The sequence below is a fragment of the Paramormyrops kingsleyae genome, chromosome 1 (genome assembly GCF_048594095.1).
Source record: "Paramormyrops kingsleyae isolate MSU_618 chromosome 1, PKINGS_0.4, whole genome shotgun sequence".
Lineage (NCBI taxonomy): Eukaryota > Metazoa > Chordata > Actinopteri > Osteoglossiformes > Mormyridae > Paramormyrops > Paramormyrops kingsleyae.
This window is the reverse complement of record NC_132797.1, coordinates 17,730,058-17,873,835: the sequence shown is the minus strand read 5'-3', so window position 1 is coordinate 17,873,835 and position 143,778 is coordinate 17,730,058. Positions and strand designations below refer to the sequence as shown.

At 42.1% G+C, this 143,778-nt stretch overlaps 7 protein-coding genes and 1 long non-coding RNA gene across 13 annotated transcripts; 2 read left to right on the top strand and 6 right to left on the bottom strand.

The window, feature by feature from the left end:
* Nucleotides 1–4,845: 4,845 nt before the first annotated feature.
* On the bottom strand, nt 4,846–20,587 carry LOC111847017 (guanine nucleotide-binding protein G(i) subunit alpha-1-like). The gene is made up of 8 exons (XM_023817830.2): nt 19,725–20,587; nt 14,472–14,514; nt 11,472–11,613; nt 10,961–11,118; nt 10,411–10,539; nt 8,801–8,930; nt 8,500–8,653; nt 4,846–6,568 (listed from the first exon to the last, which is right to left on the bottom strand). Exons 1-8 carry the CDS (start codon nt 19,840–19,842, stop codon nt 6,375–6,377), a joined length of 1,068 nt encoding a protein of 355 aa, XP_023673598.1. The 5' UTR covers nt 19,843–20,587; the 3' UTR covers nt 4,846–6,374.
* Nucleotides 20,588–24,129: 3,542 nt separating this feature from the next.
* LOC111847038 (myotrophin-like) lies at nt 24,130–30,221 on the bottom strand. The gene is made up of 4 exons (XM_023817878.2): nt 29,817–30,221; nt 28,141–28,254; nt 26,678–26,761; nt 24,130–25,367 (listed from the first exon to the last, which is right to left on the bottom strand). The coding sequence occupies exons 1-4, from the start codon at nt 29,886–29,888 to the stop codon at nt 25,281–25,283; spliced, it is 357 nt and encodes a 118-aa protein (XP_023673646.2). The 5' UTR covers nt 29,889–30,221; the 3' UTR covers nt 24,130–25,280.
* Nucleotides 30,222–52,624: 22,403 nt separating this feature from the next.
* On the top strand, nt 52,625–64,921 carry LOC111846987 (neurotrophin-3-like). Of its 3 annotated transcripts, XM_023817765.2 has the most exons (3): nt 52,630–52,780; nt 56,781–56,870; nt 63,484–64,921. In XM_023817765.2, exons 2-3 carry the CDS (start codon nt 56,793–56,795, stop codon nt 64,270–64,272), a joined length of 867 nt encoding a protein of 288 aa, XP_023673533.1. In that variant the 5' UTR covers nt 52,630–52,780; nt 56,781–56,792; the 3' UTR covers nt 64,273–64,921. The 3 variants fall into 3 exon arrangements, with proteins under 3 accessions (XP_023673535.1, XP_023673533.1, XP_023673534.1); XM_023817767.2 differs by lacking the exon at nt 56,781–56,870 and having other exon boundaries at nt 52,625–52,689; nt 63,484–64,919; XM_023817766.2 differs by lacking the exon at nt 56,781–56,870 and having other exon boundaries at nt 63,484–64,916.
* Nucleotides 64,922–70,596: 5,675 nt separating this feature from the next.
* Nucleotides 70,597–97,834, bottom strand: LOC111846990 (anoctamin-2-like). Of its 2 annotated transcripts, XM_072711008.1 has the most exons (25): nt 97,786–97,834; nt 97,364–97,696; nt 92,020–92,118; nt 91,704–91,858; nt 91,271–91,325; nt 90,886–90,937; nt 89,022–89,077; nt 88,816–88,863; nt 88,212–88,276; nt 87,981–88,115; nt 87,697–87,857; nt 87,310–87,392; nt 86,545–86,628; nt 86,244–86,321; nt 85,380–85,454; nt 83,717–83,918; nt 83,505–83,616; nt 82,312–82,369; nt 81,181–81,281; nt 80,287–80,435; nt 75,687–75,839; nt 75,269–75,321; nt 73,944–74,119; nt 72,740–72,845; nt 70,597–72,414 (listed from the first exon to the last, which is right to left on the bottom strand). In XM_072711008.1, exons 1-25 carry the CDS (start codon nt 97,816–97,818, stop codon nt 72,103–72,105), a joined length of 2,934 nt encoding a protein of 977 aa, XP_072567109.1. In that variant the 5' UTR covers nt 97,819–97,834; the 3' UTR covers nt 70,597–72,102. The 2 variants fall into 2 exon arrangements, with proteins under 2 accessions (XP_072567109.1, XP_072567117.1); XM_072711016.1 differs by lacking the exon at nt 73,944–74,119 and having other exon boundaries at nt 72,262–72,414.
* A 1,865-nt stretch (nt 97,835–99,699) lies between these two features.
* LOC111846989 (CD9 antigen-like) lies at nt 99,700–104,610 on the top strand. The gene is made up of 8 exons (XM_023817775.2): nt 99,700–99,992; nt 101,478–101,580; nt 101,973–102,070; nt 102,660–102,734; nt 102,938–103,039; nt 103,154–103,228; nt 103,697–103,780; nt 103,894–104,610. The coding sequence occupies exons 1-8, from the start codon at nt 99,924–99,926 to the stop codon at nt 103,951–103,953; spliced, it is 666 nt and encodes a 221-aa protein (XP_023673543.2). The 5' UTR covers nt 99,700–99,923; the 3' UTR covers nt 103,954–104,610.
* A 4,767-nt stretch (nt 104,611–109,377) lies between these two features.
* Nucleotides 109,378–117,502, bottom strand: itfg2 (integrin alpha FG-GAP repeat containing 2). Of its 2 annotated transcripts, none has more exons than XM_023817852.2 (12): nt 117,110–117,502; nt 116,755–116,850; nt 116,634–116,675; nt 116,182–116,353; nt 115,825–115,964; nt 114,103–114,251; nt 113,796–113,890; nt 113,187–113,273; nt 112,962–113,053; nt 112,172–112,289; nt 111,777–111,950; nt 109,378–110,412 (listed from the first exon to the last, which is right to left on the bottom strand). In XM_023817852.2, exons 1-12 carry the CDS (start codon nt 117,203–117,205, stop codon nt 110,336–110,338), a joined length of 1,338 nt encoding a protein of 445 aa, XP_023673620.1. In that variant the 5' UTR covers nt 117,206–117,502; the 3' UTR covers nt 109,378–110,335. The 2 variants fall into 2 exon arrangements, with proteins under 2 accessions (XP_023673620.1, XP_023673621.1); XM_023817853.2 differs by having other exon boundaries at nt 113,187–113,240.
* A 336-nt stretch (nt 117,503–117,838) lies between these two features.
* On the bottom strand, nt 117,839–120,797 carry pex26 (peroxisomal biogenesis factor 26). 2 transcript variants are annotated; one of them, XM_072711002.1, is made up of 5 exons: nt 120,353–120,797; nt 119,993–120,139; nt 119,587–119,906; nt 119,083–119,229; nt 117,839–118,370 (listed from the first exon to the last, which is right to left on the bottom strand). In XM_072711002.1, exons 1-5 carry the CDS (start codon nt 120,568–120,570, stop codon nt 118,273–118,275), a joined length of 930 nt encoding a protein of 309 aa, XP_072567103.1. In that variant the 5' UTR covers nt 120,571–120,797; the 3' UTR covers nt 117,839–118,272. The 2 variants fall into 2 exon arrangements, with proteins under 2 accessions (XP_072567103.1, XP_023673625.1); XM_023817857.2 differs by having other exon boundaries at nt 117,839–118,367; nt 120,353–120,790.
* Nucleotides 120,798–136,233: 15,436 nt separating this feature from the next.
* On the bottom strand, nt 136,234–137,519 carry LOC140578651 (uncharacterized). Its single transcript, XR_011982922.1, has 3 exons — nt 137,389–137,519; nt 137,182–137,241; nt 136,234–136,928 (listed from the first exon to the last, which is right to left on the bottom strand). It is a non-coding gene; the product is annotated as an uncharacterized lncRNA (long non-coding RNA).
* Between the last annotated feature and the right edge of the window lie 6,259 nt (nt 137,520–143,778).

Sequence of the window (143,778 nt, the reverse complement as noted above, 5' to 3'; positions counted from 1 at the left end):
TGGGTGATGTGGCAGGTACGGCACGTTGCTGATGAGCCGTGTAGGGTTCGTGGGTGATGTGGCGGGTAGGGAATGTGGGTGATGCGCCAGGTAGGGCTCCTTGGTGACTAGATGGGTAAGACTTGTGGGTGACACAGGGCTTGGTAGGTGACAAGGTGGGAACCCCTTTGGTGACAAAGACACCCAGCTGAATTCCAGCTGTTAATCCTAAGCACACTCGGGACAGAAGTGTGAAACATATATCAGCTTATTAGGAAAAGATGACAGATTTATTGAGGTGTGATGAATACTTTCTCAGCAGCTCATCACAGCATGCGGGGCTGTTCATTTACCACAGTCAGCTCTGTGTTCAGTAGCGGCCTCCTCCAAGGAGAAATGTGGACAGCATTCTTATCATCATTGTTTTTAAAACAAGCAGATTTAAAAGCGCCATGTGGCAGTTCAACGGCTTTCTTAGAAATGTGGTGCTTGGTTGCAAATTTTGACCTTGTTCTTTGAGTAATGGTATTGCGTGTGTTATCACAGAATTAACACTTTTATCTACACCAATCAAGTGAAAGCACAGTCTGAAAACAGCAAAACATGCACTGAGATCTGGTCTTGACTGAAACCAGTAGAAACTTAAGCAGCAGCTTCACCAAATTAATGTTTTATGTGTTTTACCTACAGGGCCGGACTAACTTCTCTGGGGCCCCTAGACTGACATGGGTAAGGGCCCCCCTAAGTCGTTCATTGGACATATAAAACACACTACACAACAATGGAACATCAATGATATTCTAATCAAAGCGTGGAGTGCCAGCGGTAAAACTTACTGATCAGGGTGGGGGTGGGAATGCTGTCGGTTAAATTTACTGATGGGGTGGAGGGGGGTATCGCACCAGAGGATTGACCAGCCAAGTTTAAGAAGTTTAATCATTCCCTCTTTTGCTATTGTTAGTCTTGAATTTTTGCATACATTCATTTAATTGTGTTCTTTCTACTTCTGTTCACAAGTTGGCTACCACTCTAGTGAGACAGTATCAGACAAGGGAGATCTAATGTTAGTCTTGTATCTGTGTGCCCGTCGCTTGCCAGTGAACAGCCGGTAAACTCCAGTGGTAAAAGAAAGCTGGGCAATGCAAAGCATCAAAACCTCAAAACTTTGTCTATCCTGAAAACTGACGCTAAAAATACAAGTCAAATACATGTTATATCATTTGCATATTCATTTTATGTTAGATCCTTAAAAGTAACTTGTAGAAATTCTGTCTTCATGGGGCCCCTAGTTTTCTGGGGTCTCAGGCGGCTCTCTACCCCTGCCTTATGGTAAGTCCACCCCTGAACTTAGTTATCTTAAGAAAAACATAATCGTGAAAATGGTGATTGTAGCAGTGCTAGTTCAAATAAAGGGCCAGTATTACCGAATGCATGGCATTCTCACTGTTGCTGGCATTTCCAGTTCAGCTGAAATGAAGCTAGTGGTTAGCGCACTACAACAAAAAATAAATAACATATACAGCCATGGCACATGTACAGAATATGTTTGACAGTCAGCCATAGAACAGATCCTCTACAGCTCCTTCCATAGATTTAAGGGAAATCATCTGATATTAGTTTTGCCTCAATCATATTGATTTAATACAGTATTTACAGTAATTTTTGTAATCCACCAACATTATCCACAGATTCTTAACTGGGATTTGTCTGCACCTCTATTTGCCTCAGCTTTTGCCATGTCTTTGGACACTGTGTGTAGCTGTGTGCACATGTAGAATGTAGAGAGCCACATGAATGCAGTGCTGCAGTGCTGCTGCCCAGCACTGTAGGACTTCACTGTAGCACTTTCTGCTTGCAAACCCTGTATCTGTTAAGCTAGGTCAGCCTACACATTATGAGAGGTTAACAGACACCCAGCACAACCACTAGGGACATTTAAAGACTCTTAAATTAGTTAAATTAGCATGACAGCAAAATACAATAATAAACAATACCTGTCTAAACATATTGGCCACCCAGTACAGGGATTCCCCTGCTTTGCACCCTCAGCTTCCAGGGACAGGCCCCAGGTCCACCAGAACCATTGGGTGATTATCAATACGTGTATCTGATTGATCTTGTGTTCTCGTGTACCCGTTTTACATCATCTTCCATTACTGAAATACAGTTCCAACGCTCAAGAACAGAAGTACGGTGGACAGTAAAAATCCCCAGATGTCGTTCTTGCCCAGGCCCAAATATCAAGGATACATGTGTTGCATCCTTGTCAAGGAGAACAATTCCATGACACACTGGGTCCCGAGTTCGTTCTTGGGGGTAAGCTAGCAAGAATTCTCTTGCCAAGAACACGAGTACACTCTGCGTTCTTGGTACTTAGAAACATCTAAGCAGTCAAAGAAGACAGAGGGTTGGATGTTAAGACAAATCTATGAGCAGTTGGCATTTCAGTTCAAATTAGCCAAACTAAACAAACTCCAACACAGAAGGGACATGAGCTGTTATAACATACCTGTAAGCAGGCTTTGGGATGTGTGCTGTGCCCAAAGCATTAATATATGCAAAGACGGATGTGCATTAAATATGCATTATCTTTGTTTAAACTTAAGATTAATAATAATTAGAGATGCACTTGCTGTAATAAATGAAGCTGCTTTCAAGCTCTTATGTTACTGCTGAACTTGACATTTTGTTCAAACTGCATTAATTGTTTGCAGTTTAACTTAAAATGAACTACACGATCATACCACAAGAGGGCGTCAGCAAAGCACCATTCCTCTGCGGAGAATGCGGAAGGAACATACAGACGCCAATAAATGAGCATATTCTCTTCTTATGAAGTCTGCATTTATGTTGGTGAAAACATGGTGTAATGTGTGTACAGTATGATTGTAGAACATTCTCATGCAATAGAGCATTAGGCAGGGAAACTAAAGCATAGCTAGAATCAAAACCGGAATTAATGTGCAACTGCAAATAATAACATCAGTATAAATAGATAGCAGTGTGACAGTGGGGGGCAGGAAGGATGCAGATGTCCAGGAGGCTTGTTTGAACAGAATGGGAAAAAAAGCTGTTAGACTGCTGGGCAGATTTACTTCTGACAGACTGGTAGCATGTCCCTGAGGTGAGTTTATTAAACAGATGGCGGCCTGGGGGGGGGGGGAGGGGGAGGATCAGCAACAATCTTTTCTGCTTGCTTTTTTTCACTGAGTTGTGTGTGTTTCCAAAGGAGGTCACATTGCAGCCGATTGCCCCAGAATGGGAGGTACATTGCTGAGCTGTACAGCAGTGGAAGATGTGAGGATGCTCTCCGCCTTGGACTGGACACAAAATAACCACTCTCCAGTACATGGTGCTCATTCCTATTAGCCAGGAGACTCAGGATTGTGACATCATCCAGCATTCTGTATAATGCATCAAATGAGAACTTTAAGAAAAGAGACAGCCCTGACAACCCCCTTTTAACCGACTATCTAATTCACGCAAACTTATTTCTGTCACTTATTTCATTGAACAAAAAGTTGCACCCAGGAACAAATATGGCAGTAATACATTAGTTTGTTTGATAAAATCATAACAACCAGATATTAATATATTTGCTGGGCCCACACAGTAATCAGGTCCTTGTTCTCACTGCAGACAGGTGATGTCACTGCCATGAGATTGATTGTCCTGCTCTACAGAATTCTGCTCTCATATAGAGTGGATCTCACGAAACACAGCTCATGTATGGAGTGGACATTGTCCACAGAATGGTGCTCTCATGTTAAGTGGATCCCACTTCCCAACATTGAAATTTCACAAGAAAGGTTCTTCGGAACTCGGGAAGTTAAATGTAACATATTGCTGCTGACCAGCCTGAATGTGGGCTTAGTGAGGGGGTCTAGGTGGATCTGGGCACAAGTCTGCAGGGAACATAATGCGAAAGAAATGACATTATGGACTTGAAATGTAAATTAAAAAATGGATCCAATATTTTTTTTTAAGGTTTTGAAAGCCCCCTGGACAACGCTTAGGGTGAAATGTTTAACAAAGTTCAATTCATTCATTTGAAGAAAAAAAAAAATCCTTCAAAAGCTGCATTTTGTAGGTACTGTACAGTAGGTTTTATTTCTTTTAAAGAACAACGACGTCCATGTAATGTGATGTTGAGGATTTTATCCTGTTCCAAAGAGAGAAACATCAGGAGCTATTTATAACATTCTCCCATGAAGACTAGAAGTCTAGAAGAATATCACCCTGTTGCCATGGCACCAGGAGTAGATGACATCACAAAGCAAATGGGAGGATGAAAGGCATTCTGGGACAGAATCTCGACACACAAACACTGCATCTGAACGTCTGATATTTCTCCCCTGCTCAGGAGCCAGACAACCACTGCTTCATGAGCCCCGCAGTGTAATGTGTGAGCATGAATGGGAACATGTGCATGAGTCTAGTTTAAGCAGGTACTGTGATAACAGGAAAAGAAAATAACACAGACTGCCTCCGGGAGGAGCTAGCAGACAGAAGCCCAATGACTGCACCTCCATGTATTAATTCAGACTGGGGACTAAGAAATTAACTAAATAAGGGAAACTATTAATTCAATAGAGTGCTTAAAAATAAGGACAGCCATCTCCTGATGAACCAAGAGCAAAGACAGATTAAAAAAAATAAAATAATAATATATATTATATATATGTGTGTGTGGCATGCGGACTGTCTGGTCCAGCTCTGACATGAGCTACAGTCTGACGTCAGAAAGACCAAATACCTGTCTCTTGCTTGCATCATTGAGAGAGAAAACACACACACACACACACACACAAGTCCTTAAAAGAACATATCAACAAATGACTTGAAGAATAAAACGGCTTCACAATGGATTATTAACAGGTTTTATTAGCAAAATAAGGAAAATGTTGTCCTACCATAGAGAACATAGCTACAGACAATTATGTCAGTTTGTCTAGTGTAACAGATCAACCATTATTCTCTCCCCAGACCCTGTCCAACCCCTACTCCCACCCAAAAACACTTTCAGGTGTTAGGTTTTGAACTGTGTACTGCACAGTTTTGGATTTTGAACTGTGTACTGCACAGTACTAAGGCAGATATCCCTATACACGTACCTTTCAAAACATTTCTCTGACAAATTAAATCATGACAGTTTCAGTTACACTTTCAAACCACGCTGCTGACCTGGCGTTATTTTAAAAAGGTTACTGAAAACAGCTCGTCCTGTCACTCTGACACACTCAGGCCCAAGGCTGTTATACGGCTAGCCGTGGTCGACAGCGTCCACGGGTCACTTCCCCTAACATGAAAGACCGGGAAGAGTAAGCACGCCGGTGAGAGAAGGTACATTAACAATAAAACCATCATGATTTCACTCTGTAACGATCGAACTGGCAGTAACAAATACTGAAAAATGGGGGAATCACACATGAAAAGGCACAAATACCCATCCACTTGGTCCACAATAAGTCCATTTTCCCTGTGCGGGAGAAATGGCATTTCCACCAAAGCCAAGCTACCAGTTTACAAGACAAAAAGAACTTAATTAAAATACAAAAGAAACACGTTTATGGGGGGGCGGGGGTGGCTACAAGATTTACACAAACATCTTACACACGTTAAAACCGACCCAGACTGAAACAAAGTCATTAAGACTGACAAAGAATACAGTGCTGGCCTGTGATTGGTGGGTTTCACCTCATTTGTCTTTCCCCCTTTCAATTTGCATATTTGACCGTACTTGTGTTCTTGTGTACCCGTTTTACATCATCTTCAATTGCCCAAAGACCAGTTCCAATACTCAAGAACAGAAGTACAGAGGATGGTAAGAATTGCCAGATGTTGTTCTTGTTCCGTCCCAAATATCAAGGATACATCAGTTGCATCCTCGCCAAACAAGACCGATCCCATGATTCATTGTACCCCATGTTCGTTCTTGGGAGGCAAGTTACCAAGACCAGTCTTTCCAAGACCACAAGTGCAATCTTTGCTTTTTCGGTATTGAGAAACACCCATGGAATCCTCCTCATCTGCCCCCGCATGAAAACAAACCCAACTTCAATGCAGCGGTGACCTCGCAGAAGCCAGCCACAGAGAGGATGTCAGCTACACACACGGTAACTTCTGCTTCTTCAGTCCACAACAAAGAAACAGCTTTTAAATGAAGAATATGAATATAATGAGTACATCAGAAAAAAAATTAATATTTGACAGTGAGTGACATGGAATTTTTTTCAGATGTATTAAAGTACTGATCGATTTTTAACATGCTTACGATGGTGAAAAGATACACGCGCTCCGTAAGGATGTACAATCAGCCACCAGACCGCAGCATATTTGCCGCGACCCGAGCGCAAGCTGACTGAAATGCAGCCGTAATCTGTGCGATGCCTCCGTCAGAGGAATAGGCCGCAGTCCGTCAGGTTGTTCTTCATGATGACGTCGGTGACGGCGTCGAAGACGAACTGCACGTTCTTGGTGTCGGTGGCGCAGGTGAAGTGGGTGTAGATCTCCTTGGTGTCTTTCTTCTTGTTCAGGTCTTCAAACTGGCACTGGATGTAGGCGGCGGCTCCCTCATACGTGTTGGAGCCTGTTAGGAGACACAGACTGATCTGCTAACTCCAGCGTCAAAGAATGAACAGCTAACAGCACACAGTGGACTCAAAGATGATGGAACTTAGCTTCCAAGTCAGTGTTTCCCAAAACCGGTTTAGCTCCCTCTGACCCCCTGCCAGACAGTCTACATTTTTGCTCCCTCCCAGACAGTCTACATTTTTGCTCCCTCCCAGCTCCCTGCCAGACAGTCCACATTTTTGCTTCCTCCGACCACCCCGCCAGACAGTCCACATTTCTGCTCCCTCCCAGGACATGTGGACTGTCTATGGGCCCCCGAGGACCGGAGTGGGACACACTGCCCTAAGTAAAGGATTGCCCTTTTGTAAGGGACTGTATCACTTACCTTGTTTTCTGAGACCCAGGAAAAATGTACATTCCCCCCCCCATCATTTCTTTCGCAGGAAGCAGGAAGCCAGGCATGACAGACCATCACAGGGCATATGCTCATGCAATCACAGACTATGGGCACTGAACACAAACCGATTCACCTAAGCATGTCTTTGGAGGACCTGGGGGAAACCCATATGAACATGGGGAGAACATGCCAATTCACACACAGAGCCTGGCTTAGGATCAAACCAACAGGAATACCCAATGGACCACTGTCACCCTGAACTACAGGAAATTAAAAAAAAAATGCAAAAAAAAAAAATGCACAAAGAGGAAACTTCACTTAAAACAAAAACCTAAAATTAAACTTAATATCCCTGAAAATGTCTAACTAAAAACTCAATAACAGGAGCTCAACAGAGATCTCTGCATCTTTAAGTATTGTATTACGATGCTTGATTGATCGGCACTATCTTTCTGCACAGAATTGCGCAACTTCTTAAAGTCTTTGCTAGGCATCCAGGAAATGGGACAGGAGCAAAGACTTCTGGGAACAGAACATCCAGTCTTTTTACGTCCACAGTGTTGTCCGGCTATATTGCCTAGGAGACCATTAGGAGTCGCTTCAAGGAAAATGCGACCAGGAAGCACGTTGTCTTGACCACAGGAAATGGGTTCACAGAAGAGCGAGGATTCGTTTACATCACACCGTCATGACGGCAGCTTGTGTGAGAGGATTTTTGTTGCAGACAAATAAAAGGACAGATTACATGACTCATCTGCTTCCACCTGAACCCCAGAAGGTTTGAATGTTCAGCTTATCATCAAGCCTTTTCATGACTAATGCTCATTAAATTGTAATGATACAGGTGTGGAAAAACTATAAATCCAGCCTTCGTCCTTATACACCCTTTCAAATCCTGTATCCATGCATCTCAGCCTAGAATACAATTCCCATCCTAATATAACACACACTCTTCAAGTGTTTTAAAGTGCCTGCATTGGTTGATTTGTCTTACAAGGACCTTTAAAGCCTCATTTCCATTGAAATAATGCAGTGATACAATCAGTTTTAAGCCTTCAAAAACAATTACATCACAGTACATCAACTGACGATCAGGAAATCTAGAAAAATACGGATTTGGAAAAATTCCTGAGGGACAAACTGATTGTAAGGGTAGAAAACAAAGGAACAACATGTAAAAGCTTATGCTACAAAACAAAGAATGAACAGTGACTATGGGATGACCAGCTCTGCACCAGCTGAATCACTGGGTATATATACCAGCAGGGGCGGATCTACTTTTTTTGGAACCTTAGCTTTACTTGGGAGGCCCCCATACAAGAAAATTGATGATGATTTCATTTCCTGCGCAATGCAGGTAATTCAACTGCCCTAGGCGACTGGCCATAGCTAGAGCTGGTGATGTATATAATATATATTTTCCGGATTTTGTCTGGGGCCCCATGTGCCAGATCATAGGCAGCTGCCCAGTTTGCCGATGCCTGGATCCAGCCCAATACCCATGTGATACTGAATAAAGCCCACACAGGCTATGAAAAATGGGCTCTCACCTGCATACTCTGGATAACAGATGGTCAATGGACTCTTTTTGATCTTCTCCTCAAACAGGTCCTTCTTGTTGAGGAACAAGATGATGGAGGTGTCTGTGAACCACTTGTTGTTGCAGATGCTGTCAAACAGCTTCATGCTTTCGTGCATCCGGTTCTGCGGCGTGAAAGAGAGCCGTTTGTGTTGGGGCCAACATCCAAGTCCATAACCCAAAAAACAGGGGGCTATACCACCTACCACTAATATCCACAGATTTGGGGGGGGGGGGGGGGAAGGCGGCAAAGACTGAGTAATACAACTTACCATCTCCTCATCCTCAGCCAGGACCAGGTCATAGTCACTTAGCGCTACACAGAAGATGATGGCCGTCACACCCTCGAAACAATGGATCCACTTTTTCCTCTCTGACCTCTGACCCCCCACGTCGAACATTCTGTGGGATACGAAACCGTCAAGTAAGCAGAGATGAAAGTATGCAAGAAGGGTCACCCGAGCCAAACGATAAGAGCTGTGGCTTTTGGGTTATCTTCCCATGCTGATTCACACCTCGAACCTCGTAACCTTGAAACAACTGAAAGGCAACAAATCTCATCCAATACGACATAACAGCTGTTTTGAAGGTCATACCGGAAGGCAAAATATTGTGAAAGAAAAGTCAATATAAAAATTAAAAAATATATATTTTTTTACATGTGCACCCTGGAGCAACTGCAGACCACACTCAGGGAAGGAGGACCTTAAGTACAACATGATTAAACAACAGGGCGTGTGACAGTGGCCAGCTGTCTACTCCTGCCTCCTTGCCTAGGATCTGGATGGGGGTTTAGCAGCATTTTCACCACTTGGAGGCCGAGGCTGAGGTGGATCATCTACATTTCAAAGAAGAAGAGCAGCTGGATGGGGAGTGATAACAGGCAGCTCAGAGGCTTCCTGCAGCCTGGGGCCTGGTTCATACTTACTGCGGTGTGGCTAGCCTGCAGCTCTCCATCTATCCTTAGAAATAAAATTACTCAAACTTTAAATGAAACTAAAATATATAACAGCTAAATAGATATACATCTTTAAAATAAAAACCAGTGAAACCACACCAAAAACTAAAACTAAACTGGATTTCAAATGAAAATTGAAAATAATACAATAATAATATTGTATAATAATACAAATAAACTAAATTTAAAAAAAAAATTATAATAGCACTAATGGAAACAGATAGACAGGTATTTGGCATTGCTGATGAACATATTTTATTTTAATTTGCAGCCATCTGGGAGTCTTTATAATCTTGTAGCAAGGAATCATATAAATGCCCATGGAACATCCATGTTGTTCCAATTATCCTCGTACGTGGCCCCCAGTGAGGTCTACGCACCCAACCTCGGTGACAAAAATCATGACATCACTGCATGCACCGTGGTGGGTCTGCAGTATGTATGAAGCAGCATTAAGAGACATTCGTTTCATTCCACCATGCTCAAGGGGCCACAGGGACGACAACTAACAATAAACATGCAGACGATGCTACAGTGTCAGATTTTGTATTGAAATGTTGGAAGGAAACAGAAACAGACAGGATCTCTCAACAAAGAAAAAACAGCACAACGTGCCTCGTGGAGCTCACCCAGGCGATGGACACTTTACATGTTGTATGTCACTTTCAGACACAGGTGGATAGTTCAGGTCCAGAAAGTAAAAATCCAGACCAAGATTTGGCTTCAACCAACCAGTTGAGTACTTGTGATTGTGACTCTTTATATTCAACTGGTTGATTGAAGCCAAATCTTGGTCTGGATTTTTACTTTCTGGACTTGAACTATCCACCTACGCTTTCAGAACAGCTAGGTAAGAACACGGCCGCTCTGAAGTGCATGAACAGCCCCCCAGACACACTGACACACTGCTGGCTTCTTACTCACTTGAAGTGGAGGTCTTTGAAGGTGAAGTGTGTTTCCACGATGCCTGTGGTCTTTACCCGGGTCCGCAGCACATCCTGCTGAGTAGGAATATAGGCATTCTGGGATATCCTGTCCAAGTCGTTCAGGTAACTGCACAGAGGCAGAAAAAAGCAGGTCAAACATTCTGCCACAAAAGTAGCCGCAGGGCGTCCTGTTGCGCCTATAGCATTGTTTTCCATAGTAAGCACTATCAAAGACCAGGAGGTTTAATCGTGTTCTTAAGAAGACTCACCAAGGATTATGTTCTTCTGATACATGAAGGAAATAACAAACCAACGAGTTAAAACTGCTGTTGGTGCTACTTTTTAAAAATGTAATAACTCTCACTACTGCTTCACTAGGGCTTCAGTGATAAAGCAGCAGAGCCTAAACTGCCACTGAGATAAAAACAGGGATCTTTAAGTTTCAACTTCAACCATGCATCTGCACTGCAGGAATGATCCTGATATTCTGGACTCAATCTGGTCCCCTGATGGTGGGAAAGATGACGGCAAGCCACGAAGGCACTCACTATGCAGCGGAGTCATTTAGCTGATATTCCCGCGAGTGGCTAAAGCAGGCCTGGACCCCGCCATCCCTCCAGAGACGTCGGATGACTCCTGCCAACTCGGCAGTCATGAAACCCTCCTCCGCTGAACCCGCCAGCACGAAGAGCTGCCCGGCGTCATCCTGGGGGGAGAGCAGCTGTCAGAGCACGACCCTCATCGCCGCCGCGTGCCATGCTTATCTGCAGCATCGTCAGTGAAGGCAGCATTCCTCATATCCTGCAGAGAAGTGTTTCCCAATTCGGTTCTTAGGGGACCCACAGACAGCCCACATTTTTGCTCCGGGAGCTGGGAGGGAGCAAAAATGTGGGCTGTCTGGCAGGGAACTCGGAGGGAGCAAAATCACGGCGCAACTGTGCGCCCCCAAGGACCGGATTGGGAAATACTGCTGTAAAGGCATTTCATGTCCTTATATACTCTCACACCTGCACACACTCCCATTATGCATCCAAATCACAGATCACTCATAATACTCACCACCCGGGCTGGATCCCCAAAGTCGATCTTGAGGCGACCCATAGCTCGGATAATGGCCACGATGGACTGGATGGTGTTGCTGTAGACCACAGCTTTGTACTGCTTACACTCCTCTTCCGAGTAGCCTGCTTCATGGATGATCCTGGGGGGTGGAGGTACTATATCACTGAATATGGCCCCCCCAGGGTCTCTGCCAGCACCCCCCCATCCCATCCCACCCTCACAGCCCCACTTCGGGCAGAGGATAGAAGGCCACAACACAGCTTTTGAAACCTAAGACCACTTGTGTGGTTTCAGATTCCAGTTACACATTAGCATCAGCAGAGGGAGCCAGAGATGGACCCAAATGTGGCCTTAGATACAGTTGCCTTGTTTCCACGGAGCTGGTGCTGGTGCTGTTGCTGTTACTGGTGCTCTGCTGGTTCTCACTTAGTGCCTTGTTGCCCACGTTTCCACCGGTTTCAAAAAAGAATGGAACAGAAAAATTCTGAAGGTGGAAGTGAGAGTAAAGTAAAGAATAATCTGCATTTAATTTTTTGGATTTATTTCATTTTGTCTTGGATTTTTAGTTTTTATAAGCTGCTGAACTGAAAAAAAAATGTCTTCAGAGTATGACTCATTGCACCAGGTCTCAATTGCTTGTATCCACTTTTGTCTCCGTAAAGGCTCCCTGTCTGTGTGTTTGTGAGTTTATTCTCGCTGCCTGTTTTACTGCTGTACTTTTAAGGATCGCGCAATAAAAGAGTCTGCTAAAGACTAAACTTTGTAGTCTGCCTCATGATCTCTTTGCCACTCGAATACCACGATATTTGACTTATTCTACCTGCAACATAATTAAATTTTATTAAACACATATTTACTTCATTATTATATCTGGCCAGCAGATCGATCTTTCGTTTTTCACAGAATTAAAAAACCGATGTACACTGTAACGTTATTCCACTAATAAGCTGGCAAGTTGTTTCACTGCCGGCACTGGCGATATTATGCTCAAATTCTTCCAAATTCTGAGACCAGCTTTTCTTTGGTGCCCTTTTTTTTTCTGGCCCGGGGCAAGTTTTTGGTGGTGGAAACGTGCAGAACTAGTTCCGGATTGGGAGGAAGTCCAGCACCGGCTCTACATTGGAGGAACGTCTACATTAAAGAGGATAACAAACAGCATGATGCACTGCAGCCACGGTTGAGAGATTACTCACAGATACACTAACCAGCCACGGTTGAGAGATTACTCACAGATACACTAACCAGCCACGGTTGAGAGATTACTCACAGATACACTAACCAGCCACGGTTGAGAGATTACTCACAGATACACTAACCAGCCACGGTTGAGAGATTACTCACAGATACACTAACCAGCCACGGTTGAGAGATTACTCACAGATACACTAACCAGCCACGGTTGAGAGATTACTCACAGATACACTAACCAGCCACGGTTGAGAGATTACTCACAGATACACTAACCAGCCACGGTTGAGAGATTACTCACAGATACACTAACCAGCCACGGTTGAGAGATTACTCACAGATACACTAACCAGCCACGGTTGAGAGATTACTCACAGATACACTAACCAGCCATGGTTGAGAGATTACTCACAGATACACTAACCAGCCACGGTTGAGAGATTACTCACAGATACACTAACCAGCCACGGTTGAGAGATTACTCACAGATACATTAACAAGGTAAGCTTGCCATGATCCTCATAGAACACTAATTATATTTGTTAAATGAAAACATGTGAATATAAGGCCTCTAGTCTACATGCTACAGGTACATAAGGACAGGGAGCATGAACGAATTTGGCAAACAGGCCCTGAGCAATAAGTTTTCAAAAGCCAACTCTGCATTTCCGGATTTATCCAAAGTGACATACAGTGGAGAGAACAGAGTCAATCAGACTCTGGAGTAATTGGGCGTTTAGGGCCTTGATCAAGGGACCAGCAGTGAAATCACTCAGAAAAGCATGGGATTTCAACGGTCGTCCTTCTAATCACAACCATGGCATGTAACCAAGCCACTGAGCCACACAGCGTCCTGTAAGCTTGCCCTGAAGACTCATGTGCTATGGACCCCTCTAGCTTTTATATACACTATGAGGCCAAAACAACACCTGCTCATTACACCTATAGGCCAGTCAAATTCTTCCATATCAAACTCACCCAACCATGTCTTTGTGGACCTTGCTTTGTACACTGGGGCACAGTCATGCTAGAACAGTAAAGGGCTCTTCCCCAAACTGTTCCCACAATGTCTGGAGCATAGAACTGTCCAAAATGTCTTGGTATGCTGAAGCATTAGGAGTTTCCTTCACTGCAACTAAGAGGCCTAGACGAGCCCCTGAAAAACAACCCCACACCATTATCCCTCCTCCACCGAACTTCGCAGTTGGCACAATGCAGTCAGGCAGGTAAAGTTCTCCTGGCATCTGCCAAACTCAGACTTGTCCATCAGACTGCCAGTCAGGGAAGCGCAATTTGTCACTCCATAGAACACGTTTCTACTGCTCCAGAGTCCAGTGGCAGTGTGCTTTACACCACTCCATCCGACACTTGGCACTGCACTTGGTGATGTGAGGCTTGCATGCAGCTGCTCGGCCATGGAAGCCCATTCCATGAAGCTTCCGGCTTTGTGCTCAGCGACCCCACTCCGTTTCTGTTGTTCCTAAATGCTTCTACTGTGCAATAAAACCACTTACAGTTGACTGTAGAATATTTAGCAGGGAAGAAATTTCACAAACTGAATGAAACACCTGAATTGAATGATTAAGAGGTGTGTCCCAATACTTTTGTCGATAATAGTGTATTTTTAGGGTAGCCAATTATGTCTGTCCTTGCTAAACAAGACTTCAGGAAGTTCAGGTAGAAAACTTTCAGCATTTCTCAATACAGTCAAATGTTTGTGATGAAGTAATGTTACACAAACCACACCTAAGGTGGGTACATTATTGTATTGTATGGTATTGGTACATTAATAGGAAAGCTGATGCTTACTTCATCTGCTTGACAATGGTGCTCTTCCCTGACTCACCAGCACCTGAGGGAAAGACACAGGGATGTCAATACTGTGTTTTTTTTTTTTTGACAAAATATACATTGAAACTTGCCAACCTAGGAAAACCATTCAAACGAGGGAGAGCGAGCAAGCAAGCAAGCAAGCACGCACGCACGCACGCACGCACACACACACACACACACACACACACGCACGCACGCACGCACGCACGCACGCACGCACACGCACACAGACCTGTACTCATATCTTAGTGAGGACCGTCCATTCATTTCTACGAACAACCTTAACCCCTACCCAGCCCTAACCTTAACCAGAAGTAACAAGACAAAATACAAGCCTTTTGGCATTTTTAGTCTTTTGATTTCAATCAGAGATTTTATTAAAACCGAATATCCTGTTGTGGGGACTGAAAAAAATGGTCGGCAAAATAACCGGTTTTTCTTACATTGCGGGGGAGATTTGGTCCCCACAAAGTAATCTATACCTGGACCCCACATTCGGACACACAAATACACACACAGTGTGTGGCTGGGGGGTGGGAAGTGAGCACACAGCCCTGGAGGTGCAGAGCTATACACTACTAATCACTGAGCCACGGTGCCGCCCCAAGAAGAAAGAAACTAATAAAAAATAAATAATGACATTAATCACACTATACCATAGCCTTTCGTCTCTCCAAGAACGGCCCAGAACGACACAAGTGGGGACTGAGAGCGCGTCTAGGAGAGGCAGAATTACAAAATGAGATTAGCTGCCGTCCTCCTCAGGACTGCGCTACGGCTTGCTGTCTGCTTTATCGCGTCGCCACAAGGTGCTGCTTCAGCTGCAATAAGAGAAATTAATCCAGCCTTACAAGCCGCTCCATCCGTCTGCCTGCGTACATTATGCAGCGTCGAGCCGCTGCTGCACAGCCTCATACAATGCCGTAATCATTTAATCGCCACCAGCAAAAACATCCTAATGCTCACTGAACTATATGTACGCAGCATTCGCAGGAATCTCTGCATTAGAAAACAATACAATAAAGTCTTCCTGCCTTCACTGAACGCCTAAAAAGCACCCGTGCTAATCTGTTTTTAGAAATTCCCACATTGTCTTCTCACCACTGGGCCGTGTAATCATAAGCGATCTAAATGCACTTTCCAGAACAGCATAATCTAGAACAGGGGTCTCCAACTCCGGTCCTGGAGAGCTACTATCCAGTCGGTTTTCAATCCTACCTGGCTTCTGATGAGCCACACCTGCTCTCAGGTAAATACCAGGGCCAGGTGTGGCTCATCAGAAGACGGGTAGGATAGAAAACCTACTGGATAGTAGCTCTCCAGGACCGGAGTTGGAGACCCCTGATCTAGAATGACTGAAACCAAACTAAATTTGACATACTGTGATAACTTATCAGCTGCCAAGGACAGTAGCATATATATATCACAAACTTTGAGGGTACGTCACCAGCTGTACTACAATTAGCAACTTTCTAATCTGTGCTTCTAAAAATAGACCTAGGGATTAAATTTAAGAAGAGAATTTTTTAAACTGACAACTCGTTCCTATGATCTTCCTACGTGAAGCCAGGCTGCCAGGACTCCCAGCCTCTGAATGGAGCAGTGCGATTCAGCAAGCAGCAGTGCGATTCAGCAAGCAGCAGTGCGATTCAGCAAGCAGCAGTGCGATTCAGCAAGCAGCAGTATGTCTCAATACTGTGTGACACTTCGGACACATTTAAAGGGCATGCTTTTAAAAGTCACAGCGGCCTTACAGGAACTGGACCACAAACTCTCGATACTTCACTGGGAACCAGCCGTTGCAGCACAACAAAGAGAAATAGTCTCACTAACTTCAAGAATCAGAAAAAAATAAACGTGTTGGTGCCAGCTGTCCGCTGAGATAACTGCACACGTTTTTACATGCACAGCAGAACATTCCCTCATTTAAAATTTAGATAAAATCCCCTCTGCACGCAGTGCTACACCAGTGAGCCTCTGCAGTGGGGCTGGGAATTCCTCATGAGTACCTATTCATGGAGCACCCATCCAGCCCATCAGCAGAGGGATTATGCAAGTGCAAATGCAACCGTAGGTCTGAGGGAGAGGGGTATGGGGGGCAGACAGTGTAACCACACAACCTTCCCAGCAGCGGAAACCGCAGCGCAGGAAGGAGCTGTGCAGCTGAAGACCCATAAAATCTGAACATGCTAAGCTGGCATATAGACCTGCAGCTACAGGACGAGCTTCTCAATCAACTGGACCAACAACAGAACGGCCAAAGCAGTAGCTGTTTCCATGGCGATACCCCTCTCGGTTAGGACACTGCCGTTGAGTCACACGGCCACTAAAGGCCACCGTGGACCTGTGCCTGGTTTGCAGTTGCCCTGTGAGCCTGCACGTCCAGCCTGGATACCCCCAATGCCCCAGCGACCACAGACAGCTCCCGCTCTGCGAGTCACCCACACCGAGTATTCCGAGGAGCAAAAAACAGCAAAGACTTTAAGGCCAGACACCAGAATACCTCACGAGAGTGACACAGTTTATCTTACAGCCTGAAGCAATGATCTCCTTCGGCTGGCCCACCGTATCTGCGGCTCTTCGTGGACCCTCCACACAGTTTCTTAATTCACCAAGGAAACAATCTGCCATCTTACACATTAATAACTAATAAAAACACACCTCTACCTTAAAGAAAGCCTATGATGTTTCTTTAACCTGACCCCCCTACCACGAAAACCAACAATCATTTCACTTCCTTCACAAAGGAGGCAATTCACACGGCAACCGTCTATTCTGCCAACAGCTAGCGGCAGCCATGTCTCTGCATGCATATAAACATTTTAATTTGATGTTTAGGCAGTCCCCAAGTTATTATTATTATTATTATTTATTCATTATTATTATAAAAGTAACTGCATACGGCACTGTACTGTATCTCAAGCCGACAAATCATTGAATGTTTTCACGAGTGTTACAAAGTAGTATGTGCGTTTGTTATTACGAAGAAGTAATCACATTTAACCCAAATTTTTTATTTAACCAGAATCTGCACCAGGTGACCTATCCCCTCATCCAACAGTCACGCCTCCATTTATAACCTTGGCTGGCTCAGTTTTCCACACCACAGATCCGGTCACCCTCTTCCCTTCAGGTAATCCAACCGGACTGCCGGTGTTCCCTGGCAATGGGCCGGGCTTTTTCACCAGCCTCCAAGTGACAGGGGGCCGTAACATGCTGCCACTGGGATATAGCAGGCAGGCAGACAGACGTGCATTTCCCAGTGCGCTTCTCTACTCTTCGATGTTCTGCCAGCAGAAGGCCTCAAACTAACACCCAGCTAGACAGAACTTATTTGACTCGACATTTGCCTTTTGAACCAGAAGGGCTGGTGTCACCCTTGAACATAGCTACCTTACCCCTTAAATGATATTTGCCTTAACTTGCACCAGTGGAATTTACTCTATTAAATAAAGATATAAAACATGCCAGACTTGAAGGAATAAAGTCTGCCAAATCAAACAGTCCCAGTAGCCAAGGTTGTGCTGGTATTTAAACTTTGTTTTGGATACAATAAATTTCAGACTGTTTCGGTATAGCAGCATAGCATAGTTTGTACATCTGTAAATAGAGGACAACAATTATTAGCTGTAAGAAATACTAAGTGATGATTCCTGAAAACCAAAGAGCTGTAATTATGTCAAAGTTGACAAAATAAATCAGTGATGAGAAATCAGTGCTTGTCTCTATCCTGTCCTCAGTCTGTCCTCTGAGATGGTCTGGTGTCCCATCAAGGGTGTAATTCCCTGTGCTTCTGGGAACAGACTCCAAGTGCACTGTGATACCACACTAGATAAAAGATTAGGGGAGATGGAAGGATGCCTCCATCCATTGATGTTTAGTGACGTGGATTTCTGCATATCAAGACGTTTCAGGAAAACTGTAATGACAAAGATAATGCCCTAAAATGACATTATAAACAAAGAGTGCACAAGCGAGTGAGAATTATGAACATGCAGCACATGTAAGCAGATACAGTTCAGTCCCAAAGGACTGCTGTACAAGTGAGTGATGAGTGAACCAGGGCTGCACTCAACATCATTCCACTCACAGGAGCTTCCCTTTTAGCTCTAAGCCTGGAAGATTAACAGTGAACCAGCCTGGTGGCATCAACATCTTTCTTTTACTGCTGTATCAGCTCTCAAGAGCCAAATCACTGCAGGACACATGCTGTATTAGTTAAAAAAGATACAAGGTGAATACACCAAAAATGTTTTACTCACTGTAAATAATGCAATTCCTTCAGAGTATGCAGCTATGTATTAAAATGTATTATGTATAATAACATTTTACAGTACAATAAAACTACGAAATATCTTTTTTTTCTAGAAAACATAACTGCAAAAATGTAAAACAAAAATGAAGCTCTCAAAGTAAAACAGGACGGCAGTACGTACTGGAGGAAAAAAATCGACAAAGACCAGCGATAGAGAACCGGCAAGTATCAGGGTGAACAAACAAAACGAAACGAAACATTAACTAATAACGAACAGGCACAAGCAAGTTTATTCTCGTGTTTTTTCTGAAGCACGTAACCGACCACGAGCAACAGGTTTAACACTTTCAGCAGACGTCTGAAATGTTCCGGCTGGGTTTTTCAACGAGAAAACAAACATAAAACACTTTTCCTGGTAACTGAAATCTCATCTTCTATGGACATAGCAAATCTGACCTGGATGACAAGCGGGGCACCATACACTTCATACCCAGGCCACGTGTGAGGATCGGGGGTAAATGAACAAGCGATAAGGGCCGATCGCACGGTTCGTAATGCCGGGCCTTTCCGGTCAGTTCCAGGGTGCCGACTGTCAGCAACCGGATCGCAGAAATGCGGACACCTCAACCCCGCAGTCTGTCCCACCACCGCGGCTCGGACTGTCCAGACGGGCTGCACTTCGCAGGATCACTCTGCCGCTCAGCAGTACGGCACCGAGATCCTCGTTTAATCCAACCTACCGTTCGATCATTTACCCGTTTTCAGTACGGGTCTGTATATTTATACGTTATACGTTATGTGCACATCGGATCTGCCTGCTAAAAAACAAGTTACGCAATTCATCAGTTACATCTGATTACTTAAACTGTTCCGTACGCCGTACCGAATCTGGCATTAAGTATCGCGAATCCTACTTTGACGCTGTGTGGTTGTAACCAAAAGTACCTACGTGTCCAGCGGAGAAAACTTCTTACCTAGAAGTAAGAGCTTGACTTCTCGGGCGGCTTTGTCGCCGTCGTCCCGCAGGTTCCTGTCGATCATCTTGCTGCGCTCCACCGCCGCCTTGTCCTCCGTGCTCAGGGTGCACCCCATCCTTAAAACGGATGCTCTAGGCGGCTTGAAAGTAAAGGATCGGGAGACGCAGGCAGGCTACGGCGCGGACATGCAAGAGCTGAAAGGGACTGGGGAGCCAAACACGCCCTTATATCCAGAGATGTAAGATATCCCTGAACGAAGGAATTAAGTCACTTTGTTTCTCGCCAAAGGTCAACACTTTGCACGTCAGTATGAGTTGATGATATAATTGTATATATGTATTTCCCTGTTTTGTGATCGCAGAACAGGGAAAAAACCAATACGAGCTCTATCCTGCTGGCTCTCCACCCAACACGTCGGTCCCCACACTAAATCACTGAAGGCGCGCGGTTTCCTGTTTGTGGGAATGCGCACGAGTATGCGCACCTCTCCCCCCCCCTTGCGTAGCTCGCCTTTTCCTCGTCTGTTACCAACACTCGCCACCTAAAATAATCTGTCGAAGAATGAACAGTTCCTCTACAACTACATAGTTTTTATATCAGATTTGTAAGTCTGATTCGCAAACTTGCTCAAATAAGATCGGGGTCTAACAAATTACAAAGTACTTACGCAGCTGTGGTCGTAGTTGTGCAAAAAGGAGTGTCAACGGCACTCAACGTAGTACTGTGTTAATGTGCGCTCGCCATCCGCTCTATGCAATAACTGGAGTCACCACACATATACTAGAACTTAAAAGCATGATAATTCACCATCTATTCAATGCAGTAACACATCATAACGTACAGACAGCACCTACCTTGAGGAGAGGTGAAAATGGACACTTAAGGGTTAAGGGTATATTCGTACTGTATATCAGGATTTCCCAGTTCTGATTCATACCCCATTGTATGCGCTGACATTTACTCCAACTGAGGCAATAGACAACTAGCCCAGAAAAACATCTGTTTTGATCTATAAGTTTAAGCATATGTTTTATTTTAATTCAAACAGTTTCATTCCTTCATCTAGTGTGTTTAAGGTATTCGGTGTATAGAGCATGCAATAACCGATCGGGTTGTTAATGATAAAAAAAGAGTGAGAATGTGTGTGATATCACCTAGCATTAATCTGAAAATGCAAACGAGCATAGCACAGGGTTGGGCGCCATAGCAACAAGAGACAGGCTTTGAATTTAACTAGTGGTTTCAATTATAGAAATATTTAAGGCCAGACTCAAACCCTGATGTATAGGATATGTAGCTTAAATGCGTAAAATATCGATGAAATAACTGCTTCTTTCGATTGTAGATAAAGAAGGATATGCACTGCAAGTGCGTAGATTTGGGTGTGGACCATAGGGAGATGTTTCTACCAATATTGTGAGAGTAGGCCTACCATGTCTGTTTAGGGGACAGGGGGCTGGACTCCAATTTTGTTCCTGCTAACGCTGAAACCTAACCTACACGCTTGATCCTCTTCATATGTACATGAATTAGGTCTATAATAATAGTTGTATAATCAGCTAAAACACTGAATAAGTGTACATCAGCTCTTATTTCAGCATAAATGTTGTACTAGCAGAATCCCTTAGATGTACCTGCATCCTTGGCATACTGTATCTTTGTCCAGAGTCTCACTATTGGCTGTTAGCATACAGTGCAATCTGGGTTGCTGTCCAGTTGTGTAATTGATTAATTTGTCTTGTATTAGATCAGTGTTTCCCAACCTGGTGCTAAGGGACCCACAGACAGTCCACGTTTTTGCTCCCTTCCATCTTCCAGAAAAAATTGATTGATTGTTGGCTGGTCTCCGAGGACCGGATTTGGAAACACTCCTTAGATAATTTAATATAATGTATGAATTTGAATTGTATGAATACACTGCTTTTGGAACTGAATTCTAGTTAACCAAACCATATATCTATGTATGTGTGTGTGTGTGTGTGTGTGTGTATATATATATATATATATATATATAAAATGTTACATTGGTTACTTTATTTTAATCAACCCATCTTTTGGTTAAGGGCTACACAAAATTATTTTATTAATATAATTAATAATGAATGAATGCTGTATTATTTTAGGGGCCAAAACAAAAGGTGTCCTGGCCTGGTTGTCCCTCTATCTCAGCCAAAAAAGCACTTGCATGTAAAATACTCACATTCGTACGCATCGGTGTTGCTGCCCAAATAACAACAAGGGTATTGGAGTTTTCTCCTCTAAAAAGCCACCATTCCCTGCCATAGCTGTGGGACCTGTTTCAAATCTTCTCTTGGTGTAAACCCCCATAAATGGTCTGGCATCAGTGGAAATTTACAGTGAATGGCCTGTATGGATTTTTCTTCAGACTCCCCCATAGGACAGCAGAGGGCAACATTGGGACCAAATTCTTTTTTCTCTGTCATCGGTCGAGGACGTTACAGGGAAATAATTTAATGATTCTCTGATTATCTTTTTAGATATTAAATATGTAGCATTAAACCAATAAATAGTTTTTGTGTTTTAGAGTATGCAGTTTCTTAGCTGCAGACTTCAGTAAAACATAAACATGTATTAAGCAAGTGGTGGCAAACAGATCTTGCGACTGTGATGAGGTTAAATGGTTGGAAGATGGATGGATGATAAGCTAATTTATTGAACACTTCTTAATTTAGTAATTGTATTTTAAGACCACCATTGTCATCAATATATGACTAGAGAACTTGTCTCTTTGTACATCCTGAAATATGCAATTGTGTGATCATTTTCACCTCTGGAAGTGTCAAAGCATCTCTGTAGGGAAGAATAAAGAGTGATCTGTTATGAATGTTAATGAACCAGCTCTCAAGGAGTCCTGTTGTAAGGTAAACTTAAATAAATTGCAGGCCACTTTTTAATCCCTTTAAAACTTTGAAATATGTAATTTTATGCGTTATCATATGTATTTATGATCACAGTCTTAAAGATGAAGTATGTTTAGCTGTCATGTTGTTTTACCACTCTAAAACAGTACAAAAAAATTTAAATTGTGAATTATTTTTATATGACATGGCTATTGTACTGTTTGTATCATATGGTTAAACAGTGTTTGTTTTTATGAAATGACATGTAAATGAAACTTAAAAACTTTTGCTATGACACTTTAAAGAAACATGAACAGATATTCAGTGCAGATGCTGTCGTCTGCCATTTTACACTTTATGTTGTTACTCCTTGTGATGAGGAAGCTTGGTTGGCAGTGCGGGGCTCAGCTCCCCAGCTTCTTCCATGCACACATGAGTTTTGAAGACACTGTTTCCTCATAGCGGTGAGACACGCGTCACATGTTCACGCCGGAGAGGATGATGCGTCATCATTGGATGTATCTGCGCCTCTGTTCACACAGGAAAGCATGACCGTTGGGGGCCTTAGTTGACCCCAGTGGCTGTGGGCAGTAACCAGCTATGCATGCCTGCTGCACTGAGCTAAAAGCACCGTTCTGTGATCGAGAACACATGCATGCTAAGGATCAGTGCAGCCATTTGTCAAAGAAGGAAGAGGAGATAACTCTGCCTACATACTGGGAATTTCTCACAGATATTTCTGTACTTGTAAGATAATAGTTATGTTGCCCCCTCATGGAGACATCGGGTATGTTCAGCTGATAAACTTTTCGTAAACCAGCCTGATGATTCCAGTATGACAGCGTACTGCTGCCATTATGAGAAAAATAAAATTCACCCAGTTTCCTGTTATAATGAGATCTATTTCATGTTTTAATGCAAAAGTATAACGTTAAAAGGCAAAAAGTATGTCATTATAAGGAGATACTCAGAGAGAATCCATCATTAGAATATACAGTACGTTAAGAACAAGAACATTAAAATTTTTATGTCATCATACCTTTGATTTTAATATTCAAGCATGAATAACCACCATCAGGTTGTATTACAGCACATTAAAAATGAAATTTATGTCATGTCAATAAAAAAAAAACTTTGCTTAAGCTATGAGTAAATGTTTGTCCTGCTTCCCTACTTGTCCTGAAACATAGTTCAGCTAAAGCAATGTTTACATTGCAAAGAGCTCCAACGCTAAGAGCAGTGTCTCCCAGCCCGATCGGCGGGGAGCCCTAGCAGTCCATGTTTTTGCTCCTATCAGGAGTTGGGAGGGAGCAGAAACGTGGACTGTCTGGGGGTCTCCGATGACCGGGTTAGGAAACATTGGCGTAGAGGATCTGCCTCCAGATTCACCATAATGGCAGGTTTGCAGATGCTGAGTGGTTTCCAGTAAACACAAAGTATAAACAGACCAGTTTTTAGGTTTAAAAATTCAGGTGCATGTGTATTATATCCCATGCCCATGCCTTTCTTAAAAGGAAAGAAAATGTAAACAATAGGAGATGCAAATTTCTGCTTTTTTTAATATTAACATTAGCATTTTTATCCAAACAAATAACTTGAGCTGTAGCATCCGGACATTTTCGTTGATTCCATCGGGAGTCTCAGTGCCGCCAAACCTGGATCCCTGCCTAGCGGTGCCCTACATCCCCAGCATCACGCAGCCACTTTCATCACACACCAGCCGTGGGAGGAAACAGGGCAGATACCAGCTAACAGGACTTTCAGCACAGTGGATAGTGAAGTGAGTTGTGAGCAGGGGTCACGTCTGGCTTTACACTGCCTCCGAACAAAAGAAGCAAAAGTGTGCAGTAGGATGATCAGGAGAAGGATGAATGTGAAGCCAGAGCTCCAGATGGAGCAGCTCACACCACTCACAGCCAGTGCATCTCACTCAAAAGCTCCTCTTGGTTCAACCCTACTTCCCATAATAATTGGATGATTTGCTGTGGAGATATGGTCGCAAGTAGGCACTTGATATCTCCCATTACCGGTTTAAGGCTGCACTGAGAGCCAAGGAACAATACTCAATGTACATCCTGTGCATTATGGATGTTCAGTGCAACCCTGATATGTTCACATTTCATCGTTTGGTAGTTACCTGTTTGGGCACTGATTTGGCTATATGGAGTCTTCACAATCTGGGCTAAACTGGATCAGATGGCTTAGTGAAAAATATTCATTCATTCATTCATTCATTCATCCATCTATTCATTCAGTCACGGAAATGGTAGAAGCAGGACTCTGTCCTTGCTGCACTCCAACTGACAGTTAGTCCAAGGCTCAGAGACACATTTTTCCTATAATTCATCATCTATCAACAATGTAGCACAAACCAAATTCATTTCAATTATAAAAACACACTAACTGCACCATTATTGTTCTTTGAGAAGAAAGAGTAAAATGTTATAAATCATTATTACAGCCAAAAAGAAAGTGCGTTTCCACATGGAACTGAGAGTCCAGGTAGGTGCTTCAGCCCCTCAGCCTTTGGCACATTTTGAGAAATTTCATCAAGTCATTTAACAATTACTAAAAACCAGAACATGTCAGAGCAACCCCCCCTCCTCCCCATGCAAAAAATAAGAAGCATAACCATTGAACTAGACAAGACAGGATGTGGACAAACGGTCGGGGGATGGTCTGCCAGCTCGTCTCACTTGAGGAGAGCTTTGATAGCATCGCTCTCTGCGGCTTCGAAGGCACTGAGTCCATCAGGTCCTTTCTGCTCTTTGTCGGCTCCCTGCAGCGAGGACAAGCAAGTCTATGAGCCCTCAATACACAGACCAGCAAACAGGAGGCGTGACAGGACAGGCATCTGCAGGCAGGGGAGACTCACACAGCCGTCTCACAGATACAGAAGGAGGTGAAGGGACCCCAGCCTGAGGCCTGAAGTAGGGCTGGGTGAAGAAATCAAGAGGCCTACAGCACGGGGGCCAGAACACCTCATATCAAGCCGGGAAACGTCACTCGCAGCGTGACCTGCGTCCCCTGAGTATTTCAATTACTTTATCAATGCAATTCAGGGTAATACACAAGAGGCAGCTGAGCTCATATCAAAAGTTGCACAACGGAATGCAGTGGTCAAGAACATGACAACTGTCAAGCAAAAAGAGAACAGCAGAAAAGGATATACTTCGTATGGTGTAATACTGAAACAGGAAATCAGTGGTTTGTGAAAATTACCACAGAAGAATGCATTTCTTGGGGGGGCTAAACTACAGATCTGATGTTCCTCCCCCAAGTTACTCGCAGATCAAACAGTTAACTTTTTTTTTTGGGGGGGGGGGGAGCTTCTGTCCTTACTGTACTCTGCACAAATGCATCAAATTTAAATAATGGAAATCCTCCATTTGAAGAAAAAAATATTTTTATACAACAATAATTAAAAAGCATAGGAAGTTGTAAAAAAAAGCAGAAAGGTTATATCTGAATAACTTAACTCAAAGATTTTCAAAGGCATGCAGACAAAAACTTAACTGACGCAGATTCTGCTGAAGGTCTACTGGGAATGCTGGCTTTACGAGATAAAGATGGAATGAACTTCATGGAATGAACTCATTCATATTTTACCGTGTAGTTTTTTTTCCCAGCAATCTTTGTGTTTGTGAAACAATAAATGCTAAAATTTAAATATCAGAAATAATTTCTTAAAAAAAATATTTGTCCTCTGCTATACAATGGAGTAAATTAAAATTGAAATTGGCTTAGATTCGTGAAAATTTTATCTAATTTTGCTAGCTACTGCAAGAGCAACAGAAACAGGACTGAATCGATGCATACTGCTTAACCTGATGTGAACACTGTCACCCAACAGCTGAATTAGCACCAATCAATGAAGAGCTTGGCTGCAATAGGCAGTGGACCATCAGGACCACCAGCAATAGGCAGTGGACCATAATAATCCACCAGCATCCTAGAAACAATGTCTAGTGCTGCATATCATTTCATGACTTAAGGTTCTTGCCACAATAATTATGAGCATTACTGAACATGTGTATGACAATGACACCTTCCTTCATAGCTATGGAAACACAGCTGAGGTTGGCCTACCTTCTCAAGCAGGATTCTGACACAGGAGACGTGGCCCTCGTATGTGGCAGAAAGCAGGGGAGTGATGCCATGTTTGTCAGGAGCCTGAGGGAGGGAGGGAGGGAGGGAGAGAGTGAGTGTTTTCATTACTGATCTGCAGGAGTCCCACTTTCTTCAACATCTATAGGGAATAACTCACAAAAAAAGCTGAATTTCCTGTCAGGACATGCACTGGACACTCAACAGTCATCATTCCCACTGTGGAGTGAGAGCCACTACACAGCTGATCCTCATAAGCACTGCCATCACCACAGAAGAAAGACAGACATGTGATGTCAAAACTGGGGGTAAAAATGTATTTAGGGGGCATATTAGATCCTTAGCCAAGCTCTAATACCCTTCATTTTACCAAATATTTAAAAAATAATCTGAGCCTAGTGAAGTCACCTGTTACGACATAGAGACTGGTTCTGTTGGCCAACTACCACATGATAAAGTTTATGCCTTGAAAAGAATGTGAAAAATCTAGGTCCTGTGGAGTCACCTAGTCCTAACTTACATACACTAACCTTGTTAAAATGGCAGTTCTCCCAGTAATAAATGAGGATATTACCATTTAATTACCTACACGTTTTCCCCTTGATATACTATTAGAACCTGCAGTAGCTGACACCACAATTACTTGAATTTCTTTTTAAATATGTAGTTCATAGCACAGTTTCTAATTTTACTGGCACTTATCCATTTAACGGAAGCTAAGCACAGCTCAGCCAGGCTATATGGGTTGAAAACTGGGTTACGAGGACCTAACAAGGACCACAGTACCATGTCCTGCGTTACACAAAATTAGTATAATAGGACAACTATGGGGACAGCCCCTTACAACCAAACAGAACTTCACCTCACAAAATAACGAAAAACAAAATCATTCAAGCTAAATTTAATTATCACATATACTTCCGTAATAAATGTTACATTATGATTATCCAATTGAAGCCTTTTAAGGGTTTTACAGCCTTATTTATACTATGGTTTGAAGTGCATTTATCACCCTGCTCTTTGAACCCAAGCTTTCCTGATTTGTATAGATCTTTGGACAAAAGTCTCTGCTAAATGAATAAAAGTAAGGTTTGGTAGATAGAACTACATTCTCAGAAAAAAGGGCAAAAATATGTACTTTTGCTTGTCACTGGGGCTGTATCCTTGTAATTGCACCTTTTAAGGTACAGAATGGGATGTTTCTCAAAGTCCATAAGGTACAAATAGCATTAATGTACCATCAATGATACAGAAATGTTCCTCAGAGTCCATTTCTGTACCGTAAAAGGCAAAATTACCTACAGCTAAGGATACAACTGACAGACCCTTGTGGGTACAGCCCCAGTGACAAGTAAGGATGCAATTTTTTACCCTTTTTCTGAGAGTGTAGTCATACAAACTGGACTGTGATACAGCCTTGTTGCACCACACTACAGGGGTCTCACATTGACATCTGCCCCCCGGGACAGAAGGAAGGTCACCATCTCATCCTGTCCACAGTCCGTAGCATAGTGCAGGGGCTTCCGTCCCCCTTCAAGGGTCCGGTTGATGTCCTCATCCTGCCAGAAGATACACAGGAGGCTTGGCACTTCCAGAAATACACACTTGGAGCACAGGTTAGAAAGTCCTGGACCAGACAACATTGGAAACAGGAAATATTGCCATGTGCGGAGAAAAAGTTTAGCTACCGTTAATTGAAAAACTGATTCATTGCACAAGAAGACAGCAACAACACAGAAGATGAATTGTAGTTGACAGTAAAAAGTGAAAGTGACAATATCACTAAAGAATGAGGGCAAGTCGTGACAGGACTCTTAGAGATGGCAAGTTGTGCCACCTGACAGCATAAATGTGAGAAGACATGGCCTCCTCAGGGTAGACTGTAGCGTGGATGTTTCTTTTTAAATGAGGGACCGATAAGCAAGATTAATTTTAATAATCCCACAAAGCAAGATTTCGGCAGCAGTTATAAATGGGATCAGACAATACACACAACATAACAGCACAATCCCACAATGGCCAATGGTCCCACAATCCTCAATATAGGACTTGGGTGTTGTACATGCAAGATCAGAGATGTAGTGATCACACCAGTACTGAAAGCTGCACACTTTCATCATCACATACTAGAAACAGAAGTTAGAGGAATCATGCAAACAGATCATAAAATCCAAAATTTCAGAAACTTCCTTTGTTTGTGCAAGCCATGCAGACAATGTCCAAGAGTTCAACTTCCTTCTTAAACAGGACGAACTGTGCAGCAGGGTGAAGAGTGTGAAGCAGGAACAGAACATGGTAGTCATGCACTTCTGACTGTGGTGCGATGGAATCACACATAATATTCGGACTTCAGCTTGCAATAACTGGTGGCTTAATACCATTTGTGTTTCCATTACACTTTATGTGACATATCCGGAAGGTTCCTAGCCTTGGTACATACCAGGAAACATAAACACTACCTTCAACCAGTTGCTTTGCATTGACATTGTGTTTAAATAGTCATGGGGGCATTATTCTCATACGATTGAGGCGAATCCAGTGGAATGACACTAAACATGTCAAAGTAGACACACACACACACACACATATATATATATATATATATATATTTATATATTTGGCCTTTAGGGACTGTATGGCTTTGCCAGTGGTCCATGGCTCACACGTACTTGCATGTCAATCCAAGCCATTTCATCTTGCATGCTTCATTGAAAAATGCAAGGCACAGCATATACGTGGGCTATTAAGGACAATCCTCTCGATTTGCTTCTGTGATACTTCTTCATTACAGATGGCCAGGCTTCCTATGTACATTTAGGAATCCAAGATTGCTCGCAAACCAGCAGTGTAAAATGTGAACAAACACTTAAACCGACTCAATGTGCTTTGATAGTCAACAAAAAGCCGCCACTTTAAAAATAGGCACAACGCATTAATCGCTTAAGAGCAATTAGAGATGGAGTGGACATGCTGATTTCGGACAAGGGCGTGTCACATTTGCTGGTTAGTAGCCACGATTGTCAGTGATACAGCAGATAACCATTTTAGATGCTCGTTTTCAATGGCCATCTTTAAAAAAAAAACCACCACCTTCATATTCACATTCACGACATCGTCTTACCTTCACAAGTAACTTCTTTACTTCCTCCAGGTCACCGTTTTTCAAAGCCCACATCAAGTCTTTATCCCCCATTTCCAGGTCGAATCGCAGGTCGCTGCAGCAACTTCTTTCAACAATTATATTTGTGCAGCGTTACAGCCGCTCGGCGAACTTTTCACCTAAAATGGTCCTTTTCTGTATCATCTGGTGCCACGCCTTTCACGCATCTATATCTCCCCCCCAGAAAAGTCCGATGTTTATGCTAATACGGTCTTCATTAACGGAGACATATACATGACACAGTATAGAAAGTTTACGTCCTTAAAACAAAGTTTTAGAGAATGCACTGAGGGGGATCCGCCTTGCAGAGACGCAGCGTTTCCGACGCCGCGAACCCGGAAGATGATTCCGGCCAGCGGCAGCTGACGTGCCGCAGTGTGTGCGGTGGTCTCTCAGTGTAGGATTAGCTGTGTCTGTAATTACAAGTCGGATCGATGTTTACAAACTGCATGCTGTTGTTTTATATTTCAAGGTTCAAAATTAAAAATTTTAGATTTTTAAATGCCTACCGATTGTACGCTTCTCATTACACCCCATTAAGAAAACGGTCGTGCCACTGACACATCATGATGAATTTTAAAGCGCCAAACACAAAACCTTATACGTTCCTATTGCTTTACATTTGTGACGGTTTAATCATCACGGTAATTAATTATAGGACATTTCTGAAACAAATCACATAAACATGGCAATAATATTTTAGCTCTTGGACTATGAATTATGCTTTTATTCGTGGCGTTGAGTTTCAGTATGAAAACGTTTGGAAAGCAGAAATACTGGCAATGCAGACATGTTAATTGCTATTAGTTAAAAGATCAATTTTCAGATAATTCATACTCTTCTTATTTCTATCTAGTGCTGTCATTTTTTAAAACGAGTTTGTATTTCAGTCCAACTCGATCAGAATGAATGCAGCTATGGCTGCCAGCTCTCACGCATCTGGCGTGACATTTCAGCTTTCAGATTCTCACGCAATACATTATTATTTGCCATGCTATATTATTCCACTATAAACCTAAAATTAGCTGCATCAATGGTGTTGGAGTAGTTTACAAACCCTATAGACTATTTACAAGGTAACAAAACTTACATACATGTAAATGCGTGTGCATGTGTGTGCAGATTTGTCTCGAGTTGAAAATGTTACGCCAGCTAGCTGATCGAATTAAGTTAGCAATCCTGATGGATAGCCGAGTATAATATAGAAAATAAAATCTCTTTTGTCTTTTTCCCCAGAGACAAAGATGTCAGCAGCTAATCAGGCTCTGATGACCATGGTCCTGATGCCCAGCGACCTGCAATAGCTCTCAGCAGTTTTGGCACCACTCGAAATTCCTAAAATATTCGCCAAGTTCCCTATTGGCGTCCGACAGTCAAGGGTATAGCAGAGAGCTTGACATATGGGGGGCACACAACTTAATAATGTAAACTTTTTTCTTTCTTTCTTTCTGGCTAGTTCTGGCTACGGGCCACCTTTTACGATGGCCACCCCCCACCCAATAACCATCCACCTCCCCCACCCCCCATCAAAAACTGTCCAGGACTTCTGAAACAATTCAAACAATAGTGTCCACTCAGCATACTAGTTGTCCTCCAGCATATGTCAAATAAGTGTCATCAGTGGATGAATTTTTATCGTCCCATTCATTTGTAACCTCATCTCTGACACAGAGGAAATCTAGATACACACATTACCACAGGGAAGTATCTTACCTGCGTCTCTTCTGGAAGTCTGTTGGACCTCCTGTTGACCATCAAGAGGACTATCACTGATGACTATGACTTTGGTGTTAAGCTGTTTATTGCCGTTGAAAGGTAATTGGACAGACGGACAGACACATCAAAACTGGTTTGAATGACTATCAGGGCTCTGTAGATTTTGCCAAGCAGGCAATGATAGAGTTCCGAGCCCCCGAATCTGCTACGGTATCCGTACCCCTCAGAAGCCCCTGGTGGTGTACTGAATATATTTCAGCCTCTAGCCAAAAAGAGAAAAACACCAAGTCAATATAGCTGTGAAATTAGTCTATAATGTCCATACCTCTATACTAATACAGCTATAAACCATTGAAAAAGGCTTTATGGTTGTTGGTATGGTAAACTTGGAAGATTAAATAGTCGTTCAGATTTTTTGGTGATTAATTGGATTGTTTGGATGATTGTGGCCTTAAACTAGCCTGTAGGTGGCAGTGAAAAACAGTGTCATGCAGAAGTTTGCGCTGCCCGTTGAAGACTAAAACGGAGACTGGGTTTGAACCAGTCTGGTTTTTTCCAGGAAGATGCAGTGAATTTCTGAGTTGCATGAAACTACATACAGTTTTGTATTGCAACACCAATGGAAAGTATTGTTATCAAGCTACTATACTTTTATTTGTTTAGGGGTTCTTTTATAGAAACCGACATACATTTGCGAGAGCAGCAGAGGCACCTTAACATGGTCAGAGGCCTCAGATATTCTTACATGTGATTTTCCTTTTGTCTTTCTTACCAGGTTTGACCAAACTGGGGGAATAACACTGTATCTAAAATCTCTGAAAGTATGGTTGATGTTGTAAAGATAAAGATAGTATGAGAACATAAGCTTTAGAGGATCAGCAGTACAAAGACCTGGATACATAAATATACATTTAGCTTTAACCATGATTTGGTGGAACGGCTTAGTGGAAAACTTTAGACGAGCCTCTTTTTTCTTCAAAGATAATGATGAACATGCTGAACAGCTAGAGTCACCTGCCATATGTTAGGATTTCATTACTTAAGCCAGTGTTTTTCTGAATGTCATCCAGAATTGAACTGAAAGACGGACTGGCTCGTTATATTTTAATCCAGGAAATGGCCTTTGCATCACCATTTTTGATCAAATTTGGCATGTGAATTACAGATACCATCCAGTACTCGGAAATCTTTTTTGTTAGACTTTTGCTTGATTCTAGGGTGCTTATTTCAAGGTCAAAGTTCTTGCAAACTGCACTTTTCACTACTTTTCGGTACTAAACAAATAGCAAAGGGCTTGAAGTAACAAGTCATTAATTTAAAAAAATAATAATAATACAGAAAAGGCAAAAGCAATATGGAAAAAGTAAAAGAAAAACATTTATTTTGTTATTCTTGTATTTGTATTTATTTTAGTTTCTTACTCAACATTTACCTCCTTATTCCTTTACAGATTTATTTTTTAATGGCACTCCTATGACTCCATAATAAGTTCTCTGTACCTGCCTTTAAACAAAAAAGAAGTGTTATTCCAAAGGGTGTAAGAATTGTGAGGCTCAAAAAATCTTTGAAACATATGAATCTCACTCTCTTTTAATCCGCTTCTTTCAAAAAATAGCCTAAAGTGTATCTGACGTGTAGCCTAAAATGTGCAAAATGTTTTGGGTAACTCTTTAAAGAATTTCTCCTTTGTCTTGCAAGACAAAGTCTCGGCATACCATTGGTCAAAGTTGCTGGACAAGAAAACTCTTGTACTCTTTCTGAGCTTTCCAATGAGCTATAGCTGAGGCATGTAATTGTAATAGTGAACAAATAACAGCTCAGGAGAAAACACAGTGAATAATTTTTTTTTGCTACCCATGGTGCATTAAAGGTGCTATATCTCGAAGGGAATTGTTTTTAAAAAGTAAACTGCACACTGTAATTCACACGCCAAACTTCATCAAAATAAAAAATGGTGATGCAAAAACTCTTTAGAAATCTGTGAATTAAAATGGAATGACCCGATTATTAACAGCAATGCGTAATGGAAAATGACTCTGGTTCTCCGGTTATTTCTGGTCAATAGGCAACGGCATTCGCCTGAACTGTACCAGGAAACAATATTTATTGATATAATATTAATAGTTAGGGAGGCATGAAAGAAGAGGGATCAGACAGACGCCCCTTGAGGAGTGAGGATTATTTGGGGAATAATAATAATAATAATTATTATTATTATTATTTCAGCTTGACATTAACTGAAAGTGTTGACAAACTGGAATGTGAAGCAACATAATTGACTGTAAAAATACAGTGTAGGGGCTGATCTCAAGCTGTGTGAGGAATTAGGAGTCTCATTAGCACTCAACCTGTAGGAACACATGTGAACACTTGCCAAAAGAATGCAAGCCCCCTCCCAGACATGATAGAACAGGATGCTTCTTAAATGAAATAAGCGTAATTATCCAGTAACTACGATCATATGGATATATTTCTCACACAATCAGCGGTAACGGGACGAGTTCAGACCGTAATGCATTAAGGCATTATTGGGAAACATGGGAAGCCTGTATTTTATCACATATTTTTCTTGCTGATCTTGGCAAAACCTTCTTCTTTAACAAATGATAACAGGTAGTCGTTAAGTTTTATGTGCAGGTAAGCAAGTAGTTGATTATACTCAAGGCTGAAGTTAATACATTAAAAACAGTACAGTGAAATATGGTTTTAAATGAGCTACTAAAGAAAGTGTGTCTCAGTGACTCGTTGGGCAGCACTGTCCCCTCACACCGTCAGGCCTCGAATCCCCGCTCCGTTATGGGCATGATGTGTAACAGAGGTTGATTCTGCCTCTGTCGAAAAACCTGCTAATTGCAAACTTTAAGTTGCTGGTAAGGTGCATATGTGATGCACTGGGATCCTCTGTCTCGCAACTCTGGCATGGACAAATGGTTACGGTTACACCTCTACTCATATTTTGAAGATCAAATGAGACTTGAACACATTCAATATTACTGTAAGCATCATATTACCACAGCATTCACATTCCTTTCTAGGTTGACTGCATTATCGTTTGGGTAATTAATAGTTGTATAAATACATAGGAAATTATACAGGCAATTTATAATGTGTATAGCAGTATAATAGCTTTTGATTAGTTCTATATGACTAGCTCACTAGCACCCCACAGTGACTGTATTTCCTAATTCCCTGACTCCTGGCAGCTTTGTTCCCTAGCTCCCTAACTGCTCCTGGTACCTCTGTTCTCTTGGTTCTATAGTGCCTGAGTTCCCTAGCTCCCTAACTGCTCCTGGTACCTCTGTTCTCTTGGTTCTATAGTGCCTGAGTTCCCTAGCTCCCTAACTGCTCCTGGTACCTCTGTTCTCTTGGTTCTATAGTGCCTGAGTTCCCTAGCTCCCTAACTGCTCCTGGTACCTCTGTTCCTTTGGTTCTATAGTGCCTGAGTTCCCTAGCTCCCTAACTGCTCCTGGTACCTCTGTTCCTTTGGTTCTATAGTGCCTGAGTTCCCTAGCTCCCTAACTGCTCCTGGTACCTCTGTTCTCTTGGTTCTATAGTGCCTGAGTTCTCTAGCTCCCTAACTGCTCCTGGTACCTCTGTTCTCTTGGTTCTATAGTGCCTGAGTTCCCTAGCTCCCTAACTGCTCCTGGTACCTCTGTTCTCTTGGTTCTATAGTGCCTGAGTTCCCTAGCTCCCTAACTGCTCCTGGTACCTCTGTTCCTTTGGTTCTGTAGTGCCTGTGTTCCGAAATTAATTCCTTTGGTTGTTAATCTCCCTAGTTAGTCCAAGTTGGTCCCTGTGCTCAGGGGCATCGTAAAGGGGGGGTGGGGGGGGGGGGACTTAGGACAATTCCAAGGACCTCTGAGTGATCCCTAGCTTCCTACCTTCTCCATCTACCTGCTTTTTCCTATTTCTATAATTCGCAATGTAAAATGAGGAGGCAATGTGAAATCTTGATGTTATGGGCTCTTTTCTTTTAAAGACAACCAAAAAGAGTAAAGAAAGGAGATTTATTAACTTTAGGCCATATCTCAGAGAGTGATTTTTGGCTTTTTTGGCTTGTCATTTTCATTTCAATCCCAATTTTATGTAGTTTGTCTTAACAATTATGTCCTTCATCCCTGAATTTGTACATTTTTGGTATGTATTATCGGGCAGTGCTATTCATATCCCCACATTAAGTGACATTTTAAAGAATGTTATTTGCTCAGAAAGTTTCCAAGCTGTTAACAGCAACACATTTACACCATATGCTGGGACATTCCTTGATTTAGCTCTCACTATTGCATGGCTGGCCTTCCTCCTTTCACAAGAATCTCACTAGTGTTTGCTGGAATTGAGGTATGGTACGGTACGGTACAGTATGGTATGGTATGGTAGCATTTGACACAGCGAGTCTACATTTTCCCAAATCCCAGTGATGCTATTATAAGGTGATAAATACTGCCAGCTCACAATTAATGCTCTTATATTTATCCTTGTTTAGATCTAAATTATTTGTACTATATTAATACTAATAATACTAATACTGAAATAGGATTATGCTACTGCCTTTTCTAGGGAGTGTAGGGCACAAGAAAGGGACGTGTTCATAGATGCTAAACCATTACACAGCACACTCATATACTAGGGCTACACTGTAAAAGATGTCCGTGAAATTAACTGAGAAATTCTGTAAAATAGCGACATAAAAAAACTGTAAAAGGAAAAACAATAGAGCAGCGTATATTTGACATTAAGATTTTGTAAAATACTTAACAAAAAACAACTGTTAATTTTTCAGTAAAAATATGTTTTTTTAAAAAAAAAAAAATTGGTAGAGTTAACAAATTACTGTAGTTTAAACGCAAACAAACTGTAATATAAAAACCAGTACAATACAGTTAAAATTACACCATAACGGTGTGAAAATAATATTTTTTTTAATCAGGTCAACTTTGTTTATACTGAAAGAAACCGTGTTACATTTTACAAATTAATATTCTGTGCTTTACAGATGAGAAACAATAAAACTTTAAATGATATATCAACACTTGCTTTTTGTTACGTGCGTTACGAACCAACAAGAAATAGTCCACACAACTCAGGATTTCTGGTTTGTCAGACAGCTTTTGACGGTACATTTGGGGCTACCGTCAGAACTTCGCCTCATGGCAACACCTCTGGTCCGTTGATAAGAAGGTATTTTTCCACTGAGGTGATAAAAAATACTGTAGCACCGGTGGGGCTCATGTCCCAGCATGCCCCGCTCGCATTTGTAAATAGCCCTTGTATTGTTGTTGTTATTGCTAATGGTTATATTTCCTTATTGTCGTGCGTGTTTACCTGTGTCTTACTGTATGTGTACCCTGTCCGATCCTCGTGTGTAATTAGCGTCCGTAAATCTCCCACCGTGTATGCGTCTTACAGTTGAGCGTCTGACAACCTCGTGTTTCCTGTGTATAAGTGGTTCGGTGCTCTTTGGGTGCCTGATGTAGTTCTTGTCTGGACTACTAATTAAGAGCGTGTTACCTCGGCAAGAGAGTGTTGGTAGCTGTGGTTACCAGAGTAATTCTGTAAATAAATTCGTTAAGAATGTAAACAGCTTTATAACTTTTACATAGTTAATTTGTAGATTCAACATCTTCTTTCTGTTAATTTAGCAGCGCCATGCTGCTGTTGTACCAGTTATTTCAGTATAATTTACATCTAATCGTTGTTTATTCTACACTGAAACCAAGTAAACTTTACATGTAGTTGGTGGTTGTTTTACATTGAAATCCAGTACAATTTATAGATGTTTCTGTAAAGTTGTTTACACCTGTACAGTATTTTTTACAGAATAATTCTGGCAACCACAGCTGCCAGCTTTTTTCCGTAAAAACAACGGGATTTTTTTTACAGTGTACTTATAGACACCAGTTAGTCTAATTGCATGTTTTGGCCTGCAAGAGGAAACCTCTACACACACTATAGGGGTTTGAGGCAATGTTTCTACCCACTGAGCCATCACCACCCATCTTTAGACAGAATAATTTACGGTACACTATAAATGCACAAAGGACCATAAAACTCAATGTATCTGAACTTAATTTGTATAAGGTATTAAATAATCAAGACGTTATCATGTTTCTTCCACTACTCACACTTACCAGCTGGTCCTTGTTTTCACTGACATTTTTATGAGTCAACCAATGCACGGGTCCTGCTTATTTGAAGACATTAATGATAATTTTGTATATAATAATTCTCTATGCAGCAGTTCCTGCCTAAAAAAGTATAACTCCACTATAATGAAAGTTTTTCAGACTAATTAAGAACATGTGTCACCGCTGGAGTATAGTGGATAATGCATTGACCAGGGACAACAATTTGTATTGACAGACTATTGTAGATCTTTTACTTCCACATTGACAAGTTAATACATTGGGATATAAAACAAAATTAATGAAAACAATAATTATGAAAATGTTACCGGTATGACAGGTTATGCAGCTGTTTGACTTGTTTCATGGTTAAAACTCAATCCAAATAAACTATGACTCGTGACCGATTTTCAGAGCAACACCTGCTCAGTTTGTCAGGGGACTGTCAAGGTGTTTTTCACAAGAAAGCAGTGATAAATATCACTGCAGAAATTGCACTTTTTTATTGTCAGAGACTGGTTTAGGGCAGTAACCTCATGCCTCCAGGGCTGGGCGTTGTTGCTTGGCGTCTGTGGACATACTTCACTCATGTTTGTGCCGGTTTCCTCCAGGAACTCTGGTTTCCTTGTACCGTCCAAAAACATGCTGTTGGGGGAAATGGTGACTCTAAGTTGCCCCTAGTATGTTATGGTGTGTGCGCTTGCATGTGCCCTGTGAGTGGCTGGAACCCCTGCACTGTGCCATCTGCTTCCTGGGATAGGCTCCTGAACCCATGTAACCCTGCAATACAGACCTGGGCAAGAGACGTCCCGTGGGCTGGCTATATTTACATATAATATATGTATACATATAATTACAAAAAAAAAGGTCGCAAACTCAATTGCTACAAATACAACTAACCCTCGCAAGTCTTCTATTGCATGATAAATTATAATTAAGTAAATATTTCATTACTAACAATAATCTTAAAATGGCCCCTGCTGACAATTTGAAGCTTGGGTTGGGTCTTCCAGAGAAAACATTCTCTCTGGTACCCCTCGGGCTGTATTGGTAGTACAGGTCATAGATCGATCTGGTAGCAGACCGATCAGTGACAGCCTACAAGGAGAAACTTTGGAATCTGGTGTTTTTGTATCATTTAACAATGAGGTGAACTTTCAATACCCTGACAATCCATAGCTATTATACACCACTTGCCACATGATCTCCTCATACAAATTTATGTATTAAAGTATAAAAATATATAAATAAATATAAGCCTCATAAGCATGTGAAAGGTAAATATGCTTACGCCCTTTTTTGACTGAATAACTAACAGGCGCAACAATTGGCTATATCAATATATAAACAATATGAAGTGCCAACGGCTAGCAGGACCATGAAGATCAGGACATTGAGGTGCTCTGTGGATCAAATGTGTACTTCATTAGCTGGGACAGTGCATCCACTTAGCTAAAACCTGCCCCTTCCTACCCAATGACACCTTCATTATCAAATTAAAATTGATGGTGGCCTACTCTTAGATACATGTAATGAAAGATTACTGGTACTACAGAGACCTATGAGATGCTAATCATTTACTGACAGTACATCCTCTGGCTATATATAGTAAGATTTTCAATATAATGATTTGAGAAAATGAAAAAGGTTTTACAAAGTTGAAAGCATAACTTTACGTCCAAATCTATGCTTACAGTTACTAGTTAGTTGTTTTCTAGGTTTAGCATTGAGTATACTGTGTATGTTGCACATTAAAGTTAAAAACACAAAGCAAACATAAAATTGGAAAGACCTTACAATAGTACTATTGCGGTACAGTTTACTATATTGGATACTATTACACCATTATAGTAAGAGAACGATTGTTCCATGCAGCAGGATAATGCAAATAATTATACTTACTATATTCACTATGAGTGTTTAATCATAAATTAGTTATTTTCTGCAATTCATTTGAGCTTTGCAGGCACAAGCACACACGCGCAAACACAAAACTACCGAGCCCTAACCTTAAACATAAGTAACCAAATTAAATACAAGTTTTTTGGCATTTTTAGTTTTTTGATTGCAGTCAAAAAAAAATGTAAGAGTTCAGCGCTCATGCATATTTAGAGTGATCAGTAGGGAGATCTGAGAGCATGCTGGATTCAGGCTAAGAGTGATTCTTTCTGCTTCTTTACCTACCACTCACAGTACAGAACTTATACTGTACGCTATATAAGGGGCAGACTTCCAAAAATGAGACCTCCACCTGTTTGTCTTCATTTCTTTGCTGGAATGAACTGTTTACCACAGAAAGTGCAGCATAGTCACTCCTCCCTGCCTGAGGCCTGAGACTTCGCAAAGAAAAACATTCACAGTGATTCTCAGAACAAGGAAACCGGCGATTACTCAAAGGTTGCAGTATTTGTATAATATTTAAGAGTTACTCATGTGAAAAGTAACAGGTCCAGAGTTGGTCACTATGTGCCGCTACTTGCGCAATGATCTCGTAAAAGCGTATCTTCTATGGTGCCCATGTATTAGTCTTGACACAATGAGCCTCGAATATGGAGATATTGTACATTATAAAATAATCATTCAGAATGCAGAAGGGACCGGTGGTGAGGCTGCCTGCCAAAGAGACATTAAGGGTCTCAAGAGTAAAGGGAATATTTCAGTCCAAAACCCATGTTAACCACAGTTCCTCTGGGACTTGTCAGTGGAATTTACTGCTTATTAAGTTACTGAACCCCCTAAAGGTAATACAAACAATGTGAAAGGAAGAATGTACATAGAAAGGCCATGAGTATGGGATGGGTGAGTACAAGGTCTGTTAAGCTCCTGTCTGACTAGCTAATGACCTGTGGCGATTTGAAAAAAAGGGTGAAAACAAGACCCAGCTATTTTGTGAACCACCCTGCTTTGCTCAGAGGGGTTTTTACTAGAAGTTAGCTGTCTACAGAGATGCTCTACAACCACCTACATGGAGCTGTTGGGCCGGCAGAGCACACGTAGCTGGTGGGAAAGAATGTGTATGCTGTTCTCAAGGGTGCACTCCCCTGTACTAAGGTTGGTTTTCTTCTTTCTGCTCCGCCCCCACCTCCTTGCTCTTATGCCGGGTTCCTGTCAAGTTCAATAACCTAGAGGAAAGCTGATCAGCTGGAAGAAACCAATGCAGCCTTGGAAATTTAAAGGTGCATCCTCTCCAGTGTCACATCAAAACAAGACACATGTAACAATAAAACATCCAATAAATAAACAAACAATAAATAAACAGACCGGTGGCCTGTACTACGAAGCGGGGTTACTGGCTTATCGGGGTAACTTGTTGGATTTAAGGTAGTCTGGGCAAAATGTAAGTGAGCGAATATGAAGTCCATTTAAACTGTGGTACCTTAAATCCAACAAGTTACCCTGATAAGCCAGTAACCCCGCTTCGTAGTACAGGCCACAGCACGATAAAGTAGTCATACCCCAAAGTTTCAAGACATTGCATGTTTCACCTATTGCACTTGAAAATAGCAGACTGTAGTAAAGTTACTCTACAGAGTCCATCTTTCCTCTATGACTGCTTATCCAATGTGGGGAAGCGTCTTTCTATCAATATGTCTTTGGATGGTAGGGGGAAAAGAGAGGACACAATAACATGGGAAGAACATGCCAACTTTTAGTATACAGAATAAGAAGCAGGAAATGAAGACTAGGCTTTGGTTCAGTTAGTGTTTTACTTCCATGTAACACCTCAACTCTGAAAGCTGATCTCAGAGGCTGTACTGTGAGCTAGTGAGCAATTCTTAATGATAATTTAATGAAAATGCATATGAAAACCAATTTACTTTAAAATCATACAGGCTAGCCCAGGGGTCACCAACATGGTGCCCGCGGGCACCACGACACCCCTACGGACCACATGAGTCGCCCGCGGACCTTTTCTAAAAATAGCACAACTCACCAGTGTGTAATAATGTAATTTTATCCTGTTGCTATTCTTCTTTAATCACATTTGCATTCATATAGATTTGAAAATGACAATATCTAAAAAAAAAAGAAGCATTTAAAGCATGTTTATTGTACATGAAGTTTAGATAAGTTTAGGAGGGAGTTTCAAGCTGGCAGCCCTTCATATGGCTCAGTACCTGTGAAGCAGCTCTCAGTTTCAAAAGCGTTGGTGACCCCTAGGCTAGCCCATTTATAATGATTTATTATAAGCATACATGGAGCAGAGTTTTCAAAGAATATGCTTACATCTTACAGGAACTTTCCATCCATCCATTTTCTGTAACGGCTTGTTACAGGATGGGGCACCAACCCATTGCAGGGCAGCACACTCACTCACGCCCACAGGCAATTTGGTAACTCCAATTAACTTCAGCGTGTTTTTGGACCATGGGGGGGGGGGGGGGGGAGGCACTGGAATATGACTTTAGGGGGTTCAGTAACTTAATAAGCAGTAAATTCCTCTAACAAGTTCCCTATGACTGTCTACTGTAACAACAAAACATCCAAGAGGACAAAAATCAAAGAATCAAACAACTCTCACATTAAACTATTATATTTCTCATAAAACTGGAAAAATTAGCTCAAGCCGCTTAATATACACCTTATTATACATGTAATATGATCTTACTCTCACAGCTATATCCCCCTACCCAAGATATGGCTAGCTGTTTATTGTAGATATAAAAATCCTTATGCCGTTTCATTCTTTTGATTGGACTTGAATGGAGATGGTACAAAGTGGAGTTCTGCAAGCCAATGCTAGTTTTATTTGTTGAACTTTATGGCAGCTGCAATGGCCCCTGCTTAGGGAAGGAATGGACCCATCTGTTCAGACAGCTGCATCTGTTCCATGTTCTGACTTCCTTCAGTCCTTCCTCCAGATTAAAAAACCGTAAATCCTCATAACATAATGAACTTTCTACCTAATAAAAAGACAAGCTTGTGATTCCAGGGGTTCTCTCTCAGGCCAAAGGGATAAAGCTATAAACATGTGATAGGGTTAGGGTTCTCTCTCAGGCCAAAGGGATAAAGCTATAAACAAGTGATAGGGTAATGGTTCCTCTCAGGTTTACAAGATGAAAAAACCACCCCATTACTTAGCTTTCCAGTTACACTGATGGTTGTGGTGTCATAGAATGCATTGAGGATAAAAGACTATTGGTTGAAGAAATGAATGCAGAGCTTGGGCATTGCAGCATTGCAGGAACTGAACTGCACAGCTGGGTGATGAGTGCATGGATTTGATGACTACAGTACCTGCTGGCAATGTGTGTCACTAGAGCAGAATAAAACTGCCGTACAATTTTTAAGTAGTTGATACCATGAAATAGTTTCAAAAACTTTACATTGGCATTTCACAAGGTCACAATCTCCTCCAATATCTCAGCCATATTTTCCAAATGATGCTTTTCTCCAGCAACATAACATACCACACCAGCAAGAGAGTCAGATTATCGTGGCTCTATCTTAAGCCCAGAGTACCCAGAGATCTGACGTTCACATCTGTTATCACCTCTGAACACATATGAATACATGGGTAGTATGGTGGTGCAGTGGTTAGTGCTGCTGCTTTGCAGCTAGAAGGTCCTGGATTCGGTCCCGGATCCGTTCTCTCTGGAGTTCATGCTCTCCCTGTGTTTGCGTTGTTTTTTGCCGGGGGCTCCGGTTTCCTCCCACGGTCCAAAAGCGTACAGGATAGGTTGATCTGTGAGTCTAAATTGATCCTGTGTGTGTGTGTGTGTGTGTGTGTGTGTTCGCCCTGGGGTGTGTTGGTGACTGCCCAGGGTTGCTTCCCACCTGCGCCCATTGTTCCCAGGATAGGCTCCGGTCCCCCCTGCAACCCCAGTTGGGATTAAGCAGTTTCAGAAAACGGATGGACATGCAAATACTTGCCTCCAACAACCAGATCACCTTTGCTGTACTTGTGTAAATCATCAGTATATCAAGAACATATACAGTAATGTACAAAAGCCTGAGGCAGCAAAAGAAAATTATATTATATGATCTCCATGTTGGTGTAAAACTCTGATATTATGTCTGTCAAAGTGTGTCAACTTTCCAAACCTCTCCTAATATCACCACAGTATCTGCAGCAACCATTCAATACTCCCATGTTTTTTCTGACTGCACCACTAGTATACCATGTTTTTGGGTAATCCACAGCAATGAATATCACTAATTAAGTTAATTAATTAAATTGACTGGCAGTGAAGTTTAATGAATACATGGAATGACTGGGGTGTCTCTTAGGATAGGTTTGGGAACTGAAACGATGTTCTTTTGGTCATCCAACAAGACATCAGAAACTTTGTGGAGACCAAAAGCCATTATCCACTTACTAACTAAATGAATACAGACGTTCCTCAACTTACGAACTTTCAGACATTCGACAGAAGAGAACTGTAAGTCCAAATTGTGTTAACTGGGCTCCCGTTTCCTGTCCGCAACATAATTTATTTTTTTCTACACGCCAATTCTGCTTGGTATGACTTCTGGCCGCTACTCCCGCCGCGCAGCAGCGTAGCGTGCGAACTCCCAGCATCCTAGTTCTTTGTAATTGTGTATACCCTTAAAATGATGTTGAATAACGAGTTACGAACATTACAAGTCAGAAACGGCCGTTCGGAATGTAACTCATTCATAAGGAGAGGAGTGTCTGTAGTGTTAAACATTTCTCTTTCACTGCCTAAGAGTTTTGCATAGTATATGTATATCCGTAATATTTAAAATTGCTATCATTTGTACATTTGATTTTGCTGTGCATAAATCATTTCCTAAGCAGGAAAAAAATACCAGATACAAACTGGCAACACCTGGACCACAAGCACAGCACCCTAAAGTACTGAGCCACACAACATCCCTATACACCAACTGTTCCCATCTGTCTTAATTTTGCTTGTTGGAATTAAGGTAAAGGGAGAGTATAGATTTGATGGATATAAGGTGATCCTGGACTAGAATTGATACCAGTGTAACTGACTGTTTTACTATGCATATGATAAAAAAAACTTCTTAATTTTAATCTAAAGAAGTGCACATTTCAGCCACAGAGCATCTCTGCATCTTGTTCTTCAAGGTCCTGCCTGTTTTTGACCTGTCAGTAGAACTTACTTCACAACTTGTGTTCTTGGATACATTCCGATACGTGACAGACTTTAAAGTTAACCGTTGCTCTCAGATAGTCTTTTAGCAGCAATTAATAAACTGGATGCAAAAAAATGGTGAGAATGTTCATGCCTGTTAGCATCTTTCAGCTTTTATCTTTGTGATAAAAAAAAATATATATTTCACGTTCTTTTTTTCTTCTTGAGTGGAGTTTGATTCAAAAATAGTATACTGTATAATCTGAAAGATATTATAGGAATAAAGATTTAAACAACGCAGTTACTATATGAACATTAACCTATAATAAATAGAGCAAAGAAAAATCTGGTGACAAGCCTGTGAACCAAAGAGAAGTGATTTGCTGGTTTTTAACTGAGTACCACAAGTCAAGTGCAATTTAGAAATAGGCAGTTGAAATTTCTGATTTCTCTGGAGTGAGAACTTGATGCTGAGTCACTTATCAAGTGGAATTACCAGCTCAGTAAAATGAGTTATTCACTGCCATCCCTCAATGATCAGGATTATTCTAAGGGCCCAGAGTGACAGGGGCCCTGAAAAATTTGGAAAATAACTGGATTGGTCTGGTCTGGGGGCCCCAATATAATATCCTCTCATGGGGCCCAAAATCTTTAGCAGTAACCCTGTCTACAGCGCTCACAGAAAGTCTTAGGACACAGATTTATTGGTTTTATAACAAGAATCATTATTCATTTTTTTTTTTACAAAAATATATACCACATTAGAAACAACCAGTAGTTCTAAGTAAAACATTCATTTGAAGTAGTAAAAAATTATAACCCAAATTGTAGTTCTAAAAGAGCTGTTCCGAGTTAGAAAGTTCATTGACAAGCAGTCTCACTGGGGGCTTTTTGATTAGTGACACCTTTGCAGTAACATAAAGGGCCAAACATCTGTGTTTAGAATCCCTTTGGGAGCCACTGACTATAGTTGCAATTAATTGCAAAATGGCAAGAACAGAACTGAATGAGCCAGTCAGAAAAATTATGACACTTAATAAAGAGAAAATGCCGGTGAGGAAGATATATGCAGGTACATGAAACATTACTTGTACTAATGGGCATGTTTTATGAAACCAATAAATTTGCAACATTTTTGCTGAAGCGTCACAAGACTTTCTCTGAGCACTGTATATAATTTTTGTAAGTAGGGTGTGTATCTTCTGGAAAGACAGACGTGATTTTCATATAAATAAGGATAGTTAAAATTGTAAACCAGTTGTTTGAACATTTTTTTACTACGTTTTTTTTAACGAAGGTGTTGGAAGGTGGTGAGGTCGCGCAGTGGTTAGTACTGTTGCCTCACACCTCCGGGACCAGGGTTCCAATCTCCAGCATTTTTCTCAGTTCACAGGTTCTCCCTGTGCTGTCATGGGGTTTCCTCTGAGCACTCCGATTTCCCCTCGCGCTTCAACAACATGCTGGGGTTAGTTGGAGTTACTAAATTACCAAATTCAATTAAATTCAATTTATTTTCATATAGGACCTTTCACGACAGAGTTAAAATAAAAGATAAGAGAGATAAAAATGGCATGCGCAGCAGCATCGGCAGCCATAGTTACAGTGTGTTATGTGTTAAGTTGTGGGGGGAGATAAACTGAAGTAATAGGTCTTCAGTCGAGTGTTAAGAACTGACACTGCAGGTGTGTGATTGTGCCCTGTGATTGGCTGGTGTCCTGTCCTGGGTTTCTCCCTGCCTTGTGCCCATAGGCTCTGGACCCCCCATGACCCTAAGCAGGACAAGCGGTTACAGAAAAGGGATGGATGGAAGATGTTTAGCATCTCCGCTGTGGCTGATAAGAGACATAGAAGCAGGTAGTCCGTGTGAGGCCTTATGCTTGTATAGCCCACATTTCCATTAATGCACTAACAGCTCAGTCTTTCAGCATTTTCCTGATGTTCAGTTACTGTGGTAGCTCAGACACAACACACTTGTAATATAGTGAAGATATCTCAGTTTTTGAGATACAGAAAGCCCAGACATCCCTTTAAAAAAAGAATGGTAACCTCCTGAGACTCCACCCATTCATTTATGTCCATTGCAGTGGACATTTTATTTATGCATCTATCTTTTCACTGATGTTGGGAAACGTATTTATTCCTGTTGTACACTAAAGAGGACATGCTGTGAAATTAAAAATAAAAATAAATTTGAAAAAATCTAAATTGTAAGATGTCTTATTTCCTCCAAAGACAAAAAAACCTAAATTGAAGGAAACTTTTTTCCTTGGGTGTCAAGAGGGTATAGTGACACACTTGCATTCAAACAGAGAAGTTTCTCTGTGTAGAAAGTATTGCATTACGTTTAATGTTGACATACTGGTAGCATCTAGCAGCTCTTAATTTATGACCCTGGAACTGACTCACCTGTTATTGTCACATTGTTACATTAAAGGTGCTTTACATCTGTTTGTGTTGACATGTATTGAAAATGCCTATATGTACTGTACATAGCACATTAAAACACGATTTTAACTTTCATTTTCATTATGTGTTCTTCAAATTCAACAGGGTGGTACAGTGGTCAGCACTGTTACGTCACTCCTCTGGGACCAGCGTTCGAGTCTCCGTTTTAGCTTTGTGTGAGGAATTAGCATGTTCTCCCATGTCGACGTGGGGATTACACTGGGTACTCTGGTCTCTCTACCATGCTCCAAAAACATGCTGAGGTTATTTGGTGTTACCAGTGTATGCAGGTCCACCTGCCATCTCATGGGTTGGGGTCTCGTCCTTGGTTACTCCCTGCTTTGTGCCCATGACTTCTGGCATAGGCTCCAGACCACCATAACCCAGCATGATGGATGGGTGACATCTAGCAGTTTGCATGCTTGATATAACCTCATAAGAGACATTAAAATAAATGCAGTATGATATACTATCTATGCAATCTTCACCCATTCTTCCAGTTTTCCCATAATCCTATAACTGTTTGATATAGAGCATTGACCAACCGCGAGATCCATCCCTCAATAATTTTTAGTCAGTACAGGACCACACCACTTAGAGGGTGGTGTGTGGCTCTGTGGCTTGAGTCTACGCCCTTGTCTGAATGATTGAATCCTGCGAAACTCCAGGGCTATCACTGTTGGGCCCTTGAGCAAGGCCCTTAACCCCAAAAACAGCTCCAGTGGTGATGGAAAACTGGCCGGCCCTGCACTCTGACCCTATTCCAGTACATGTGACATTTACATGTATTTCTATAGCCGTGAGACACAATACATGATTATTTTGGCATGAAAGCTTTAGTGTATCTTTCTGTCTCTCTTTGCCAGATACTTCGTTTTGATTCATTGTAATGCAAGAAACACATTACAGACCCATAATGATTAAGCCTTCTGTGTTTCCCCTGCTCGCTGGATCGCTGTGTATGGATCGCTGTGTATGGATCGCTGTGTATGGATCGCTGTGTATGGATCGCTGTGTATGGATCGCTGTGTAGCTTGGTGGGTTGAGTGTGCAGCTCAGAGGCCAGTAATCCTTTGGTCATGGGTTTGTACTGTCTGTTCTTATTAGAGGCTTTCTGTGCCCCTGTGTTTATTTTTATCTCTGTCTCCCTGTGAAAGATTGCCCTGCTTGTGTTCTGTTCTGGTTCTGTTTTGTACTTCTGTTTCGTGCTTATTATCTTAGCATTGTTTTCCCGCTTAGTGCTTATCTTCCCTAGTTTCAGTGTCTGTTTAGTTCCTTAGTTCTGTGCTTGATAGTGTTAGTACTTTCACCTGTGTCTGTTGCTAGTGCCTGTTCTGTTTGGTTAATTGTCTGTTCCACACCTGGCCCTCTCCTTAGCCCGGTTGCCTATTGTATTTAAGTCCCTGCTCTTGGTCAGTTCTTTAGTATGCCATTGTTAATGTTACTGTGTGGTGTTACTATGCCTGCGTCCAAAGATCTGTTGCCTGGTTCCTGTTGTAGGTTTATTTATGGTTCTGTTTGTAGAGTTACCTCTTTAGTTCTGACCCCTTGTGATCCTGTTATTTTCTGATCTTCTTGGTGTATTGTCTTAGTTTTGGTTTCATTGAAAACCCTGTTTTTACCCTGTCTCAGAGCTGTCCAGTAGATCATCACTCTTTTCCTGCCTGCACCATGCCCCACTGATGTGACAATGCACTGCACCATGCCCCACTGCTCTGACAATGCACTGCACCATGCCCCACTGCTCTGACAATGCACTGCACCATGCCCCACTGGTCTGACAATGCACTGCACCATGCCCCACTGCTCTGACAATGCACTGCACCATGCCCCACTGCTCTGACAATGCACTGCACCATGCCCCACTGCTCTGACAATGCACTGCACCATGCCCCACTGCTCTGACAATGTACTGCAAGGCAGTTTTTCTTCAAGTCTGCATGAGTTTGAGTTTCACAAAATCTGGGTCATGTGAACTGGTGATTCTACTTATTGATGCTTTTATTATTGAATATTACATCACTGGGGGCAGCATGGGGCTCAGTGGGTTAACCCACTGTAATTATGATGATTTTCGAAAGTTGCTCGTTCAGTCCTGGCTTTGGCAGAATAGTCATATGTCCATGGGCCCTTGAGCGAGGCCCTTAACCCCCAGCTCCATGGGTGCTGCTGCATATGGCTGCCCTTTGCTGCTAAGTTTGCTCTCAGCTGTCTGCATCATGGGGAGTAAGATGGAGGAGGTGAAGAGAAATCCACACTAAGATCAAAAGTGGCATTATTATCGAACAAGTAAACCTAATATATTATTTTTCAACAAATAATAAAAGATGTCATCTCTGGTCTATTTCAACCTTAAAGTAATAAATCATGTACAAAACTTTAAATACTTTTGGGCTAACCAATGGCCAGACTTGCTTTGTGACCTGTGGTACACCCAGTGAAAAGTACTGGGAGTGATGCCATGCCTGCCGTATAGCATAACATGACTAAATTACCAGTGCGTACCAGTAAGACCTCTCTAGAGGTGTTACAGCAATGTCCATGACAGCTTTTACAAAACGATTTTGTAACACTGTAAATTGTAACTTGAAAGGGTATAACAGTAGTTCAATGACGTCTTAGAAGCACACTTCAGGTATAGATGGCTGGAAGAGAGAGAGACATGGATGTAGGAACTTCTGCTCTGTCTCTCCACAGAGCATGTCCCTGATCCTTCTGCCTGAACCAGCACAATTATTTCTCTTTTAAACAGTCCCAACCCACAATTAATCTCCCTGCCTGTTTCCCTCATGCTGGAGCTGAAACAGCAGTCTTGTTTTTGTTATGTTCTACCCTATGGTAAAACCTGTCCCCATTCTATCCTTCCATCATTGTGTCACTTGCCACTTAGGATTTTACGATGACATCCTTCTATCATCTCTCCTCAGTACTACTGAGTGAGAGCTTTAAAGCCTCATTTTCAGCTGGCTGCATTCCAGAAATTTCAGAAAGTGTCTTAGATCAGATCAGATAATGCAATAATTACAGGTAATCAGCTCATGGTACTAATGAGTATTTCCAGGGTTTTGGTAAGACGATACTCAGAGATGACTATCCCTTTACGGTGCTGCACGCCCTCACTGTCCTTCCTGTAATGAGATGATGGATGATGGGGTGGACACCTGCCACAGAGCAGCACAGGGATACAGCACGACCTTTTTATTCACTGGAAGAGTCCATGCCTGTGCTTGCCCCACCCCCCAGGGTTATTTCACACTGAATTTGCCCAGCTGGCTAAATCCCAACAGAATAATTCTGGCCTTTCTTTATTGAGGAACTACTGGCAGAGTCGCTGTTTACAAACTGGTGATCGACTGCCAAGAAAACACAAAATTACCACTTTCCAGTGCCACATCAGTGTTCCTCAGAAAGTTTCTGCTTGGTAGCTTTTGTGCCTTTTGCATTAAGCGTCCACCATATTTGCACTGCCATATTGTCTTTTGCTCATAGTATTTAATTTCATTTAATTTTTGGAAGTTGTGTCTGTCTTGTATGTCTGTCTTGCTTGTCATTAATTTCAATCCTTCATTTGTCCTGTACATATCACAGAATTGATAATAAAGACTTTAACTTTGCCTCGAACCTTAACCAGAGTTAACCTAAACTAACACAAAAATATTTTGAATACTGCCACCTTCAATCGTTTTTTGGAGACTAAAATGACTTCGAAGGTAACCTTACATACTAAGTACTTAAGTTTTGCTAAAGTCAGTCTAACACAAGAATCCTTCTTGACGTGAGGTGACCAACGTTGTATGGAGTAAGTCTCTCAGGTAGCACATGGTATTATGCAACACATGAGTGGTTAGGAAACATTCAGATCTGCAGTCAGGGATTCCATACTATGACTCTCTATGAAGTCCTCTCACCTGATTGTCTATACTCTGGTAGATGTTGCTTAGCACCAAGTACGTGCAGAAGGGGGGGCGGCAGGGTGGGGCGGGGCTGGGGCATCTGAATGAAAGTGTTCCCCTTTGATGTTTCAAGTACCTTTTTCAATGACAGATGATCAGCCCCTCTGCCGATCGGGGAAATTTACTGAAAAAAAGTCTGCCATCATCCCCCCCCCCCCCCCCCCCCTCCGTTCCAGCGCCTGTCTGTGCACGTCACAGCTTAACGCACAAGACAGGTAACTATGCTTCTCAGGCTCCTTCATTAAGGAGACCCGGCCCTCCAGGGATCTTCCTGTCACCCCCTGCATCCTGACCTCTCCTCGAAAGCCCAATGGCATGAAAATATAGCTGCCAGTCGCTGCTGAATGGCAGGGACAACAAAAAAACAGAATATGACGTTTAGTGGAAATATCAGAAGTAGTACACAAATTTCATTACCATCCATCCATCTTGTAACTCCTTACGCTGGTCACGGTCACAAGGGGGAGGCGACATTCACCCACATCGGCAATCTGGAGACGTCTTTGGACTGCAGGAAACCTGTGTGAGACAGGGGGAAACATGCAGGGAATTCAACCCCCCATCCCTGGAGGTATAAGACAAGAGGGTCATGTACGGAGCCACCATGTGACCATTGTACCAGCTGCATTACAGCAGCATAGTGCCATGCACTGTGTCTATCAGTCTCTCGGCCCAAATCCCAGAGACATTTCACCGCTGAGCCCTGGGGCAAGTCCCTTAACCCCAATGGCTGCTGGGGCTGGCTGACCCTACTGACGCATTTGGAAAAGAAATCTATTTCACTCTGCTGTAATCATAATATGTTTGCAATTTATAAGCGATAAGGGTGCCACACATTAAAGATCTCCAGCTAATTAAATCACTATCTAAAGAGGAGTATCATGATCAAGGGAACTTATCAAATTAATTCACTGAGTTAATTTAACTTCATAGACATAGTTGAAATCCACTTGGGCAATCAAACCTGCCTATTAAATTTATGTGTCCCTTTTTGGCATCATAAATGTAAACCATTGTACGCCTTAAGCCTAAGTTATTTGTCTGTAAAATGCCTCTCAGCTCAAAAAAAAGCTATATGTAAACCTCAAATACAAAAATCATCCACGCAGTCTCAAGGCAAGGTATATATCGTTAATAATTGTTAATTAACACAATAATATAATTACATACCAAATGCCTAAGAAACACCTTTTAACCTCATATGGTACATTTAACTTAAGCAATCTGAGTTAATTGCTTTTGGTTATCTCTAAGTTCCTGATTTAAAACTATCATTTCATATGGCCACAATAACAATGGCTATGCATACATACACACACACACACATATATATATATATATACATACACACACACACACACACACACACACACAATGTACAACTTAATTAGACAGTATCCACGGGATAGGTCACTTGCATATTATGTTCAGGGGAAAGCAAATAGCTGAGGAGAGAGAGAGAGGGAGGGAGAGAGAGAGAATCCACTGCACGCGGAAGCCACGCATTTGTAAGAAGTGTGTATGTGCCTGATGGGTATGTTTTAAACCAATCTACTGAAATCTTTAGTTTTAATGTCGACTTTTCTGGATATCTCTTCATCGATGCCATGGTTGCCGTTATTACGGTAGGATGATTTTTCTTTGTTGTTTTTCAGTTTGTTTAGCTCTACTTACAATGTTAACTATGTTCTGTGCGTTAAAGGAGTCGGAGTTGATTTTGTAACTACTGCTCCTGGGAAGTATACGTTATGATGAGAATGCAAGGGGGAAATGGGCCATTTTAATTGTGGCAGAAATTAAGCTTTGATGGAGGAGATATTTTAAAAACAATCTTATGAGTTAACTGTTAGTGTTGAGTGTAACTTAAGTTGTGCTTAAGTGTGTTTTCCTTTCCACCCATTGAGCTGCTGTCACATTGCAGGAGCTCCGTAATTACTGTACAGAAAGCGTGAGTCGCCTTAAGGGTGAAATCCAATCCAGTAAGGGCGCTGCCACTTTCGCTCACCTTTCCAGCTTTGCGCGCCTGCTTCGGGGAAAAAACACGCAAAAGCCCAGCACTATTGCCTTAATTATTATTGTAACAAATTGTTTTTTGATTGTTGGACGTGATTGTTGACTATTTTATTATATTTTTACCATCGCTATTATTTTAATTTCTGAATTCCATAAAAGGTCGTGGGGCATTATCGATATGTTATATTACTTAATCATCCATCCATCCATCCATCCATTTTCTGTCTAGTTACCCTGGTCAAGATCGTGGAACCTATGCCAGCTAGGCAGCACAGGACACAAGGTTGGGGTAGCCCATACACATGATGCCAGTAAATCACAGGGCACGTAATTCTTGGTGAAACTTTTATTGCATGAAGGGATCCAATTAAACAAAACCAATCCTCCGTGTGATCATTTAGCTATAAGTAGCACATGCTGTTTCCACTGCCCGCCGCCGGCCCGCAAAGACGCGCCTATCAAATCGCTCATAGAGGCGTAACTCCGCTCAGAATGGGCGCAGTGACTCACTGCTGCTGTGCAGCCCAGCTAGCTGCTTGATCGTTATCCTGAAGACAGTTACGACGTAACCAGGTGGAAAAGACAAATACAATTTAGAATAGTGGTCTTTGGTTATACAGATGCTTTAATGCATATTTTAAAGTTATTGCCTATGTAGTGTAAAAAGTTTGCCTTAAATGACAACTCATTATAATGACCTTGGCCAGGGGTCCCCAACTATTTTCCCCCTGAGGGCTGTTGAGGCATTGTGCTCTTTCACACACAGTCTAGAGTTGGGGTGAACATGCTACCACGAGCCATGCGGAGTGTTTCATTGTGGCCCAAGATGGCCCCATACACTTGAGGTATCTCCTCACACTCCACAGTCTTGTTGAAGATCATTGGTACATTTTGTTCAGCTAAAGATCTTCATGTTCCCCCGACATGATGTTGGAAGCTCATAACTGTTGAATTTTTGTAAAGGCGGCGACCGATGTAATTCCAGGTATTAAATACCTTAGCCAGTGCACTCATTGATTAGCACTTAAAGAGAAAAGAGGGGAAAATGTGTGTGATTCTGGCTGTGATTCTTATTATTTATTAAGCATTATTAATTAAAACCATCTTTTTAGTAAAATATAATACTTTTTGACTTCATTAGACCATGATAAAAGTGAGAAGACATAAGTCAGTATAACGAAGGCAGATGCACAAGAAGCAAGAAGTGAAATCTAAAAACTTCAAGCCAAACCTAATTGTGGTCATTTCCATTCATTTTGATCAGATTCCCAATCGCACCCCCTCATTAAGACAAGTGCCCCCTTCAAAATGGAACATGGTCCAAAACAATGGGAACTATATATTATGTTAGTGCTTCTACTGGCTGTCGGATTTGGTAAACTTCACCACCGACACCACCCCCCCCCAGTCTCCCCTGGTGAAAATGCTGCCCCCCCACATTACATTTGTTCTGACTCCAAACTTGGTGACACCAAAACAAAAAACTTCACTCACGTGAACAGCCAGTAGGAGCATAAAACGAATACAAAGTAATAACAATAGAAATATTAACAACAACAATAAAACACAGAGAAATTATACTTAAAACTTGAATGGCTGTTAGCAGCTGAGAGTCAGACTTTATTCAGCACAACCCTAAAATGTGGCATCACCTTAGCAATTGATGACATATATCACATAAACATATAATTGCAGGTACTCAAAAGGCGGATTGGCAGAGTATATAAATAAAATTCTAAAATCTAAAACCTATTTGGCAAATGTTGGGGGTTAAGGGCCTTGCTGAAGGGCCCACAGACATGTGACCATTCCACTGATCTGTAGGCAAACCATATAGGGTCATAGAGAGCTTCACTTGTGTTTTTCAGGGATCACTGGATAATTTTCTCAAAACACTTCATAACTACAGAGGTCAGGGCCATTGGTCTGTAGTCATTCAAAAAGGGGATTTTTAGTTTTTTAGGGATTGGAATCATGGTTGATGATTTTAAGCATGTGGGTACTATGCACTGGCTCAGACTCTGGTTGAGGAGATCCACAAAGATGGAAGTCATTGGGTCTGCACAGTGAAGTGAAGTGAAAGTGATTGAGTGCTTGATTGTAGTGGATGAGATGCGATCAGGGCGGGCCAGCTGCCTTCCTGATCTTCTGTCTCTGGAATATGCCTCTCCTATTGATCAGTGATGGTGATTGGGGGGGGGGGGGGGGGGGTGTTGTGGAGCCTTTGAAGAAAGATCTGGCAGTGGGGGAGGGGGAGACAGACAAGGTGTCACAAAATCATGAACAATTCTGCCCATCCACTTCAGGGGATCCTGAAGCTCCCCTGGAGCCCATTTAGCCACCGTGGTGTGCTACTGAAGAAAATGCTACTGAAGTATTCTTGCTGCCACCAGACAACACAATGCCTGCTCTTGATGCGGCACTCTCCATCCACAGCCATAACACGGCAGGAAGCATCCTGTTTTGTTACAAAACAATCCAGTGCTTTTTGTTCTAACTGCACATAATTTGTTTGCACATAATTATTATTATTCTTACCTTTTTAAATATTTATTTTTAGTGTCACAATATTTTCTTTATTTGTGTGGCATGTGTACTTTTTAAATCTGCTTGCACATTTACTTTGTTTACTGTATGTGTATGTCTTCTTACCTTGAGTGTTTGGTCCTACATTTATGTTTGTCTGCACTATATGTATGTTCGTTTGCACTATATGTATGTCTGTCTGTACTATATGTATGTTCATCTGCAGTATAAGCATGTTCGAGTTTGCTGCTCTATGCACCTGAATAAAGTTGATCTTAATGTAAAGGTGATGGGGCTAAATGATGGGACTAGTCTTTGTTTTAGTGGTGATTATTTTGAGATGCAAGAATCATAGAAAGTAAATTAAGTTTCTAGTTAAACTCATATTATTTCGTTAGTCCACGGATGCCTTCCTTTAAGATGTTGTTGCATTGCAGTCGTGCTGTTGTGATATCTAAGTTCCAAGATGACTGCATATTCATGTGAAGCGCTTCCACACAATTGAGGCTTTCGCTCTCATCTGTTATGCTCCGTCTTCCTTTAGCCATATTGCAAAATAATCGAGAAGGCAAATTTTAACTGATGCTTTTTTATAATCAAGTAATGGAGTTTAATCTCGTAATCGTGATGCATTGTGCAAATGTGCAAAGTGCACAGCTTGATCGCACGAACTATGAACGTCTCCTTGTCCGCATATGCAGTGTGGATGAGCGACTGTTGCACATGTGCAGAGAAGTATGACCCAGCCCATCCAGTGTTTCTCATCCACTGGTCCTGGGCCATGGTGCCCTCTAGTGGGCTGCAGAACTGTGGTGGGGAAAACATGGTTCCGGCAATGGACCACTGCATGAATGCATGCCAAATGCGAAATTCTCCATTCAAAAGAATGCAAAATTATCCATTCAGCGAAGTTTATAGAGCGAGCAGGGCTGGGCGATATAAATGATATATCGCCTTATCGTCACATAAAATTTATTCGATAAAATAATAAACTGTAAATAAGGGACATAGGCTGTTGTGTGCTATCAAGCAATCTCATCACAGAAATGAACACAATTCTAATTAATCATATGGCTGTCTTTTAAGAACGGATAACCTATGTCCAACAAACACCCAGCAAGGTTGATTGAGTTACCGAAGCATATGCCATACGCCACTGTGTTGGTCGTGGAAGAGGTAAGTGCCTCCAGAGGAAACTTAAAGTGTCGGTGAAGAAAGATACAGCTCAGTAGCAACATCATCTTTTAAATGAGATATTATGGATAAAGAATATAAACAGACATCAGTGGTGTGGTGGTACTTACTGCAGTTTAAAGTCCGACATGAAAGAGATGTGCTGTGTATTGCAAACTCTGCCAAAACGTTTTGCTAACGAAACCTGGAAATACTGTGAACTTATTTCGCCACTTGAAGCACTGCCATCCAGTGCAGTGCAAATGCTTATAGTCAGAAACACCAGCAATCATGGTTGCCACTTTCAATCTGTAGAAATAAAGGGACAAAAGGACAAATCGTGTCTCATATTGGTTAAAAATGGCAACCAGCAACAGACTGTATTATTGCTGTTTTGTCATGTTATGCCTAAAAATTTTCCCATAAGATTTATTAAAAAGTGATTTCAGTTTGCAGACCATTCATTTTATCGCCTTTTTCGTGTTCATGAATTTGCAATTCTAAGGGAAATATAAGAAAAAAATGCAGCCTTGAAGTTAAATAATCATTCAGTTATATCGTGATAATTATTGATATGGACAGATTTGGGGAAAAAAACATTGTGATAAAATATTTTGCTATATTTCCCAGCCCTGTGAGAACCCATCACCCCCCCCTGGAAAGGATGAGAAGCCCTGGTTAAATCGAGACTTATTGCCGTAACCCAGCAGACTATCACGGTTCTTCCGATGTGACAGTTGCCTGTGTATAATATGCAGTGCCGATACTAATGATGCACATTGTGCAGACCTAGTATTGAAGGTGGTGCAGTGAGCATCACTGTCACTGCACACTGCCGCTTTTTGTGTGGGGAGTTTGCATGTTCTCCCGGTATGCGAATGGGTTTACGCCGGATCCATCTAAGGTTGGTTTCTGTCTTGCACCAGTTATTATATATATATTGCATAAATGATGAATCTACTAATTAATATGACACTTAGTGGAGTACTTGAATATTAATACAATAGAAAGTGACAGGCCTAATCTATTTTATGTCTGTCAGAGCTTATTCATTTCCAACCCTCTCCTAAATATACCACAGTGTTTGGAGTAACCGTCCAATATAACCGTGCATTTGCTGATTGAACCACTAGCTTACCATGTTTGGAATGGCTGGGGTGCCCCTGAGCAGAAGTTTGGGAACTGAAGCGCTGTTCTTTTAGTGATCCGACAAAATATGTCGAACTCTTTGCAGTTACAAAAGAGGTTCTGGTTATTTTTTATTGTAATACTGTTTAAATGTATATATTCCTCAAGATAATTTTCGTTGGCAGCCTGAGACACAGTACTATTATTATTATTATTATTGTAGTTGTCTCCTGACTTGCCCTTCCCTCTTAAAGTATGCACGAACTCACCACCTCTTGCACAGTAATTTGGTACATATTTAGATTTCCTTTAATCTTCAAGCAGCAATGAGACCTATCGAGAAACACTATGACCTCACACCTCCAGGGTGAGTCACACCCATGAAGAATCCGCCTCCCACACTCTAGTGATATGTGGTTTATATGAATTGTTATCTCTGAATTGTCAGTTTTGTGTGAGTGTATCCTGCCTAGTGAATCATGTGATTAGGCAATTAATCGATTTGTTGGGTCAAAACAACTGCACATACATGACACAAAGAAACATGCAAATACTTTATTTAAAGAACATCAAGAGGTATTTTTTTAAAGTCAAAGTTGTAATTAAAACTTAACACTGCAGATAATCTCTATTTAAAGTGAGGAAGTGAACCAGAATCGTAGATCTGTTGTCTTCACCATATTTAGCTTGTACTTTATATTGCGGCATATGGTATTTTAACAGTATTTTCAAGAGTAATTCTATTGCGCTATTGTGAAGTCTTGGGCGATAAAATGTGCAGAGCGGGGTGTGGGAGGTCCCTGGCTAATTATTTTGCCAAAATTTCAAAATACCCAAACCTAGAACAACTTTAAAACTTTTCATAAAAGTTTACCCATCTCACTGAACTGCTTTGTCTTTGTGTTTGTTACAATATGTCTACCCTTTGCTGGTCTGATAGAACATCATTGCTGTACACGTGCCAACCATGACCATCTGCATTCATGGACAAATGAAGTATGTCCACAAATGAGCACATGGACTGTAACGGCACACTGAAAGGTGTGAACTAGGCTTTACACAGGGGTGCTCATTCCTGCTTTTGGAGATCTACCACCCTACAGAGCCTAGGTGCAGCCCTAATTTAACAGACCTGACACAGATAATCAACTAAGTTAACATAGCTGGCGCTAGTACTGAGATGCTACTGAAGGACCTGATTATCTATACCAGGTGTGTTAACTTACGGCTGCAATTAAACTCTGCAAAAACGACTACTCCTAGCTTAACACATCAACCATAACATTGCTAGGTGGTGATGTCATTATACGCAATTTATACCAGAAACTGCAAAAAAGCAGCCAAAGACAAAATTTGTTGATTATTGATTAGTTGTTGCAGCCCTAGTTATGATAAATGGTATTGGTTATTGGTTAGTGAAAGAATCATGTATTACCATGACTATGGAAGCGACTGAACCTATCACACTATTACAGTGTATGTTTTAAAAAAAAATGCGGGTCAGGAAGCGGGTCGGGTACAATATATATATATATTTTTTTGCGGTCCGAGTTGCGGGCGGGTTATTGAAAACGTCGGTCGGGTTCGGGTTGTTTATACATTGACCCGCGCATCACTGTTACACATGTACAAGTACAAGGCAACGAAATGCAGTTTAGGTCTAACCAGGAGTGCAATAAGCAGTAAGTGCAGGATAAGGTATAAGTTATAAGTGCACTTAAATGGGATATGTGCAGGGAGAAAGTAAGGGGAATAAGGGGAATTTAGGAGCCTAACCCAAGAGAAAGTGTAATAACTGGAAAAACTCAGCTTCTTAACTACCGTTCTGATGTCTTATGTTGGAAGAATGTTCCCTTTTTCGCTGACTGAAGCATCTAGAACAGGGGTGTCAAACTCCAGTCCTGGGGGGCCAGAGCCCGGCACAGTTTTTGGTTTACCTTCATTTAACAGACCTGATTGAACTCCTTGTGCTAATTACCACAGAGCTCATAAGCTAAATCATTTGTGGTGGAGCAGGGAAAGAGCTAAGATACACAGGGCTCCAACCCCCCAGGACTGGAGTTTGACACCCCTGATCTAGAATGTTTACAATTATGGTCTCAAATAGTCACAGTCTGATGTTTATCTGGAATGCTCTGATGCTCTCCATCTAGCATGATACTATTTGAGGATTGATTTAACTTTTCAGTGTTAGCCATGCCCAGTATTCATCATTAGGTGCAGCTAATCTAAAATATTCTCAGTTCAATTCTCAATTCCTATCACGAGGCTCCTTGTCTTTCTTTGGTGAGCTGAATGGAATGGCTCGATAGAGTGAGATATCAAGGTGGTTCTTTTTCATGCTGGAAGAATAATGTGTGAGAAGGGATACACACATTTCAGCAACAAAACTGTGAAGTAAGAACAGTCAGATACATGTTATATAGCCCCCTTGCCCCCACCATTTTATCACTGCTGCCCCCCCACAGACACACACAGGCTGGGCAATGTAAAGGAAATATAGACTTATTGTAACCTAAAATTTAAACAATTGCACAGGGGAGTTTCTAGCTATTGGCGGGCTAAGTAAAGTTTACCTGGGGCTTGACTTTTTTTGAAAGTAGATTTGCATTGGGGCTAAAATACTCTGTACTATAGTCGCGAATGATCAGACCTAATGACGCCCATGCGATTAGAGAATGAGAAACTACAACATCAATAAGGAATGTAACTTGATTGTACACAGGAGCCTATGACATTACAGAAACAGATGCAATTCCAACCATCCATAAATCCATTTCCTATAACCACTTGTCGTGTGTAATCATATGGTAATCTTTTAAGAACAGACACACTATGCTCAACAAATTCACAGCAAGTTTGATTGTGTTAGCAGAGCGGTAGTATGGCTCTGTCTGGGGAGTACAAAACTCACCACCTAATTTGGGCAGGTGTGTTGTATTTCCGAGACGGACCACACCGAAAGATCTACCTGTCTAGATTTGCAATCTACTGGTGTTCATTTGCATAAGTGGAGAAACTGAAAGCTGTCAGGTCGTACAACTGATGGCTGTCAAGAATAATTAAACTGCTTATGAAACTTTTAAACCGTTTAGGGGAAAATAGTGAATGTTTTAATGACTGGCTAAGCTTTGAGACTTTCGAAGAGTCTAGTAAAGCATCATGTAACAAAACTGGAGTGAAGTGGAGTGAACCACGTGAGAAGGGTAATTGCCAGTGAAGTGAACAAGCACCAGAAATGGGGCACGCTGATCTGAGAAAAGGTCTTCAGAATGGACTTCTTTGGAATGGCAATAAATTCAGCAAAAGACATACTGTAATAAAATGGTAATATTTAAGCGTTTTAATGTTGTGTCTGTGATTATCATCTGAGAATGCATTCCCTACTTAATTATTGTGGGACTCCATTATAGGATGTGCTGGAGCATGGAGGGAGTAACGAGAGAATTATTTTTAGGGGAGCTTTTTATATTATTCTTATCTTTGTTGTCCTTTTTCTGACTTTGCGCTCATGAGAAAGCCTAACATTAACTCATATCTGGAGTTTAACAGAATCCATGTGACAGACCGTGAGACCGTCGAAGGAAAGATTTTGTGGGCTGATGAAGATATTAAAGTTGATGACTAAAGCTGAACTCTTTGGTGTTAGAGTGAAATGCTGTGTTTGGCACAATAATCACTGTGTTTTCTGTCAGATGTGCCCCACACTCTGGGGCTTTTTTTCAGCACTGGGAAGCTTTTAGGGTGAAAGGAGCCAAATCCCAGAGAACCTCAGTCAAAAAACCACTATGTTTAGGGTGAAGAAAATGACTCAAACCAGCAAACACTGTAAAGGAATGGCTGAAATCACAGATGGCCTGATTTATCAACACAATAATAACAAGGACAGAAGATTACTTTTGTGAACAAGATGTATTTTTCATTTAAAAGTTATATCATATAACCAAAGGAATGGGATACTTTTGATTTATGTAAAAGCACCTCTGTGAAAATTGATTTTGTTTCAATATCATCAGTCAGACCAGATTTTTGATGGAAAAACAAATAAATCTATCATTCTGGCTTGACAGAAGTAAAACCACATAATTATCATTGCAAAGACATGCTCATCACTAAAAGCAAAGTGGAGGTGGCAAGTCTTGAATGTTTTTTATTTTGGAAAATGAGACCGACATTACCTGGGACGGGGCCTCAGGGGCTGGTGGCCACACAGCCTGCAAGAAGGGTGATGTGTGTTTGTAATGGAAAGCAGTGCTTACCAAATGGAAACCTTCAGTTTGTAATCATCATCGGGATAGCAAACCTTAGTGTATCTGGATATAAAGCAAGCAGTGCACATCAGTGAGATCTGTGTTCTGCTGATTAGTTGTGCTGGTCATACTTTACTTAAAGCAGTCATGTATAATGCATTATAGATACCTTCATAATGCATCATAATGGCTTATGCTGACCATTATAATGCATTATGAAGGTATCTAGTGCATTATAGATGAGAGCTTCATAGAATATTTATGATGCATAATAAACATGGCTATTATGTGTTATGCTTTTTTATAAATAATTATAGCCATGTTTAAAATATTTTATGAATATGCATGTATATGAATTTATGATTATAATGCATTATGAAGGTATAATGCATTATGATGACTGCTTTAAGTAAAGTGTTAGTGTTGTGTTCTTTGCATTATGCTTTAGAGAACTATGGCATGTGGATGTGAAAAACAGATTTAAACATTTTTGTTTATTTAACCAGCTAACTGATAACCCTGACTAACTAACATCACTTCCATTGAGATTACAGCTTATTTGTGAGAGAGAAGTCTTGTGTGTGTTGAAGGTGTGTGTTGATGATGAGGCAGATAAAGAAATGAACTGGAAACCAGTGTGAGTGACCACTGTCGTTGTGGTGCTCTATTACAGGCACAGCAATGTTCGTTCACCGTTTGCCAGCTGAAAAGCCTCCACCAAAGTGAAGCTAACAAACAGTGAGCTATAGAGAAGCAACTGCACTGCATCTTAAATCATTCTTCCAAAGTGAATTCCAACCAGAAAGCTTTTTAATTAGTCCCACATTGCTTTCCCCATAAATGACAAACAACAGTTTAGATTTAACTAAATACTTCCATTTGAATTGTCAAACTTCTGCCATGATTTACATGTACTTATTCCGAAGATGCTTTTGTCCGAAGTGATTTACAAATGAGAAACAGAGAGCAGGGTCAACCATTGTTCCCGGTACAATTATGGTTAAAGGCCTTGCTCAAGGGCCCCATGGTGTAATCACTCTGCCAGCCAAGGAAACTGAACCAGCAACTTTCCAATTACAGGCATTGAGTCCGAACCCACAGAGCCACCCACTGCCTCCTCCATGTTATTCCTCAAGCACTAGTGCTACAGGCGCAGATGTGCATAATAATTCATTTAAATGTTGCCTTTCGCACTGCCGCAGATAGTCTTTGGTGATTGTTCATTGTTCCTTTCCCAGATCCTGCAGGTGAATGTTGTGATGTCCCTCTTGTTGTACATCATGTTCCTGGCATACATGTGCGGCATCCAGGCCCCGCCTCCAGGTCGACATACGGCCAATCCTGACCCGGTGAGCTCCTTGATATTCCAAGTGCTACAGGCTGAAATCAACAGGGGGAGGGCCCAACACGACCCTGACAGTGAGGAAGAGGTACTCGACTCTCCTACACCACCAATTGACCGCCTGTCAGAGGACTTGGATTACTTGCAGGAAGCACCACCTATATACCAACCGGTGATGGATGTTGGCTGGGAAGTACTCCAGCACAAAGGCTACAACTCACCCCGTGTCCTGCTAAGCATGCGCCCCCCCCTGCAGCCACCGCCTCCATACCTCATGGATGACTTCACAGCCAGTTCACACGCACCCAATCGGACACGGAAGAAGCGGCAGTCTGAGCACCGGAGCTCCCATGGGGAGTACTCTGTGTGCGACAGCCAGAGCCAATGGGTGACAAACAAGAGCAGCGCCGTGGACATCCACGGCCGGCAGGTCACCGTCTTGAGCGCCGTACGGTCCGGCAACACGGACGTCAGGCAGTACTTCTATGAGACGCGGTGCCACAAAGCCAGGCCAACTCAAGGGGGCTGCCGCGGCATCGACGACAGGCACTGGAACTCGCAGTGCAAGACGACGCAGACGTTTGTTCGTGCGCTGACCTCAGATCAGACCTCGGTGGGATGGCGCTGGATACGCATAGATACTTCGTGTGTGTGTGCCCTATCGCGCAAACACCGTCGCGTATGACATGGGCTGGTGTGGCCTGGACAAGCGGGAATATAACTTATTACTTAACTTAAACTGCATGTTGTATATTTATATATGTTTATATGACTATAAGGTCTGCCTTTGTATTTTATTTATTAAAGTTTGTATCTGACAGAAGCTAAAATCTAGTCAGTTCTAATAGTGCCAGAAAGCCAGTGTGACCTCAACAAACACTTGACCCCAAATAACAGGACACCTCAGCATATAGTACAGTATTTCATCCTGTCCACTTGTCCCATTCCCATTTCCCTGCTCCCTTTCTGAAATCCTTGCTTTCTCTTCCAGGGTATAGCAGTTTAATTCCTTGAGGAAAACGCTGATATTTTACTACTTTACAATTGACAAAAATGTATTTCATTAAAGTATTTTTTATTACCATCAAAGAGCCCGGGATTCTGGGTGTGCTCTTGTTCCATGTGTGGTATGAGGCATTGAAAATTTGTCATACAATGTTTTTAACTGATGTCACAGATGTGCACTGAAACAAGCTGAAATTGTTTACAGTCATGGCCGAAATTATCGGCACCCCTCGGAATTTTCACAGAAAATGCACCATTTCTCCCAGAAAATTGTTACAATTACAAATGTTTTGATATACACACGTTTAGTTCCTTTATGTGCACTGGAACAACACAAAAAAACAGAAAAAAAGCCAAATTTGACATCATTTCACACAAAACTCAAACACTGGGCTGGACAAAATCATTGGCACCCTCAACTTAATATTTGGTTGCACACCCTTTGGAAAAAACAACTGAAATCAATCGCTTCCTATAACCATCAACAAGCTTGTTACACCTCTCAACTAGAATTTTCCACCACTCTTCTTTTGCAAACTGCTCAAGGTCTCTCAGATTTGAAGGATGCCAACAACAGTTTTGAGATCTCTCCATAAGTGTTCAATCGGATTTAGATGCGGACTCATTGCTGGCCACTTCAGAACTCTTCCTACACTGCACCCCAAAATCTTTTGGTAGTCTTCAGATTTCATGATTCCTTGCACACAGTCAAGGCACATAGTGCCAGAGGCGGCAAAACATCCCCAAAACATCTTAGAACCTCCACCATGTTTGACTGTAGGTACCGTGTTCTTTTCTTTGTAGGCCTCATTCCGTTTTCTGCAAACAGTAGAATGATGAGCTTTACCAAAAAGCTCTACCTTGGTCTCATCTGTCCACAAGACGTTCTCACAGAAGGATTTTGGCTTCCTCAAGTACCTTTTGGCAAACTCCAGTCTGGCTTTTTTATGTTTCTGTGTCAGCAGTGGGGTCCTCCTGGGTCTCCTGCCATAGTGTTTCATTTCGTTCAGATGTTGATGGATAGTTCAAGCTGACACTGTTGTACCCAGAGTCTGCAGGACAGCTTGAATTTGTTTAAAAGTTGATTGGGGCTGTTTATCCACCATTCGGACTATCCTTTGTTGCAGTTTTCTATCAATTTTTCTCTTCTGTCCACGGCCAGGGAGATTAGCTACATTGCCATGTGTTGTGAACTTCTTGATTATGTTGTGCACAGTGGACAAAGGAACATGAAGATCTCTGGAGATGGACTTGTAGCCTTGAGATTGTTGGTAATTTTCCACAATTTTTGTTCTCAAGTCCTCAGACAGTTCTCTGCTCTTCTTTCTGTTCTCCATGCTAAGTGTGGCACACACAGACACGATTTTGAAAAGGTGCCAATAATTTTGTCCGGCCCATTTTTGGAGTTCTGTGTGAAATTATGTCAAATTTGGCTTTTTTTCTCTGTTTTTTAGTGTTGATCCAATGCACATATGTATACCAAAACATTTCTAATTGCAACAATTTTCTGGGAGAAATTGTGCATTTTCTGGAAAAATTCCAGGGGTGCCGATAATTTCGGCCATGACTGTATATACAGCGGTGCTGATGGCTGTAAAGAAAAATTTAACGATTCAGTTAAAAACAAGCAAAAAAGAATATTGGATTTAACACCTTCTACATGGTTTCATTGAATGTTTGTCTTTAACAAGCTACTAGAAAAGACATTTCAGGCATAAGCCTGAAATTGTAATACATATATAATAGATATAGATAATCTGTAGATAATACATAGATAATCTGTGTCTGGCACAGAGTTAGATATACAGCTTTATGGACAACGTACAATGCCTCAAACATTGCTATTTAACATTATTACTATTATATGCACATTCATAATGCATTTATGCAGCTTTAATATACATTAATAACAAACATATGATTACAATGTTTGTTATTATCATATAATATTCATTATTAATGTATAATGATTAATATGATTAAGAGAGTCTTTCCGGTGTCCCCCAAATGGGAGGGGGAAGTCATATGCCAGTCACACCAGAGAAGGCTGTGGAAACCAGCCGAAACAGATACAGAGGATATCAGGATGGGTAACGCAGTTATCTTTGACGCTGTACTATTCAGGGGAAATCTGTCTTAAGGTGCACTGTCTAGCCATAGACAAGGCATTTGGCCACATAATCACTCTCTTAAGTTGGTTTACCAATGTAAGTTAGCTGTTTCATTTTTAAGGTTAATATTTAAGGTGTGATCAGAATTTGGGGATTTGCGTAACCAGTGGGCATTTCTCCAGTGTATTATCCTTTCCTATCATTACTTCCCCCAGCATTATTATTATCATTATTAATTCAGGCATTGTGCAGTATGAAATGGTTATTGAGTTGATCTTAGGAAGAACTGCAGTGGGAGGGGCTGCAGCGGTATAGCTTTTGGCTGCCGTCAGCCACACGCAGTGGGGATCATTGTGGGGATGAAAATGTGTCAATGTGGAAACAAACATACAGCAATATGTTTATCCTCAATGTATATTTAAACAGCTCTTGGACACCTACAATTGGTTTTAACTTTGAAACGTTAATTGCATTGCAAATAGAATGCTCAACTAAAGGTAACATAGAAGAATCTGCTTACACCAGACTCCTAAGGAGCTTATCCAAATCTCTGCATTATTATCTATACCAGCAGATCTATTCTTCACTGCATAATGTGGATGAAAATTCTGCACTATAGACTTTGTTTAATTTTTGCTGAACCTCATTCAACTTTTTTGGAGAATAAAGAGATTTATGCTCTATTTGCATGTAACAGTTTTAGGACCATGAATTATTGTTGACTGAAATCATTTAATGATCAAATCATAAGTGTGTTTTAAAAGTACACCATAAGTGCACGACTTCTTCAGGTTTATGTTCTGTGCATTTGCAAAAACATCAACGACTCAGTTGCTTTTCCTTTTCCTCCCTTCCTTCATTATGCAGCTGCTATCATCCATCCATCCATCCATCCATTTTATGAAACTACTTACCCCATTCAGGGTCACAGGGGGTCTGGAGCCCATCCTGGAGGCTACAGGCGCAAGGCAGGGAACAACCCAGGATGGGGCGCCAACCCATCGCAGGCAGCTGCCATCATTGAGTCTTTAAATAATAGCTGCTTCTTTCTTATATATGTAATAATTGCAAGACTTATGATTGATGCAATTATTAGAGAATAAAATGAAGAACCAGTCACTAAATCTCCATTGACTGTCATAGATTGATATGTGAAGAACTCACCAATATTGATTTACACCATAAGTACTTCAAACACATTACTTCATAGTATCCATGTTAGTTATGAATCTCACTCTTCTTATTACATTACCTTGGCTTCACATTTTCCTGGTCTAAAATTGCAGCAGTTGACTAAGTTCACTGTGATAGAAAACGCCTGCAATTAAACCCTTTGGAGCATCTGTTACACCACCATACATATTGGCAGGGTGGTCAAGTTATGTACAGCCAGACGCCATCACCCATCCATGTAATTAGTCTGCAAAAACAAACCCCTTACTATTAACTGCCAGATTTGTTTATTATTGTCTGTACTCTCAACTAAACTGTAATTACCAGTCAGACTGTAGCCTCTGTATCATGCATCGTATTTTATAATTGTCCTAGAATTCTTATGTATATTTAAAATTTAATCTTCTAACCACAAAACAACCGACAAACAGTTATTTTAAACAGAGAAGGGATCATTTCACGCAATATAAGATGCATGGAGGCCAAACGAAGCTGAATTTATTTTCCTTTACTATTGGAATCCAGGCTGAGGTTATGCAGTAATAACTGTGATACAGAAATAAAATTAAAATAAGTGGCGCTGTATAGTTTCAACATCCAAATGCCATTAGATCCATCCCTCCATCCATCCATTTTCCAACCACAAGAACCCAGGCAGAGCCCATCCCAGGCCGCACAGGGCACAAGGCGGGCATATACCCAGGATGCCAGGCCATTGTAGGCAGTGCACGACTGGGGTTACAAATTGCCCCAGGGTCCCCCGAGATTCCCAGTTTGTCAGATAGCCAGTCCGGCCCTGATCGTAGGGCACATTCACACATGCATTCACATGAATTTTAGAGATACCAGTAAGTAGTGATGGACAAAATTATGCTTCTTGAACCATTTGCTGTATTTTGTGACCCCAAGCGAACATGCAAACTCTACACAAACAGAACCATGGTCAGGAATCAGGCCTATAAGCCCGCAGGTGTGAGGCCACAGTATTACACTTTCACCTACATTGATAAGTCAGAAACATCAGCACATGCACAAACCATAATGAGCTTTCGAAAGTCTCCACAGGATGTCAAGGACACTTAATTTAACCTGAAGTCCCATGAACAGGTGTAAATATTTTGTGTCCAGTTCTCACAAATCACAATTGAAATCAATCAGGTAACTAATAACATTATAGATTTAGTACATAATTGATATTATTGTAAGATTATTGCAATGTTTCAATTCATAGGGATCATTGCACAACAGGCAATACACCCCGAGTCAGTAAATAATTAAGTTAAAAACTAATAAAAACTACAATAATTAATTCTTTTTTCCTAACCCAAGCTGTGGAGCGTACAAAAGCATTTCATAATCTGTTCATTCATGCACAGTGCCCACAAGTTTAGATATTTGCCATTTTTGTCATGTTTTGGTATCTTCCAGACATCCACTAATTCCTGCCATGTTTAAAACTGGAACAAATAGCGATATTTCTCCATTAGCTTAGGTTGTTTAGCAACAATCCGTTATACAACATCCTCATCCAATGAATGACTGCAGTACAATTGTCCACTAGACAGTTTCAGTACAGTTTCAGGAACGGCAGCATCAACAGCTGAATGGACTACAGAGCAAGGGCGTAACTTTGGCTGGAACATTGGGGGGGTTGAGGTCTCCACCCATTACGGGGGAAGCATGATTATTGGGGGGGGGTTCTATTAGCTGGTTTTGATTTATTGGGGGGGCTACAACCCCTCTATCCTCCCCGTAATTTACGCCCATGCTACAGAGCGTAACCCTTTTGCACACTTTCTCTTTGTCTTTAATCGCACTGGATTGACCTTTGTATTCACTATTTTAATAGTATTTATTCCAATTTTCTTTGCTTGTTAACTTCATCCTCTTGAGCTCCTATATATTTACTCTCCCAAACAGACATAAGACTGTTTGGGAGACAAGTTAAACCTATGCCTATGAATGGAAGATCACCAGTTCAAATCCTGTCTTCGACAGAAGAGTCACATGTCCATTGGGCCCTTGAGCAGGGCCCTTAACCCCAAAAGATGCTCCAGAGGTGCCAAATAAATAGCTGGCCCTGAACTCAGACCCCCTGCTTTGCTCTTGCCAGTATATCTGTGTATGTATGTCTGAAAAGAGAGCATGGTGGGCTATGTGAAAAGAATCATTCCAATGTACTTTTGCAAATGAAGCATAATGTAATTTTTCATTTATCTCCTCAACTCCCAATTGGGACTCATCACCAGAAAAGTTCAGACATGGTAAGTCTGATTGTTATTTTTTTGTTTGCAAAGATGGACAAGGAAACTCATTAAAAAATAATAATTAAACAAAAAAAAACCTAAACCTTTTTGGATGTCTTGGAATATCATCTCGTATTTGTTCTAAGCTCCCCTAAACTTAGATGTCTGAAACTCAGGTATATTCTGACTGACCTGCCACTCTAGCGATGTCATCGGCCTAGCAGAGGCAGGCGATGTCATCGGTCTAGCAGAGGCAGGCTCGTCGCTCACCCATTAACTCCTCAAAACTCATTCCCAGAGAGCTTCTCCTAGTGAGTAATGTGCGTGTCTCAACAATATATGTTTTGATTCCTGGCCTAAGACCATCAATGTCACCGAAAGGGGAAAGTGCACCATTATTAACTGCATATTTGTTTGCTGGAGAAACGGGTGTCTCCAGTACTGCAGGTCTGCATGCCATGGAGGCAGAGAGACAGACGTGTGGCCGCATGTCTCTGCACATGTCTGTAAATCTATGCCTATATAAATATATATTACACTTGGTTCAAGCAGCATAATGACATTGTCTCAAACCTGCTTTTAAGAAACATTCCAAATGTAGCTCTATAAAGAACAAACATGAAACAGCTTTCCATATTATCTGGCAAGGTAGAAATTCAGATTACAACTTAGAACAGAACTAAGCTGAGGTTTAAGCCTGAGAGTTTGGGCCTTGTGTTGCTTTTTAAGACATCTGGAGTAAACGGCTATACCCAGAAAGCCATTATTCATATTATTCACACCGGAATCATACCAGCCAGCCCTTCGCACTTCCTACCCTACTGTGCCAGTGGAAATCACAACACACAGGTTACACATACACAGCCATTAACAACATCATTCTATCTTGGTTTCCACATACATATTCCCCCACCTCAACCAAATTCAAAAACGCTAAAAATTTGGCATTTTTGTTCCTTTAAAAATATTGAAATTCTATTTAATTTTACTATATAATTCTATATAGCTCTTCAAGAGCTATCACAGCATTTGCTCATTTCAGGAAACACCCTCACAAGATAGCTGATAACGTAAACATGCTAATGTTAGCATATTTGTGCATTAGATGCTGTAAATGCAGCATACTGGCACACTTAGCATTAGCATTGTGGTCACTGGAGTCTTTCAGAAATAATATATTTTCATACATAATGTTTGATGATTAATTCCTTGACAGTTCTGAAGGGTCTTTCTGAACACATCCATTTTCCGGTTCTTAACACAGGTCATGCTTATTTCCATGATATTGAACACACTGGTACAGACTTCAACATTTGTCAACATTTGTACTATGAAAAAGTAACTATTATAAATATTTATAAAAGACTGTGATTAAGTAATGTCCTTGAATTAGGTCAGCACATGCAATTTGCTTCCAAACAAAGGAGTCCACGTGAAGTGGCAGAATCCGTATATGAAAAGCTCTGCATGATAACATTTGATTATGATGCTTAGGTTGTGGTTTTTCTTAAAATCTAGTTTTCTGTCAGGTAGAACTTGGTAGAAGTGCTGTGACAGTCAGTGAATGAGGCGAAAATACATTTTGATTCCCCTCTTTCCCTCCAATGTATCTAGTTGGTGGTACTACTCCAGAATAAAAATTCAGATTTAAGCATCTTAATCTCATGCTTAAAAAAATTGCCCCTGTTCTTCCGTTGCCAAAATGTTCTTCTGATTCTGCACCGTTTCCCCAGCAAAAATTTAGCCTGGGAAAGGAAAAGGTACAACCATCATAGACTGAAACCCAACTCTGACTTTAAATAATTTCAGGCAAAAAACAGATGAAGACACAGATGATTGACTTCATGCCGGTTTTGGTCCAGTGAGGAAGGTCTTGTGCTGACATGGCAGCCTAACACCATCGGCACATCCACTCATGTCGACCACGTAGATTGTGCATCCACAGAACTGCAGTGTCCTCCATTCCATGGCTGCTGTCCCTCAAACCTCTGGGTGCGTCACTTTATCAATGGGGGATGGCTCTCTGCTGAACTGGCTGAAACTGGCTGCACGACCACGTCTCTGAGGCTTCCCTGTCCGCACGGGGCGCTGGTGAACTTGCAAGGCCTCGCACTGGCTTTTGGCTCCAGCTCCTTTGAGAAATAGACTATGGATGAGCTTCAGCTTTTCTTTCTCTTCTTGCATGAAGACATCCACCAAAAGTGACTTCTCCTTCCTAAGTTGCTCGCTGATATCCTTGGGCACATCAAGGATGAGCCAGTCGACCAGCACACTCAGGAACATCACTAGATTCTGTTCACAGACAAATGCATAGATCATTGGATTCTCTATCTAGAAATAAACTGACACTACTACACTGTACATCCTGTTTACTGTATCCCATGCTATTGTAATGTGTAAATGCTAATCAGACCAGATGGAATCTAAGTCTTGAACCAATGGATTCAAAGTTGGTTGGTTCATTCGCTGAATGAGATTTAAAACATTAGAATCCTGGACATTGGTTGAATTAATTGGTTGGAAATTTTAATCATAAGCATTTGACACATTTATAAGCCAGACTAGACTAGGTTGAAAAATCAAAGAGTCAGATATGAAGTGTCCTGCTTAGAAATACCTGGAAGAAGATGACAAAGGCAAGCTGGATGGCCAGTATGGTCCAGTAGTGTTTTGATAGCTGGTAGGCTTCTGGGGACCAGGGTGGCTCCCTGTAGTCCTTGTACCTGCAAATCCAAGAGGGAATGTGGTGAGATGCATGACCCAGGAAGCAATCAGATCCCATAAACCAGCACAGTCTCTCACAGCCCAACAAATGGCAAATCGACAGAGGCTGTAAACTTCCATTGACATAAAATCTATAGACAACATCCCAACCCAAGCCAGTTTTTGAGAAATAAAACACTATCTCTATAACACAATTCCATGCTCAAATCAGAGATTTGACCTATTCATTCACTTATTTATGCTGACTGACGGGGCAATGGTGGCATTTTATGTCTTTTACCAGAACAGGCACCTATATCCTATTTAAGCCAATGGAGATTTAAGCATCAATTACGTATCAGTTCAGCACTTCATTAAGAGTGACAGCTTACAGGAAAGTCGGATTCTGCCTGGGTCATAGGTGATTGGGGGAAGATGGTGGCACAGGAGGTTAGTGCTATCATTTGGCAACTGGAAGGTTGCAAGTTCAAGCCCTGGTTCCTCCTGACCCCATCAAAGTGTCCTTGAGCAAGACACTGAACCCTGAATTGCTCCTGGTGTGCAGGTTGGCACCTTGCATGGCAGCCTCCACCACCGGTGTGTGTGTGTGTGTGTGTGTGTGGATGGGTGAATGTGAGGCATAAATTGTAAAAGCACTTTGAGTACTCGTTGGAGTAGAAAAGCACTATATAAATGCAGTCCATTTACCATGATAGATGATCAGATGCTGCTCCTAGAATATTCCTTCAGAGCCTCCAACATATTGAAGTGCTTTTGTAGATCAAGACTAAATTCATTTGTTGAATTCCTGTACATTGTGACTTTGGGAATTTCATCTTTTTCATCATGGTTCACGATGAATTAAACCAAGCCCTTTGATAGCAATGTCCGGCAAGACTCAGAAGCATTTATTATACAAAACAAGCTTATCTTACTTAAGTAGTGGATTGCGTGTCCTTCACCTGGAATCCATCATATCTTGTGCCATTATTGACAGCCGGTGAGACTTTGTCTTATCTTTCATCTGATCTCATCTCATCTCATCTATTTTATTTTGTCTTATCTTCTGTCTTATCTTGTCTTTTCTTGTCTTGTCTTTATACTATGAGTGGCCTCACCTGCATATCATGATGTTTTGCTGGGAGGAGCTGGGATCTGTCCCAGGCTTGAGGTCGCTGACATTAAAGTAGGACAGGGTGTGGTTAATAAAGCCATGCAAGGTGCCAGTATCACTGTACATGTACTGGTAGACGAGGCGTGGGATGAAGTCTGACGTGAAGGAGATGACAAAAGCCTGCGGAGAGTCAGACACATGGCGGGATCAGCTAAGGCTGCACTATGTCTGTCATGAAGGAGAGCTTCACCCGCAGGCAGCCAGCCATTATAGACCATCATTAACAGCCGTCGAAAGACAGGTCTGGACTGGATCCTAATTCAATCTCGGCAACAGATGGGTTTACTACTGCTATTTCTCAATAATGATGCTTGTATGCAGTTTGTAATATAATTAAAATAACATTAAATTAACATAAATATTAATAATATAGTAATGATCTTTTGAATTATGAAATATATTTGAGCCCCATGGATAACATTGTCTGAATAAATCAGTTTCCCAATCTAGTCCTTGGGGACCCACAGACAGTCCACGTTTTTGTGAAAATGTGGACTGTCTGACAGGGAGCTCAATAGGAGCAAAAATGTGGACCGTCTGACAGGGAGCTCAATAGGAGCAAAAATGTGGACCGTCTGACAGGGAGCTCAATAGGAGCAAAAATGTGGACCGTCTGACAGGGAGCTCAATAGGAGCAAAAATGTGGACCGTCTGACAGGGAGCTCAATAGGAGCAAAAATGTGGACCGTCTGACAGGGAGCTCAATAGGAGCAAAAATGTGGACCGGCTGCGGGTTCCTGAGGACCGGATTAGGATTATATATGATGATAAATGAAACCTGTCTCTTTAAGGTCATGTGTAGACCAACTAGATGATGGACTGTGACCTTGTGCTGAACCTCCAGCCTGTCTTATCCAATCTAAGAGACCTCACATGTATGAGTGAATCGATATGGTACATTATTACCCTTTGCCATTACAGGGACACGAGGCAAAACCTATGAGCCGAGCAAGAAGTCAGTATTTTTATGTCAACGCACATTGCATGCGTGAATGATGGTCCCTCATCCTGTGAAAAGGTTAACAGCAGCTTAGAACTGAAAATGCTAACAGACAAGAAAGAAAAAAACTCTGGGCAACTATTACTTGCCAAAGAAGCCATAGCATAAGTGGTGATATAATTTATTCCTTCTAGAATTGTTGAGAATGTTCGTCACGCACTGCAAAAGGACAGATTGATTAGGGACATGCCTCAATCTGTAGAGAGGAGGCAGATTTTTATCATTCTCACTGTCTCCAGTGTGCGGTGCTGTCAGCGTGAATCACTTACATTGATAATGACGGAGAACTTGCCGATGCCACTGATGATGTTATACCAGATACCTGCAGGAAAGAGAGAAAAGAGCAACAAGGCAAGGAAAACCAACAAGAGGTTAAAGAGCTTCAACATGTCAGCAGGGCCCATTTTTAAACGTCCCATGAAATCCTCAATAGAAGACATTCTTTGATGTCCATTCTTTCTTAAAGACTCACATTGAATCTATTGTTCTTTGTTTGGAGCTCTGTTTTGCATGCTGTTATGGAAGTAGCAACTGTATTTGCAATCATTCATGGGAACATAAAACGTTACCTTTTTGTTTTCATTTTAATGATTGTAAACTAGTAAAAATAGCTGTTCATTGGAAGTCTGTAACACTTTAAAACTACTAAGCAAGTAAGCTAAACAAAGTAAAGTGGGTAAGAGATACCTATATCCTTAGCTCTCATGGCGTCGGGCCGACGCAACTCCGTGATGAACTTCTTGGCATCCAGGCGGATCTCGATTATGTTGTTGAGCAGAGCCAAAAGGGGGGCGAGGGGGAAGGAGGCCACGAAGAGAGAGACGAAGCCAAACTGGATGACTGCAGTGGAGAAGCAAAAGCACAAAGGAACATGAGACATGAGAGCATCCGGAGTTACCAGGCAAGTGGTCCTGCTATCCAAAGCAAACACGACGGATTCTGTGCTAACCTAGTGTATTAGTAGTAGCTAGTAGGTTGTTAATACTCATAATATGCTTGTATAATCTGCTGGCAATAACCAGTTATCACAGAAAAAGTCAAAACAAAGCTTTACCAACGATTAAAATATCTTCCAGTTTCAGACTTGAAAATTGTAAAATCGCGTATCCATTTTACAGTGTATAGTCTTTTTAAGGCAGAACTGTAAAGATGTTATATGTACAGTCTTTGCATTTTTAAACATCATCTGCCAATGTAATCATATCAAGAGATGAAAACCTTCAATGTTGTAACTTTAAGATCTTAATAAATTGTATATATATACTGACCAAAAATAAAAATGCAACACTCAACCATTTCAATTATTTTATTGAAAAGAAATTCAGAATTCGAAATCTGATGGCTGAAATGGAGCCATTAAGCTGTCTAGTCACAGTTACCCTGAAAAACAAGGTGGTTCATGGAAAATAATTCCCACACTATCTGGTGTGCGCACCATCTGCCCATAGCACCACAACACATCTCCTTAGAGTTCATCAGACTGTTGATTGTGGTCTGTGGATTGTTCTTCCACTGTGCATCTTCTGGGTGAAGCTGTCTGATATTAGTGCACTGCTCCAGAGCTTCCCAAAGATGATCAATGGGCAACATGTCTAATGAGCATGGAAGCCAAGTCATCTGTGATTGTAAAGCGGGCTGGACGTACTGCCAAAAGCAGTGGCGGCTTACGGTACAGAAATGGACATTCAAAACCCTGAACATGCAAATGGAACAGCCTTGCAAAACTTGAGGCAACAGCAATGTGTTGTCGATGTGTTGCCATTCAGCACACTTTTAAATATTCAGCTTTATTATCATTGTACATTTTGTTTGAAATGCAGTTTGGCAAACTGCAAAATGGTGCAAACGTGCTAGAAATAGCTGTACAATATATACACCTGTGTGATAAATAAATCATTAAAAATGTATGTATTTACCTTTTCTTGTTTGTGATAAATGTGCTTAGGCCCCCAAATATAACATTTTGTTGTGCTGCAGCCACTCACTTTTCATTTACAGTTGCTATCATCAGACTTTGCAACCAGAAAGACTGATTTGCATATTATATGAGCCTGCAGCTCATTTGCATTGAAAGCACATTTTTAGTTATTTGTGGGCAGCAACTGGGCTGGATCTTTGGCTCGCGTAAGTATGTACATCTACAAAATGCGAGAGTTGATAAATTTGTTTTGTGCGTATGAGTATTTTTTCTTTCCATGCATACACATTTTTTACAGTGATATTTACACAAAGTGAGGCACCAAGCCACAGATAGTACACTCTTTTTTGCTTTTCATTTTTAAAAGATGGAACAAAAAACATTTCATGAATTTCAATTAGCATCTAAAGCATGCATAAAATGTGAAAATGTATTTAGCTGTTAAATTTAAAGGAACTGTTTGTTTAGATAAAGATTATGCTGGAAAATTGGTATAAAAATATATGACACCGATTTGCTTTGTGTGGGGGAGCAATGCAAGGAATTTAAAGGTAACCCATAAATTCAATAAAATTTAAATTATGGTACATGTCCAGTTACACCCCCAGCAGACCCCAAGTAAAGATAGAAGTTTAAAAAACAGGAAGGCAATAAGTTACAGAATAACCAGGTACATACAGAACAGAGTAACCAGGTATGTACAAAAACAGGCAATCTGTGCCCCTCCCAGGCTACAATGGGCGTTGGAAGCCTCCTATTACTCATCCACCACTGAGTGTGGGGACAGGGCGCCCCTTAATGGCTGCCTGGCACAGACAGCTTTTCCTGGCTTGAAAGACAATTTCTGCAATTTTTGTATCGCTTTGCAAAACTAAAATCTATGTTTGGTGGCCATTACTGACAGACAGCAAACCCTGTGCTAACACACCAACAAAACAGGATATACTAAAAACTCATTTGTTAGGCTCAGCGGTGCCTGTGTTCTGCTTGTGTGCGATAAAAAGCCGCGTGATGAATGCTTTCTCAGACGTAATGAACACACTGAACCAGCACACTTCCTCTAGAGGATGTAATATCCTCGTTAACTTAAATCTACTCCAGTGCGACATTAAGTCCTTTATTAAGCTCCACCTCCAAATAATAATATACTTACTATACAATATCTTCCTGGATGTCACATTCAGTAACATCCATACCACTTATTTACCGATTAAATAACACTAAAATAATACAAAAAATGTTAATTATATGGACAAAATGTAGTCAGATGCCCCTAACCTGTAGCTCTGTACTAAATTTGCAGTGCTTGTGTTGACTGATCCTGTACTTTTGAATATTAAGTGAGAATGTGTCGGATTGGAGCGCTGTGGGGCTTACCTCTATCCTATACCAAACCTTGCTTTAAGTAGCTTGTACTAGTTTGTACTTGGGGTCCATCATTACTACCTCACCCCCTCTCCTCTGCACCCTCCTCTCCTGCTGACACTCATACCTCACACACACTATACATACTGTTCCCATCATTGTCGTTATTCCTTCCAGAGGGACTCCGGCCCCATGCTGCCATGGCGACGTGCTCTATTACCCACTGGTAGGCACATCCAGTACGGTGAAAAAAAAAACTTGCATGCAGTGCAGAGGGAATAAGGATTGTCCCAAACTGCATTCTGGGGCAGCTTTTCTAACCCCCTCCCTGGGGCAGGAGGAGCTTGGGGGCCTGGCTGAGCAGGCAGCACCTGACGCATGCCTGAGCTAGCAGACTCACAGCCAGGGGACAGGCAGCCAGCTGGCACTGTCACAGGCCTCGTCTGTGCTGTCCAGCCTAAAGAACCACAGACTGATGGGAAACAGACAATAACCAGGGGACAGGCAGCCTGCTGGCACTGTCACAGGTCTCGTCTGTGCTGTCCAGCCTAAAGAACCACAGACTGATGGGAAACAGACAGTAACCAGGAGACAGGCAGCCAGCTGGCACTGTCACAGGCCTCGTCTGTGCTGTCCAGCCTAAAGAACCACAGACTGATGGGAAACAGACAATAACCAGGGGACAGGCAGCCTGCTGGCACTGTCACAGACCTCGTCTGTGCTGTCCAGCCTAAAGAACCACAGACTGATGGGAAACAGACAATAACCAGGGGCTGGCAGCCTGCTGGCACTGTCACAGACCTCGTCTGTGCTGTCCAGCCTAAAGAACCACAGACTGATGGGAAACAGACAGTAACCAGGAGACAGGCAGCCTGCTGGCACTGTCACAGACCTTGTCTGTGCTGTCCAGCCTAAAGAACCACAGACTGATGGGAAACAGACAATAACCAGGGGACAGGCAGCCTGCTGGCACTGTCACAGGCCTCGTCTGTGCTGTCCAGCCTAAAGAACCACAGACTGATGGGAAACAGACAATAACCAGGGGACAGGCAGCCTGCAGGCACTGTCACAGGTCTCGTCTGTGCTGTCCAGCCTAAAGAACCACAGACTGATGGGAAACAGACAGTAACCAGGAGACAGGCAGCACACTGGCACGGTCACAGGCCTCGTCTGTGCTGTCCAGCCTAAAGAATCACAGACTGATGGGAAACAGACAGTAACCAGGAGACAAGCAGCACACTGGCACGGTCACAGGCCTCGTCTGTGCCGTCCAGCCTAAAGAACCACAATATTCATAGGGAACATAAAATCCCTCTCCAAAATCTCATTATTTCATCTCCTTCACATCGCTTGTCTACGCCCCAACATTGGTTCATGCATTCATTACATCCCGTATTGACTGCTGCAACTCCCATTTCGTTGGCCTACCTGCAAAATCTATACAATAGCTTCTGTATATTCAGAACTCAGCAACTCGAGTTCTCACTCACACCAAACGCTCCACTCTAATCACAGCCATCCTCTCTCAGCTACACTGGTTACCAGTTCAGTCTCGGATCAAATTCACAATATTGCTTCTCACTTTTGAAGCTCTGCATAACCTCGCTACCTCAGTGAACTATTGACTCCCTACTCACCCTCTCACTCTCTCAGACCTTCTAATAATAACCTTCTCACTCTTCCACGTACCAGACTGTCCACCATGGGTGGCAGGTCTACGAAACTCTCTTGCACAATCTCTCCGTGACTCTGCTCTTCTTTTTCTTCCTTCAAATCTGAATTAAAGACAGTTCTCTTCCATGAACATTTCTCTAACATCTCTTCCTGATTACTGATTCCCCCCCCCACCCCCCCATAAAGCGACCTTGGGATTCTGAAAGGCGCTATATAAATGTAACCTATTATTATTATTATTATTATTAACAGACAATATGCTATGGCAGCTAGAGAGGGCAGCAGATGGGGGACGGGGATGGAGACGGGCCGGGGGGGGGGCGAACTCACTCATCTCCATGTACTCAGGGGTCAGGCTGTTGAAGGGCTCCAGGTTGTAGTCCAGCTCCCACTGCTGGGGTGTCCTGGTAAGCTGGTCCTCCCTGTGTTCGGGGGCGGGGGCGTTCCCCTTCAGCGTTCGGTACAGCTTTTTCAGCTTCCTGAGTTACATTCCAGGTTAGAGACAAAACGCTGTTAGATAAGAAGCAGATGAATTTATTCATTAATTTGATCTCAGTCAATTAACCAAGATAACCTCATTACTCTGAGATTAAAATTATGAGAGTAGGAAAGCCATTTAAAGCCAACAGGGACTTTAAAAACGTCCTCTCCTGAAATCATACTTTTAACCTGTAGAAGGTGACAGTGATCCTATGCTTGCCTAATCTAATCCTGGAAACAAAAAGCAGGGGAACTTTCCGGACAGAATGCAAATCTATCTCAGGGGCCTTCATGCAGTTACACACACTATGGGAATTTAAGCATGTTTTGGGAGTATGACAGAAAAAAGCAAACCAGGGATAAACCCACACACACAGAGTGAGGCTGCGATTCACACATCCAGCTTGGAAGCAGAGGTAATGGTGCTATCTACTGAGTACTGAGGCACTGTGTCATCCAAAACCATGATGGATGGATGGATGGATGGATGCAGGTTTGATGTTTCGGGACCCCACTCAAAAACTCACTTCGGCACCCCCCCCCCACAGAAGTTTCAAAAATAAAAAATAAGAAGATCCTAGCTAGCTAGCTACCTGCTTCAGCATCTCCTAAATAAGGAACATGTTTATTTAATATTTGGTGTAGTGACTGGGCAACAGGGGGCCCCAAAACCTCGAGGGGGCCCACACAAATGCTTTACAGGTGGGAGCATCTGCTGCTGATGACGGCAGCGGGGCCACTTACGGGATGCCGATCTCGAAGACGTTGTTCTGAATGAGCTGCTTTCCCAGCATGATGATACTGAGCTGGATGCAGAGCTCTATGAGGCATCCCCCAGGAGCACACTGCCCAGGGAGACACACATGTACCGCATGTAAACATGAGAACATATGAACCGGGAGACACTCGTGTACCGCACGTAAACATGAGGACATATGAACCGGGAGACACACATGTACCTCACATAAACATGAGGACATATGAACCAGGAGACACTCGTGTACCGCACGTAAACATGAGGACATATGAAACCGGGAGACACACATGTACCGCACATAAACATGAGAACATATGAACCGGAAGACACACGTGTACCACACGTAAACATGAGAACATATGAAACCGGGAGACACACATGTACCGCACATAAACATGAGAACATACGAACCGGAAGACACACGTGTACCGCACGTAACTATGAGGACATATGAAACCGGGAGACACATGTGTACCGCACGTAAACATGAGAACATATGAAACCGGGAGACACACATGTACCGCATGTAAACATGAGAACATATGAACCGGGAGACACACGTGTACCGCATGTAAACATGAGGACATATGAACCGGGAGACACACATGTACCGCACGTAAACATGAGGACATATGAAACCGGGAGACACACATGTACCGCACGTAAATATGAGGACATATGAACCGGGAGACACACATGTACCGCACGTAAATATGAGGACATATGAACCGGGAGACACACATGTACCGCACGTAAATATGAGGACATATGAAACCGGGAGACACACATGTTCCGCACGTAAATATGAGGACATATGAAACCGGGAGACACACATGTTCCGCACGTAAACATGAGGACATATGAACCGGGAGACACACATGTACCACACGTAAACATGAGGACATATGAAACCGGGAGACACACGTGTACCGCACGTAAACATGAGGACATATGAAAACGGTCTCATATGGACACACTTTGGCTGCATAATGTTCGGAGAAAACACCAGCTGTCACAAATATCATACCTATATACAATATCCACATACATACTTATACATTACACATATGTTATATGGTTCAGTAGCCAGTAATCATTTTCAGAATAATCATGCTCACCTCCTCCATTCGATAGCCTTGGAAAACATACACATAGTCTCCAGGCCGGCCCGCAAACCTGAAACATCATGTTGTATGAGTTACTAAAAACATGACAAACTCACATCATCTCATCCATGTTTAATGTTTTTATTTCCTCAGCTATGTAATACCCTGCTAGTCTCTGATCATGGGTTCTTCATCGGTGTGATATCCCTGCCCTGTTCCCTTCAGCAATTCTCCAGCTGTCTAAGGTACCCAATGTACACTATATGGTCAATAGCATGTGGACACCAGATTTTCCAAAATCCCAGACCACAACCAAGTCTATTAATATGAAGTAGGTCTATGTTTTGGTCCTATACCAGCCTCTGCTCCTCTGGGAAGACTTTCCATTGGATGTTGTAACATTGCTCGTGGGATTTACTCCATTCAGATTGGGTATTCATGCGGGGTGATCATGTTCCTTTCTGTTAGTTTTGTGTGACCTACCACTTTGCAACTGACCTAGATTCCAGATGCTTCCACTTCACAGTCACTTCGCTAGTAGGTGACCACAGCAGCTTTAGTTAAGAGGAAACTGACTTGCTGGAAGGATGCCATCTTATGTTGGTGCCACATTGAAAGTCACTAACCTCTTCTGTACAGCCACCCATTCTGTCTCGCTGCAAATGTTGGTTGCTGAAGATTGTGTGGCTGTGTGCTTAATTATACACCTATGTCAGCAATGGGTGAAGCTTAATTAGCCAACTCCTTTCATTGATTGGGGTGTCCATATACTTGTGGATATATATTGTATCTCCAATTCTTTACCTAACAAACTATCACTGAACACCTAGTTAAGCAGGTGAACAATTACTTTGTAGGGTTTAATGAAGCCCAAAATAGGTACACCAGGGTACATTACCCTATAAGGTGGGTCATATCCCAGGTTATTCAGGGTTTAAAGGTTTCAAGTTTTATGATCAGATTTGTTCAGAGGAACACAGTGAAATTCTTGTGCCACAGTTGCAGGGGACAGGTAGGTGCACAGGGGGGACAAAAGGACCAACAACAGTGCAATAGAGTACAAAACAGCAGTGCAATAAAAGACAAGACAGTGCAAGACAAAAGACCACTGGAATTTTAGCTGCTACAGTAAGAAATAAAGATTGATTTCTCTATTGTTTCAAAGCCCACCTTGAATTACTGGAATACTCCTTGGTGTTACCTACCTTCCTTTGAAAAATGCCACGTAGAAAATCGGACCATAAGCGTTCATGAACTTTAGAAGAAAAGCTTTCAAAATCATGCGTTCTTCAAACTCTCCTTCAGTTTTAGGGATCTCTGTGGAAACATAAGTGAAGGTACTATTAGTGGGGAGGTCCTCCTCATCTTTCCCTTGGCAGCAAGTCCTTCAGCATCTGACCATATGACTATATCTAACCTAGCTCTGTGAGCCAGATGGCTGCAGCTCCATAGATCTCATCCAGGATAAGAATGACCACCAGGTTGATGATGACCGCTGTAGAGGTGACTACCACACGAACATTGGACCTTGTCTCAGCTTCAGGGTTCATGGCCATCAGGGTTGAGATGGTGATTCGATAGATGATCACCCCAAACACGACAGAGAATGTCAGCCCAAACTGGGGAAAAAACGGGGGGAAAAAAGACAAGAATGGTAGAGCCATAGGAAACAGCGAACATCAGGTTGACAGAGGATGCCATAGCCACAGCCCTCCACATAACTCTAACCCATCTGGCGCAGAAGGGGAGCTATGCCAGACTTCTCTTCATTTTCTTCAGCTCAGCTTTCAACACAATCATCCCAAAGAGACTGGTAATTAAATTATATAACCTCAGATTCCCACACTCCACCTGCCTCTGGATTAAAACCTTTCTAACTGACCGTTCACAGAGAGTCAGAGAGTCTCCTCAGTACTCAGCCTCTGCACTAGCTCTCCACAGGGATGTGTGCTGAGCCCCCTACTGTACACTCTCTATACCCATGACTGCATCACCACCCACCCAAGTAATGCCATTATTAAATTTACAGACGACACAACTGTGGTCGAGCTCATCGCGGGGGGGAAATGAGTCCACATATAGGGGTGAAATGGCAAGACTGTCACCATGGTGCAGCACTAACAACCTGACCCTCAACACCACAAAAGCTAAAGAAATTATTGTGGACTTCAGGAGAGACAGATCTGTCCCTCAGCCCATACACAGTGTGCAGTGGGTCCCAGCCTTCAAGTTCCTGGGCCTGCATCTGGACGAGGATCTGACCTGGAAAACCAACACCACTGTCCTGATAGAGAAGGCACAGCAACGACTCCACTTCCTGAGGGTCCTCAAAAAGAACAACTTGCTGGTGTCCTTCTACAGGTGCTCCATAGAAAGTGTGTTGACTTACAGTACTGCATTCCCGTGTGGCTTGCCAGTTGCACTGCAGGAGAAAAAAACTACACTGCAGACGGTCATTAACAGCCCAGAAAATCATTGGCTGTGCTCTCTTGTCCTTAGAGGACCTCTACAGGCCCCACTGCTACAGAAAAGCCAGCAACATCCTGGAGGACACATCACACCCAACACGCCACCTGTCTGAACTGCTGCCCTCAGGCAGGCGGTACAGAGCAATAACAGCTCATACAAACAGACTGAAAAACAGTACATAGCCCAGGGCCATCACTGTTATACACAACAAACTGAAATGAAAGACCATCCAATCTCTCACTGCGTAACTCTGTGCAATATTGCAATATACACTATCTTCTATCATCTCCATGTGCAATATGGACTACAGAGGAACTTCTCACAATTGCCACAGTTGCAGCATAATGTACCATAGATACATCCATCACTGTAACTGCAGTGGACCTAGTGTAACACAGAAAGGACCTATGCCCGGCCTAGGGCATATGAGGCGGAAATGCTAGCCACTGTGCCACCATGTTACCTACCCATGGAAGCATGAGAATATTTTTATTTGCCATTTAAAATCATTTTGCACTGAAAGGGACTGTATCCAATGCCGTTGTGCTTGTACAACAAAAATAAAGATTCTGATTCTGACAAAAAGAGCCAGTCCCAGGCTCACCACATACCATAAATAAGATGGAGGCGATGTTGAAAATGTACCCAGGCATCCAGTCAGTCCACCTTAGTTTCTCCTCTCCTGTCTGGTTTTGGTAAGACAGAGAACTATACTTAGAACACAGTCACAACTAAATATTCAGCGTCCCCTTCAAGAGACGGCGACAGAAATTGTGTTCATAGCTTTGTGAGTGTTTCAGCAGGATCATGTTGTATAACCTAAAAAAATATTAGAGACATAGACTAAACTCATTCAGCAACATTGCATTAGTCACATTAGAAATTGAAAAATAAAAGGAAGAACCCATTTCTTAGCATCATGCTGATAAGATTTGTTTTACCAAGAAAGATTAATAAATGGTTTTCAGACATGCTTCAAAATTCACAATTAACAGTGCTTGAGATATTTTGAGGCATATTTCGCAACAGTGCAAATGCTTTACTGATATCAGTCTGAAAAAAGTTATGTTTTGTTTTTTTTCCTCTATGCAAGTATCCTACTTAAAATAATTGGCAAAAGAAAATGAAATGAATGGAGTGTGAAAAACAGAGAATCATTACTGCCATATCTTGGACAGTTGATGAGATTCAGTAGACTTATGTGAGAATGGTTCTTTTTTAAATCACCAAGCTTCGTTTTAGCATTGTTTTGGAAGAAGACTGGCGTATCCTATGAAATAAACTGGAAAAAGCTTGTCTTTTTTGTTGTAGACTGAATTACAGCTAAATACCACAGCAGCAAAAAGATGGAGATAAGCAGGAAGTCGAGTGCAGCTATCAGTGTTCCAATAAGCCTACAACCACATTCTGCTGTCAAGGTTTTAATGCTCTTACTGCTACAAGCAGATGCGCCCATTAGCTATGCTTTGTATTACCTGGGCTGCTCCACCTATGGCACTCAGAACACGCCTCCACTGTCCCACATCCGTAGTATCCTCAGCCCCTCTCTCTGGCTGGAGGGGGAGATTTACAAAAGGTTGAGATAGAATCATAGTTTTGAAAAGTTAGGTCTAGCAAACAATTTAGAAGAACGTTGTCTGCCCACACAAGGTCCTACTGAACCATTTTTTTCTGTAGTTTCTGCACTGTTAGTCACATAAATGTCACATACTGCAGCCAACTTGACAAAATGGCTGTGCTTCTGCTATGATATTTATTGAGCAGAAGGAACTTCACCTCATTCCTGTTCCGCTTTCTTTTTTTCCTCTTGTTCATTGTCTTCTTCAGTATAACGTTCTCATACTTCGGTCTTGAATGTTCCTAAGGATACAGAAGCACTGTACGTTTCCAAAATTTGCTTCCGTTCCCATATTTCTATGACAGAGATGGTCAAAGAAGTGCTATTCTCACCAAGATCACGTACAGCTACTCATTTTGATCTAAGCCTTTAATAACTAAAGACAAATTAAATTGACTAATCTTTGGTTAGGGAACATCAGTTTACTAGGACTAATGTTTCTAACTAAAAGAACTAACAGGTTGAACAACATGAAAGCTATTATGTGTAACCAAGTAAAAGAACTAACATCTTTAATTAAAAGAGCTAATATTTATAATCACATCAAAAACACCAAACCATAATTCGTTCCTGGAGGCAAAGATGGCATTTTGAAAGAGAAAATGAAATTTTCATTATATAACACAGTGCATTAGAGAATATTAATCATGCTCATTTCTGTGCTTCAAACTGAGACTGAAACACATGATCAAATGCCAGAGCCAAACATTAAACTTTAATGTATGCCAGACATCAAAAATGAAGTACAAGCTGGGCATCACATTGACATTCAGGACCAGACATCCATATCATTCGGATTTCTTGTCCTCTACAGCTGCTGCTAAGGGGGAGATCATTCTAAGGAGACAGGTCATGTAGAATATGGGTGTAAACAGCAATCAATACTGCTAATTTTAGTGCTTTGCTTAACCTAGACCGCTCACCTCTTCCTCCTCCAGGCCGACCAGGTCCCACCTGTACGAAAGGCACATCTGCCTCCTCTTCCAGAGCTCCAAAAACATAGCAGCTTTAGGAGAACACAAAGTCCTGTTACAGAGGATCATTACTATGCTTGCATTTAAAAATATTGCACATTTATAAGGCAGTGATGGAGAAAAATAGTGCCAAAAAATATGTATCAAAACTTATTTTCCTCCCATATCAACTGTTCATAACTGACCTTGAAAGCCGGTCAGACTTGGGGCAGATGGAACTTTCACTAGACGCTTAAGGTATCTACTCTGTTCAATCCCACTTCTCACAGGCTAATCCAGATGGACCATGATGGTCTTTGTCACAAACACACGGAGGCAGCCTGGAGCTCTTCTCACCCCAGAGTGACATGAAGATGGCGAAGAAGACGGTGCCTGGGTTGTCAAACAGGTGGCTTGCCCTAGCAGTGCTGCAGGCCGAGCTCAGCTGCCAGAAGTCACACACGTTGTCACAAAGGGGGCACATGGTGAAATTCCGCTGCTCGTCACACAACTCCATACTGCATGGGCCGAGCAAGGAAGAGGCTTCAGAGCCACACACTGATCAGCAGGAAAACAGCATACAAGTTGGAATAATGTGCAGCCTACTTTAGAGCATGGAGGAGAGTCCTTTCTGCCAGTACCTGGGCACATTAGAGTCCAGCGTCGCACAGCCGTAGAAAAACACGATGATCCCCACCACGGAGGCCGGGATCAGCAGCTGGGTGTAAATGCCAAGCCAGGCAAAGTACAGGCCGATCTTCTCCCCAAAGTACCTCCTTTGATGTAAAAGCAACAAACCCAGATGTAAGCCCAATGCGGGCCTAGGGCTGGAACAGGCTGACTAATTCTGTGCTGACTCTAGTGTTTGGTACCTGATTAGATCTATAGGTTGGTACTTATAAAACACCCCGTATCTGGCCCATTCGTCATGCAGGAGCTGGAAAGGGAGACATTTTTACTCAGAAAGCTTTGCCATTTCGTATATGTAGTCTTCTGCAAGGTGACACATCTAGAAAACTGATCTTGTATAATACCATATACCATGACCAAGCTCAGGATAAGCATAGTTAGGGTTAGGGTCAGTTTTTCAGAAAACAATACAATGGAAAATTATTCTGAATAAGTTATTTCTCTTTTGTAAACTTCAAAAATAGTTATAATGATATAATGCAATCTGCTCATAATTGACTGTTTTTCCGATCTAGCCAGACCAGTCATGAATCTTAACACTAAAGGAGTTTCGAACATCTTATATAGTTACTATATATAGTCCCTTGTCTACAATTCCTGGCCACATATGTAAGTAAACAACATTAAACCATAAATATACACTAGATCAACTAGATGGAGACCCGCCTACTGTTTCCACAATCACATACCCAGTTTATCTCTGATTACACCTTACATTACAGTAACTGCATACCCCAACCCCACATCTATATCTCATCCATCTATACCTGTGTCCACCCACCATACCTGTCTGTCATTCCTCTTCTCTATCTCCTGAGGACTCTGAAAGGTACCCTATGACCAGATGGGGGAACACAATCAAAAACACTTCCTCTACTGACATAATCAATCACACTGCGCACACAACCAAGAAAAGCCCAGTGTTATTCATCAATATAAATAAGTGGAGAAAGTGGAGATGTTTCATGAACTTGTATTCAGCTTCAACTCACATCATGCAGTGGGAAGGCAGAGTCATAAACACCTTTGGCAATTAAAGTGGTGACACCTGCAGAAGAGGACAAGGCCAGTCACTGCTTGTACAGTGGAAGATGCTCCCTGACATTACTCAGCCGTGCTTAATGTTTTCCCCATCCTGCATTAACTGTTGTTTTCACCTTTAAGGGAGAACATATACGAGACACAAAGGACGCAGCCTTTAATCGCAGTAATGAGGCAGCCCTCACGGGAACCATGATATAACTGGAAAAATGAGCCCTTCATCACAACCTAGGATTGGGGTGTTTCCACAAACGTCTTGTTCGGAGAGTGGATCATGTGCGCCTGTTTCCACCATTATACTGTTTTTTGTCAATCTGTAGTTCTGTCTAGATTTAGATAATGTAAACTGTGCTTGAATGTTATATTAAAGTTATTCTTTGTCCTTCTCAATCATATTGCTGACAAATGTTTTCCTATGTTGTTACAGGATAGAAGAACAATAATATTTTCCTGTCATTTAAGCACCTCAATACACAGTTGGATAATGTGACACAGTTTAATACTCAATCATTTAAGGCTTGTCCTATGGATTCATTTCCTCTCTGCGTTATTTCCCACGAGGAGAGGCAGGTATCCATCTTATGTATTAAGTTTTACAAGCAGAATCAAAAAGCAGAAATACCCAGTTTGCCAGTAAAAGTCCACACAAGACATAAAACGATACCCTGATAATGATTAAAATTTGTTTCAAATTGCTGTACTACATTTCAAATCACAACTTTAATAGGTAGTGACAGATTAGATCTCTTACATATACATAGAGTACATTAGTATATTTATGGTCATTAAAAAAAGTAAGGGTATTTAGATCATTCTTCAGATTTAGCAGGATCTATTTTTAATTGAGAAGGGTAATGAAAGATGGTGCACAGGCTTCGTATTTAAACACCGTAACACTGGACTGTAAAAGTGAGGGACAATTTGTGCAGTTAGTGTGTAGTGTGTTTTTTCATACTCTAGCTGTTAGCCATATTCTGTCATGGTGGCGTGGCATTTGCAACTCAGACACAGAGGAGTTTATTAATAAACAGAACTGAAAATGAAAGGTGAAACCACAAAATAAAGGGACCAGGGGGATCAAAAACAAACAGGAAAAAATAGCAAACTAGAAGAAACCACAAAGTAACACTACAAGGGAACAGGACTAGGAACAGAGCAAAGTAACAAACCCACTGTGACTAACTAGATAACTGAGCCCAGCAAGCACTTAAATACACACATCACACTGGGCTAACGAGGGAGCAGGAGTGAGAAATGACCAAGACAACCAATCAACAAGGGCAATGGGCAACAAGCACTGAACAACAAAACCAAGAAACAAACACTAGAATACAATGCAAAGTTGATCAACATGGAACAAAAGGTACAACACAAAAACTAGAACAGAACACAAGAAAGGCAAACCAATGACAGAGAAACAAACAGAAAATAATAAACACTAGGGAAAATGAAAATGCAATAAATACAAAATAACAGATGGCCTGAAGGTTAACAGCCTGAGCCACACACTCATCCCAGTGAGCTATGAAGACAGAGGAGGATACAGGATGGCCAGTGACACTTGCTAACCAAACAGGGACAAATCACCTAGGACAGACACCAATCCTGAGAAACTTCAAATTGTCATTTGTATCCCTTCCACAGCAATGATACCCGCAAACACTGCCCTACTGACAGGCTCTCGCAGTCATCAGAAGCCTCTGTCATCCACTCTCAAATCCCCACATTTCAGCACCCCTTCACATCACCCACTGGGACTGGCACAATGACCCACTAAACCACCAGTAGAGGTTACACTATGGGATTACAGCTTACCCATGGTTTGGTAGGCTTGGGAACAGGAAGTACGCCTCACTATCTCATACACCTGGTAGAGAGGCAAGGGAAATAAAACAAGTGATACTGCTTCCCAGGGAAGGTGGTGCAGCTTCTGCAAACAACAGGCCTCAGGGGAGAGTCTCGTTACTCAGGTGCCTGGAGATCAGGAGGTAGCCTTGTGGAATGACATTTGTTAATCATGCTCCTGCTTTCTCTGCACTTCACTTTGCAGTGCAGTTTGAGTCTCATCTGCTTTCAAATTAGCAGCCAGGAACCAAAATACATGAGAGAACAACATATTTATTAACTCACAGCAGCAGCTAATGAGTCACCAATATAGGTTGAGGATGTGTGTGAACGTCGGTCATTCTGTGTGACTTACTATACGACTGCGGGTTGCGTTGTCAAAGAACGTATCCTTGTGCTTGATGTCATACCTGCGAATAATAAAAATCACAGCTTTATTTAATTTATATGTAAAGCTGGCCATTTCAATAACAATTACTCATGCCAACCCATGCCATCTCATATCATGACTAATACCATTTCATGCCGACTAATACCATCTCATGCCAACTGATGCTGGCTAAAACCATCTCAAGTCATCTCACACTGACTCATGCAATGTCATTTCATCTCAATACAACCCATTCTATCTCATGCTGACTCATGCAATGACATGCTATCTCATGCCAACCCATGCCAGCCCATGCTGGCCCAAGCCGATGCAGGTCGACCCCTCAGCTCCCTCCCTTCCAGTGCCCTCCCTTCCTGCCCCCTCCTTGCTCCCTGCTGTCCAGCCAGCATCAACTTACAGGTGCAGCTTATCCCTGGAAAAGCAGTGGGACAGGAACTTGGTCCGGCCTTGGCCCATCAAGTCTGGTACTCTGGGCTGAAAGGGCTGATTGAGTTTACGCCATAAAACGCACAAGCTGTGTGACATCCCCGTCTCCTTCTTCCTCTCGTAGCTCTGTGATATAATTGACAGAACACCACAGTGAAACTACACTCCTCATGTCCCTATTGTAGAAGCAGAGGAGGCCCATCCCTTTGTGGTAACTAACAGACACACTTGTTGGAAGACCAAGAAAGCATCTGCATCTCCAGAGGTCAACCCAGGAGAATCCTCACCTTCTTGGTGGGAACTTTGATTTTCAGGAACTCTGCCTCACGGCTCAGAACAGGCCAGGGTGCGTGCAGTCTTATGAAAGCCAGGCCATGTGCTTTGTTCTGGGAAGATACAAGTCAGTGGACAAGTGAGTTTTGAATTCCTATATCCATTACCAATCATAAGTAGCGCAGTGATTTTAAGTATAAGATGTCAAGTTTTATTTTCACACCATGAGGACAAATGGAGGGCTTCATAATAGTTTAAAAATTGTAAAACACAGGACGCTGCAAGACAAAGAGGCACTTACAGTCTAAAATCTATCTAAAGACTATCCACCTAGCTAAAGACAAACTAAGGTACTTTCCTTATCAGAAAAGCACAGGGTGCAGTTAATGTAGAACTCATCCTAGTGGAGACAATTCTGTTAACTGTAGTAGCTTCCATGCCCCAAAAAGCCCAAAGCCTTACAACTCATTTGCATGACCTAAAAGGCAAAATCCCTCTGTCTGGCAGACAATGGGAACTACAACGTTGAGATGCAGACAAGCTCATTTTCACACTTTCCCAGTCCTTACACATGCCCGAAAAATAACCAAACATTAACCATAATTACATACTGATGCTTGTTTTTCAAATGACTTGTGCTTGATGGAAGACTCAGTAATCCAAAGCTATTGCGACCTACTGCAATATTCCTTTGGTATCAACAATTTGCGTGACCAGATTTTTATCACTGCCAATAATTAACATCTGGCTGGAGAAAAAATTCAGCTATCCCTTGTAGCCCCCAAAAGGAGGCATTGTCAATTGGATTCCAGTATCCAAAATCATAATGGTCTCTTTCACTTTCAGTTCTTTCTTTTGATAAAAACAACAAACAAACAAACAAATTGGAGATTTTTTAAGACTAAGATATAAAGAGTGTGTGGATTCCATTTCAGATCACCGTAGGTTGACAAACCAGTTTCATGACATCTACCATCCTGGATAATAGCTTATGCTTGTGTTTGAACTATGAGGGTAATCAGTCAACTGTTACAGGCAGAAGAGAATAATTTACCCAACTGCATCACAGAAAACCAGTCGGACACTGGCTTTCAAGGTACCAGCCATCCAGATGTGCTTCACCAGGACATCACATTATAAATCCCCTACACCATTGGTTGCTACTGAATCGAATCTATCACAATCTGTACCCAAATTACAACATAACCTAACCCTAATGACAGCAAAGAACAGTCAACACATTAAGGTATCTCACACACATTCAAGGTTCAGTATAAATTCAGAAGTACAATGGTATTACTATTAAATCAGCTAATTGAACAAGGCATTTGCTGAATTGCAGATGTTTGAATATACCTTCAGAGTCTTTGATTGCCTACTCGGAAGAGTTTTTACAAAACAGCAAAGCACAACAGTGCACTTTATAATAAAATGTTCAGGTGTGATTTTGTCACGCCCCGCTCCATCCGCTCCCGATGTGTGCCACGCCCACCTCGTTACCTCCTGTTTCTGCTTGATTGTTTCCACCTATGTCTAGTCATTTCCACCCTGTCCTGTGTATATTAGTCCGTGTCTCCCACTATCCCAGAGATCCGTCATTCTGTCACGCTGGGGTTCAGGCGAGCCGGGAAGCAGGCAAGCAGAGCCGTGAATAAGGATAAACAGGGTTTAATGGGAACAGCAGGTACGCACATCGAAACAATACAATGACGGATCTCCGGGATAGTGGGAGACACGGACTAATATACACAGGACAGGGTGGAAATGACTAGACATAGGTGGAAACAATCAAGCAGAAACAGGAGGTAACGAGGTGGGCGTGGCACACATCGGGAGCGGACGGAGCGGGGCGTGACATAGGTCAAGCAGAGCTGCTGGCAGGATGGCACCACCGCTACCTGCCTGGCGGGCTTCCACACGGAGCAGCCGCCTCCGTTGGAGGCCTATATCTATCGGCCGGAGCGTCTAGGGCACGGCGGCATTCGCGCCATAAGAGACTTTATTCCCCGGGTCTCCAAAGCCCTTAAAGGGGCAGCGCCGAAGCGCTCGGCTCCTCTCCTGCCTGCTCCGGACCTGGCTGATCCGGATTTGCCTGCGGCTGCGCTGCCTGCTGCCGCCGCCGATCTGCCCGCGGCTGCGCTGCCTGCTACCGCCGCCGATCTGCCCGCGGCACCGCCTGCTGCTGATGCCGCCGCCGATCTGCCCGCGGCACCGCCTGCTGCTGATGCCGCCGCTTTGCCTGCGGCTGCGCTGCCTGCTGCCGCCGCCGATCTGCCCGCGGCTGCGCTGCCTGCTGCCGCCGCCGATCTGCCCGCGGCTGCGCTGCCTGCTACCGCCGCCGATCTGCCCGCGGCACCGCCTGCTGCTGATGCCGCCGCCGATCTGCCAGCGGCACCGCCTGCTGCAGCTTCTGCCGCTTCGCCAGCGGCACCGCCTGACCCGCCTGTCCTGCTTGCCCTGCCTGCTGCAGCTGCCGCCGCTCTGCCCGCGGCACCGCCTGCTGCTGATGCCGCCGCCGATCTGCCCGCGGCACCGCCTGCTGAGGATGCCGCCGCTCTGCCCGCGGCACCGCCTGCTGCTGATGCCGCCGCTCTGCCCGCGGCATCGCCTGTCCTGCTTGACCCGCTTGTCCTGCCTGCTGCAGCTGCCGCCGCTCTGCCCGCGGCACCGCCTGCTGCAGCTTCCGCCGCTTTGCCTGTCCCGCCTGTCCTGCTTGTCCTGCCTGCGGCACTGCCCGCGGTGGCCACGGCGGCGCCCCCTGCTGGCCGCGTGATGGCGGCGCCCGCTGCGGCGCCCCCTGCTGGCCGCGTGATGGCGGCGCCCGCTGCGGCGCCCCCTGCTGGCCGCGTGATGGCGGCGCCCGCTGCGGCGCCCCCTGCTGGCCGCGTGACGGCGGCGCCCGTCCTGCCGGCACCTGAACTACCCGTCTCGCCTACCCTGCCGGCTCTTGTCCTGCCCGTCTCGCCTGTCCTGTCTGGCCAGCCCTGCTCGCCGGTCCTGCCCGTCTCGCCTGTCCTGTCCGGCCAGCCCTACTCGCCGGCCCAGCCCTGCTCGCCTGTCCAGCCGGCCCAGCCCTGCTCGCCTGTCCAGCCGGCCCAGCCCTGCTCGCCTGTCCAGCCGGCCCAGCCCTGCTCGCCTGTCCAGCCGGCCACGCCCGCGGCCCCGCCTGAGGCCGCCGCTCTGCCCGCGGCCCCGCCTGAGGCCGCCGCTCTGCCCGCGGCCCCGCCTGAGGCCGCCGCTCTGCCCGCGGCCCCGCCTGAGGCCGCCGCTCTGCCCGCGGCCCCGCCTGAGGCCGCCGCTCTGCCCGCGGCCCCGCCTGCGGCCGCCGCTCTGCCCGCGGCCCCGCCCGCGGCCCCGCCTGCGGCCACGCCCGCGGCTCTGGCTGCCCCGCCTGCGGCCACGCCCGCGGCTCTGGCTGCCACGCCCGCGGCTCGGGCTGCCCCGCCTGTTGAGGCCTTGACTCTTGTCTGCCCAGGACTGACCTCCCTCATGACTCCCTCGCCCTTGCCCCGGCGAGGTCAACAGCCCGCTGGACCCCGCCTGTCGGTGTCCCGTAAGGGAAGGGGACATAGGCGTCGGGTCCGGGTCCCGCCCTCCCTGCCCCCTGGCTCGCCCGTTCGGCCCCTGGCTGTGGCTCGGTGGCTGCCTGCGGGTCCTCCGGCTCGGGATCGGCGGTCGCCTCCGGATCCCCCCCTGGTTCCTCGGTGCCGGTCCTCGGTCCCGCCTCCGGCTCCATGTCGGTCGCCTCCGGGCCCCCCTGCTCCGGCTGAGCGTCGGACGGCGCCTTCGCCGGCTTCGGCTGCACCTCCGCCTGCCGCGGCTTCCCCCTCCTGCCTGCCTTCACTGGGGTTCCCTTCTGCTCCCTCCGTGTCCCCTCCGTCACTCCCTCGTCCCGTTCCCTTGGCCCCTGAGTGGTCCCCTCCTGCTCCCTCCTCCCTCTCCCCTGCGGCCCCTCCGGCCGCTGCCCGTCGCCCGCCTGGGCTCCCTCGGGCTCCCCTTCTTCCTCCTCCGTTCCCGTCTGTTCCCCCTGCCTTTGTTCCTCGTCCCTCTCTGTCTCCTCCGTTCACTCCTGGCCCTTTTGTCCCGCCTTTCTCCCCTTCTGTGTCTCCCTTCTTGGTCTGTCTGTCTGCCTTCCCTGTTCTCTGTCAGGTCTTCTCGTTTTTCTCGTCTTTGTTCCTGTTCTGTGTCTCTGTCCTGTTTCCCTGGTCCCGTTGATGGTTTTCTTGTCTTCCAGGTCCTGTTCCCCGGTCCCGTCCGTCGCCTCCTCTCGGGCGCGCCCGGTGTGCGCGCCTTTGGGGGGGGGTTATGTCACGCCCCGCTCCGTCCGCTCCCGATGTGTGCCACGCCCACCTCGTTACCTCCTGTTTCTGCTTGATTGTTTCCACCTATGTCTAGTCATTTCCACCCTGTCCTGTGTATATTAGTCCGTGTCTCCCACTATCCCGGAGATCCGTCATTGTATTGTTTCGATGTGCGTACCTGCTGTTCCCATTAAACCCTGTTTATCCTTATTCACGGCTCTGCTTGCCTGCTTCCCGGCTCGCCTGAACCCCAGCGTGACAGATTTCATGCCCCAAACTATGCATGGATACTAAACCTTCAGTTCATGAATATGTCAAGAATATGGCTCTATGTTGTGAACCTTGCATCCTGTAAGGACAGGGCAGTGGGATGTCAAGAGCTCCAGTCATTGTAAATTGAAGTCTTTCTTCAAGCTCACTTCTTGGGTTTCTTTTTAACTGGAGACATTATTTGGAAACAAAATATTATATTGCATGATGTCCATCTTTCAGCCACAAATTCAGCATATAGTCATGAGGGACATCACTTGTTCAAAATGTAAAACTCTTTCTACTCCATATGAGAGTTAACTCAGAAACCCACATAGCAGACCAGCATCACCCTGTAGTTCAGGGTCCACCTCAGCAGCAGGTCTACATCCATCCAACTCCCAAGTACCTATGCTGCTCAGGTTTGCAGTCTATTCCAGGAGGTACAGAGTACAGAGGCGCCCCCTAGACTAGACGCCCGTCCATTGCTGGATACGCAGACAAACTTCAGATCTACATACTATGAGTGGAAATCTACTCAGCACAGGGAGAAGATGCAACCACCATAAGTTTGCAACCTATAAGTTTACAAAGATGTTTTAAATATATACAAATATACTATTTAAAAAAATCCTCTGGTAAATATAAATCACTAATTATAATGACAAAAAAACATAACAGTTAAATAAGTAAATCCATGGATTAACTGAAGTTTTGCAAGTCCTACAGCTCTGGATGACTCTGCAGTGACTGACGAGTACGTGACCTGTAAGTATTTCAAGGTATATTAACTGAAAGTCCCACTTACTTCTCTGTCCCGTTCGATTTCGAGACCAGCCTTAATGAGGTTGGTCTCAAATTCCTCTCTCAGCACTCTCTTCTCCGCTTCTGCTGAGTCGACAGCCTCTACTTCCACTCTCACCTCCTGCTCCCCATTCCGTCCCCAGCTGTCCTTCCCAGCAACAGGACCTTGAAATCTGCCGTTAGATATGATGGCCAAGCTCTGGATCCCAGCAGTTTTGCTTTCTGGCGACTGTTTTCGGTAGTTGTAAGCTAAAACATAATCCACTTTCCTCTTCCCATCCCGAAAGTACTGGCCGTTCTTCGTGTCCACCGGGGGCTCCATGAAGTTGTTAAAAACCTGGGATTGTGCACGTGTGCACTATGTTTAATACAAAGCAAATTGTATTAAAGCACATCAATACTTATATATAAAATTATAGCACTCACCGGAATTTTATCATCTGTCGAAGGCTGAGGCATGGTTCGATCATATAAAAATACGCTAACAAATATTAATAGTTAAATTTAATATGTGGGCAATCCATATTTCACCACATCTACCTCTACCTGAATGCGCACCAAATACATCCGATCAACAATTTGGCTGCAGGTGACTGGCAACAGAGCCTCCTGACTCTTAGGTCGCCCTAGAAACTTCTCGTCTTATTCCCAGATGTCCAATTACGAGGCAAACGAAGCACCTTTGAGGTGTTTAAGGCGTGGCGGCTTTACTTTCTGGCGACATCACCAGAAAGAACATTTACATCAAATGCAGTTATAAAAGCGAAGCAGCTGCAAAGTCGTTCTCCATCGTTAACTTACCATCTGACTGCTCTAGTCCCTTTTAGAAAGTCTATTTACTATACAACAAAAATTACCGTTTTTTGAATTATAGGCTACTGCGTATGATCGGATATTGTTTTGTACGACGGAAAAGAATTGCATAATTACGCTTTAATTCTTACATAGGGCCTACGCCTACGTCAGGTTAAGAAACTCCTTGGAGAGAATAAAAGATTTTTGTGTGAGTGTTTATCGATTTTTGACTATTACTATTTGATTATTATTAATAATAATGCTAATTTATTTGTTTGTTTTCACAGAAGGTCAGTAAAAATCATAAGGTCTGAGTACAAGCCTTGCAAAGCCACAACTCAGTAGGCCAACTAAAGGATGGAAAAGTAAACACTTATATGTGTGTGTGTATGTAAGTAATTTACGAGATTATATTAATTTAATTAACAGGCTACATAGGTTAAGCAAAAAAAACAATAAAGTTTCTTTAAAAATGGACTGAACACGACGAAGTCATACTGAAGTATGACAGGTGAAAGGAGCAGGGTAGCACTGGCCATCCGGCATTTCCCCCCGATGGGACCTCCTCCTCGTAGCGGTCCCCAAAGTTTACGGCCGATTTTTCATCCCAAACCAGCCCTGGTTCAGGCTTAATACATTCACTATACAAACGTTTTTTTTTCTATCGTTCCTCCAACGTCGTTTATTAAACGTGCGCGTTGAGGTAGCCTCACATTTCAATCGATAAGGGTTTCCCCAACAGTCCAAAGAAGCATTATTGTCAATTGGGCTCCGTTGTAAATTTAATACCGACTGAGCAGCAGATGTCGTCATTGCTCTGCTTTTCTATACCGAGCAGGTACCCGTGCGGCTCTGAGCGCCTCTCCTGGGGGCTGTCCGGTATCCCTATGCGGCTCGCATTCTCATTTGTTCCTTCGTTCTACAACGTATCATTAGCCTATAATAACAATAAAAATAAACATTTCGAAAGATTAAGAGAAAAAAACAGGCCCTTCTCATTCTGTTTTAAACGGATTTTTATTTTTTATGTGCGTGTGTTTTTGGGTCCACTGTATTGATATGGTAGTTAATTAATAGTAAGGTCATATTGGTTAGGTGGTAAATTATATTAGATAATTTTATGGTAAAGGTTTTTTATACATATAAAATAGACATACGAAACAAAATAGACATACGAAACACGACTAACAAAGCCTTTGACCCTTAAAAAGTTACAGGTTTACTATGTATATTTGTGATATATCCTTTTGGTGTACAAAATGAACTTTTATAGCCTTGTTATCAGTTCTTAATTTGTGTCGGATTCTACCGTTCCGGCAACTCTTTTTTTTTTTTAAGAAAAAAACCCCGAAAATTTCTAATAAAAATGCGTATGTATATTAATATACAGACCAGTTTTCAGGCTATTTCATGTCCTTCATTAGTTTAGATTTATCCTTAAAAATAAATCGTTTCGTCCCTCCGATCTTATTCCTTTGCGCACCAGCAACTGAAGCACTGCTGCCGATACTGGTAAAATCTATCGATCGTTCCGATTTTCAGCATCCTGAGCGCAACACGTCCTCCCGCGCATAAAACGAGGTGCGATCCGCTGCTGAAAGGCCGATAAAAGCCGGCCTGAGGTGCAGCGAAGGACAAGCGTCTCATCGAGAGAGACGCACTCCGGACGCGGACGCCGCTCGGTCAGGATAAAACACGCCTTTACTGTAGCCCAGCATAGTAACAGTGAGTTACACAGGCTTACACCCGACACAGTCCATGTGATAATAATGGCATATTTGACATGTTCACAAATATGCATGAAGTATTTGCTGTTTATTTTCAATTTTGTTTTCTTGGTGAGTTTCAACTCGATCGTGCATTTGCTTTCCGTAGACTAGCTGCATTTTCAGGTAACACATTATCGATGATGCTGAATGTCATTTAATTTCCTTGATGTTGTGAACTTGGCTCTACAGTTAGTGAGGCCGCAGTTGGTATTGATCGGTGACGCACCAATTAGTGAGCAGCCGACCTAATGCCGTTTCTGCTTTAGCTGCTTTTCCAAGCATCACTAACGGACGTATCCAGAACATATTTCCTTAAAATACAATTGTCGTGAATGACTCATAGAGACTAGTATGGGAATGATTAATACAAGAATAGTTGTCCTTTATTTCAGGATTCCTCAGTTACTTCGTCAGTCTGCGAGTCGCTGTACGCAGGATTTGTTTTATTCCAGTACCTATAAATAGAGAGGATAATCAGGTTACCAAATTAAGATTACGGCTGATCCTCACGCCTAGGTGTCCCTGCCAATGCGCACCTCGTGGTAACATTTGTTTTTCCGTTTTTAAAAAAAATTATTTTCTCATTCTTTTTATTGAATCGAATGTTTTTTTTAATATTCATCTGTTGCATTCTTCAAGTTACATTTTGCTAACCATCATCACATCATTTATCAGACTCTTTTATCCAAAGTGACATACAACTGAGAGAGTAGGGTTAGACAGTGTCTGCTGACCCTGGGATTTTAATCTGCTACCTTCCAATAACAGGCACAGAGGTGCGATCCATTAAGCCGCACAATGCCTAAGAACTGTCAGAGATATCCCAGCACAGCAACTAATTTTAAACGGTATCTGTAATTTAATCACTTACTATTTGCGCATTTCTTTTCTGCTCGTTATATGGTTTTAAACGTACCACTCATCCATCTTGCAAACTGCTCATCCAGTAGCTACTGGATTATGGCAAACATACAGAGGAAGAACATAAATATGCCACACACACAGAACCGGGACAGAAATCAAACCCAGAACTGTAGAAGTATATACTGTGAATCATTTATTCATTATCATTTATCAATGGCCTTTACAATAGACACTGGTTTTGAACGTAGTCTAGTTGATTGAAAACTTTGTCATTTGATGTTAACCTTTTCCTTTAACATATTAAATGCCTTACATATGTTTTTGTTTCATGTAGCCTAACTGGTTCAATGAAAAAACACACCTGCTATAGCAGTCTGTCATTCACTTCCATATAACTAAGATTATTCACAACATCAAACTTTTCTCATCAACTTATTCTCCTGATTGGCCCAGAAGACTAAAGATGAATAAACTGAGTATTTTTGGACAATTTTAGCCCAGTTCCAAGTGTGTGCTCATACGTCTCACCTGCTCTTGCTACAGTAAAGCTCAAATTCCCCTCTTAGCATGAGATGAAATGTAATGTAATCACATATAACAAAGAAATATCAAAATCAACACTAAAAACAAAGACCAGTCAAAAAATAGAGGGTGAGCCAAGTTCTTCTGTGTTTTCTTCTCTTGCATTAGCTTGCAGGGACGGTGCTGTTTGCAGTCGCGCTGTGGTTACGTTTCAACTCCAAAACCAAAAGTTTTTTTGAGGGAGAACTATCTGCCTCTTTGTTTCTAACAGGTAATGTGACCCCCGTTCTGGATTTAAGTCACATGTTTTACTGTGGCTGGTGGGGTGGACATTTAAAAATACAAAGCTGGACTTCAAATCCTTTAAGGTTAGGCTCTGTGTAGAACTGTATGGAATTGCATACTACTTTCTGTGATGTTTCATTAAAAATATAAGATTAATCACTTAAAGTGCAAGCAGCATAAAAATGGGGCTGAACGGGCCAGTGAATTGATATGATGTGGGCAGGGCCTTGATGAGCAGAGTAAATGTGTGGGATGTGTGGCAAATGTCAGTCATTTGAGCTTCAGTAGAGCTGTCCATGCACTAACATCACCAAAACTGCACGATTCTAAACAAACATCCAGTAACGGTGAACACTGGTGCACCTCTGCCTTCCACAGGGGTCCACATCCTCATTGTTGCTGGAGCTCTCACCATGGCACTGGGCTTCCTGGGCTGCTGTGGTGCCGTTAGGGAGTCGCCAAGCACGCTCGGACTGGTGAGCCGTGCGGCGCTCATGGCTCCATTCTGATTGGCTCAGTCTCTGTCTTCTTCTCCCTCTCTCCAATGAGTGTCTCACAATGCCGAAATCCTGCACATTTCCCCAGAACAAGATGACTGTTTCTCTCTGGAGATAACCAGTGATTGAAGTTTATGCATTAAATCATATAAACAACATTTGATTTGAGATGATAATCAATGCCATTCACAGTTTGAATGAAAGTAGCACAGGACTCTGGGAAATAGAGTTCAAAGCTCTTAGAGATCATAAATGAAATAAGATGGGAGCTACCAAAGCACACTGTATGTGGTCCAGCTTCTATGGTTCTATAGTGGAGTGTTTCCCAATACGGTCCTTGGGGACCCACAGTCGGTCCATGTTTTTAGTCCCTCTGGGACAGTTCACATTTTTGCTCCCTCCCACCTCCCGGCAAAACATGGACTGTCTGTGGGTGAACGAGGACTGGAATGTGAAACACTGCTATAGCATCCTCTTCTATACAATGGAAGCATAGCAATGCCGGCAAATCATCGCTTCATTTGTTTTCGTTTGTAACACTTACGCTTGATTATTATCATGCTTTCAGTTCTTCTTCATTTTGATCATTATATTTATATTGGAAGTTTCATCTGGGATATGGGCAATTGCCAACAGCAAGAAGGTAAACTTTCCTACCAACAACCTGACCTCTATCATGCCCTAAATTCTTAACAATATAGCCCATCAAATCTGCAATTGTTTAGCACTTTTACAGGCAGTTAACTGCAAAATTGAAATAGATTACTTTTTGGCTTTTGTATTGATGTACCTAGTTGATTTGTAAAGTGTCCTCACTAACCTTCAGTCTTTCTTTTATGCACGCAGGTTTTGCAAAATGTAGAGCGATTCTACAATGAAACATACTATGAGCATTTAAGTAAAAAAACAGGAATTCTCACAAAAACAATCAACCTAATACACAACACGGTAAGTTCTCAGTCATTATTAAATGATAGATAAGCAGTCACTTTGTGGGGGGGCTTGCACACATATGAATGCAAACACATCTGCAAAGCTGCATAATAATGTTCTCCTCTCCAGCTTCACTGCTGCGGACCCAAAAAACATAGTCCCACATGTCCCAAGAAGGACGGCGCGTCACAGAAAGTCAAAAGAGTGAGAACTGCTGTCTCCACACTCCAGAAGAGTAGAGAGGTTTCCATAGAGGGATGCACACGTCAAGGCCTGCATATTTACTGCTGTTCACTTGAGCTTAATTGCTTTACAGAAGCAATTTATAATAATTTCATAACTGGTGCAGCAGATTTCAATCAGGCACTACATGACAGTACTTTATATCATGCAATTCTAGCCCTTAACATCTTTACATCCCTTTGACACTGCAACATACCTGCATGAGACATCCGTATAAGCAAAATGTAACAGAACAGCCATATACAGTATATGCAATATGAAAAGTGGAAACACACCATTGTGTAACATGAAACTAAGCAAGAAAGATGGTGTATGTATTTTTGTGGCATGATGACAGTATCCCCCAGTAAACCACAGGCAAACAGGAAAAACCAGCCCCCGTTTTCAGCTCCTCATTTGTCTGTATGATTCTATTTCCTTTTTTATTAGAGTTGCTATCCAGCCATCAGAAGCCTGTTCAAAGACAAACTTGAAATCATTGCTTTAGTTGGACTGTCTCTTGGGTTACTCACGGTAAGATAATACAGATGAGACTAGAAATGATAGAGCTTGCAATAATTCCCACAAGCATACACCTACTAACATGATGTAAACCCTAGAGTTACACTCCACATGTCTCATTCCAGATCTTTGGTTTGGTCTCCAGCATGGTGCTGATTTACACCATAAGAAGACACAGAATGTGATGCTGATTGTGGTGACCCTGACAACGCCATGCCTTGCTCTCATTTTTTCATGTATACCTTAACCTTTCAGTTATTAACTAAATGAAAATACACCCATTCATTAGTTACAAAATTCTTCCTTAAACATTCTGATTGTGTGTATCTGAAATGAGTGTAACAAGACAAAGAACTAACAATACAATAATAAATATAATCAATTTGATACAGTCAAAAGCAATTAACGTTTAATATGAAAGGTATTGAAGATTTACAGTACTTGTTTTGATCATGTTTGGAACACAAACATTTTTTGTGATGCTTTTTTATGCTAAAAATAGGACTTTAATTTTCAAAAGTGAGTTTCTGAATTGTTAGCAATATTTTTTTTCAAAACACTTGACTTAACTGCAGGGATGACATTTTCTGGAAGAGTGACAAAAAATCTAATGGAAAAATTTTCAAAAAAAAAAAATAGATCCTGGTAGGAATGTTTCACGGTTCCTTAGTTTTCAGCAATTTCACAGTTTGTCTTAGTTGCTTGAAACTCAAGGTCCTTAACACTAATTCCTCTGTTACCTACACACGTGTATAATATTAAAAGCAATACACCGGGGGGGTGTTTCCCAAAGGTTCCTGTTGGAATCACATTTATGTTACACTTATTACAGTAAGGGTGACGCCTCACGGGGGGGCTAGGCACGGTAGATTGTGATTTTACCTGCGCACCTGCCAATGGGTGTTTGGTAGAGAGGGGGTGAGTGGGGAGTCACAACTTCTGTTGACCGCTTACGGTCGCTTGTGCCTCGTTTTATTGTTTTGATATCTATGATTAATTAAATAAATATGTTGATGATGTAATGCGGAATCTTGTTCCCAATGTTTGGAGAGCGCCTCTGTCAGACCTCCGTATCTTAGGCTCTCTGCGACTTTCACGGAATATAATTTAGCACTATATAACAGTGAGAGAATGTAATCTTTAGGATATTAGCAAAAAGCATGCCAATACTCATGATGTAATCATTACAATGTAATCATCATAATGTAATCAGCACAATGTAATCAATTGAGTATCTGCACCTTACGTTAACCTCGAAGTTTCTGTTACTCTGGTTCTATCAATATCCACCTTAATTAGCCCTACAACTTATCACTATGTTGAAGATCAAATATATTATCAACCCTGCATCCAAGCAATGTGTAACAAGCTGAAGTTGCCAAGATTTGCTACAGAAGGGAAGGGAATCGCCTGAGTTTGCCAAAAGTTCACTGCTGAGCATTTAAAAAAAACAGAGAGAGATGGTTGTGTAGCCGAGTTAGTTAATATATATAATTGAACTTCTATAAAACTTTCTCATTTATTATTATTATTATTATTATGATTATTTTAGTGAACAATTTAGTTTTGTGTATATAAATTATGTTTATTTTATTATAAGTAGTATTAGTTATCAGAGGGCATTTGTTTTATTGACAAAGGTTCCTTTTTGTATATTGTTGCGGGTGGGGCATTTTTCTGGGCTGCGCACCTTAAGCCATCTCGCTAATTCCCGGGCAGAAGCTGCTTGGGAATCGAGTTGGTAAGACATGTTTTTTTTGTTCTCTTGGTTTTTAAATTAATTTGTAATTGGACAACTGTGTTTTTACTTTATTTTATAAGGGTATAATTTCTGTTACTTTTAACTCTTGATTCATATGTTTTGTTGTAAGAATACTTGTTTGGAAAGTTGATTTTCTTTTTTTTGTTTGGCTGTCGCGGCCTAAGCTGGAAGAGGGAGTGCAATCACCGTTTTATGTGTTAACAGGTTGGGTCCTCTTCTCTTTTCTTTTATTGATGTTAAAAATTGTCTAATCGGTGAATTATGTTAAACAATGTTGTCTTAAATATAACTTTATTTCATTGTTTTGTTCATCTAGTCTTTTAGTCTTTATAATATATTCCGGTTTATAATTTTCTTTTGTCTTTTAAAAATGTATGGAGAAGCTGCTTGGGAATCGAGTTGCTGGAAGAGGGAGTGCAATCACCGTTTTATGTGTTAACAGATATTTACAGTAAAGCATCGTTGCTGAAATGAACCAAATGTGAAGTGATTCTTTCGCAACCATCTGACGACCGCTACAGTTGCACCACAGATATGTTCAGCCGAGGGACCAAACAGTAAAAGAAATGATTGACAACCTTATCACCTAGGGGTGTGGATCAAGGGAGAAAACAACGATGGTGCCTAAGTGACGAGAGAAGGGAGCAGAAAGCGATGAGGAGGGCACTAAGTGAGAAGCAGGGGCGAGAGAAAGGTGAAATGGGACAGGGAGAGATATGGCTGCCATGGTATCAGAGTCAGCTCCTGTGAGCGGATGCCCCCCCTCTTTCATACCAGGGTCAGTTTCCAGTGATAGAGGGGAAGGTGGAACTCAGAGGTGAGGTGACACAGAAGGATGAAGCAAATGGGGAGCAGAAAGAAACGGGAAGTTGTTTCGATGGGTACAGGGAAGTGAGCTCCCTGCGGCGGGAGGCTGCAGCTGCCTCTAATGCTTCCTCTGTGACTGAGGCTGTGGCTGAGATGAAGGTGGAGCCCATCAAGTTGGGGGAGAGCCCAGCTGCCTGTCTGCAAGCCCAAGAAAAGCGGCGGCGCACTGGGACAGAGCCGGACCTGCAGAATCCGGCGTTCAGCGGTATGTCCTGGAGGGCACTGCAGGACGCGCTCCCTAAGCCAGTGAGAAACAGGCTAAGGCAAGTGGGGGGGCTTATTACTATGCCTGAGGAGCAGTACTGTGAGCAGCTGATCCATGCTATTGACTTGTACAGAGAGGAGGAGGACTGTGCTAAAGAGCATGAGAGGGAACTGACAAAGAAATTGAATCAGATGCAGCAGGAGGAGCGGCCTCCTGTGGCTGGAGCCCCTTGGGATACTAATTGGCCTCCGGTCCCTAAATGGAACAGAGTGAATAGATATGATAGGTGGGGGAGTGACCAGAAAGCACCTAATTACCCACAAATTAAGCGATCCCAGTCTCTGGGAAGAGAGAAGTTGTTAATGATTCAGTGGAGTGCTGGCAATTTGAAGTTTGACAGCAGAGATTTGTGGCTGTGGAGCATGATAGGGGTGCAGTGTGAAGCAAAGGAAAGTGCAGAGGAATGTTGGCAGGAGATGGAAAGGGAAGCGCCAGAGGAGGTGTGGACCGTGCATGACATGGATGTAGGCCTAGTAAAGACAGTTAGCCCAGTGAAGATTTATCTCAAACCAGGGCGCACGCCACCCTGGAAAAACCAGTACCCCTTGAAACCTGAGGGGGTACACAGGTATACAGGAATGATAGAGGGGTTACTGGATGCAGGGGTGTTGGTACCTACCATTAGCAGTTGAAACACCCCCCTCCTGCCTGTACCAAAGGCAGGAGGCGAAAAGTGGTTTATGATCTGTGTGCAGTGAATGGGGTAGTAGAGGATCAGACAGCAGAAGTTCCCAATCCTCACACACTGTTGACAAATGTGCCCCCCACTGTAAAATGGTTTACAGTTGTGGATTTGTGTTCAGCGTTTTTCAGTGTGCCCCTCGTAGAATAATCGCAGTTTCTTTTTGTTTTCACCTACAGAGGTCAGCAGTACACCTACACGAGGACGTGGCAGGGATTTAAGCACTCGACGAATGTGTTTAATCAGGTGCTTAGGGCAGATTTAGATGGGCTGAATTGAAAAAGTACAGTGATACAGTATGTGGGTGATCTATTGCTGTGTGCTGACACGCTGACAGACTGTCACCAAAACTCAGTGCAGTTGCTGAAGGTCTTGGCGAAAGGGGGCATAAGGTGTCCAAGGCCAAGCTGCAGTTTTGCCAAGAGCAGGTTACGTACTGGGGGCGTGAGATCAGCCATGGGAGGAAAGCTATAGCAGCAGAGCAGCTGGAGGGGATCACTAAGGCTCCAAAATCCAATCCATGACTGTGTCACAAATGCTGACTTTTCTAGGGATGACAGGGTTTAGCGTGGACTGGACTGAGGACGCTGTGAAGGTGGCACCATTGCGGGCACTGATGAAGGAGGAGGGCCACAGTAATTTGAAGGCCCCCTTAATATGGACTAATGAGGCCACAGTGGCATTTGAATCCATCAAGAAGAAGCTGCAGAGTGCACCTTCTCTGGGCCTCCCAGACTACACCAAGCCGTTTGATCTGTATGTAGTGACCTGGTTTTGTTTGTGGATGGCTCATGCTGGAGAGATGGAGACACCTTGAAGGCTGGGTTTGCTGTAGTTCAGGCTCAGGGTGATGATTTTTACACTCTCGTTTCAGAGCCAGTGGCACAGCCGTGTTCAGCTCAGTTTGCGGAGCCAAAGACCTTGACTGCAGTGTGCTGGCAAGGGCAGCATAAGACGGTTACAATCTACACAGACTCTGCATACGCACACAGGGTATGCCATCTGTTTGGGGCAGTCTGGGAGAAGAGGGGGTTCCGCAAAAGTGACGGCTCCGCCATTCAGCTTCATCATCAGATTTTGGAGTTGCTTCATGCATTGATGCTTCCTTGGCCTTTGGCTCTTGTTAAGTGTCAGGCCCACCGTAAAGATCATGATGTTCGAGGCAATGCTGCTGCTGATGACGCTGATCTTACCATCTCTGACCTGGTGGCTCTGAAGGAGCGTGCTGCAGTTGTTTAATCTGAGTGTTGGTAGTTTATTCTTTAGGATATTAGCAAAAAGCATGCCAATACTCATGATGTAATAATTACAATGTAACCATCATAATGTAATCAGCACAATGTAATCAATTGAGTATCTGCACCTTATGTTAGCCTCGAAGTTTCTGTTACTCTGGTTCTATCAATATCCACCTTAATTAGCCCTACAACTTATCACTATGTTGAAGATCAAATATATTATCAACCCTGCATCCAAGCAATGTGTAACAAGCTGAAGCTGCCAAGATTTGCTACAGAAGGGAAGGGAATTGCCTGAGTTTGCCAAAAGTTCACTGCTGAGCATTTAAAAAAATTGAGAGATGGTCGCGCCAAAAATATGTTCAGTTGAGGGACCAAACAGTAAAAGAAATGATTGACAACCTTATCACCTAGGGGTGTGGATCAAGGGGGCAAACAATGATGATGCTTAAGTGACGAGATATTGTTAATAAGAACATATTTAAAAATTAGTGTAAAAAAGGTATTGGACACATTTGGAAGCATTCAGCCTTGGTTGTAACCTTATTGTTACAATAAAGACTGAAACTGGATCTACACAAGCGGCTTCTGATGGGCAAAAAAAAAAACACCACAACACCTTTTCTGAAATCGTCCAAACAGTTGTCATTGGCAACTTGTACGGTTGGACCCATCAGTTGCGTGGTTCCAACTATGTTAGGTGCTAACATAGTTAGCAGCTATGTTTTTGGGAAAAGCACCCCCAGTTTGGAATTCATGCAGTCTGGTAAAGGAAGGAACAATGAACCTTGGGACTGAAATGAGAGTGATGTTAATGCAAGCGGTAATGAGCTCCGTAACTGATATGGTACAGTGTGCAAAGGCATATTTTACATTTAGTAACAATAACAAAAAGGAAATTAGAATTATGTATGTATTTGGGCAGTGGCTACAAAGAGGCAGCATGAGATGTAAAGTGGAAGGTTCAAGATTTCAGTTGGTTTCCAGCTAAACTATAAGGTCAAACTCAAGGTCAAGGCACTGCACAGGTTTCTCTTAATGTCACACACATACATCATCTATTGTTAATGTAATTTTCTCTTCTCTGTGGTAGACTGCTGACACTACACCACCATGGTATTTTTCCCACCATTCCAGTGCATTTGTAGGTGTGACAAGTAGAATCCATCTGCCTACAATCTATGGACTGTTCTATGGACTGTTCCATTGACTGTTCCATTGACTGTTCTATGGACTGTTCTTCATGGAGCTGCCAGTTCATGTCCCAGCTTAATATTTATATTTATTTATTTGGCTGATGCTTTTGTCCAAAATCTCACTCAAGGTTTCATCAATGACATCACTACCATGGGGATTTTTAACTAGCAACCTTCAGATAACAGATCCTAAACTGTAGCGTCACATATCACTACTTTGCAAACAGCAGTTCCAGAGGAGCTTGTGCGTTGTCTCGCATCTCATGGATGAGGAGCGTTCTGCTTTGTGCCCAGCTGACTGATGACGTCTTTCCCTCAGACTTGCACACTGCTACCGCTGTCTGCTGTCTAGCCGCCTCCTGGATGTTCACTAGTGCGATGCAGACACTCCAGATCGTCCCTCTGAGGACACACTGACTTTACTCATAGACGAGACTGGTTCCTCTGAGCCAAGACCAAGCATGTTACTCAAACTTTAAACTGTACAGAAAAATAAACAGAAAACATGGAGTGCAGCTGGGGGGGGGGAGGGGGGCAAAGAAGCAGCTATATGCCAGTCAGGGGGGTGCAGGGTGCTTCTCCCCATACAGCACATCTTGGATCAGCGCCCTTACAGACTCTGTGTCCTCAGGATCTGTCAAACACATACAGGTAGAGGGATTAACCTTCAGGGCAACTGATATCAACATAAATCACTGCCAAGGCATTAAGCCGGACCCCAAGGACTTTAAGTGCTATTCAGATCTGGATTAGTTTTACCTAGGGAGGTTTATAAAGTGATTGCATTGGCTGCTTCGGACAGGATAAAAAACAAGTATAATTTCCCCAAATTAGCAGAGATACCGGCGATTAAGCCCCCTCCATTTGTAGCAGGTAAATGCTCTTTCCACCTAATGAAAAACAGGCTTGCCTGCATAGGCATGACTTTACTCCCAAGACGACCATTCGGACTGGACTACTATTGCCAGAAGAGCTCAGCTGGCTGAAAAGCAGATGGCAATTTGCTCCTGATTTTTTTACAGTGGAGCCCTGTAATAATTACAGACATGTCCGATCGGATTATAATTACAGACCCCGCTGGTAAGTGCTTCAATTACATTATGTCCCCAGGTAAAACTAAGCCCTTCTGAACAGGGCTTTAGACTTTATCTTAAAGATATTACTGTAAAAGCAGTGTAATTTAGTGTAACAAAAAGATTTTCAGTTGTATGGTTTTGACTCAGTAGGTAAAATGTCAAAATGCTGCTCAAATAGCTTTTGATTTTGAACAACATTATATGAAACCCTTAAATACATTTCTCTTACTTTGCTTTAATACTCATATCATACATTTCCTCACTGTAGACTGACCAGCACATTTTTTCACTCCTTCATAATGGAATTCAATTGATTCATCTAAAATGCAGTATTTACATTTATTTACTCATCTGTTTTTGTTTAAAATTACTTGCAAGCCTGTCGAAGAAAGGGCATTAAAAATACCAAGGGTTGCAAAACAATGAAGGATGGCACAAGGTATATTATTTAACATGCAACAGAAACTAATTCAGACTCAAAAACTATGGTCTCAAATTCAGACAGTACAGAAACCTGTGGCTATTTTATGGTCCAGTGAGGTTATCGCTATGTTACTGGTAATGTATTGGTAAGTGAAATATTCAGCTCTCCATGTGGACAGCTGTTACAAGTCCTTATGGATAAGGTGTAGAAAACAATATCAAAGCAGATCTTTTTTTGCTATTTCATTAAACACCAGTAGGTGGCGAACATGATTACATATTAAGCGCCAATATGTGAATCCCAGCTTTGTCGCCTGTGTTCTGTGCAGGTCTGCATGTTTTTAGATACTTTCACCTGAAGCCCTTGCACCAACCCTCAGCCATTTCATTAGCAGTCACCTCTGCCCCCTAGATTCCCCAGTGTGAGTGTGTCACAGAGAGGCCTGAGTGACCATTCCCTTCCCAGTAAGCACAGCGGGGTGGGGGGGGGGGGGCTCACCCACTCCCTGACGCCGCAGCAGCTCGTGGTATTCGGTCTGCTCCTCCAAGACCTTCAGAAGGTTGGTGGACTCCATGCGCTCCAGCCCCACGCTCCAGTAGACGTAGATCTTGTGGCTGAAGCTGACGTAGACCAGGCAGGGTGTGTTCTTGCCCTCCTTACAGGCGTACAGGCCTGTCCCAGAAGGCACAGCCAGAGTCATATGCTGGGCTGAACATCCTCAGCCAAAAGCCACAGGAGCCTATGGAGACAGTGGCCACGGGACATGCTGCATCTCCAGGCCCAAATTAAGACATGGAAAATGGCAAAGAATGCACAGCCCGTGAGCCCTGGCTTCCTTTCTGAAGCAGTGAAGCAGCCCAGCCCTACATACACTCCCCTGACCTACTGCCCACCTGCACAGAAGGCGCTGACATTCTCATCAAACTGGAACCTGACCACAGCACGGTTGTGGTCGATGATGTACGTCTGCCCGTCCCAGGCACAAGCCACCACCTCTTCTCTCCCATCCCCCTGTACAGACAAACGGGGTCACTGTGGAGGCAGGGGCACAGTGGTGGGAGCAGAGAGGGGTGATGAGTAATAAAGGGGTGGAGTAGGGAGTATGGTGAGTAACAGAGGGGTGGTATTAGGAGTTGGTGGGTATGGTGAGTAATAGAGGGGTGGTAGTAGGAGTAGGTGGGTATGGTGAGTAATAGAGGGGTGGTATTAGAAGTTGGTGGGTATGGTGAGTGATATAGGGGTGGTATTAGGAGTTGGTGGATATGGTGAGTAATAGAGGGGTGGTAGTAGGAGTAGGTGGGTATGGTGAGTAATAGAGGGGTGGTATTAGGAGTAGGCAGGTACGGTGAGTAATAGAGGGGTGATATTATGAGTAGGCAGTATGGTGAGTAATAAAGGGATGGTGGTAGGAGTAGGAGGTATAGTGAGTAATAGAGGGGTGGTGGTACGAGTAGGTTTAGTGAGTAATGGAGGGGCGGTGGTAGGAATAGGAGGTATGACTGAGTAATAGAGGGGTGGCAGTATGCGTAGGAGGTATGGTGAGTAATAGAGGGGTGGTGGTAGGAATAGGAGGTATGACTGAGTAATAGAGGGGTGGCAGTATGCGTAGGAGGTATGGTGAGTAATAGAGGGGTGGTAGTAGGAGTCGGAGGTATGGTGAGTACAGCAGAGTGTTATACTCACAGTGACATCTAGCTTCTGCAGGGCAAATAGCTGATGGTCTACCTGCACGGACCACAGGAGCTGCTCAGTGCTGTCCATCAGCTTCAGGGTGCCTGAGACAGACAGAGACGCTGTCATGCTGACCACTCTCCTCTGCACACGCACCTTAAGCTCCAGCAGGATTTCACAGACACTCCAAAGTTAATCTGACGAGAAGAGACTGCTAGGCGTCGCTGTGTCACTCACCGTCCAGCGTGCAGAGGGCAAACAGGCCACATTTGGAGGGTTCACTGGAGGACCCTGGAACACCATCAGGATAGGGCTTTAAGAAGCCTAGCGACAAGGTACAAACATGTGAGGGTACGATGGCTTGCACTGCTGCCATGGGCTATAAAACAATTCAGACAACTCCCATAAATTAATTCTTCATAATAATATCCATCCATCCATTTACTTAAACCACTTGTTGTATTCAGGGTCCCAGGCAGGGAACCACCCAGGATGGGACGTTAACCAATCGCAGTTCATAACAATACATAAAACTGAATACATTTAAGAATCAGCTCAGTTTCTACCCAGGTCTTCCTGAATCCTGATTAAACAGACACATTTGGCTACTGTGGCCACAAGCCACATCTCACTATTGTTTACAGCTAAGTAAAGTGTCACTCTGCTGAACGTCATGTCCCGTCTCTAGCTTAGTGTCTACACGTGGGCTAAAAAAAACAAAGAAGCAATGCAACTAAACTCTCAATTTTCTCAGATTTTACTACATGTGACTAAACCATCGGGCCTGCATTTGGGAAAAACAGCATCCTGGAGGATCGACAGATGCAGGGAAAAGAGAAGCCGCACCTTGGCCGATGCTGCCGATCAGGTGGGTGGAGACGTTTTTGTTATGGATGCGGCCAGAGGTCAGATGGAGGATGACGTCTCTGGAAGGTCCATCCCTGTCACGCGTGCACGTGAAACGTCAAAGAAGGGCGCACACCTTCAAATACATGCTATTTCGTTGCTGTTTCATAGCTTCAAGAGTCACAGGAGCGATTTAGTTCTGTGCACTTATCATTCAAAGCAGCTGATAAGGGGGTAGAGAACACACTCAGAACATACACCCACTGTACACATCCCACAGAGGTGATGGGAGTCTCCACCGTCTTACCCCTCAGGGGAGGATGAAGCACTGCAGTCAGGGTCAGCAGGGCTCTCTTGTGTCCAGGAACACAGGAGGATAGCGTAGCCACAGCCAGGCTGAGAGACCATCAATTCAGGGAGACCCTCAGGTCCAGGGTTCACAGACAGACTGTCAACCTGCGTGTGAGGACCAAGTCCCAGTAATTATAGAGGTTTATGTTCATCAGGCTCACAATGCATCTCAATCAGGCAACTCATTACAAAAGGATGCCTGTATACAGGTCTATACACCTGATATTGTGTCTCTCAAAGTGTCCTGTCTTGTTTGCTTGTGTCCCTGACCTGCATGTACCAGCGCACGCACAAACACCTGACGTGCATATACTAGCGCGCACAAACACCTGACGTGCATATACTAGCGTGCGCACAAACACCTGACGTGCATATACTAGCGCGCGCACAAACACCTGACGTGCATATACTAGCGCGCACAAACACCTGACGTGCATATACTAGCGCGCACAAACACCTGACGTGCATATACTAGCGTGCGCACAAACACCTGACGTGCATATACTAGCGTGCGCACAAACACCTGACGTGCATATACTAGCGTGCGCACAAACACCTGACGTGCATGTACTAGCGCGCGCAAGAGCTGGACAGTATGACCAAAAATTTATATCACGGTAAGTTATACCGATTTCACGGTATACGATGGTATTTTTAATTTTTTTTGTATGACTGGGCGTTTACCACATTTTACATTTTTACATTGCTCCCACATTAACTATATTATTTTATTACTAGCCATTGCGCCTGTCCGCTACCTTAATGGTAACATACGGCTAATGTGTTTGTTGGCTAACTGCTTATAGATAAACGGCTAATGTTAAGGTGCGCGCCAGTCAAGGTTAACATTTTTAAGTGATAAGTGTTTAAAAGTTCAGTGTTGCAGGAACGCGAGCTTTCTTAACCTCGCAAAATTTCGGGATGTCGGTGTTTAAGATGCTTCGCCAAGTTTGACGTGCTACTTGACTTCGTCGCCACAACTTTGTAGCGCTGTTTGCACAGAGGTTTTTGACATCCTTAGCCTTTCCATGCTCGTCTGCAAAATACTTCCAAATGGTACTTTTGCGTTTTTTTTTTGTTTTTTTTTTACTAAAGCAGCTTGCCAAGTGCATTCAACTGCAGCATATGCCATGTTTAGCCAACTTGGTATGTGTTTGTTAACCAGCGCAAATGTGTTCAGCGGCTATTGAGAGGAGGGGAGGGGCTGCGCGAGTGTGTGCGTGTGCATGCATGCGTGCCTGCGCTGTAGTGGTGCTGTGTGAAGTGTGGTGAATGAGGCGAAAACCACACTGTTGTTATCAATAATGGTGAAAATGAGTATCTAATCAGATACTAATTTTTAATATCGATTAGTATCTGAAAATTGATTTTTTCACAACCCCAGTGTCTCATTATTTTCAACTCCAGTGTCAGCTATATCTTCCATTTCTGATCTTTCACGGAACATATTTAGCGGCGTAGCAGTGAAAAAGGTCCCCCCTTAAACAGTTTCCAGCTGCGCCACTTTCCGAACGTTGAGTAGGCTATTTAAATCGGTATTGCAGTATAAGAAAAATTCACATCATAACAATAATAAAAAACGGTTTTCGGTATGAACCGGTATACCGCCCAACATTAACTAGCACGCACACACACACACACCTGGCGTGCATGTACCAGCATACACACACACACACACCTGGCCCTCCAGCAGCCACTTCTTCAGCAGAACAAGCTGCCCATTCTCCAGCTCAGGGGCGTCTGGCGGCTCCTCCCAGCGGAACGCTCGCACCACACGGTCTGTGTAGCCCAACACCAGCTCATTCCGGCCATCACCATCTAATACATAGGGCATATTGGATCAGGGATAAAGCAGCAGATCCTGTAGGGTAGTACAGCCACTTCGAAATATGACAGAAGCAGGAGAGAAACCCATCAATGCCAGGAAAGGCCTTAATCATTTTGTGATTTATTTAAACATGGCGTTTTGAAAACATGTTATTATGAAGTGTTTAAGATAAGCGGTTTAAAGATCAGAGAGAAGAAAGGAACTTACCAATATCACTAATAAGAATCACTTTAGTGTTAGCTGGAATATGTTGCGTAAAGTAGGGCGTCTGATCATCAAAGAACAGTGCCTCCTGCTGACTGGATGATTCAGACTTCGCTGCAGCTGACAGGTCAAACAGGTGAAGCCAACCCTCTGCCCCCACAGCTATTACAAAGTTCTGACAGACAGGGGGAGGGGGAAATAGAGAGGGGGATGATTAAACAAGCTGAAGGAATTAGAACTCTGGTTCTTAACATTTTTGTCTGAAACCTCCCCCCCAAACAATATTGGTCAAGTCTCACCACCACTTTCTATAAGATAAAAATTCACTGACAGGTGGTGGGTCTAGAAATAGAGAAGATTTAGCTGGAGGGGCCAGGGAGCATTTTATTTGGTGCCCCACAATTTGAGAACTACTGCATCACAATTAGTCCCATAAAAAATGACAGTAAACTTACCTTCCCTCTGTTGCAGATGTCCCCCACTCCCACACAGGTGAGCTGTAACATAAAATCGCAGAGTGTCCAGAAGTGAGCCTCGAATAAGCTGTCAGGGACATGCCAGCAGAATGGCACCTACCATCCCTGCGCAGGAGCGGGTCAGCCAGGGCTTGGACTCGTCATTCTTATAGACGTAGAGCTTCCCACTGGTGTCTCCGACCACAAGCTCGTTTAGCTGCGAAGGACAGACCACGGTGACACACCGGGAAGTACCTCTCATCAATCTGTCACAGCAGATACTTCATCCAGCGTGTACCGGCTTCTCTTTCAATTTTATAAAACAATATGTTTTGTTCGGATAAATTATAAATGTTCTGATAAAAGGGGACAAACCGAACAAAAAAGCATCACGATGAACACATCAGAATCGACCATCTTCGCAAACTAAACGGACGAGATCTACAAATCACTAATCGCCCGTCTCCAATACATACCGAGTCGTTGTCTGCATCCCCCAGGCATATGGCGTGTGGAAACAACGTCCCGGAAAAGTCAAGGCTGACACGCTGCACGTAACTCACCGATCGCATGTTTTACATTTCTACATTTACATTTATTAATTTAGCAGACGTTTCTGTCCAGAGCGCCGTAGAGTTGGGAAAGCAGGATCCCTGGAGCAACTGGGGATAAGGCCTTGCCAACCAAGGGATATGAACCGACTTCGTTGTTCACTTATTCTTTGAAAAACGTAGCACTTAAAACCGAACCATAAATGTATAAGCACCCCACCGATTAACTATAATAAAGGACATCCTGCCTACTCCATAAGTATGTTCTGAAGTGAAAGAAAAACAAACTACAAACCCGCAGTACGGCGACTTGGTAGGGACATGCAGTATTTTCTTTTAAAAACGCATCTCTTATATGAAACGGCGTTTTACATTGCAATGACACCAGAAACAGACATCTTTCAATATAAATTTATGGTTTACATACATGCGGACTAACAAAATATAACACCGATACAGTATATGTTCATTTTAGTGTAATAATTAATTGGCATCCTCCGATCTTGATAAAAAAAAGATTACATGGATCGATGGATGGGTGTGTGTGTGTGTATATATATATATTAAAAATCTTCTGGGATTTATCAATGCCCATCAAATTTAGGACAACATAAATTCATAAGGCTTTACCTTCAATTGACAAAACACAAAAAGTCTAGGACAGAATAGATTTTTATTGGAGAAGACTGATATGACGTGGTTTTCAGAGGTTTATATTCCACATTCATAAGTCACTCCCTCCATAGGGTAGGGGACACCCCAGATATGAATACCCTTTGATGGACTGACATCATAACATTTAATGTAAATAGTTTTTAACAAATGATAAAACAGAATTCATAATTATATAGTTCATTTCTGTCCAGTTCGGATGACTCCCCCGTCTCCACATATGACTGAAGTCAGCATGAGCAGGTCATTGAGAGCGGTGGTACGGCCCAAACATTGCAGCCCGCTGTTCATTGAGAGCGGTGGTACGGCCCAAACATGGCAGCCCGCTGTTCATTGAGAGCGGTGGTACGGCCCAAACATAGCAGCCCGCTGGTCATTGAGAGCGGTGGTACGGCCCAAACATGGCAGCCCGCTGGTCATTGAGAGCGGTGGTACGGCCCAAACATGGCAGCCCACATGTGCCTCAGTGTGCGCAGGAGACTGGAGATCCAGGGGAATGCACTGGACAGTGCTGCTTAACACAAAAATCCAAAGCTGTCTATGTCAGGCCACGACCAAAGGCACTTTCACACACAAGAGATACGCTCTCACTACGGTGCAGGAGAGGGAAGACTCTGCATTGAGGTCTGGACAAATGAAACAGGGCTGTACTGTGTGGCTCAGCGGGTAATGAGTCTGTGCCTGTGATCGGAAGGTCACTGGTTCAAATCCCCTGGCTGCCCTCTCCCCACCCTAGACCAAATCTACACCTCCCGATGCTGGAAAAAAGCTATGGACATTTCACATGATTCATCACATCCCGGTCACTGTCTCTTTCAGCTTTTGCCATTCAAGAGATACAGAGCCATGAAAACCAGGACAAATCACCTGAAAACAGTTTTTATCCCAAAGCAATCATGGCTTTAAATGCAAAACAGAACGGTTATTTTTTTACATTTCATCAGTGTAGTCTGTATATTCCAGTGCAATCTGTATAGTCAATTCAGTGCAATTTGTATATTTTTAATATATGTTATTAGTCTTTTTATGCCTCACATTGAGTCAAACTGCATTTTCAATTCCGCTGTTCCAGTGACAATGACAATAAAGATTCTTTATCTTTAAATAGTATGATTTCAAGACCATTAGCCTCATTCGACTGGCTAGCCCCGATTTCTCAACTGAACATTGCTTTTGATGGAAATGTCTCTGCTGCGGTTTTTGTGGCGTTTCATGGCCTCTCTCACCTGGATCTACTCGGACGAGGAGCAGGTAGAGTAGGAAGGCAGCCAGCAGCGCCCTCTGTATGGGTAAGGACTGCAGATGTGCCCGAGCCACAAGCAGCCCTTGGTGCAGCAGCCGCAACACAGCCGTCAACCTGGGCGAGTCATGCCCTGAGGAGGACAAGGGTGTGTAAAGGACAAGCAATACAGAACACATCAACAGAAGCAGATACATGAAGAGCAGGAGTGACCCCAAACACTGCCCTAATGTTGGTAAGCAAGGTATTTCACAGCAATTTCTTAAATGAACAATGAAATAAAGAAAAAGTCTAGTGATATTGTTAGTCACTTAAAAGAATAAGCCAGGCGCCTAAATAAGTATATGTCAGCAGTGCCCCACAGTAGAATTATTCTTTACAAAAAGCCATATGAAAGTCATTCTCTGTAGTCTGTACACCTTAGTGACTAAAACATAGCAGGAAAGCGACAGATGCCAGCTGGGATGACTGTAAAGAGCAATAGGGGCACCTCTTTGTGGAATGGTCTCGGTACTCGATGCCAGTGTGGAGCTCAGGGTAGGGGTGGGGGTGGGGGTATATCGCCTCTGGTTCTCCACCATCTCCAGGGCAGCTTTCCTGTGGTCCTCGCTGAATGCCAAGCTACCTACAGGGCCCAAGACCAGCTCCTTGGCCTCTGCCAGTCGACCACAAGGCAGTAATATGTGTAACAGGTACAGCTCTGCCACAGGCCCGAACCCGGGCACACTGCTGTTGGCTGGGTAATTCAGCCAGTGACTGGTTGCCTCCTGCATAGTGGCAGGCTCTCCAACCTTCCTGTACAAGAGAATACTACAAACAGGGAGAGGAAATGGTTAAAAAAAGATGACTAATTACACCATTAATACAATAAATGAGAAAAAAAAAAAAAAACATACCACATCTGCAGAATTTTCGCTGGCAGTTTTTCAGGCTTCCCATAGTACTGCAGGACCCAGCAAAGGACACCTTGCCACTTGTTGAGTTCTGCCAGTGCCTGAATCCCCACAATGCAGAAAGCCGACTTCAGCTCCGCGTATTTCATGCTGTCAATGATAGTCAAACATCCAGCCAGAGATGGGACTTTACATAAAAGCCCCGCTTACTGACGTCTGCGCAGACAGTACAACATAATCACAACAGCAAGTAATTAAGTACTGTGTCCCTTAATGTCACTTTAGCTGATTTTTTACCACTAACAGGATATCAACCACTGAAATAGTCATTCATAATGCGCCCCGCACCGCAGCGTCACGTACCCGCCGTCCTCCAACTCGCCGAGGCCCCCAAGGCTCTCCAAGCCCCTCTCACAGGTGTCGAGTGAGGACTGAAACTCCCTAAGAACCATGAGCTGCTCAGCAGCACAATCCAGCAGCCCCAGGGTGTTTGATGGACCCCAACATAACGAAGGGCTGCCGAGGGGAACCGAGCCCGTACTGCGGACACGAACCAGCGAAGCGGATGAGTAGTTCCTCATATCTCCGATGGTTATATCATCATAAACTGTCGCTTGTGTAGTCAAATACGGTGCGTTTTATTTGACGGGTTAATCCGAAACTATCAACCTAACTCTGCATCCCCACGATGGGTTAGTAAACACTGTTTAACTGCGTCATCAAAATGCGCCTCCCCCGCCAACGAGCACGCGCACATTACATTTTTCTGTGCAGGATTATAACCGTAGATTTAACAGAAACTGCGTTCTGCACGCTGCGTCAGAGTTGCTAACTTTCATCAGCTGATTGAAATGAGACAAGTCTGCACACAAATGCATTATTTTTTAATTGTATTATTACCTTGTAAATAATCTGTTTGGTTTGTAAACTACCCCTACGTTTTTGATATAGGTAATTTTGAGTTTATATTGGAATAACATATGTTTATGCAAGATATAAGCATATGGAATATCATATGCAAGATTTCTTGCGTGAGCTTGAGAGTCTAAAAGGGACGAGGCTGAAGTTGTCTCCTTATTCGCAGCTCCTTATTCGGATTTTCTGGTCCATCTTAAATGCTGCGCAGCCGAATGCAATGACGTGATTGCGCCTGTAGGGGGACATATTTAGCTAGCCTTACCTTCAGAAATTCATTTAGCTTTCGATTCGTATTAACTGAGCACGATTCTACTGACTTGTTACCACTTTGAGGAAAGTACATATCTTGGCAGTTTTAGTAATAGCATGTGTGTATTTTATCAGGAAATGAAACAAACACAAACGTCTTTCCACTCCCAATCAGGCCCGGAAATATGCCCAGTCAGGCAAATATGAACTTCTCAGTACACATCAGGTACCCAACTATATAGAAAAAGTAACATTATTTTGGCCCAGACTGATTTCATACTTCAAAAATCAGATGGAAACAAGGTCACACTTGAGCAAGGTACCGTCCCCAAGCACTGCTCCCCTGGCACTGCCCATGTCAGCCATCCGGAAGTCGCTTTTCATGGCATCGCTAAACTCCTCCCACACCCGAGTTTTTGCCTCAGCGACCACCGAAGCCGCATTCCGCTTGGCCCGCCGGTACTCATCACTGCCTTCAAAAAGTACTTTAAGAAGAAAATATTCTACATTGTGTCTAATTTATTTTATCTAAATATCTAACACCTCAAAGCATACTTGAACATTTAAGCACAATATAATGTATACACAAATTAATCACACATAGTGTTAGAGCCAAATTATAGGAGAATATTTTTGTTACTATTTTGAATCTGAATATTGTTTAATGCATGCTTAATAATAATAATAATCTGTCATAATTGAAAATGTGGAAATTTAGGCAGCATTATTGATGCTGAATTTCTATTGGTCAGTAGGTGGATTCTATGCTGGGCACGTGATAGAGGGTTTTTTTGGTAGCAAAAGAGACATATGCGCAGCTTGGAAGTATATAGCTTTTTGACCGTAAGTCCTCATCCGTTATCGCTTTTCTGTGATTGTATTGGAAATATTTAAACTTATTCACGGCTGGAAGTGACCCTGTTGATGACAACCTTCCGAAAATAAAAGAGCTCAAGGGTTGCAAGGATTTGTAGTTAGTGAGTAAGCTTGTTAATGAAGTGGATGTTAGAATGGATGTTGATACGAGTCAAAAATCATCTAGTCTGCTCATATGAAGAAGTGGTTAGATTTATTTAAGTAAAACGCAGAAAATTTGCCACTACAAATAGAAATTCGGTAAAATTATTAAACTTACGATGTACTCTTTTACAAGCTCTTGGTGGTCTTCGCTGAAGTACACGCACAAGGCCTTGAGGATACATTCCCTTTGAACATCTATTGAGTTGTTCTATAAATCAAGACAATATTGCTTTTTATATACTGTATATTAAAACATGTCAACTACTACTCTTGAGTCAACCAAAAAGAAAAAAATAATACAACTAGGAATTTGTGTAAAGCACTTTATATAATCCTATAAAAATAATTTCAGTTGAAGAATCAACAAGGTGTAATCAGTACTAACCTGAGATAAGCCCTCCATTACCCTTTTTATTTTTCTTCCACAAACTCCTCCCTTGCAAATGGTCTTTAATTGCTGACACCCTAAATGCAACATGTCTGACGGTGATGGCCATGGACATTATGCTTCAGGATTATCTGTGAAAAACTTCTGTTCAAAGAGGTCAAGTCAGGAAAAATAATTAATATGCACACATAAAAAATATTAGTATGCACACATAACTGTGATGAACATGTGTGTGTTTTGTAAGCCTAAATGTACAGTAAAATGTAGTCTTTATAACTCAAAAACCAACTGTCCACATATGTGGACGTCATGCAACAATGGAATCATTTTTAAGTCTTTCTTGTGTAACCTGGTATTTTTCAAATCAGATTTAAATTAGCTTATACTAAAATTAAACAGATAATAAACAAAAATGTTAACAAAAAGGATCATGCACAATGATCATATTTCATTTTGGATCTTCATATGTTTATAACTGAGTTGATTCACCATAACCTGAGAATGAACTATATATTGAGAAATTAGCTAATTGATTAATTGATTTTTTTTTTTTTTTAACTCCTAACTGAAAACATCAGAAACAGCAGAAAGGTCTGCTGAAAAGTGCTAGCATTTCTCAGCTGCTGTACTCCATTGTCAGCAGTCCAGACAATAAGTTACTGTCACGCCTACAGGGGCGGGACCGCGCACGAACCCTCCCTCGACAAGCAATCAACCACCTTCTTAAACGGCACACTCCTATGGCAAGCCGTTTTAACATTTAATCAAGTCACACTCCTATCCGTAATTACATTTTAGATATACATAATATAATTTCTCCTAGTCAAAATTATATTCGTACTAGTCAGAATGGCAATTACAGATATCCACAATTGCATTCTTACTAGTAGAAAATGTATTTCAAGATATCTAAAACTTTATTTCTCCTAGTCATAATGCTATTTAAGATATCTTTAAATCTTTACAAAGTATAAGTGGCCGTTTTGACATTTAATCGCTAGACTGGATACGCATTGCAGATATCCGTAATTCAATTCTTCCTAGTCAAAAAGAGCATTTCAGATATCCACAATGACATTCTTCCTATCCACAATTGTCATTTCAGATATCCACAACGTCATTCTTCCTAGGAGAAACTACGTCACTTTTGCCATTCATGTCTATTGGGCTTTCAATTTCAGATATCCACAATTACATTTCAGATATCTAGAATTAACATTCTGGATATCCGAAATTGAATTCTTACTAGGAAAAACTCCCATTTCAGATATCTACAATCCAATTGTTACTAGTCATAATTTTAATTTCAGATATCCGAAAGGAAAAAAAAACATTCCAGATATATATTATGTAATTTCGAATATCCAAAAATACACTGTGAATAGTAAAAATGTTATTACAGATATCCACAATTAGAATTACGCCTAGGAACAATGCAATTTTAGATATCTACAATTGTATTGTGGATATCTGTTGAAGAGTAGATAAGACGCCGTTTTAACATAAAAACGATCCATTTACTATCCACAATTACATTTTAGATATACAGAATATCATTTCTCCTAGTCAAAATTATATTCTTACTAGTCAGAATGGCAGTTGCAGATATCCACAATTACATTCTTACTAGTAGAAAATGTATTTCAAGATATCTAAAACTTTATTTCTCCTAGTCAAAATTCCATTTAAGATATCTTTAAATCTTTACGTAGTATAAGTGGCCGTTTTGACATTTAATCGCTAGACTGGATATGTATTGGAGATATCCGTAATTCAGTTCTTCCTAGTCAAAAAGAGCATTTCAGATATCCACAATGACATTCTCCCTATCCACAATTGTCATTTCAGATATCCACAATGTCATTCTTCCTAGGAGAAATTACGTCACTTTTGCCGTTCATGTCTATTGGGCTTTCAATTTCAGATATCCGCAATTACATTTTAGATATCTAGAATTAACATTCTGGATATCCGAAATTGAATTCTTACTAGGAAAAATGACGTGTATTCCGCCAGTATGTTTCCCTGTCGTCGTCATTTCAGATATCTAGAATGGCGGTGCGACGTACATCCGGTAAAAATATATAAAAATATAAGCCAGCTAAATAATTGATGTCATCCATTCTGTCGCTATGACAGTTCTCTATAAACTCCTTATTACAAATAAATTAATAACTACATACGTTTTAATAGAAAGCTAATAACTTGCACGGTAAAATATAAAACGTTCTTTGTTTCACGTTGCTGAATAGCCTATATAGTTTTTGCTGTTAATGCAGCAGAACAGAAAGTGATCAGCATGATACGTTTAGCTGATCTGCACTGTTCAGCACAAATACAGACTCCAGTGGAATTAAATCAGTATTAGCTGGATTTACTAGTTTTGCTCCAGTTTCATTTTTGATTTGGTCACCTAGAGCAGGAGTATTCAACTAAAATTTATAGAGGTCCAGTTAGAGAAAAATTCTTGAAGCAAAGGTCCGGAAGATCATAATGTCTAACTATTTAATAGTATGATATATATTTAAGTAGCCTATTAGTTGCATCAACATTGTATGTAATCAGTACCTGACTGTCAATCAAATTAATTCAGTACAATTCAAAAACGTTTTGACAATATTTATTGTCACGTGACATAGAACTTCGGCCAGCTGGCTGGAGTGAGATTTACAATTCGAGATGTCTGCTCACATGTAACAGTTCTTACCTTGTAAATAGTCTGCTTTTGTATTTAACCGTGTAAATACACCTTTGACGTAGTTAATTTTAGGTTTTATAATGGAATAATATAGATTTGCCGTAAGATTTCCAGCATGAGTCTGAAAGCGTGAGTGTCATGCCAGATGCTTGAGATTTGGCAACCCTGAAAACGTACATTTTTTGTTTCACATGAGTATATTTATATAACAGATAACATTACTTTATACATATGTTAAAATGCAGAAACTTCAACGAACATGAAATCAACGATAAACTACGTCTATTTATCCAACGTGTATATATTGTATTTGAAAACTTTCCAGCTTTACGATTTCAGGAGAGCGCAGCCACACTGTTAGGAACATTACGCTTTTTGTTTGCGGGTGTTAGCTTCGCTGCTGCTATTAACACGAAAGGCACATTAGCGCAGACAAAGGCTGCATACGCCGAACTATACGTCTTGCTTGGCGGTCAAAGGCGTTCGACGTTCATTGGCGTGGGAAACGGCGGTTCTACTGCTAAACCTCTACCGAAAAGACTACAAACGCTGCGCCGGTTAAAATAAAAGCGCCCCGTCAGGTTTTAAATAATAACTAAATGTTTTGGCTGTCGGTCCGTGTCCGTATGGGACAGCTTCTGGGTCCGGACCCGGACCGCGGTCCGCCTGTTAGTGACCTCTGACCTAGAGGGTCTGCTGATAGACACAGATATATACAGTATAGCACAAGTGGCGTGTTGAGGGGCTGTCAGCTGTTCGCAGTCAGTGCAGTCCCATGCAGACCAAAATTATGCATTTTGTGAATGAATGACCGTCCCAGGTCATTCATTCACAAAATGCATAATTTTGACCAGAGCATGTAAGTGGAGCTTATCGCTCACGGACCTGTACGCTCTTCCAGCTCCCCCCACTCACAGCCACTTCGCTCATTATCGCCCCCCTCTCGGGCCAATTTTAATCCCGCTCCAAGGAAATCGCTCACCGCTGTCTCCAAGAACGAACGTTTTAGCCTTAACTTTAGCCTGTCATCAAAGTAAATGAGCAGTCAAATCCACATTCAAGTAGAAATGGTTTATTTCTAGGTCAGTCCTGCTTCATACACAGCGTGTGAGCTGGTCTGGGACAGTTCCGGTATACGAAAGTGGAGCGAGGTGACGCTAATTGTGGATAGTCAATGGACCCATTTTATGTTAAAACGGCGTCCTATCTACTCGTTAATAGATATCCACAATACAATTGTAGAAATCTGCAATTGCATTGTTCCTAGGCGTAATTCTAATTGTAGATATCTGCAATTGCATTTTTACTAGTCATAATGCGAATTGTGGATATATGTAATGACATTTTTACTATTCACAATGTATTTTTGGATATTCAAAATTACATTATATATATCTGGAATGTTTTTTTCCTTTCGGATGTCTGAAATTACAATTATGACTAGTAACAATTGGATTGTAGATATCTGAAATGGGAGTTTTTACTATCAGGAATTCAATTTCGGATATCCAGAATGAACATTCTGGATATCTGAAATGTAATTGCGGATATCTGAAATTGAAAGCCCAATAGACATGAATGGCAAAAGTGACGTTATTTCTCCTAGGAAGAATGACGTTGTGGATATCTGAAATGACAATTGTGGATAGGAAGAATGTCATTGTGGATATCTGAAATGTTCTTTTTGACTAGGAAGAATTGAATTACGGATATCTGCAATACATATCCAGTCTAGCGATTAAATGTTAAAACGGCTACTTATGCTTTGTAAAGATTTAAAGATATCTTAAACGGAATTGTGACTAGGAGAAATAAAGTTTTAGATATCTTGAAATACATTTTCTAATAGTAAGAATGTAATTGTGGATATCTGCAACTGCCATTCTGACTAGTAAGAATATAATTTTGACTAGGAGAAATGATATTCTGTATATCTAAAATGTAATTGTGGATAGTAAATGGATCGTTTTTATGTTAAAACGGCGTCTTATCTACTCTTCAACAGATATCCACAATACAATTGTAGATATCTGCAATTGCATTGTTCCTAGGCGTAATTCTAATTGTAGATATCTGAAATTGCATTTTTACTAGTCATAATATGAATTCTGGATATCCGTAAAGACATTTTTACTAGTCACAATGTATTTCGGATATTCGAAATTGCATTCTGGATATCTAAAATGGTGGTATCCTTTCGGATATCTGAAATTAAAATTATGACTAGTAACAATTGGATTGTAGATATCTGAAATGGGAGTTTTTCCTAGTAAGAATTCAATTTCGGATATCCAGAATGTTAATTCTAGATATCTGAAATGTAATTGTGGATATCTGAAATTGAAAGCCCAATAGACATGAATGGCAAAAGTGACGTAGTTTCTCCTAGGAAGAATGACGTTGTGGATATCTGAAATGACAATTGTGGATAGGAAGAATGTCATTGTGGATATCTGAAATGCTCTTTTTGACTAGGAAGAATTGAATTAGAGATATCTGCAATGCATATCCAGTCTAGCGATTAAATGTTAAAACGGCTTGCCATACACTCCGCTACTTCATTGCGAAGTATTGAGCTGATGACGAGACGCCGTACTAAGCAACTTACCTGTCTTCCGTCTGCCCCATGTCCCCGACCTTACCTGTCTCCTCCGTGTGCGATTCTCTCCTTTTTTCCTTCATTCCCCAGACCCGTTCCCGACCGTGAATCTCCTGCCTCGCTGAGCCCGGCGTCTCCTGTTCCCCTGCCTTGGTGTGTCATTCCCGTGTCTCCGTGTCGGACGGATTACCCCGGCTACGACCTACTCTTCCGGACTACGACCACGACTTCTGCGCGTCCCTCTTGTGCCGTCGCTCCGGCTCCTATCCAGAAGCCCTCGATCCACGCCCGAGCCCATCACCACCAGTGGCGTGATCGCGGAGCATTCGCTCCGTAGCGAGCCCCGGCTCATTCTGTCCTGTCTGGTCTACGTGGACCTCTCAGTAAAGCCTATTGATCCCCGCAATACTGGGTCTCTGTCCTCCTTGCCTCCCGCTAGTGACAGTTATGCATGTATCGAGTTTTTGCAAAATGTTGCTACAATAAGGTAGAAGTTGCAACAAACCAGGTGGAAGACACTGTGATCTGAAATCAGTGGATAAGAAAACCTGCCTCAGACAAGCATGAATTTTGTCAAGGAAGAACAAACTGGAACAGGCTGAACTGTTGAACCTTTTCAATCACTTGACAGTCTTGCATCAAGGCAACAGTTGGTTGCATCAAGCCAAAGTGTGAAGGGCTTTCAAAGAAAACCTAAGAGAAGATGAAGTTGTTCTCCATGTGGATTTTTCAGAGAACTTCTCCTGCAAACTTAATAGTGAGATGCAATCTTTCTATTTTGATGAGTGATGGTCCAGTCACTCAGCACTGGCAAAAAAATCTATTTGCTCAGCACCATCCCCTTTCTCAGGCTTTGTGCCCAGGGTTGTTTCCTGCCTGTGCCCATTCTTCCCAGGATTGGCTCCAATCCCCCCTGTGACCCCAGCTGGGATTAATCGGTTACATTGATGGATAGATGAATATCTCATTAATATTTTAACTGTACTACTAACCTGCTTCCCAAATATTGGGCATAAATAAATGTCCATATGGTATTGAAAAGCTGGTGTTCAGCCAAATGCTTCACCTTTGATCTGAAGCCCTGGTGATTATTGTGCATGCGCCATATAATATCGATATGATATCGCTCAGCCCAAATCCAACTCATAGAAATAGTTTTTTTCTATGGTTCAGGAAAAGAACTGTGTGCTTCATCCACAAACACAAAAATATGAGGGGATTTGGTTGTTTCCAGTTCCACAACTCTCTAATCAAAGGAAATACAATTACACGGTCGTGGAAATGGGAATCATACAGTGAAATAATTAAGATGCTGTAAATAAGAAGCTAATCGAAGCTGCAAATGAGTAGCTGACTTAGGCCACGTGTGACTTTGTTGTTAGTTCAGGTGACATGTGCACCATACACAAGAAGAACGGCATCAGCAATCACACCGACAGAACACAGCAGTAACCCATAGCTCCGCCCGCTGCCTGCTCCAGTTAACATAATATAGTGCCAGGTGGACATAAGCATTGCGAGAGCAAAGAAAGATAGCGAGGCTTGTCAGGGAAAACACGCTCATTAATAGCAGTCCTTAGCAAGACTATGACAAGCACCCAACAAGCAATGAACCAAATACAAAGTGCAGCAACACAAGGTTGTCAGACGCCAAACTGTAAAGTGCACACACGGTGGGAGATTTACACAAGCTAAATACACACGAGGATCGGACAGGGTACACACAAGATACAGGCAAACACAGGTGCGACAGCAGGGAAATGCAACCATTAACAACAACCGTACAACAAGAGCTATTTCCAATTACACACAGGGGCTATTTACAGCTGCACGTGGGGCATGCTGGGCCATACACCCCGCTGGCTCTACAATATGAAAAATTAAATAGAGCAACTAAAACTAAACAAAAACCATATATATTGATTCTGAATCAAGAAAGTACCAGTTTAAACTAGGTTTCAGTTAAATAAGCTGTATTATTTACTTGTGCTTTTGTAGGAAATTAATCCCCATGGTGGAAATTAGCTTCTTCCAGCAAGAAGGATGTACAGAAAGTAGTATAATTACATAAAAATAAAATAAAATAACCTGAATACATACATGTTATAACAAATGCAGTTGGTGAAATTGTCTTTATGCTCACTCACTCTTCCTGAGACACACAGATATTTAGGTGAGTGTAAGTATTGGGGATAGAGGGCAGGGTGAGTCGGCACCTTAATCATGGTTAAAGTTCTTGCTCAAGAGCCCCAATGGCATTACTCAGCTGACCATGGGATTTGAACCACCTACCTTCCAATCACCAAACCTCTCACTGCAACCAAGTAATATAAAATACAAAAAATATCACTTGGAGAGAGAGAATTGATAAACATGTAAACATCACAAGTACATAATGAATCTAAAATAGTAATAACGTGCAAAATTATCTTAAGTGTGTAATATAGTCATATGCTGTCAGGCGTCAATAGGTAACACAATCCGCAGTCTCATAGTGATGGTTGTTGGAGATGCACCCTCCACTCCGCTTGTTTGGTCCTCCAGCCCTGGTGCTTCTTAGTCTTACCGCCTGTGGATGGCTTCCAGCTGCCTTCTGTTTGCCCCTAATTAGTCATTGTATACAAGTCCTCCCTAGTCCTGAATTCCCCAATTCAGTCATTGTTACCTATTTGCACTTGTGTTTCTTCCATTAAAGTTCCGTGTGAGGGGTTTCCCTGCAAGACAGCCTGCATCTGGGTCGTGCTTCCTTATGTTGGTGTGACAGATACAGCTAGTGGTTTAGAGTCAGTTTGGGAAGGTTCTCTAAACTGAGTAGTATTGGACCCGTGGGAAGAGGGTGCTGTGAATAGTCAAATGGCAAGCAGTGCAAAGGAGCTCTTGTAGCTTTAGCTTTGCATTTTTGAGAGACAGGCATGTGGGTGAATACAGTGGGACCCTCGTATCCATGGTTTCAATAACAGTGGTTTACTGCTGTCTGAAAAAAAATTGGAAAATTTCAGAAATAAACAGTTAAGTCATATAGGCTGCACCAGTGAAATCTGCCAGTCATTCATAATCTCAGCATATGTGTTATAAAAATGTATAAAAAGCATGATTTTCATTGTTCTGCCATCTCTTGACACATTTGTTTCATTGCTCTATCACTTCTTGAGAATTAGGCTAAGATTAGATTAAAAACAGAATCCCTTTCATTCAAGAGAGAGAGCAGAATACTATACAATACCCTATAACAATAATGTACAACGTACTTTATTATTATTGTATTTTATGTTGTAATTCTCTTATTGTTTTCAATTTAACAATTAAACTTTACCATATGTATGTACACGAAAATCACATCACACACGGGGTACATGAGTGGTTCACTCTTATCCAGGGATTTTGCTATCCACGTGTGGTAGGTCTTGGGAAGTATTACCCATGGATACAAAGTGACTACTATGTTCTATACTTATCACAACTGAGGAGACAGGCATCATTGTTCAACTGAAATGGGCTGATGATTTTTAGCCTTTAATACAGTTTGCTTTGTGCATTATTAAAGAAAATGTTTGTAAGCTCTTGTTGCTTTGTTGGATACCACTGGGATCTTTTTGACTTCATTTCTAACATTTAACTGTCCTTAAATCTGCTAATAGTATGATTTTTAAGATTTAATGTATGTTGTGTTGTGTCTGTGACACGACCCACAAACATTCAAAGTAATGTACACAAGTGCAGTGTTACATATTTTAAGGTCCCAACTGAAACATTCCCATAGAAAGAGCGATACCTGAGTGTGATGCCTGCAGATACGGTATTTCTGTGCATAAAGAAAGCGGGAAGTAAGAGGTGAAACCTCATATGCATGTGTGCAAAGACATACAGAACAATAAATAGAGACCATGTGATGCTGAAAGCAAAGATTATGTAATTGACATTCATACAGGACTGTTTTTAATACCACACACAGCAATAATCCATGTCAAGAGGTGAACAGGCCTAAGACATGGCAGAGCTCAGAAAGATGTATATAGCACAGGTGTAAGTTCACCTCGAATCAGCGAGTAGAAAAAGCATGAATGTTTCAATGAGGATCCTACACATTCAAACATGTTTGGTCAAGGCCTCCGTTCACATCAAACTGTGTACAGCGGTTATTGTCACAGCAGTACACAGGCACAGAATTGATTTGTGCCAGAGTATTATATAATTGCTCTTTATTAGAGTCTTTATGGTAAACTCTCTCGTAAACAAATGCCTTGTACCCAACTTGCTGCATAAACACATCCCCTAACATCTGAATTATATTATTAGAATTATTTCCGGCAAAACATTTGGTTAAACAGGGGCTGAAGTAAGTGTAGACGATCAGACATTCGGCCTGGTTTCTCCCGAGTCCTTTGAGAACTCGATATTCTGCATGATCTGTGTATATATACTGACCATTATTATTATTATACACTTTCCATGGAATAGCTGCTGTTACACCAGCAGTATTAAACACAGCCTCATTTGCCATTTGATTCCTGACCGCTGCAAAGTTAGCTGTGACGGATGTCATGCTTCCTGAATCACAATCGTCACTTGTGAGCTGGAGACCCACGCTGTATTGGACACCCCTGTAAAAATAACATGCTGTAAATTCCCCGTACTTCGATACTATGATTAGATTTTTTTTCCCAGTAATGAATTTAAACTGCACCGTGGTTCTGGGGAACATTATTATTGTGTTACTGAATGCTGAATGTGGATTGTATATACATGGTATGACAATAAAGACCCACTTGACCACTTGATTGATAGGTACATCTGGTAGTATACATCTCTGCATGTCCTTTAGTACATGAATTAGCAGAAATATGTGGTACTCACGTTGCCATATTGGGGTTGTTTTTATTTTTTATCTCATCTTGTAACTTCTGAGGGTCCAACCTGTTAAGACAGCACATCTTCAGGGTTTAGTGCAGGTATACATGGAAATCAAGTTTCACAGATTTTTTCCATGGACTGTGTTAAAATTAGCAATGAAAAATTATAATTTTATACGTTTATAAGATATGTCTGCTTTGTCCACTTTACCTATTCTTCATTTTCTTTATGATGTTACGCAGGTTTTGGTTGTTTAAGTTACTCTCCCCTTCTTTGAAAATGAGGAAGAGAGTCAGGAGACCCACAGTCCAAACCCCAGACATGACCTGTAGCAAACAGTGACAAACCATGTACAGCATACAGTGCACTACGCTCAGCCAGACAGTGACAAACCATGTACAGCATACAGTGCACTACGCTCAGCCAGACAGTGACAAACCATGTACAGCATACAGTGCACTACGCTCAGCCAGACAGTGACAAACCATGTACAGCATACAGTGCACTACGCTCAGCCAGACAGTGACAAAATACTTTTAAAAATGACTTTAAATAGTTTTAATATTTAAACTGTCTTACGCTGGACCAAAATCAGAGACACTTGAATGCAGTATATCTGTTATATGTCATATTACATTTCTAGTATATTTGTGTTCAAGTATATTAGTCAATAATTCATAAGTAAAAGTTTGTAATTTTTTTGCCCATTTTAGCAATTTGTACAAAAATGTTTCCAACCTTTACAAGTATTTCATTAAAGAAACTGGAGAGGAAATTTCCAAAACTCAGTCCACGAGACACGTTTTCCAGAAAATGCTTGCGGAATTTTGGAAATTTAATAAAAATTCTTCGTTGGATACAATGAGGACTGAGTAAGTTTGGGTTCTCAATACTATAACATATTATGAGGAAGTCTGACTTCATGGTTATTGGAGATCGCATGTCAGTGACAAAAAAAATGGATAGCGAGTTCTGGAAATGTACTTCTGTTATTTCATTAGAGACTTTGAAAGATTGGAAACTTGCTCATTCTTTTGTATGATTTACTAAAAAGGGCAAACATTGTCCCTTGTATGTGACTGCTAGGACTTTTTTCATCACGGATGTGCTGTCAGTGTTTATAAAAAGTACCTAATCAGCTGTGCTCACCATGCTGTTCTGTCAGTGCCTGCGTGCAGGAGAAGGTGGACCTCTTGTGCTGCTTCTCTTCCTTGGAGGATTGACGTTATGTTGTGTCGCTGGTGAGATGGAGACACATGCAGCAGCAACAGCCTTTATAGTGCGGTCACTGGTAATAAACCCGCCCTTGGTAGGAGTAGCTATGTTTCGCTAGAATATATAGAATCAATACTTAAGTCACATTTTAAAAACACTTCACACACAATTGAGCAGATGGAATTATCTTTTTTACCCCAACACATTTAATACACTTAATTCATCAATTAATACACATTTACCCTGCGGCTCCATATTTCTGCATCGGAGAATTAAACCGATTACCAATATACTTTTGTCAGCGCTTGTTAGCGGGAAAACATTACATTGTTTTTTATTCTGTGAGAAACGAAAGATCGATCTGCTGGCCGGATTTAATAAGAATCATGAACAGGTTACGGGTGATATAAGGAAATGCTTTGTCCTGTTTTGATTGTTGGGTTCAGCCACCCTCCGGGTCCGTTGATGCGAAGGGATCACACAGGAGACATATTATTTGTACCATGGTACCCCCTTTATTACCTTTGCATCGATCCGGGAACAAGTCAGTCACACAGTTCGGTGCAGACAAGTTCAATGTTCTTTTCCGCTAAGCACACTTTTATACTATGTTTCAAAGGTTGCCTCCCATTTCAGTAATTTTCCACTTTTGCGTTAGTTGCTTCTCTGCAAGCACGTCGGCTCCCCCCCTATTTCAGAAAAAGCAGAACTACATCCCCCTATTCTAAGAACCCTGTGAACACGAAAACCATCACAAGTACATAATGAGTCTAAAATAGTAATAACGTGCAAAATTAACTTAAGTGTGCAATATAGTCATATGCTGCCAGGCGTCATCAGTAACACAATCCGCAGTCTCATAGTGATGGTTGTTGGAGATACACCCTCCACTCCGCTTGTTTGGTCCTCCAGCTTCTTCTTGAACGTGGCCCTACACAAGCCAGCCCTGGAGCTTCTTAGTCTTACCGCCTGTGGATGGCTTCCAGCTGCCTTCTGTTTGCCCCTAATTAGTCATTGTATACAAGTGCTCCCTAGTCCTGAATTCCCCAATTCAGTCATTGTTACCTATTTGCACTTGTGTTTCTTCCATTAAAGTTCCGTGTGAGGGGTTTCCCTGCAAGACAGCCTGCATCTGGGTCGTGCTTCCTTATGTTGGTGTGACAGATACAGCTAGTGGTTTAGAGTCAGTTTGGGAAGGTTCTCTAAACTGAGTAGTATTGGACCCGTGGGAAGAGGGTGCTGTGAATAGTCAAATGGCAGGCAGTGCAAAGGAGCTCTTGTAGCTTTAGCTTTGCATTTTTGAGAGACAGGCATGTGGGTGAATACAGTGGGACCCTCGTATCCATGGTTTCAATAACAGTGGTTTACCGCTGTCTGAAAAAAAATTGGAAAATTTCAGAAATAAACAGTTAAGTCATATAGGCTGCACCAGTGAAATCTGCCAGTCATTCATTATCTCAGAATATGTGTTATAAAAATGTATAAAAAGCATGATTTTCATTGTTCTGCCATCCCTTGACACATTTGTTTCATTGCTCTATCACTTCTTGAGAATTAGGCTAAGATTAGATTAAAAACAGAATCCCTTTCATTCAAGAGAGAGAGCAGAATACTATACAATACCCTATAACAATAATGTACAACGTACTTTATTATTATTGTATTTTATGTTGTAATTTTCTTATTGTTTTCAATTTAACAATTAAACTTTACCATATGTATGTACACGAAAATCACATCACACACGGGGTACATGAGTGGTTCACTCTTATCCAGGGTTTTTGCTATCCACGTGTGGTAGGTCTTGGGAAGTATTACCCATGAATACAAAGTGACTACTATGTTCTATACTTATCACAACTGAGGAGACAGGCATCATTGTTCAACTGAAATGGGCTGATGATTTTTAGCCTTTAATACAGTTTGCTTTGTGCATTATTAAAGAAAATGTTTGTAAGCTCTTGTTGCTTTGTTGGATACCACTGGGATCTTTTTGACTTCATTTCTAACATTTAACTGTCCTTAAATCTGCTAATAGTATGATTTTTAAGATTTAATGTATGTTGTGTTGTGTCTGTGACACGACCCACAAACATTCAAAGTAATGTACACAAGTGCAGTGTTACATATTTTAAGGTCCCAACTGAAACATTCCCATAGAAAGAGCGATACCTGAGTGTGATGCCTGCAGATACGGTATTTCTGTGCATAAAGAAAGCGGGAAGTAAGAGGTGAAACCTCATATGCATGTGTGCAAAGACATACAGAACAATAAATAGAGACCATGTGATGCTGAAAGCAAAGATTATGTAATTGACATTCATACAGGACTGTTTTTAATACCACACACAGCAATAATCCATGTCAAGAGGTGAACAGGCCTAAGACATGGCAGAGCTCAGAAAGATGTATATAGCACAGGTGTAAGTTCACCTCGAATCAGCGAGTAGAAAAAGCATGAATGTTTCAATGAGGATCCTACACATTCAAACATGTTTGGTCAAGGCCTCCGTTCACATCAAACTGTGTACAGCGGTTATTGTCACAGCAGTACACAGGCACAGAATTGATTTGTGCCAGAGTATTATATAATTGCTCTTTATTAGAGTCTTTATGGTAAACTCTCTCGTAAACAAATGCCTTGTACCCAACTTGCTGCATAAACACATCCCCTAACATCTGAATTATATTATTAGAATTATTTCCGGCAAAACATTTGGTTAAACAGGGGCTGAAGTAAGTGTAGACGATCAGACATTCGGCCTGGTTTCTCCCGAGTCCTTTGAGAACTCGATATTCTGCATGATCTGTGTATATATACTGACCATTATTATTATTATACACTTTCCATGGAATAGCTGCTGTTACACCAGCAGTATTAAACACAGCCTCATTTGCCATTTGATTCCTGACCGCTGCAAAGTTAGCTGTGACGGATGTCATGCTTCCTGAATCACAATCATCACTTGTGAGCTGGAGACCCACGCTGTATTGGACACCCCTGTAAACATAACATGCCGTAAATTCCCCATACTTCAATACTATGATTAGATTTTTTTTCCCAGTAATGAATTTAAACTGCACCGTGGTTCTGGGGAACATTATTATTGTGTTACTGAATGCTGAATGTGGATTGTATATACATGGTATGACAATAAAGACCCACTTGACCACTTGATTGATAGGTACATCTGGTAGTATACATCTCTGCATGTCCTTTAGTACATGAATTAGCAGAAATATGTGGTACTCACGTTGCCATACTGGGGTTGTTTTTATTTTTTATCTCATCTCGTAACTTCTGAGGGTCCAACCTGTTAAGACAGCACATCTTCAGGGTTTAGTGCAGGTATACATGGAAATCAAGTTTCACAGTTTTTTTCCATGGACTGTGTTAAAATTAGCAATGAAAAATTATAATTTTATACGTTTATAAGATATGTCTACGTTGTCCACTTTACCTATTCTTCATTTCCTTTATGATGCTACGCAGGTTTTGGTTGTTTAATTGACTCTCCCCTTCTTTGAAAATGAGGAAGAGAGTCAGGAGACCCACAGTCCAAACCCCAGACATGACCTGCAGCAAACAGTGACAAACCATGTACAGCATACAGTGGACTACGCTCAGCCAGACAGTGATAAACCATGTACAGCATACAGTGCACTACGCTCAGCCAGACAGTGACAAAATACTTTTAAAAATGACTTTAAATAGTTTTAATATTTAAACTGTCTTACGCTGGACCAAAATCAGAGACACTTGAATGCAGTATATCTGTTATATGTCATATTACATTTCTAGTATATTTGTGTTCAAGTATATTAGTCAATAATTCATAAGTAAAAGTTTGTAATTTTTTGCCCATTCTTATGGGGCGCCGTTTGTAAAGTTACGAAACATTTTTGTACTTGCCACTTTTTCAACATTTAGTGCAATTTTCTGACATTTAGCTAGAAGTCAATGGTGTTGTGGATCATCATATTTTTTGCTGTGTAGATTATTTGCACAATTGTTCATCATATGTAAATATAAATGGTATGTCTATATATAAATATTAAATGTAAATGTCAAATATAAATGTTAAATGTTAACTTATATCTAAATGTTAAATGTAAAAGTTAAATGTAAATATAAATCTAAACGTTAAATGTAAAAGTTAAATGTAAATATAAATCTAAATGTTAAATGTAAATATTAAATATAAATATAAATGTTAAATATAAATGTTAACATATCTAAATGTTAAATGTAAATGTAAATCTAAATGTTAAATGTAAATGTTAAATGTAGACTCTAAATGTTGAGAACGTATGCAAATTAGCCACGCCCATCTGCATAGAAATGGGCGATAACGACGAATTAGCTCGCTAAGTGGTTCGCTTGCAAAACGGCAGGTCCAATCGCGAGGACCGTAATCCATTGAGATTATCGTCACTGCTACGCGTCGCTCGTTCGCATGTCGGTAAATACTGACGCGCGAACGTGCGATATGTTTCATGTGATGTGTTATCACTTTTAAGTAAAGTGAAACTGTAAGGTGTGTCCCCCCCTCGAATGACTTTTCCAGGGTGGGGGGTGCTTCTTCATTACATATGGTGTCCAGACAGGTATGCAGCTGGACACCCTAAATGAGGGATCATACTTAAAAGAAATCTGACCCTCACAAATGAATTTGAATTCTTGTCCAGCTCAGAGAGGAAGGGGGTCATGGTTACACATACAGCAGGCCAGATGGGGTAACACGTCTTTCACACTTTTCTTATGGTCTGTATGAACCCACAGTGTATCATCACAGGCAACACTTGCAAGGTCTTCAGCATATAACCAGAACTCAGCTAGCAAGAGCTAAAAATCACTGAGCAGCTCAGCAGAATGTGCCAAACCAGCCCCGTTATAGCTTGTTGGGTTATTAACTGAACGGGTAGAACAAAAAACAGTATATTTCCTTGCTGCTTACTTCCGTTTTCTGTTTGCCAGATGAACATCATTAAACACATCACATGAAACATATCGCACGTTCGCGCGTCAGTATTTACCGACATGCGAACTAGCGACGCGTAGCAGTGACGATAATCTCAATGGATTACGGTCCTCGCGATTGGACCTGCCGTTTTGCAAGCGATTTCTTGCCATTTCCGAACAAAATGTTCAGCAGCAGCATCTTACGAACTGCCGCCATCAGCTAAAGCATGGCGGGAAATATTTAAGGCCAATTTATACGATACTACTGATCCCCTTCTCGGCCCATTAAACATTCATAATTTATCGATGTTACAGTGGAAAGTGCAGATGATGTTGCTCCCGGCTGTGAAGCAACACCATGTAATGCAGCGTTCTATAGCATCTAAGTGAGCCGAATTCGCCATATTGTCCTCAATCGCCCCTAACCTGCAACCACTTAGCGGGCTAATTTCGTCGTTACCGCCCATTTCTATTCAGATAGGCGTGGCGAATTTGCATATGTTCTCAACATTTAGTCTACATTTAACATTTATATTTAACATTTACATTTACATTTACCATTTACATATGTTAACATTTATATTTAACATTTATATTTATATTTAACATTTACATTTATATTTGCATTGAACTTTTACATTTAACATTTAGATTTATATTTACATTTAACTTTTACATTTAACATTTAGATATAAGTTAACATTTAACATTTATATTTAACATTTATATTTACATTTAACTTTTATATTTACGTTTACATTTAACATTTATATTTGACATTTACATTTAATATTTATATATAGACATACCATTTATATTTACATATGATGAACAATTGTGCAAATAATCTACACAGCAAAAAATATGATGATCCACAACACCATTGACTTCTAGCTAAATGTCAGAAAATTGCACTAAATGTTGAAAAAGTGGCAAGTACAAAAATGTTTCGTAACTTTACAAACGGCGCCCCATACATTTTAGCAATTTGTACAAAAATGTTTCCAACCTTTACAAGTATTTCATTAAAGTATTTCAACCCCTGTATTAGCTTAGTCATTTCATCTTGTTTGTTTGACTCATCTGCCGGCCCCTGGAGGATGGGCTCCCCCTTTGGGTCTGGTTCCTCCCAAGGTTTCTTCCTCTTAGGGAGTTTTTCCTTGCCACCCTTGCCTTTGGCTTACTCAATGGGGGGTCCTTACGAGGCAGAAATGTAAAGCGCATTGAGACAATGTAATGTTGTGATAATGCGCTATATAAATAAAATTGAATTGAATTGAATTGAATTAAAGAAACTGGAGAGGAAATTTCCAAAACTCAGTCCACGAGACACGTTTTCGAGAAAATGCTTGCGGAATTTTGGAAATTTAATAAAAATTCTTCGTTGGATACAATGAGGACTGAGTAAGTTTGGGTTCTCAATACTATAACATATTATGAGGAAGTCTGACTTCATGGTTATTGGAGATCGCATGTCAGTGACAAAAAAAATGGACAGCGAGTTCTGGAAATCTACTTCTATTATTTCATTAGAAACTTTGAAAGATTGGAAACTTGCTCATTCTTTTGTATGATTTACTAAAAAGGGCAAACATTGTCCCTTGTATGTGACTGCTAGGACTTTTTTCATCACGGATGTGCTGTCAGTGTTTATAAAAAGTACCAAATCAGCTGTGCTCACCATGCTGTTCTGTCAGTGCCTGCGTGCAGAAGAAGGTGGACTTCTTGTGCTGCTTCTCTTCCTTGGAGGATTGACGTTATGTTGTGTCGCTGGTGAGATGGAGACACATGCAGCAGCAACAGCCTTTATAGTGCGGTCACTGGTAATAAACCCGCCCTTGGTAGGAGTAGCTATGTTTCGCTAGAATATATAGAATCAATACTTAAGTCACATTTTAAAAACACTTCACACACAATTGAGCAGATGGAATTATCTTTTTTACCCCAACACATTTAATACACTTAATTCATTAATTAATACACATTTACCCTGCGGCTCCATATTTCTGCATCGGAGAATTAAACCGATTACCAATATACTTTTGTCAGCGCTTGTTAGCGGGAAAACATTACATTGTTTTTCATTCTGTGAGAAACGAAAGATCGATCTGCTGGCCGGATTTAATAAGAATCATGAACAGGTTACGGGTGATATAAGGAAATGCTTTGTCCTGTTTTGATTGTGTTGGGTTCAGCCACCCTCCGGGTCCGTTGATGAGAAGGGACCACACAGGAGACATATTATTTGTACCATGGTACCCCCTTTATTACCTTTGCAATCGATCCGGGAACAAGTCAGTCACACAGTTCGGTGCAGACAAGTTCAATGTTCTTTTCCGCTAAGCACACTTTTATACTATGTTTCAAAGGTTGCCTCCCATTTCAGTAATTTTCCACATTTGCGTTAGTTGCTTCTCTGCAAGCACGTCGGCTCCCCCCCTATTTCAGAAAAAGCAGAACTACATCCCCCTATTCTAAGAACCCTGCGAACACGAAAACCATCACAAGTACATAATCAGTCTAAAATAGTAATAACGTGCAAAATTAACTTAAGTGTGTAATATAGTCATATGCTGCCAGGTGTCATCAGTAACACAATCCGCAGTCTCATAGTGATGGCTGTTGGAGATGCACCCTCCACTCCGCTTGTTTGGTCCTCCAGCTTCTTCTTGAACGTGGCCCTACACAAGCCAGCCCTGGTGCTTCTTAGTCTTACCGCCTGTGGATGGCTTCCAGCTGCCTTCTGTTTGCCCCTAATTAGTCATTGTATACAAGTGCTCCCTAGTCCTGAATTCCCCAATTCAGTCATTGTTACCTATTTGCACTTGTGTTTCTTCCATTAAAGTTCCGTGTGAGGGGTTTCCCTGCAAGACAGCCTGCATCTGGGTCATGCTTCCTTATGTTGGTGTGACAGATACAGCTAGTGGTTTAGAGTCAGTTTGGGAAGGTTCTCTAAACTGAGTAGTATTGGACCCGTGGGAAGAGGGTGCTGTGAATAGTCAAATGGCAAGCAGTGCAAAGGAGCTCTTGTAGATTTAACTTTGCATTTTTGAGAGACAGGCATGTGGGTGAATACAGTGGGACCCTCGTATCCATGGTTTCAATAACAGTGGTTTACTGCTGTCTGAAAAAAAATTGGAAAATTTCAGAAATAAACAGTTAAGTCATATAGGCTGCACCAGTGAAATCTGCCAGTCATTCATAATCTCAGCATATGTGTTATAAAAATGTATAAAAAGCATGATTTTCATTGTTCTGCCATCTCTTGACACATTTTTTTCATTGCTCTATCACTTCTTGAGAATTAGGCTAAGATTAGATTAAAAACAGAATCCCTTTCATTCAAGAGAGAGAGCAGAATACTATACAATACCCTATAACGATAATGTACAACGTACTTTATTATTATTGTATTTTATGTTGTAATTCTCTTATTGTTTTCAATTTAACAATTAAACTTTACCATATGTATGTACACGAAAATCACATCACACACGGGGTACATGAGTGGTTCACTCTTATCCAGGGATTTTGCTATCCACGTGTGGTAGGTCTTGGGACGTATTACCCATGGATACAAAGGGACTACTGTGTTCTACTTATCACAACTGAGGAGACGGGCATCATTGTTCAACTGAAATGGGCTGATGATTTTTAGCCTTTAATACAGTTTGCTTTGTGCATTATTAAAGAAAATGTTTGTAAGCTCTTGTTGCTTTGTTGGATACCACTGGGATCCTTTTGATTTCATTTCTAACATTTAACTGTACTTAAATCTGCTAATAGTGTGATTTTTAAGGTTTAAGGTATGTTGTGTTGTGTCTGTGACACGACCCACAAACATTCAAAGTAATGTACACAAGTGCAGTGTTACATATTTTAAGGTCCCACCTGAAACATTCCCATAGAAAGAGCGATACCTGAGTGTGATGCCTGCAGATACGGTATTTCTGTTCATAAAGAAAGCGGGAAGTAAGAGGTGAAACCTCATATGCATGTGTGCAAAGACATACAGAACAATAAATAGAGACCATGTGATGCTGAAAGCAAAGATTATGTAATTGACATTCATACAGGACTGTTTTTAATACCACACAGCAATAATCCATATATATAATTACATAAATATACTTTTGTCAGCGCTTGTTAGCGGGAAAACATTACATTGTTTTTTATTCTGTGAGAAACGAAAGATCGATCTGCTTGCCGGATTTAATAAGAATCATGAACAGGTTACGGGTGATATAAGGAAATGCTTTGTCCTGTTTTGATTGTGTTGGGTTCAGCCACCCTCCGGGTCCGTTGATGCGAAGGGACCACACAGGAGACATATTATTTGTACCATGGTACCCCCTTTATTACCTTTGCAATCGATCCGGGAACAAGTCAGTCACACAGTTCGGTGCAGACAAGTTCAATGTTCTTTTCCGCTAAGCACACTTTTATACTATGTTTCAAAGGTTGCCTCCCATTTCAGTAATTTTCCACTTTTGCGTTAGTTGCTTCTCTGCAAGCACGTCGGCTCCCCCCCCCCCCCCTATTTCAGAAAAAGCAGAACTACATCCCCCTATTCTAAGAACCCTGCGAACACGAAAACCCACAAACAAGCTCTAAGTCGCCTAAACATGTTCTAGCTCACGCCGTCTGTATCCTCACGCACGCCCTGTCCTCCTGACCTCCTTGCTCGCCTCTGCAATTTTCCGCCTCCCACAAATGGGATTCAACATACGGATGGAATGTTCCTGTTTCAGTCTGCTGCATTTATTTTAGAATTCACCCCTTTATTTGCCATGCAAGATATATTCTCCTTTTCCTCTGTTCATTGTATGTTCTTTATAATTCTATTGAATCCCACAATTGGGGTCGATCTCCGTGCGTCACTGTTAGT

Coding starts and splice junctions, on each gene's coding strand:
- LOC111847017 (XM_023817830.2), bottom strand. CDS start 19,842: ATGGGGTGCACCCTGAGCACGGAGGACAAGGCGGCGGTGGAGCGCAGC. Junction 11,614..14,471: donor ACCATTGTCAAGCAGATGAA/GTAAGCATCAGC, acceptor TCCACCCCCCAG/GATCATCCATGAAGCAGGCT. Junction 10,540..10,960: donor CTAAATGACTCCGCTGCATA/GTGAGTGCCTTC, acceptor GCCTCTGTGCAG/TTACCTGAACGACTTGGACA.
- LOC111847038 (XM_023817878.2), bottom strand. CDS start 29,888: ATGGGGGATAAAGACTTGATGTGGGCTTTGAAAAACGGTGACCTGGAG. Junction 28,255..29,816: donor TAAAGAAGTTACTTGTGAAG/GTAAGACGATGT, acceptor ATCTTCTGGCAG/GATGAGGACATCAACCGGAC. Junction 26,762..28,140: donor CCCGGGGGGCAGATGTCAAT/GTGAGACCCCTG, acceptor TCCCTCCCTCAG/GCTCCTGACAAACATGGCAT.
- LOC111846987 (XM_023817765.2), top strand. CDS start 56,793: ATGTCCAACAAACACCCAGCAAGGTTGATTGAGTTACCGAAGCATATG. Junction 56,871..63,483: donor CTGTGTTGGTCGTGGAAGAG/GTAAGTGCCTCC, acceptor TTCCTTTCCCAG/ATCCTGCAGGTGAATGTTGT.
- LOC111846990 (XM_072711008.1), bottom strand. CDS start 97,818: ATGCCTCAGCCTTCGACAGATGATAAAATTCCG. Junction 88,277..88,815: donor AGAAGAGGAATGACAGACAG/GTATGGTGGGTG, acceptor CTCCCTTTCCAG/CTCCTGCATGACGAATGGGC. Junction 83,919..85,379: donor TCGCCTCCATCTTATTTATG/GTATGTGGTGAG, acceptor TTTTTTCCCCAG/TTTGGGCTGACATTCTCTGT.
- LOC111846989 (XM_023817775.2), top strand. CDS start 99,924: ATGGCATATTTGACATGTTCACAAATATGCATGAAGTATTTGCTGTTT. Junction 99,993..101,477: donor TTTTCAATTTTGTTTTCTTG/GTGAGTTTCAAC, acceptor CTCTTGCATTAG/CTTGCAGGGACGGTGCTGTT. Junction 103,781..103,893: donor TGTCTCTTGGGTTACTCACG/GTAAGATAATAC, acceptor GTCTCATTCCAG/ATCTTTGGTTTGGTCTCCAG.
- itfg2 (XM_023817852.2), bottom strand. CDS start 117,205: ATGCGATCGGTGAGTTACGTGCAGCGTGTCAGCCTTGACTTTTCCGGG. Junction 116,676..116,754: donor CCCGCTCCTGCGCAGGGATG/GTAGGTGCCATT, acceptor TTTATGTTACAG/CTCACCTGTGTGGGAGTGGG. Junction 113,274..113,795: donor GATCGGCAGCATCGGCCAAG/GTGCGGCTTCTC, acceptor CCTTGTCGCTAG/GCTTCTTAAAGCCCTATCCT.
- pex26 (XM_072711002.1), bottom strand. CDS start 120,570: ATGAGGAACTACTCATCCGCTTCGCTGGTTCGTGTCCGCAGTACGGGC. Junction 120,140..120,352: donor GGCGAGTTGGAGGACGGCGG/GTACGTGACGCT, acceptor TATCATTGACAG/CATGAAATACGCGGAGCTGA. Junction 119,230..119,586: donor CGAGACCATTCCACAAAGAG/GTGCCCCTATTG, acceptor TGTCCTCCTCAG/GGCATGACTCGCCCAGGTTG.